Source organism: Empidonax traillii, unplaced genomic scaffold (assembly GCF_003031625.1).
Source record: "Empidonax traillii isolate 1590-97213 ecotype Southwest subspecies unplaced genomic scaffold, ASM303162v1 scaffold44:size1908036, whole genome shotgun sequence".
NCBI lineage: Eukaryota > Metazoa > Chordata > Aves > Passeriformes > Tyrannidae > Empidonax > Empidonax traillii.
Genome location: NW_020955237.1, coordinates 419,013 through 557,388, shown reverse-complemented (window position 1 = coordinate 557,388; position 138,376 = coordinate 419,013). Strand labels below are relative to the sequence as shown.

The window sequence follows — 138,376 nt, the reverse complement described above, 5'->3', positions numbered from 1 at the left end:
ACTTGGTAATCTGAAAACCTGGAAAGGCTCTGTGCAAGTAGTGGAACTGCAGCCAGCTGCAGACATTTAGATCAAGAATTCAAACTGAAACTACGTTCTGGCTTCACATGCACCTGAAGCACTCTCATCACAGGAAACAATGTTAGGGGTGATCACTGGATGGTAGCTTTAACCATTAAGACCTCAGTTTCCAAATAGCCTCTCACCTCTTCTTAGGGCTGAGCTTTTTTACATGCTGTGTTGCCCTGAATAAACAGATGCAGAAACTGAAGTCCTTCAAAAAGAGATAAAAGACCAGATGAACAGGGTCTGCAGCTGTAGAGCAGCTAAGAGGAACTTAGCTGTTGCCATAGCAGCTGTACACAGAACATCCCAAATATCCCATTACACTGCTGCTTGTGGAATTAAACCTCTTTAATCATGACCAGATCTTCAGCACTTACAGTAGAACTGTGGACAGAACACTGAAAGATAACCTTCTCAAACAACTTCAAAGTGGGCAGAGACCAAAAGGTCACCTACGTTCTTGGAGAATGTTTATTTACCAGGAAGTTCAGGACACTGAAGTTGTCTTGAAGCAAAACTTGTGACTTTGACCCTTGCCGTTCCTGGCTTGTGAAAAGGAAATACTAATTCCTCTTTGGTGCTCATATGACATCTAGAGAAAGATCCCATCTTCCTTTATGCCATCAAGAGAAATCAATCTGCATGTAATGGTTCTCTGTAATTTCCATGCCTCTCCCATGTCAACTCAAATAAGTGACAAACTGAAGGGAAGTTCTAGCACTGTCTGGAGTCTATACTGGAGTAACACATGCAACAAGTACTGCTTGGTGGTATAGGAATCTTATGGAAACCAGTACTTCAGCCACAGACAGTTCTCCCTTTTTCAAAATTATGAAATAAATTGGACTCATGTGCAAGGGAGATATGGGCTTCAGTACCGACAAAGATGAAATGTCATGCCTCTGTTTATCACCTCACTAAATACCACGGTATCTCAGTGCTTGGGTGACAGAGTGGCACAAAGATGAAGATGAATAACCAATTATCAACCTGAGCAGAACAGAAACAGTAAAAGAAAAAAGAAGTACCACATTTTTTAGCACTCACACCTGCACTTCAACATCCATTCACTGATGATACAATCCCTGATGATCAATCCAATCTGTATTGCAACAGAATGTGGTTATTTGGCAGAGAGCTTTTACCTGACAACAGTGGCAAATAATAATTTTGATACCTCCCTTGAAGTAGGAAAATATCCCATCCTAGCAGAGGGTGGTCTGGATTCAGCTATTCATATTTCTCTCATACTTGGCTGAATTTCAGCAACAATGTGCACCTGCTCTCAAAGTAAACAGTGCCTTAGAAATCCCAGTTAGCTCAGAACAGCTCTATTGATGTTATCAGCAACACACTCTCTGCCAAATGCATTAGCCTGACCTCCAACCTCCAAGCAGTCCAGAATTAACAGCAAAGAATGGACTCCTAATGATGTTTAAGGTATCAGGCTGTAGCATCTAAGCTATTAATTCCCTTGACTCAGAAATTTCTGGTTCAAAACTGAATTAGAAATTTCTAAACAAAACTAAAACCAAACAGCAATGTATATCACTCTACCTTCCATTTTGAGTTAACTCTGGTCGTATCTGCTTCACCTTAAATGCATAGACATATGTAAGAAAATCCCTTTCAAAACAAGACAGTCTCTTGCATGTACAGGTGGAAAAGTATTTCTTGACTTCACATCCTAAAAGGAAAACTACCCCACTTTTCACTTTGCCTAGTGTATGGCCTTTGGTGAAAACTTATTCCCTTTGATCCCTGATGCGGTGTCAACTCTTTCTTTTAGTAACTTAAAGAAAACCTGACAATGATCAGGCACTATAGGGAAACTCCAAGAATTCTGCAGGAAAAAATGCTCAGAATTTTAAAATTCTTAATGAATTTTTATAGTTTTCATAAAAAGAACTTCAAGATTTTTGAATCAGCTACACAGTAAAAAAATCTTGCATCTGAAAGAATCACAGTTCTGCAACGCAAAGTGCTTTTGAGCTACTCTGCAAACACAACATGTTTGTCAGTCATACTGCAAAACATTTCACCACTTCTGCATTCATGATATGGGAAGTTTTCTGGGTTTTACAGAGGGTTTGATAAGAACCTGCAACAACATCTGCAGCAGATCACCCACTTCCTACCTAAATCGTAATGTGCAGAGAGCCATGCTTTGCTCTGCTTCCCTAACCGCATTTTCGTTTAGATACAAGCCAGGGTTTCATGTTTCATAGTCATGCTGTTACAGAGCTGCTCAAAGTGAGCAGGTAAACCTAAAACAGTGCTTTTGATTATGCTGTTGACAGACATACTCTGACAACAGAGATACAAAGTTCATTTGCGATGCTGCTTGCACAAAACAAAGACCGTGGAAAGTTTCTGATTGTTGTTCTCCCTGACTCCAGACTCCACTTCTAGAAATGACTGGGTAAAATCCTTTATTAATTTCCTTTTCTTTTCTTCTCCTCATCTCTCCTGATTCTCCTTCCAGTTAGATGATAAATCTCCCTTTTTCATTTTTGCACAAAAGAAATCACCTCCAAAAAAGAGGGGCATGAAGGGAAAAGGGGGAAATAAAGACCTAATTAATTTTCCATCCTTTTAAAGATCACTTTCCTGATAATTGCTGATACATCATGAGAAACATGATCAAAGCAGATGGAGAATTTGTCCTCTTTTAAACACAACTTCTCACTGATCTCAATCAGAAAATCTTGTTTCCAGAAGAGATGAAAAGACTACCTTATTGGTGTTAACACCTATTCAATGCCTTATATTCTCAAATTGTCATAGAGTTGACACATTAAGTTCAAGACATGATATCCGGTAGAGGATTTTTTCCCATTCTATGTATGTAGTGACAAGCACACGAAAGCGAGCATCTAAAACAGTATTTAAGGTTGAGAGCTGAAAAATATTAAGCATAAGTAATAGTCTTACTCCCAAAGGAAAGCCCGCAGGTTAGATATTTGTGAAGCTTCATCTGGGCAGTGCTGACTGGCATAAGTGATTTCAAACTACAGATGTGTAATCCTATACATAGAAGCCTATACTACATGGAAGCCTATACTTATGTAAAGGGGAACATAAAAAATTGATTCTCAGTTGAACTACACTTGAAACTTTTCATTGTCCGATAAAAAGCTTTAATGGTTACTTCTGTTTTTAATAAGAAGTATTAACCTGAGCCAGTTAATTTTACATTGCATGGTATCACTTCAAATGCAAGAAAAAAGACAGCAACTAGAACAGATGACATGTAAGATAGCAATAATTTAAAATAAATATTTCATAATTCATTTATATTTGAAAGAGAAGGCAAAAGAAAATGTGTAGAATGATGAAAAGACAAAAAGAAAATGTACTGGGAGAAGTTTACTTGAAATGTGACTATCTATTTCCCAAACCAACAAAATGATAATGTCATAAACTTTCAATCTGAAAAATAATTACTTCATACATAGCATGGTATATAAAACTTCAGTTTCATAAAAAAAATCCCATGCAACAAAGTCTTGCATTCAGATAGTAGAAGTTTGAAAGTTTTCTCTTCAGCATCTGCAAACAAGGAACATCATTGTTCCAAATGCACACATTTTGGAGAAGGTTCAGTTTCAAGTGGAAACCAATGACTTCAGGAATGTTCATTATTAAAATGAACCTTATAGGATAAAAAAATTTGTTAGGATACTATTTCAAAGTCTTCCTAACAGCTTTGCTATTAAATGCTTGCTATTTTATCTCTATTAGTATTGAATATTGAATATTTAATATTTAATAATTAAGATTAAAGCTTTCAGGAATGACTGAAAATTTTCTATATATGAAGTATCATGAACTATCATTTTTATTTTTTAATATATTTTCTATGATCAACTATTTGGATGACTATCTTAACTAGTCAACTTATTAACTTTTACACCCCAAATGATGAAGATTCATTAAGAGTGTTTCTTTCTGTGGTCCAAAATAGGTCTAGAAAATAAAAAGATAAAAGTGCTTACTTCAGTATAATACCTATTGTTTCAAATTCAAACATTATGCTTGCTGCATAGGTTTTACATCTGTGAGCTGATAAGGAAATACTATTTAAACAGTATGGAGCAATTAAGACTTCCAACTCAAAGAGAAATTTCAGTATGTATCAAACTTCAAATATATGAGAAGTATAAGCTAAACATTTGTGTAATTATGAGTAAAAAAAATTACAGAGCGTTTCTTGGAGCTAGAGACATTTAGGGTTCATTATTCTCCAATAATGGTATCAGCAACACGTTTAGAGCTTCATCACCACAATACTTTTTTATATTAGAGAAAAAAAGGAGATTTTTTCCCCAACTTTATCGTAAGCGTAAACAACAGATATACATTCACCAAGCTAAGCAGATGCATAACAGGACTCCAAATCCCACTTTTTAAAACCATGAAGTAATCATCAAATTTTCTTTGAAAGTAGACAGCTATTAAAGGAAATAGTCAAGGAAAAGAAGTTTAAATATCTATTTGCAATGGTTTTTGTGTACTTTTTCTTCCTAATGCACAACAACAGCAAGTTGCCCTCAGAAAATAACCTGCAAGGAAACACTCAGTTTTGGTTTCCCTCAAGATCCATGTCATCTATAACTAATATTAAGTTTATCTGTTTCCTTGGGCAGATAAATATTTATATTTCCATCCATTCCAAGGATGGCTAAAATAATTTTTAAATTGCAGTGATTTATTTTTTTCAATTCTTTAAGTCATAGTAGCAGTTTAATTTACAGTTTTCTCCACATATTTTAGCAGAATTACATGTTAAACCCTTGACCAATTAAATGTACTGCTTAAAAAACTTCAGAGTCTGGGTTTCCTCAATAGCTTTAATGTTCTTGTGAAACCTCTTAAAAATTCTGAAAAAATTTCTGTCTGACTGAGGTGGACTAAAAGCATGTGTCCAGTTCACTGAAAAATTTGGTCTTAAATGCATATTCTGTAGTTATAGTACATGTAATTATAGCTGGAGAATGAAGATGTGATCAAAAGACTGAGAGAAATTTAATTCAGCAGGTCTTGCAGAACTCACAGGTTAAACTATTGGAAGATGGCCAAAGAAACAATATTGAAATGAGGAAGGAGTGAAACTGACTTTATACCAATACCATGAGCAAGAAAAATCCTTTGGAGTGAGACCCACACAGGTGGTGTCATTACAGTTGTACTAAACCACGTACATTGTGAGGGATTTCATATGCTGCAGTCTGATTTTCATGATAAATGCACAACTTTGACTATATTCCAGTTGAGCATCATTCATCAGTTCCAGGAACTTCAAAGATTGACTCTGCTGTTTCTCAGAGGTGTGCTGTTTCTCAGTATAATGCTGCTGAAACAGGAATGGTTTGGGTTCTCTCACTTTCAGAGAAGGAGAAATAGGAATGTGCTTAGAGGAATGCTGAATAGCTAAAAACTACATACAAATGCTTGTCCAGATTTGTAGTTGTTTTCAAGCAAATTCAGGAAAATTAAGTTCTTGGCAGATCTATGTGACCATCACTTCTATAGTTTTCAGTTACATGTATGGGGGATCAATAAAAGTGAAAGTCAACATCATGAAATGTAATAATAGAATAGGTAAAAGGCCTTGCAGATCTCCAAATTCTCACCAGTACTCTAACTCCAGTACATTTTTGATAGTGCTTAAAATTTAACATTCTATCTATGTACAACAAAGTCCAGACACATAATTATCATGCTATTCTGAATTATCATTTTGAGACGAGCTGTACAGGGTTTTATGGCATGTTACAGTTCATCCGGGCAAACACAGGCATCACATCACTACATACAGTGACCGCCACCCCACTCTGAACAGTACCATTGGCTAGCAACAGTATGGTTGTGACCTCACATGGAAAGCTGTCAGCAAAATGACTTTGCTTCTCTTCTTTTTAATAAGATCTCTGGTGTTTATTATAAAAGAGTACAGTTGGTATTATTTTCTGAACTAGAGAGTACATGTGTGGTTCAGAATTAATGATTCTTAGCTGACATAAACATGATCTCCTCTCAGGGAAAATTGCTGTAATGGGACATAACAGAGGAATTTACCAAACTGTCATGCATTCACAGGCCCAAACAGGAATTTCTTAAAGACTGACTTGACCGAAAAATAGTAACATGTCAATAGTCAAACTTTCCTCAATAAGACATTTGTTATCTACAGAAGTTTTATTCAGGACTAGGTGAAAATTTCTAATTCACACAATGCCAGCATCAAACTTGCATCCCTGAGTTTTCGAGGAGGCATGGTGGATGGCTTAAATTCTTCTCCCACATGTGACTAAGACTGCTGTGTCAAAGGTACGTCCTTCAGCATCTAACATTTAATGTTATTCATGTCCAGTGAATACTTGTTTACAAAACCCATTAAAACATCTTTCATGGGAAAAGAGAACAAACAAAGAAAAAGGGGTGAATTGATACTTCTGAGAAAGCAGAATTCAAACTCCTGTTTTAAATCAGGCAATACATGGTTTTCTGCAGTGCAGGCACATACCCTTAACGCAAATGTAACAACCACCACATGCAGAGGTTTTTTCTTCTCAGACTACAACACAAAGCCTAGCCTTTGCCCTAATACAGATCAAAAGCTCTGAAGATTAGATCTCAGAAAGTTTTGTTGCATGGGAAAACTATTTCCATTTGCTTATTCTTCTTTTATTCAGCACCTGAATCACAGCAGCAAATTAAGCAACTATGGCAAGCTGTTGTTTACCAAGACACAGTAATGAGCGGGAAGAGTCTGCTCTGTGGGGATGGTGTCTTCCTGACATTACTTTGATTCTTGAAATGACAGTTAAAAAAAAAAAAGAAAATAATACAGTTCAGTTTAACTGCCCTTCCAAAGCAGGTACATTTTGTTATGTTCTAAGAAATACAGCAACAATGAATAACTGTTGATCTGAAAAGAAATTTGTTCAGGTTTCACTCTAGGTCACCTAGGCTCTCTACCAGAACTGTTCTATGTAGTCTTCTGGCCAGAAAGAAATGAGCTGCATTAATTAAAGATAATTAAAGAACATCAGGGTCTTCATGCCAGCTCTGTGGGGGAAGGCTGAAGTTCAGGGTCTCTATGAACAGCTTGTCATTGATGCTGTTTCTAAATCTTTCAGTCTTGTCCTTAGACTATGACTAAAATAGAGAAGACCATGTCTGATTCTTCTTTGTTGGGTGTTCATTTAGTTCTACTTAGTTGGGTGTGCATTTTACAGTGTTTGGAAAACAACCCGTGCCACCATGCTGGGCAGCTCCATCCTTAGTTCCCAGTGGGATTTATCCAGTCTAGTGGCTGCATCATCTCTTGGTTAGTGACAACTAGAGACCCTACTTCTAGCAAAAGTTCTGGTATTATTCTTACAGCCCTGCTCACAGTGTTAATTTGAAATGCACAGGATAAATATTTCTAACCTTCAGTTTTAAAAAGAGGTTGAAAAAAATGCTTTGTGTCTATAACTGAATGGAAACCAGGAAAAAAATTGAATAAATAACAAACAAGCAAACAAATAAAATAATTCCTCCAATAATTACTTAAGCCATAAAATGTATTTTTTAAAACATAATTTGTCATTTTGTATGTTACCAGCCTTTGTCAGGACTTCTTAAAATTTTAGCTAACAAAGCTCGTATTGTTTTTATTTAATCAGAACATTTGCTGGTGTAATTGGCTGAAAATGGTGCCTTTTGATATTGAGATTGTATATTGGCATGTTTCTTTTAAAGGGATACACAGTTTTGCACCATTAGAGGGTCTTGGCCTGATCTTGGATTTGTGAGAAAATATCCTCAACTATAGGCTAACAGGAGAAAAACTGCCAACTGAAAAAAAAAGTACGTTTTTTTGTTACTGGGACATTCCTAATTTCTGAGTGGAAATAATAGTAACACAATGTATAGTTGCATCCAGACTCCGTGTTTTTAGGGAGGATTTTTGTCTTTAGAGAAAGTCAACTCTGAGCTTTTTTCATATCTTCTGTCTCAGGAAAACCAGCCTTATGTATATTCAGAGCTGCTGAAGCACAAGCCATACTGTGTTCTAGGTAGAAAGTGCAAGGGCAAACTATATATCTACAGAATTACGTGAATGTACCTGATGTACCTTACGTGCACTGTGTGGAGTTACTCAGAGCATCCACTGTCAACTACTTTGGAGCTCTAAATCCCACCATTGGGCATCTCCCTTTCCCACTAACTACAACAAAAATTTAAGAATCAAAGTTTGATCTGTTGAATTAAATCTAAGAGAAATGGTTAATACAGACTAACAGAAGTGAAATGTGTATAACCACACACAATTAGATACAGGACATAACAGGCTAAAATTATATAAGCTAAAAAAATATATATGAAGATAGAATATATTCTTTGCTTCCTGTGCTCAACACAAACAGCAGTGCTTTCAGGGGGAAAAAGAAGAAAGTAAAAAGAAAATCCAATAAAAATGTAACATAGTAATGATTTTTTATTTAAGTCCTTGATTCTCTCATGCATGGAAAGGGAGGCTCCCTGGGACACACATAATTTAAAACTTTGATTTTAAAATGCGATCAATATTTCCTATGCATTCATAGTTTTGAGCACCTGGTGCTAGAAGAGGAAAACAGAGAGCCTCCTTCAGCTACTATAAAACTTAGAAATTTATCAACTGGCATTGTCAAAGAGTGACTGAAAGTTTTTGAGGAAAAGCCCTAGCCCAAAAGTTTGAAATACAGGTGATCTAGGGGACAATCAAAGACATTCAGAATCTCTGCAAATCGGTCTTTCCTTCAAGAAAGTGACAGTGAATATGTGGGTCTGACTTCAGAAATTTACATTTTTATGGGAGATTTTCAAGGGCGTGTTTTGAGTGCCTCACAAACAGCTTATACTGTTGTTGAGCTTCTCTTACGCAGTGAAAGGAATTTGTTGGAGCAGTACTCTTTGCAGAATTGGAGTCACAGCAATGTCCTTTTTTTTATTTTTCCACAGGGATTTGTGTCCTCTCAGATATTTCAAATGTATTTACAGACATTCTTGTCAGATGCAGACCATCATGTTACAGAAACCTAGTGAGAAGACTTAAAATTCACGGCTGAATTATGGCCATCATAGAGTTCAGAGACTTGGTTCTTCAGAAAAATAACAAGACAGAGCCTCAGGTACTGCTAGCTGCCACACTACTGAAGTCAGGCAAACCTAACAGAAAACACTAAGTCTGGGAGATGCTTTTGGAGTCCAAATTCATAAAAATTCTGGGTATAAAATCATTGCAGCTCCATGTGAGAACATTTAATTCTGTCATTTTGCATAGTGTTCAACTTTCTAAACCAACTTCAAAATACATCAGATTCTAGGGTTCATGATGTGGTTAGTCATTGTGAAAGGCAAAAAGGAAAGAAAAAAGTGTGGTTACTAGAGGTTATGATTAAATATATATAATATTATATATATGTAATACTTTGGTGGCCCTCAAGCTGTGGCCATGAAGTTACTGTCAAGAACAGGACATCAACATCTCATTTATAGGAAATCAGGACTTAAATGTCTGTTGAGAAAATACTCCCTGACATAAGTTTTTATCTGAGCTTTATCTAAGTAGTTTTGAAAACCAAATAAACCCAATATGGAAAGCATTCATTCTGCTTTTAGTTGCTGAAAGATAAAGAATATAATTTTAATTTCTGTCCTGTACAGAAGCATAAACTGTACACAAGCGTAAGTTAAAGTTTTAACGGGTTGTCTGATGCAGAAGTGCCATGCTATTTCTGAACAGAAGAGAAGATTCTGTCTAAAATTAACCTGGTACTAAATGCTTCAAAACACCAACACTAAAGAAAGCAAGAACAGAGTAGACTTACTCTTTTTTGGGCCCCTCCTCTGGTATCCTTGCAGTTCCACACTTGGAGGTCTGCTGGGCTTTGCTGGGCATGTGGATGTCTTGAACTCTGGGGCCAAGACTCTCTGCCTGGGTCTGGGAGCACCATCTCCTTTCTTTTGTGTTTTATCTGATGACCTTACTGCACCAAGTGCTGTATTGGTCTTACAAAACTTATGAGGAGAATCTGATCCTTCCTGGATGACTTTCTTGGGAACGGTGGTCTTGATAACACTCATTGCCTTTTCTTCAGTCTCTTGTTTCACGTTTCTGAAGGTGCCTTGAAGTGAGGTCTGCGAGTGGCCAGCAGGCTGCAGACCTATTTTAGGAAGATGACTGCCTGCAGCTTCTGCAGCTGAGTTATTTTCACCCATTTCCTTTACTTTCATAAGTGAATGTGTGTTTGTTCTTGGGCCTGACAGCCTACTTTGAAGAGAATCACATTTATTGGAAGTGTATTTATTGTTAGAGACTTCGGTGTTAAAAGAAGGTTTTTTAAATAGAGAAGGCTTGGGCACATTTTCTTGTGCTGCAGGCATTAACTTTTCTTTAATTACACTTACTTTTGAAGATGCTGTTCTTGCCTCACTCTTCTGTGATGCCAAATCTGATTTTGGTTTTGCTCCCAGAGTATTTTTTTCTTTACTAGGAGGAACAGAGCTGGGGAACTTGTTCCTTGCGGGTTTTGGATGTTGAGGCTTTGGGTCTTCTTTTGCTGGGCAACTGGTTTTGATGGGGAATTTAGTGCATTCAGATTTTTCATTGTTTTCTCTGTTTACTGGTTGAAGATAAACACCAAACACTTGTGCCACTGTATTCAGATGTGGTTGCTTCTGTTTATTCTCTGTCTCGTCACAAGCTAATGGCTTGACCACCAAAGAAGGCTTATAAGAGGTTCTGGAGGAGGTACTGGGTCCTTCGGTACACACTGCATTTTCTTGAGCTGCTTTCTCAATGGCTGCTTTCCGTGCCTGTTGTATTCCTTCAGGAACTTCTGTTTTGGGGATTTTTAGAGGTTGACTGTGAGCCAGGTCATCCTCTGCATCTCTGCCACCTGACTCAAATTTCTCCATGAGAAACCTTACCCGATACTTGTGACTCTACAAGCACAAAGAAGAGAAAAAGAAAGAGCAGCAGTGAGAAAGTCCTGTTACAATATTCACACATACTGTACTTTAAAGAGTTTCCTGGTCTGAGGCTTGTAGTACTGCTGATTGGCTGAGGAGGTATAGCACATCTTCCTGTAGGGTTAAGAGAAGCTGAGCATTTTGTTATATGCTTGCTGTGATGATACAATCTTTTAAAATTGTCATGCAGGCACCACCTTTAGAGAGTGACCATGTAGCTCACTTTTGGGCTTTTATAATTTCTGTTTATATCTGGAATTGGGAACTGAACATATGAACTGAACACATAATAAATGTAAGAAAATACTACTTTAAAATAATTATATACCTAAAAATTTAACTGTCTGTGGTGAGAAGTATAAATTGTACTAGGACCTGATTAGGCAGATGAGAGTTTTCCTGCCAAGTCTTTAGAGAACTGCAAGTTCCTTTGTGAAAACAGAAATTCTTCTGGTTGGGGTATATCTGTGTAAGTTTTTCTTTCCGTTCTCAGCAGTGTTCTTCCCTACTACTCCCCCCACCCTTGCTTTGTCCCTCTTTCTCTTCTCCATTTTGTATCTGTGAATGTGTGCATGGAACACAAAAATACGTGAAGCAAAATTGGAAGAAATGACAATCAATAAACGCAGATACTGTCAAAGATACAATTCCAAGTGAATAAAATGCAGCTTCATTCAAAAATAAATATTTGAGTTGATCAGCCCTATACAATAACTTTCTGGACCAGTGTTTAATATGAACTGAAAACAAAAGCTCAATACATTTGAATTCAGTACAAGTAATACTCAACACAGTGAAGGATGGGGACAAGGGGAGTGAGCTGGTCCTGTTGCGCTGGGCTGGGACCACTTTGGACTCCGGGGGCCCTCTGAAACAAAGAGTCCTTTTCCAGCTGACAGTGACAGCAGGGGTGCAGCTATGGCAAATACACTGACATATCCAATTCATGACTTGTTTGAGTAGGATCTGGATTTTGTGTGTGAGTTAAAATGTAAAACTAATGGCATAAAGCAGGAATGTTATAAATAGGAAGGGTTCTGAACAATTTGTTTGATGAATATGCACTTACACACACACACATACACACACACACACACACACACACACACAATTCCACTGCAGAGGTACATATATGTATCACTAATTTTTTAAGATTTCTCACACAATAACTTGCAAAGCACTGATTTTACCCACTTAAACAGAAAGTTAAGCCAATTTCAATGCCAGAGAGAATAATAAAGTCTTTTGTCTTTGATCTCTTTTGCCTTTGCACTAATGCATGTTTTGTTTTTTTTTAAGTTCTGTAACAAAACTAAACCACCAGAGGTACTGTAATTTGACTTCATATCTGAAGTCTTCAGAACGTGTAAGTTGATCAGCTGCTTGGCCAACTTGATATCTCATTTATTTTAAAAGTTATAGCAATAAATTGATTATTTTACTTCTTCTTCTATTTGAGATTTAAGAAAATGTACTGTGCAAATGACAACACTTGTTACGGACAAGAGACATTAACCATGTAAAACTTTGAAAGCTGGGAATGTGGCCTTGAAGAAACTTACTATAATATATACAGTTCCTGAGAAGATTTCTATACCTTTGTATACACAATGCTTTTCCAGCCTCCCACTGCCTTCAGTAGAGACATGCACAGGTGCCAAGATAAACTTGTACAAAATTGTTCCACAACGAGATCTGAGGTGTTAACACCTCAGTGTTAACAAGTGTAATTCTCCATAATTTACAAAATAACTGCTCATTTCTGTACAGCAGTGCAGTGTAATGAGAACACAAAAAGTAGGAAAGTTTCAACTGTATTCCTCCTGTATTTACTATGAATCTTTCAGTCTCAGCTAGAAGCTTGATTGAAAAATATTTGTTTTGCCTGGGCATACATATACTCTCATTATTTACTTTCCTGTCTTGGTGAAACCAAAATATCATTTCACTTCAACTTTCCCTTGAGGCTACTCTTTCTTCAAACAACAACTCTAGATCAGTGAATGGATAGCAGATGTGTGAGCACAGGATTATTAATGATATATATAATAGTTAACTGTACAACGAATCGTGCAATTCTTCAAAATGCATGCAGATCTGATTTATAAAGCAAAAAAAAACCCCCATCTGTTCTCTTCTCAACTATAACTTTTTTCTTTCTATTCCCCAATGATAAGGTCTAAAAAGATCTTTTAAAAACCCATAGTCTTTCAGTAGAAGTAGACCTTGATGAGTTTCCTAGAGAGTAATTAAATAAAGATTATAAACCTATCCCTTTAAGAAGAAAAGTGTTTATGCTCATGAATTTTGTGACAGTGAAATAACCAGAGAAGTTGTTAACAAGTAAGGGAATTGAGCTCTAACCCAAAGACAGGATATAAGGAATAATGAACTGGGCAGAAAAGACAAGAAAGATTGCATGTGAAAATTAGAGAAAAATACAGATCTGAAAATTATTTTGCAACCTTATAAAGGTTTGATATAACTTCTACTGAAGTTAATGGACTTGAGGTAATGTAGCTGCTTGTTTAGATGCTAGTGCTATTCTGAATTAGTGATAAATTATTGCTTGACTATTTCCTTTTCCAGACAGAGAGGCTTCAGAATTATCATTATTCAACTTTGTTGTTTCCAGAAGAGTGAAATAATTTCCACACTGCTTTTCTTCCTTTTGAGTCTAGCTATAATTTCTAGTTAAAGAAGACTCGCTCTAAGAGTAAGTGCAGCATTTGGAAAGTGGAGTTGAGGTTCTGCAGTGCTCTCTACCTAGTAATGTAGGTAGCAGAAACATGAAAAGAAGACAGAAGAACGGAGTTTGCCCAAGCAAGAAAACCTTCTAATACAATGGTTGGTATAAAGAGAAATGAGCCCTCATCTCACACTAAACAATGAAGAGGCAGGCTATTCTGCTGCCTGGGGTTTTTGTAAAAGGAAGATTGCTAGGATGGAAAGGATAGACAGAAATCTAAGGGATTCTCCAGTGAGAGGCTGACAGCCTCTACATTACCCTGAGAGTATTTCAAACATCCTTCCAGCACCAACAAGACAAAAACGGCACGCACGAGAGAATGTGCAGTTGTCAAAATTACACAAGACTGTTCCAGCCTGATCACAGTGTATTCTGAATCTTTTACACTGTGCATTGCTCTACAACTTTGTTACTTCTCTCTCGTCTCTTTTTCTCACCTTCTATCTAATCATGAGACCAACTACTCATATTGCAGGAACATAAAAGGACAGCTCCAGATGAGCTTGAGACCAGGACTAGTGAGGGCACAGGGCCGGACCAGAACAGCCAGATGACATCCAAGCTTAGTCCCAAACTACTGCTGTCACAGCCTTTGCAGGCTAAGGTCTATGCATCAGTGAGGTATAAGCATCTATCTGTGCATGATCATCTCTTCATCCTATGTCCTGATCAGCTCATCACAAAGTTTCTCTCTTATTGATTATTTTTGATACCTGTCTAAGTCAAAATCAGAAAAACTATCAACCACTGGCAACTCAGTCTTCAACAACAGAAGCCTGGTGGTTTTAATTTTCCATCAAGATCTTCCATCCAATAAAACCAGACTATTTATTATCCCCTTGTGAAAAACGATTACATTTCTGTAACATGGCTTTGTATAAACACAGAACTTCATTAAACTTATTAATTTTCTTTTCTTAAAATTATTTTTCTCATATGGTTTCTTTATAAATTATTTATTTCAGAATAATTCAACTCTCTAGTAATCTGCTCAGAAATGTAACAAACAGATCTCTCTTCACTCAGAACCCTATTCATATATAGTGCACACAGTGACTTTATATATGTCTTATTCGACTGGTTATCCCACTAAAGTGAATGTAACAGCTCTAAGTTCCAAGGAAGAAAAACTTGGGTTCTTGTCGCTACAAAGTTCCTACCTTTATTTTGAGAATTTCAGGATCCCAGACAATTTTAAAGGAAATTTCATGCAGTTTTAAGGCATTGAGTACCATTTTGACTCATGGCTGGAAATGAAAATATTTTCCATGGCCAGCTACTAACAAAGTGCACACACTGATATCTCAATCCAGAGTATGGTATATTACAAAAATACCCCACCCACAAAGAAACAAACCACAAATAATGCAAAAGGAGTTATAAGAAAATAACTGCCTTTGAGTGATACCATTTTCGCTATTCAAAATAGAAAGTTGACTTAAATTAGGACCACTCAGTAAAATTTCAGTAACAAAACTTTGACAGATAAAAGTATGTTTTGTCAGCTTAGTATCTTTTCAGCTCCTAAGCTAATTCCAAGCAGAACCCACAAATAAACTTCCAGTTAAGTTACATGTAATACTTTGTACTGATTCTATTTCTTCTGGAACTTTGCACATTTATTTCTAAGACAACACATACAAGAGTTTACCTGTATACCCCAAAGCTCTCCAGTATTTAGGTACAGGCAGAAAAACTGTCTCCTTCAATGCAACAATCCACGGATGTTTCAACTCAACAGCCTGGTCTGTTTGCTGAGAGGAGTTCTGCTTCTCTGAGAGTGTTTGCAAAAGAATGTCACTTGTGGTTTTCATTATCATGAACAGTAGAGAGAACTGTTCTCTTCAGGATATTAGGCAAGAAGTGGTGTAGGAAAAGGGAACTAAAGTGTGTTCAGACTGGTTGGCTGCTGCCATCAGCAGTATGCACCATGTGATGTTCAAAAATATTGCATTTTCCCCATATTGTGTAGCCCTGAGAAGCTCTATTGCTGCACACAAGCTCGAGTCTTTACAGAATAGCAGCTAAGGAAATGTGTGTGGCAATTACAGGCATAAAGGTTGGGCTGAATTCAAGTCCAGTGCCCTGATACCAGTGAGAATCCTGCATACACCCGCTCATCAGGTCTAAGCTGAAGTGTTCATTTGCTACCACCTATGCCAGTACGATTTCAAGGGATTCTGCTTGCCAGCTTTTTAAAACTTCTGCAATGTGGAGATACTTCTTTTTTGAAAACTGCGATCATAGATTTCTTCTGTCCTTCTTCAGAAGGGTGCTTGTTACACAAGTCAAGGAGTTGGAAGGATGATATAGAATAGGAAAGCTGACATTGAGAAGATAAGCTTCACAAGAAATTCTAAACTTGTGTTTGTGCCAAAGGTAAACCCAAACCACAAAGGCGGAACCCTCTACAAAATGCAGCTCAGTGAAGTTGCTGGAGATCTGCACAGGGATGAGAGTGCAGAAGAAAAGCTTTGTGTCTTTGAGTTAGTTAAAGGCTGTTCTACACAACCTTCTTAGTATGTTTTAGAAGTTTTGAGATGTCAAAGTAAAAGATTGGAAGAGTATTATGTTTCCAGCTTAAATTTACTAAAACTTCTATCTTAGTATGTTCAGAAGTTTATTAGAGTGCTGGATGGAACTTATTTGAGTTAAAAACACTGCTACATGCCAATGATAACTGACTTCTTGGTTACATAATATAATTTTTTTTTTTTAGTTCGAGTTCTTTATGTTATTCATTCTGCTAAACACTATATTTATAAAATAATTTTTTTTGTGAAAATAAACAATCACAGATGATAAAGCATTTATTATTAGCACTAGGGCAGATTAGACTTTGTGACTTTCTATTCTATCTGGCAGTCTTAAAACAGTTTGACTGTTTTAAGATGCTAACTGTAGCAATACAGTAATTTTGCATGGGTAAACACCACTGCAAGGGTTTGCTCACAATATCATCTCATATCAGCTCTAGACAAATCATGCAGTGATCAAAGAACTAGCTCATCTCTGCAGCTCTGAATGCTAGACAGTTCCTTCTGTCTTCTCTTTTATCCAGTAAACACAAATAAGTATAACCCTGACTGATAGAATGCTGCTGAGAATATAAATTGCAACAAACACAATGAAAATAATAGTTTATGCTGTGCAATTGCTGTGAAAGTTGCCCATCTGCAATGCCCATGCGCTTCATTTTACACTTGCAGGTGCAGCAGCTTCCTGAAACTTCTCTGTTTTTTCCCACATACTTCTGTGAAGGATGTTTGTGAGTGATTTAGAGAAATTAGCTATTTTTAGGTGAAGAAAGAATATGAAGGAATTAATACTTTAAGGCATAGAACCCTCAAGCCTGAAAGCAATGTAAAGTTGTTTTGCCTTTTTTATTTTTCACAAAAACAACAGCAGCAGCAAAAAAATCACAAGATAATGTTCAAGCAAGACCAGAATATTAATAATGATAATGTCTTATCATCTATAAACATGCCATCTACAAACATGCCATACACTCTCTGCATAGAACAAAGCCAGCATCTAAAGCCCAGCACAGCAATAGTGTGTTACCGTTACAAGGTGCAAATTTTACAACTGCAACTTTGAACATGTTTTTTTATCAGACCATTTATTCAACTGTTTTCATGTACCTTTGGGAAAAGTGCCTGCTTTGGAATTAAATTTGTCAAAAACCAAAGAAAGAAAAAAGGGAAGAAAAAGAGTCAGAACACTGGCCACTAGGGAGGAGTGTGGCCAGCAGGCTGAGGAAGGTGATCTTCCTCTTCTTCTCAGCCTTAGTGAGGCCATATTTGGATTATTGTATTCAGTTCTGGTCTCCACAGTTCAGGAAAGACAAGGAGGTACTGGAGTGGGTCCTGTGGAGGCCACGAAGATGATGAGGGAAGTATGTGGGAGATCACCTTTAGACAGATGCATTAATATCATAAAAGCCAATTTGAAAATCTTTGTCATAAGTCAGAATAATGTTGTTCTGTAATATAACAACACTTGCAAATATGTGGAACACCAAGTAAGAGAAAGTCGATGCTAGGAACATTTTTCAGTGCAACTTTGATTCCTGCCTAGTCCTCCTCTCTCTCACAAGGTTTTTGCCTCCTAGTGAAAGGCTGGACACAAGAGCAAAAATGACGTATTTCTCCATTGACAGTATCCATACATACTTGTACTGAAAAAGCTACAGACTACCTGGTTTCATGCTGCTGCTGGGGGTAATATTTTGAGTACATAAACCTCATCAGAAGGCAGGGTAAAGAGCCAGAATTCCTGCTTTACAATGCTGTGCCACTCCCCAGGGTCAGGAATTTTGGGTAGAAGTGCCTCCTCACCATGGCAGTGATCCTGTTACAGCATCACTTTGAAAAGTAACTGATTTTCAGTAAAAACTTGATGTTTCTGATCACTGTCAGGAGTTTCTGTTTGCAATTGCTACAGTACACTATGGGAACCAATGTTTGTGGCAGTGTCAGTCTGCATTATCTTTGTGTCTGCAGGCAGGCCTAGACTTCCTGAAAAATGTGCTGCTGCATTTCCATTGTATGGTAAAAAAACTGAAGGCAGTTTTAGCACTTCTGACTGAAATTTGATGTGGTCATATCTGAATTAACAGCATTCCCTTGTGTCTGTCATGCTTATGGGAACAGCCAGCCTTTCCAGATGCTGTTTGGGGACAACTAAAATGCAGGATTCCCTGGCTCCTCAAGTTAATGCTGCGGCTCTTTCAAATTCTTGTTATTCAATCTCTATAATCTTATAACCATTGCCTATTATTGCTATATTTATATTTGCCTGAATGAGGAGTGAAGAAATCTGTTTCCAATATTTATATTTTTCTATATGATAGAAAGTTAGAATTGACAAATTCAAGAAAGAAGTCAGAGAATGCTGGCATCCTCCTTACTCTGGCTATGCTTTGCGAGGAACATATGCCTCTCTTGAAAGAAAGCCCAAGGTAAAAAAAAGCACTCCATAGTATGACAGTCAGGTGTGTGTTAAGCTCCTGGTTTTCTGCTGGGGTGTACACACTGTAATAACTCACAGTCCTTTCCAGAGACAGTTAAAGCTGATGCAAAGCACCTGATGTAAAAAACAATCTTTCACAGAAAAAAACAAAAGTCTTCAGTATTTTTGACACTTGACCTTAGGATATTTTGGGGTGCTCAAACCTCAAGCAATTTCCCTTTCAATACAAAGCTCTTATTCAGGTATTCACTGTCATGTTCTACCAAGTGACTCACCTGCACTGCCCTGCTCCCCTTCTCTGTGCCTGCCCCTGCACTGCCCCTCAGTGCCCTCTGCCATGTCACAGGCCCCTTTTCCTGCCGGGCTCACCCACACAGGGGGCTCAAATTAGGAAGCTTTTGAATGAGGCTTTTTGCCCTGCAAGCTCAGTGGGTTTTGCTCATGTCAGCACTCCCGTGTTCTGCCTGCCTGGGTTCATCAGCAGGAGTTCAGGGGGAATTGAATGCCATGCAGCAGCAGAAAACTCTCCAGACAGAATAAACAGGAACACTGAGCCTTCACTAAACCCTCTACAGGCACCAGAATAGACAGTGGAAGGCACAGCGTTCACTGTGGTGGTGAAGAGTCCTGATGCAGACATGAGAGGGGCTGAGGGGCTCACAGAGCGGGCCGCAGCACCATTGCTTCTCACATCCCACAGCTCTGCCACACTGAGAGCCACGACTGATCACCACGGGTGGCTTGGTGAGACAATTTAATGAGCTAAATTGTAGGTGATGTGCATGTACCTGTAAGGGCTGAGTTTGCAGCAACCACCTTATGGTCTGAGGCAAGGGGGGTGTGCTGAGGACCTGGTGGCTGTCTCGGTAAGGCAAGCCAGCCAGTCAGGATGCTGGCAAGAAAGCAGAGAAATTTCCGGCCAGTAAATTGCTAGAACCTCTGTATGAGAGGAAATCAGTACAGATTGGAGTAGAGAGGGAAAATGCAGGAGCAGGGCAGGGCGAGTGGGAGCTTAGCACCAGCAGTTTGTGTGGGAAAAGTATCTCTGGCAGCATGGGGCAGTCCGCCCTCAAAGTGAGGTTGTGCTCCCTCAGTCTCGGCCGCCCCCCCAGCCCCCTTGTCCCCCTCAGGGGTGGCCGTGCCTGTGCCCTGCCTTCCCCTGCCATCGGCTCACGGGGCCCTGGCTGTGCCTCCGTGCTGGGACTCACTATGTTGTGGAGGGACCCGGAGCTGGCTGGAGCCAGCGCAGACCTGAAAGCGTGGGGATGGCTCAGCAGCGCTCTGGCACCAGGGAGAGGAGAAGAGAGGGAGTCTAAACTGGAGGAGGGGCATATTAGGCAGTAAAAGTGGAAGGAAAGTTTCTCAAGGACGATGCTTCAGTTTTCTCCCTGTATACCTTCATGTAAGGGGTTGGGCAGGGGATTATCTGCTGGTTTCCCTTTGGCATCCCTCCCCCCCCCCGCCTCCAATCCCAGCTGCTGATACCAGGAGGAAGAGAAAATGCCAAAGCAAGAGGAACAGGCAGGTTTAGTGTATTGGACCTTTTGACCAGTCACAGAACTGGCCAAACCTCAGAACTTCTCTCATGTAGACAATCTGACATTCTCTACTGCGGATTTTCTTGTACAAGCAACACATTTTCAGGGATTTTCAGACTTAGTTATCTAGAAAAACATTCAATCTAGAATGTTAAAGTTTAATTAAAAATAAATGCAGCCCTTTATATGATTTCATGGTTTTGTATAATTCCAGACACTAGTAATAAAGACAGTGATGTGGCCTAAATAACAACAACAAAGAAGATGCTGCCCCAGTATAAACACAAAGTAACTTCAGAAGCAATTTTAATCAAAGACAATAAAGTTTAAAAATGAAAACACAGTTTAATCCAAGCAGCTTTAAGAAGAATGGTTCAAAAAAAAAAAATTTCTGAAGGTTTTCTGCCTGGTATTTCCATAATGCCTAACATCCTTTTCTATGTCCCTATTCTTTAGGCTTTTAAAAAAACTTCATTTTGACTATCAGTGAATTCTGACCCCTGATGCTTAGCAGGTGCTAGCAAGTTGGTAAAAAAACCTTCTTCTTTAAAGTGACTGATTAGCCTGTGATATAAGCCCATAAACAAAAGGAAGTGCAAGTTAGGTCAAATAAGAATACATTCATCTGTACCTCTGTCAGTCACAGCAGAGACCCATGATTAGGTTTCCATCTGCTGGAAGTCCTTTTCGTAAAACTGGCTTAGGCAGAGAGTGTACACAAAATCATACTAGAATACAGAGTTTCTTTCAAAAAAACCCATTTCTCCCTTCCTGCCCTCCTCTCATGTCTTCTTCCAAGGCTCTTCTGCTAACCTCCCCTTTCCCCTTTTTATCCCATTTTTTGGAATGTGCTACCTGGCAAATGAGAGATAAATGGGCTATGTGTCCCCTGTTCCGTCACACACAGTGAGATGCATCCCACCTGCAGTTTGGTGGGTCTCACTTAAGGGAACCAGTCCACTCAGCGCTTGGTACAGATACCGTGTGAGTTTTTCCTGCGTGCCCTTCCCGGTTTCCTGCACAACAGTGACCTCCAGTGGAGAACTCACTCCCGACACAAATTCCAGCCTTCCAATATAATTCAGGCAAGCACGGACCTCTGGAAGTAATTTTGTCCAGCTAATCAAAATCAAATCAAAATAGCTGGACTGTAAATTGTTGCTTATTTTCATGCTGCATTTGGCAAAGGCAGAAGTTCTGTGTTCAATATATTTGCATAAATACTGTTTCTAAGCAAACCTTTTGTGAAAGCAGCAAAGCTGCATGTCTTCATAAACGGGCTGGTGATTTATGGTGTGAATTAGATGTAAAATGTAGGGCTGGAAATAAATACACAAGGGCATTCTGCTGAAGACAAGACTCTCACAGGTTCTTTACTAATATAATGAATATCATATACGTTATTCTGATACTCATGTGGGATTTGAATTCTTGAAAATCAGTTTGAAAACATACCACAAAGAAGTATGAAAAAACAGCTGTAAAGGGACACCATTCTGCCATTGACTAACAAAGATGGAGAATAGATGCTCTAATGACAGCCACAGACAAACAAAAGATTGACCATAGCCAGTGTATCACCATATGACTGTTAATACGTTTATTGGTGTATTACTTTGTTTTGATTAATGATCATTTAAGCTGCAGGTACTTTCATCATGCCATTCCACTGCTCTTGGGTATCTAGCTGGACAGCAGAAACTGTGATTGGTGGAATTGGTTTGAAATCCATTTTTTTTCTCTAAAAAAGAAGAAAAAATAGTGAAGAAGTGATAGAAGGTAGTAGCCACAACATATTATTGGTTAAAATTTAAGAGAAATTGCAGTCTTATGGCTCACCAAGAGCATGACTTCACTGTACCTCAAATATGATTAATGTAAAACAATTCTAATGAATGCTGGACACAATACTGTCCCATGTGCTCTGGGATGGACTTGCTTGAGCAGGGAAGTTGGACCAGAAGACCCACTGTGATCTCTTCCAACCTGACCCACTCTGTGGTTCTGTGATTCTATAAAGTATGGATCAAAACACACAGTGTGATTTTCAGAAAATGGAACTATCAGACTTCTGCTTGGAGAGTGAGTACACCACATGGCTGAAGGCATATAAATATCAGAAGCCAAAGTTAGATTATTGCTTTTTCAGAGGTTTTACTATGACATAACACAGGAAAAATACATAAATATGCATGTGTCATGAATAATTATAATTCCCTTTTTTTCAATTCCCTTATGTAGGGCTAGATGGCCTATCAGTGGTGTTAAGCCTTGGTGGCCATGTTTTCTTCAGGTTGTAGTAAAATATTAGATGTAGCTGAACTGTACTGAAGCTGAGAGCGGGGAGACATAGAAGAAGTCTTCGGTTATATGTTTTTGGTACAAGTTGAGGTGATATCGCAAGAATTATCATCAAGGACTTTCACTGGAGAAACATTCAACATTTTTTCCCTATCTTGCCACCCCTTTCCTCCTTGTGACTTCCCAGAAGATAAAGAAATTACACCAATATGTTAAGCAGAAAACCCAAACACTTTCTCCAAGGCATGGGAACTGTTACTGTCGAACACATATGCAATCTTCTTGTTTTCAGCAGGTGAAGAAATTTCTCCAAGCTAAAAGTTCCAAAACTGTTAGAACACTAGCTTTGTTGGACTTAAGTATTCTATTTATCAAGGAAGAGAGTTTGGTTTCCTGAACTGTCTTAATATTTTTTTTCTGGGAAATACGTCTTTTCCCCTCTCTCTAAAACATAAACTGTTTGATGGGAAGTCTGACTGGACATGAAATCTGGGTCTTTAGGAATTGTATTTTTAGTCTGTTCTTATCCAGAAATCCACTCTAATCTTGAGTTCTGTAATATAAAATTACTTGTCAAAACATTCAAATACAAATCTAACCTTTCTCAAATTTGACACAAGGTAGCTGATCAGCTGTATAAGAACAGATTTAAATTATTTAAATGAAAGGTGTAAGTGGACTTACCCAGCACTTCGTCAACTACGTCTCTAAAATGCTCCAAGTATTTACTGATCATTTATTATAAACTTCAATTACACATTTAAATAAGCTACTTACCTGTTTTTGAGGAGCATAGCTATTTATTTCCTTCACAGGGCCGTTTTTCAATGCTTTCTCCCTGGCATGGTTTGCCACCAGGTCCTGGTTCAGGATTATTACACTGGCGAGTTCGAGTGCTTTCTCCATTGACACAGGTGGACCAGGCACTCCAACAGTTCCAGCCTCCATCAATGATAACTGGTATTAAGACACCATAATATTAGGATTAGTCCACCTACCTCTCTCAAGGAATCCATGATTCAACTCTTACATTCTTAGCTATTGTGACTCTGCAGATCATTGCAGCCTGCAGCACTCAACCCAAAGCACAGATTTAGCTTTTGAGAATGCTCTTGTCAGTGGCGCTGTTTAAGAGCCCCAGGCTTTCAACAATTTTTCATCCTAGGAATCAAGTTCTAAGGATCATTTTGAGATTGCAGATTTTAAAGCACAGATCACCTGTGCTTTGAAAACCTGGCCATAGAGAATGAATTTACTGCACAATAAATTTTTTACATTGTCAGTTGCTGAACTGCATTCTTCTTCCTCTTCCCTTTTGTAGCCCAATCAAATATTAAGCTAGCACAGTAATTCTGAAATGTGATCATATGTTTGCAAATGTACCACTTTCGCACAAGACTGAAGACAAAATAGTTTAAGACATGCTGGGATTGCTTTCTCCCTGAAAGCAGTTTACCACTGCTGCATCATGCTTCAACAATGCTCCTGTGTACTGGGACTTCACATCATTCCAGACACAATAATGTATGTGGGACAATGAACTCTATAATTAGAGTACCCTCTTTATGGAAAGAACCCCGCAACTTACACCTACTTCCACACCATTATACCCACGAGATTTGCCAGCAGTAGGTATAATGAAGTGCTATAAAATACTTCTGTCCTTATGAAGGCTCCTTTTGTCAGGATATTGTTAACAACAAATATTCTCATTTTAGTTTATCTGGAGTACTTACCTTCAATTAATGTAGATTTGGGAATTTGACAAGCAATTCCCTTAAAATAGCTTGAGCACAGGCATGTACAGGCTCCATCTACCAGCACAACAGTGCCTCCATTTTTGCAGGGTTCACATTTGCACACACTGTATTCAGTAATGTAGTCTTCAATTGCTCTTTCCAAATTTTGTTTCTTTAAATATGCATCTCTCATCTTTACTGGAACAAGTGTATGTATTGGAGAATGCTGCAGAAGAAAAAAAGCCCATGCAAAACACACTTTTCCACAGTTCTGAATCCTTTTTATATAACCATCACTAGGGTAAGCATCTGAAGAAACTGTCGAGATGAAGAAAATACCTGAAAGTTCATGATAAACTTGGCATCTTGCCCCCACCTTAGAACAAAACTTTAAAACTGTAAAAGCTGCAGCTTTGAATAAGCTGTACTTACCCTTTGCTGTATCACTATTGGAGCATCAACCAAAGATTTCGCCCACTGTACGTAATCCTCTACATCAACCATTTTTGATCTTCGTAGTAACATTTCTTCTATTTTAGCTGAAAAGTCAATCTTTCCCCCCTCAACTAAGGAAAAGGCATCATCAATGACTGCATCATCAGTATGTTCAGCTACAGAAAGAAAAAAGAGAGGGTGAAGAAGAAGAGTGTTTAATGCCCATGCATCTGGAAGCACAGTTGTCCCTCTAGTTCTACCAGTCCCTCTTTGTAAAATGACTGTAGAGAAAACTCTTCACTAACTGGTTGTAGCAGATCTTTCTTTGCTGCCACCTTTTATGTGGGATTTTGCAATTAAAGTAGAAAACCCTATATCTGAAAGGAAAAGAAGGCATATGACAAATTGAAAGATATTATGGAGATCATAGTCATTTGACAACAGGCTGAAGATAATATGCATAATGCTACTGTGTCACCTGAGCAGAACCAGAAAAGGGCAGCAAATACAAGAGTAACATCTTTTGCTTCATAACTCAAACATGAGAGCAGAGAACTTAAATTAATAGCCTCTTCTGCACTCAGTATTAAATCTCCTTCCTTTCTGCAATTTTTATGTCATGTGAAACAAAACCCATCTCCAGACACACAAGGGAGCAGAGAGGAACAGTGACAGTCAAGGGAACACAACTAGGCTAATCAGAGAAAGGGAGCCCCTGCCTTGACTCCTCCAAAGTCTGTCCCAGCAGAGCCATTAGCACTGCAGGATGAGGCTGAGGATGAGTCAAGACCAAGAGAAGTCAATGGAATGGCTCTCTGGATGCATAGAATGGTATTTTGGGATTGCACAAACTTAAATACTTGGCTTATATTTAGAGGAGTGTCAATGAAGAGGTAAGGGGTGACCATGGTGACTTTGGGAGGAACAAATATGGGAAGATAGAGGCATAAAAGTAAAAATGATTCTGTATAGAAAGGTGACTGATCAGTAAGCTTGTTTGCCATGTACTGCCTTTTATCTTTGCAGTCTGTCCTGACTTACCATTAAACTCCTTTTCTAACTATTTTCTAGGGCAAGGGGACTCTATTCTGTGTGCTTGCATGTTTATGGAGATCTGTGTACCAGCACCCAGGGTTGAACAATGATTGACAGGGACCTGGTGTTTGTAGTGCCAACAACTGGAGCAAGTGAGGATAGATATGCCATGGGTGATCACTAGAAGGTATTAAGCCAGACTAGCAGGGAAGTGGCTTGAGAGCCAGGTATCAAAGAAAATGTTACTCTGGCCTAGATCTGATGGCTTTCTATGGTGGAGTGACTGCAAGGGAAAGAAGGGAAAACCAACTGATGTAATCTACCTAGACTTCTATAAGGCTTTTGATACAGTCCCACACAACATCCTTATCTCCCAGTTGAAGAGATATGGGTTTTGGAGGTGGGTAAGGAATTGTATGGATGGAGACAGCCAGAAGGTTGTGGTCAATGGCTATATGTCCGAGTGGAAGCCAAGTGGTGGGTGGTGTCCCTCAGGAATGTCTTGGGACCAGTGCTATTTAATATCTCTATCAATCTCATAGACAGTGGGATCAAGTGCACTCTCAGCAAGTTTACAGATTACACAAAGCTGAGTGGTGCAGTTGACACAACAGAAGAATGGGATTTCATCCTGAGGGATCCAGACAAACTTGACAAGTGGGCCCACCAAAACCTCATGAAATTCAACAAGCCCAAATGCAAGGTGCTGCACCTGGGTTGGGAAATGCTAGACATGAGTACAGACTATAAAAAGAACTCATTAAGAGAAACCCTGCAGAGAACGACTTGGGGGTGCTGGTGGATAAAAGGCTGGACATGACCCGGCCATGTGCACTCAGAGCCCAGAAAGCCAGTTGTGTTCTGGGCTGCATCAAAAGCAGCGTGAAGAGGAAGGGGATTCTGCCACTCTGCTCTGCTCACGTGAGACACCACCTGTGTTTGGCTCAGGGGTCCTCAACACAAGGAAGATATGGACCTGTTGAAGCAAGCCCAGAGCAGGGCCACAGAAATGGACAGAGTGCTGCAGCACCTCTCCTCTGAGGACAGGCTGAGAGAGTTGGGGCTGTTCAGCATGGAGAAGAGAAGGCTCTGGGGAGACCTCATTGCAGTCTTCCAGTACTTAGAAGGGGCTTAAAAGAGAGGAGAGTGATTATTTTACATGGTTAAATAGTGACAAAACAATGGGAATGGTTTTGAACTAAAAGAGGAGAGATTTAGATTAAATGATAGGAAAAAGTTCTTTCCTCAGAGGGCAGTGAGGCACTGCAACAGGTTGTCCAGAGAAACTGTGGATGCCTCATCTGTGGAAGTGTTCAAGGCCAAATTGGATGGGAGCCTGAGCAACATGATCTAGTGTGTGGAATCCCGTCCCATGGTGGAGTGTTAGAACCAGATGATCTCATTGAAAAACCATTTTGTGATTCTATGATTCTATGTATGCAGAGCGAGACAAGTGGAGGAGATGGCTAGTGGAGTGACCAGGGTGTCTAGGTCAAATACGAAAGAGACCTCAAGGTCCCCGATTTGACTGAGAGACCTATTTGTACGTGAGGCTATACCTGTCTAAGGCAACTGGAGGTAAGAGGATTCAAGCACCAACTGCTGGGTAGACTGGGCAACTAAGGCCACTTACTGGAGACATCCACAGTGTGTATGTGGGCGTGTGTTGGGGTGCATCAGGTGATCTGTGCCACCTGAGTGGTGGGAGTGAAGCTGTGGGACTCATGTTGTATATCTGTGAGTCAGTACTAGGAGACTCTAACAATCCAGTTGCTGGCTCAATTGAATGTCTAATGTCAGCTGTTAGAGGGATCTGTCTTGGCTATCCGTGTATATTGTGGATGGCCTGAAGTCTCTGAGGCCTCTGCTGCCTGGGAAGAACACCTGCTCTAGATGAACTGTGTGAGCTGGCGAGCTGGATAAGGTGGCCTCCAAAGAATTGTTCCAACATCCACCATCCTGTGTTTCTGTGATATTACCCACTAAAAGACTTTCACCCTGATCAGATAACAGGATGAAGCCGTTGGTGCCTGAGTGCTATACTTTTGTCTGTATTTACCTGTGTGGCCAGTGATGTGTGTGTATGTATGTATCCATCATGTAGATGTGTTCATGTGTGTGTGTGTGTGTGTGCTCAGAACACATTCTCAGGCTGTCTCGAGAGCCTGCGAGTGTGTCAGCCTCACCTATATTGGTCTACTAAAAGCAATAACTATATTGATTATAAAAGGGGAAGCATCTGGTATCATCTTTTCTTGAGCAAAAGACATAAAGTAAATTATGGCCATACTTACATCCTTTCCTCACATGAATCTTTTTACATTGTTCACCACCAATATTAAAATCTGCATCAATGTTAGAATATACAATACCAGCACCTAAGTGATAGCCAAGGCATTTTTTCACATCTTCTACAGTGAGACCTGGAAGTGGAAAAAGGTGATTAGAGAGGTTGAACGACCATAAATAATGTGATATTATTCGTAGAGAATACATTTCGGGGTCATTGAAAATGCTTATGTGTTTCTTCCTCCCATTTATCTTCTGCTTTGTCATCTTCCATGAAATGAATGTGAGGGTGATTGTATTTGAAGTGTCTGCACAGATGCAGGTATGATCTATAGTGATTAGGAAAATATTAAAAATGAATTTCTGTTTTTCTTATCTAGTTGAAAGCAAATGGCCCTCTAGGAACTATTCTTTCCATTTATTAGATTGAGATTTTTTCTTTCACATCTGCTTAACATTTACCCTATGTGCCAAATTATTCAGTTCTCCCAGTCTCCATCTCCTAACCTCAAGCAAGTTTCTCCATTCATTTTCCCCATAAAGTTAATCAAGGCAACTAATCTCTTACAAGTACACTATTCCCATAAATTCTAATCCTCCTCTATCCAGTACTGTCTCCAACACCTCCTTTCTGTTTAATAAACTCAAAACATATAATCTGCAACTTCACTTTTGTGTTCAGAAAGAACTGTGGTTAAAATTTGTACTTAAAAAAAAATAAAATCTATCACCACAGTCTCCAGGTTCTGAACAAACTAACAGTGGGATATGTGACATCTTCACCTGATGCCCCTTAGCACAGCCTGAATATCTGGTGGTAATATTGTTGCTGGTGCTGCATACAGCAGGTACTTATTTTCTGATCTCCAAAATCATGTGAGAATTGCCTTTTTAAACTTTATTCAAGAGTGATCACTTTAATCTAGCACAAACCCACATATCTCTGAACTGCACATGAGGGAGGAATTAAATTTCTACTTTCCTATCTTAACTAGGACATGGAAAATTCCAGTGTGAACGTTAAAGGCTATGAAATCAGTTTCAACACACTCAAGTGCACCATATGACTTCTAGGAAGTACTTAAATTTTATCCTTGCTTTTTTCACCACCATACTCTTAGAGTGATTGCAACACAAAACAATACCAACTAGGAAATTGGATTTAAGGTTTAGGCAGATTTTCTAGGCTTTGGGAATCTCTTCTAAATCATGTCACAGCAACTACTATTCCTACTATTTTCAAGAGGTGTTTTTAGTTTTTTGTTTGTTTGGTTTGGGGGTTTTTTAGTTTTTTTTTTTTTAATCCCTCTAAGTTATAGACTCAAAATAGAGACTTCAAATAATTCCGTCAGTTAGAAAGGCTGACTCTAATATCTGTTGAACTCATGTAATTCTGTAATGCCACAAGCAGCACACACTGTTATTCTCAGTATTGCTCCATATAAATATATAGACAGATCGATCATCATACATCTCTTTGGATGCCTGGAGACTTGGCCAGAGCATTTTTACCACAGCAAGGCCAAAAAAATGCATACCTTTTAGAGACATAGCGTAATTGTCCAGCACGTACACAAGTTCATATTTTCCTCCTACAGTTCCAGAGACTGCATAGTGAGTTCCATAAATTTCTAGCAACTTGAAATACTCCCCCTTATCATATTCAGCAGGCAGAGACTTTAAATCATTTAGGAAACTATCTGAGAGACGGACATCACGACTCCGAATTTGGAATCTTCCCAGCTGAATCTTTCCTTTTATATACAGAAAGGTTTGGTTCTGAATGGAGGAAGAAGAAAAGAGATGAGAGTGCCATTCTGGTATGCAGCACAGCAGGAAAATCTGTTCTATTTTATTTGTAAAGAAACTGCAGCACTTTTAAACATGGCATTCAATCTAGTGTTTTGGAAGAGCGTCAGACTTGTTTGATTAAAACTAAACCTTCTCTAATTTAAACTAAAGAAGTAGCAAGAGACTTAAGTAATTTCAGTTCTTCCAGTTTTATAGAACTGTTCCCTTACTAATTTCAGCAAGCCCTTTGTGATCTATTTGACAACAAGTTCTTCTCTTTAAGGACATTGTCTACCAAAAGTGGCTTTCTGACTTTCATAACATTGAAAAGTAATTCTTTATAGATAACAGAAGCTGCCCACTCTGGGTGAGATGGAGTTTTGTCTTTGTTTGTAGTCAGAGCAGAACTAAGTTCTCTCTTTTTTCGGATGACTTCCCTGTTATTCTCAGACTGTCAAAAGGAAGGGCACAGCTCCAATTAAAAACAAAACCCCCAGACTATCAGAAGGAAGGACACAGTTCCAGTTAAGAACAAAAGCCCCCAAAATAATATCACAAAATGAAAATTAATGAGAGAAAATATCCATGAGTCATTTGACCCATACATGCATTTTAAGTCTAGCTACAGCGACTGATACTTTTGTAACATCCACTCCAGGTGGTTTCATTTCATATTCTAAACTAGGAACTAGCTACTGCCCTTAATACTTGAAATAAAATCTTGTGAAAGAGTTAATTAAGAATTTAAACAAACACATGCCTTCCAAACCCCACTGTTATGTGCAGTACTTATGTGACTCCATTAACAGTAGTGCCCAGTAGGAGGTTTGTAAAAGGGTCTAGCACCTGACCATCACACAGCTGGCACCATTTGAAGGATCTTAAACTGCTGACTCAGATGCTGCTTGAGACTAGCAGAAGTCTGCAGGCATCTAAATGACTGTGGGGAAATTTTGCAGGTGCAATAGTCCTACTAACCAGGATGTACAAAATCCTTAGATCTCCAAATGCCTCCAGGCTTCTCCTGGCTTCAACTGCAGGTGAGCCCTGGAGGGTTTCCATCCAGAGACTACCACTCCACTACCCTGCAGCCACATGAATTTACAGTGATAGAACTCAGCTGGTGACAGATTGTGACTCATTCTCTGATTTCCAAGCAAAAATTTGAGGCCAAAACTCCTATCACAGGACATTTGACTATAAGCAGTCCATAAAACACCTTGAGCTACAGAACTTGATCTCTTGCATCTGTGGAGATTTATGGTTTGAGTTTTTCCATCCCAAGAAAACTCAAACCAATGCAAAGTCAGTGTTGTGTGTTAATTTATCTTTATAGTACAGACCTTTGTCTTTATTTTAATTAACAGATTGTGAAAGTTATACTAGTTTTCCCTTATATTCATTTGACCTCCAGAGCTCTGAACTGGTCCTAGATAACCAGGCTGACAAACCTGAGAAATCTGAATTAGTTAAGGCAGTTCTATTCTTACTTTCATGTGGTGCACATCAGCACTGTGGAATTGATATGCCTTGTACATGATGGCATGTTGTGATCACAGACCTTAGCATACAGGGTGAGAAACCATATATGACTCAGCACACAGCTGCCGGATTAGGCCATAATGTCATGTTGTGCTAGTTTGTGGATAAAGTTACTTTTCTTCACAGTGGCTAGTGTGGAACTCTGTTTTGGATTTGTGCTGAACTCAGGGTTGATAGTACAGAGATGTTTTTGTTATCTCTGAGCAGTGTTTATACACTGTATAAATGGTACTGTTGGTAGAATATTTTCATTAAAACCTTTAGTTGAATTAAACTCACCCTTTCAGTGGAGCTTTCCAGGATGGAACTTAAGGTTTTATTCTTTCCATAGTAAAACTTGACATTTCCTTTTAAACCATCTCTGAGTCCATCAGTAGGTGTGTATTTCAGAGACAGGTCAACACTAATGTGGTCCTGGTTTTCCACGTAGACCTCTCGAAACATTTTTGCACGGTCGTGGTAGTATAGCGATGTGAAGGTTTTGTCTGCTTTTGTCTGAGAAAAGATAGTGAAAAGATTGTATAATAAAAAACCCAAGGTTTTGTCTGCCTTTGCTTGAGAAAAGGTAATGAAAGTTTGTATGAGAAAACTAAATAGGCAGTAATAGAAAAATCTATGTAGCACTTCAAATCTTTTACATTGCTTAGCAATACATTTTCCTACAGCTCTTTTTTCTTTTAAAACAAATCAAATGGAAACAGAAATACCATTCCCTCCACAAACCACCTCATCTCAATCAGTTTGGTTATTCAGTGGTGAAGAGAAAACTGCAATGAAAATATTTCAGCAAGTATTAAATCTCAGCATTAACACTGTCAAAGTAACTTATGAGAATTAACAGTTCCTTTACATGGTTTGCAGCTTCCTCACATGGAAGCAGAGGGGCAGGCACTGATCTCTTCTCTCTGGTGACCAGTGACAAGACCCGAAAGAATGGTCTGAAGTTTTGTCAGGGGAGGTTCAGGTCAGATGGTAGGAAAAGGTGCTTCATCCAGCATCTTGGGCGGTTGGGCCCTGGAACAGGCTCCCCAGAGGTGGCCACAGCACCAAGCCTGACAGAGTTCAAGAGGTATTTGGACAATCCTGTCAGGCACATGGTGTGACTCTTGGGGATGGTCCTGTGCAGGGCCATGAGTTGACTTCGACGATCCCTCTGGGTCCCTTCCAAACTCAGAAGATTTTGTGATTCTGTGTAAGTAATAATAGTCTCCATCTCTTTCCTAGAATGGAGATAAGATCCGCTAATAGGTCCTGACGTCTGAAATGAGTCAGAATTATGATTTTCCCTTCTTTTCTTACAGCAGACAATAACTAATTTTGTAATGCCTATTTCAGTGTTGTTTACTTTAGCAGAATATAGAATTTTAATAACTGAAAATGGTTCTACCTCAAAATCAAATATAAGCAATGTTCTTGGGTCAGATTTACTCATTTTGGGCAGGAGCTGGTTTAAACTGTATTTGTTTTAAGAAGTTCCTTCTAGCAGGAAAGGCAAAACTTTTGGTAAGCAAAATACTGCTTTGATTTCTGAAATGCATCTGACATTAATGTTGCAACAATCAACATTTTTTGTGTTCAGGCCTCACTGGAAGTCATAGTTTGAAACTCAAAAGCCTATTAAATTTTTTTTGTCAGCGGGACAGAGGAAAACTAAGTAGGACCAGAGTATCATAATACTATTCCTGCTTTTTTTTTTTTCAGTCCCTTTGAAAAATTAGCTTAATTGCTTCTCTACCCAGTAAAAGTTAGGTACCATAATCCTTTCTGTACAACTTCTGCTCATCTCATCCACTCATACTGTAAACATTCCAGACAATTTCATTTGTTGTGCAAAGGTGCAGCAATGAACATGTGGGAGTTTATCTGGCACAACTGAGCTTAACTGCCAAAGTAAATGATAACATAACTTGTTTTCCTCTAGACTTCAGCTCAACCTTGATGCTAAAAAGCTGCAGCTGCCTGACTCAAGAGATATGCTGAGTCTTCCAAGAGGATGCCAGGATTCAGCATTCAGTTGAACACATCTTATTTTGCACAGGACTTAAACTTACATCGTAAGTGAGAACAGCCACGTTCCATGGCTTGCGGTAGTAAGTCCGTGTGTTGCCATCATGCACTCTTTCACAAAGACCATTAAAAAAGTCATTGTCAAATGGGTTGGCCATTGGCTGCATCCCTAAAATATTACTTCTACAAGAAAAATACAAAAGAGAGGGTATCAGCACCTATAGACAATGGTGTGAAGGTTGGAAATGTCATTCTATGTAAGAGATGGGGACTGGAGATACGAAACTGAATCTTGCTTCATCCAGGCAGCTTGCCTCATTTCTTGCGGTCTTCTCATCTGAGTAATGCATATAAGGATATATCTTTTTTAAAACTCTTTAAGGACCATGTATAAGAAATAAACAAAAGATGTTAAACATCAAACACAGTGAGAACCTTAGGAATAAAAGGAGGTAAAAATAATTTCTGCTTGACCAACATATTTGTGAGAAAGCATTCTTTATAGATTTAAAAGTACATCTCAAAAGCTGTATTTAACCTGGGTTTGTTTTGTTTTTTTCTTAACTTAGTTTGTTTGCTGGTAGGAGCTCCATTATCAACTGTGTACAACACTCATCAAATCTGTAGAAGGAATATAAAGCTACTCCTAGTATTGTCTCTTCTTGCAGGATGTGACCTGGTGAAATAACAGTATTTCCTGCAGCATAAGAAAGGAAATCTGAATCATTACAAAACAAGGGAGAAAAGCACATGGGCTGTAAAGCTCTTTGCATCTATATACTGATGCAAAAGAAATACTTCCAAAATTAATTGCTCCTTGGAGGATTCAGTATGATTTTTTTGCTCTTCTGTGCCTGGTTCATATATTTGAATCTTTTCAGTATTTGCAACACATACATCTGAGAAATGCCTGTACCTATCTGAATGTAAAAAGTGGTAATCAAATCATTAAAGTCTCCAGCATCAACACTGCATATCTATACAAGGTTTTCTCATGGGATTTTAGTAATAGATTGTAGTAAAAATAATAAAGAAGCTACTTTTAAAATTGCCTACGTTCTTGGTTTACAAAAATTACTTCTAAAATTGCCTAAGTGTTTAAACAGAAGGATTTTTGCTCTTAGACGGTAAGAAATGAAATTAAAAGGATGATCCTTTTCATTAAACACAGGGTGGTGCTGTACTACACTTCTATTTTCATCTGTTCAGTTTGGATAGCTGTCTTCTAACTCTGTAGATAAACAATGTCATGCTTTCTTTTTGTTTAAAACTAAAGAAATGCAGTGGAGTCTGAGAACAGAAAGATTAATTTTTAACTTAGATTAATGATAAAAACTCCTGTAAACAACAAAAATCCCAGGAATGGCGAATTCAGTGCTGGAAAAAAGCTGCAGACATACAATTGTTGCAGTAGGGCATCCCATTGTATAAATAATGAAGAGAAATTTTCTCCCTTTTAGACATGCTTTTTGGTAAACTAATTGGGAATTACTGTTTTGTTATGAAATATCACTTGAAATATATCAATAGAAACTTTAAATTGGAATAATATGCATTTTAAGTTAATTCATGTAATATCTATGTATGATTCTGTTTATTAATTTTATGATTGATTTACACTGTCTGCATAAATATTTTATCCTCCACAAGAAAACAAAATAAAATGGTAGTTGAGTGTTCTTGCAAAAGCTACTTATCATTTCTGAATACAAATGCAAACATTATTCAGATTCCACTTTTGGGAATGTCACTGTGCCCCAGCACTTTCAGCCAACTTTCAAGACAATCCTAAACTCTTCACCAGGCCCAATACTACTTTTTACTTCACTACATACCCTTGCCCTGCAGTCCTACCAACTTCAGACACATCAATGTCATGGTTACGGCACGGTGATCGTGGGTCAGATTCACAGGCATCTTCATCAGAAAAGTCTCCACAGTCATTGTCTACATTGCACACAAGTCGTTGCTTTATACACCGACCTAATCAAAGAATAAAATATTGCATGAATGCATTTTGTCAAGATGGCTTTAAATGACACCCTCATCTACTCTTTATTGAGATCTTCTTCTATGTATATTTCTATTATTGTCAGTAGGGATTAAAATTCTACACTCTGCCACTTTCAAATAAAAAAAAACCCTGCATACTACTGTATTTACATAGGAATTACTGGGATGGCTGAGAAAAGTAAGTCACAGGAGAACTGCTGTCATCTGAAGAAAGTTGTTACAGACTGAGATTGTTTCTATATTAAACTTTGATGGTTATGTTGATTGTTTTGGGTTTGTTTTTTTTTTTTTCTTGTATTAAGAGACTATGGGGAAATTAACAAAAAATTATTTCTAAATTATTTAAATAATTGCAATTTGGACAATATTATTTGAATACTATGACCACTGTAGGGTCCAAAACTACAGTGATTTGTGTTCTAAAGCAACAGTGAAGTAGTAATTTTCCTGAGGTTGTATATCTCAAGTTTTACAAAGATTAATTTTTTTTCCCCTATAGGATCTAAAGATTTAGATAAATTAGCCCCAGAATAATAAAGCAACACTTCTTGGTATCATCTGCCTCAGCTGTAAAGGCAGTAATGCCTGTGAACTAGTAGCTAAAGACTTAGTTTTCAATTTTTAATTTCTCTCTTTGCACTACTCTGATTTTAAAACAATACCAAAAATGGCTTGGCACTCAAAATTGACTTACCATCTTTCAATTTCTTTTTTGATTAGATTTATTACTATTAACTCTTCCTATTTTGTTCTGATTTTTGATAAATCTTGAGCACTACATTCATTCATATGCCACGCATGTATCGCTTTACAAATTTATATCTTACTTTCAATCTAGATGCATTCTGGTCTCCAGCTAGCATCCATCATAACACTTAGATCAGTAACCTTCCATATCCATTCTGTTAAAATTCTTTCAGTCTTAGGTTTATTTTTTTCCCCAGTGATTTTTCATAAAACATGGTGATTCAGTAGCAGGTGGAGCAGCTAAGCTAGAAGAAAGGATACTCACAGTATGGTCAGCCTCTCATCATGGAGAAGAAATTACAGAAGAATTTAAACTAGATGCAAATTGTAATGGAAGATGAGAGGAATGTACCCTGTCTTAAGCATTGTTCATGCTGTGGTTCTGTCATTGTAGCTTTGAACCTACCTGCCCACAGACTTGAAGTGCTAGCATAAGGTCTTGCTTCAGGAAATCATCTCCACTTGGAAAAGCGTTGAAGCATATCTCTCTTTTTGTGTATGTATTTTGTCTTCAGTGGAGACTGATTTAACTTACAGCACTAAGTAAAATGTAGTTTCTGAGTAAAGGCATTATATGGCACAAAAACAAGACTTACCAGAATTGCACTGAAAGTCAGTACCACAGTCTGTTTCTGGTTCTACAGGACAGATTTCACTGGTTTCACAGGTCTGTGTGTCTCCCAGGGCCTCCAGACATGGTTTTCCACCAAATTGTCCGAATCTTTCAATACGTCTAGATCGAAACTTGAAAGACAAATAACGTTATTAACATTGCCCACAGAGAAAAAAGAATTTTATCAGAACTGAAGGGTTTCTACATGAACTTGAGAACTTTTCAAAAGGAAGCATTTTCAGTGAAATATCTAGTTGAAATTCCACAGGCACATCTTATGGTTAAAACAATATTGAATTAATAATTATCAATATTCAGCCCCTATCAAGAGATGCTATTTTTCACTATTTAGTTTATTTCACTAATTTTTTTTTTTTTACTTCATGAAAGAAGTGCATCATTTATATTTTTATGCTTTCACATCTTTTATTTTTGAAGTCTCATAAGAACAACTCCCCTAAGAAAATAAAAATCTGCTTTTTAACAGAAACATCTGCAAGACCAGAAGAGAAAATTTGTGTGAGGAAAACATTTTGAATGAGAACTCTTGACAGAATTGTACATTATTCTTTTATCCCTATGGCTTCAGATCTGAAATGATTATGGGTTTTATCAAATCGTGAATGTACAATATTAAGAGTAGCAATCTGATATTTTCTCATAACCAATAACCAGACAGATAGCATCCCTTTGGTTGTGGTTTTGGAACAAAGACTTTCACCAACAGCTTACCCTTTGATAAGTGCATGGGTCGCAGGACCCCCACGAGCTCCAGCTGCTCAGTTCACAATCTATTGGAGATGGAGCATTCAGTTCTCTTGTTCCCCGAAGGAAAGCTTTTTCTGAAGAGCTGTCAAACAAAACATTCCAGTATAGTCCTGGGCAGTACACTAAAATCACATGTGAGCTTGCATTTAAACCATGGGCTAATATTTTGGAAGCATCTTCAAGCTGATTTCTGTTTCACTTTCATAGCAGTACTTAGTTGTATAAACAGTTGCCTAATATTAAATTCCTTGGTGGTTTAAAATTACATTAAAAACACTTTGAAGACTTAATAAGCCAGGTATTTTCCCCTTTTGTATATCTTTGCGCACACAAATGCTCTTCCGATGGGTCATGTTATTTAAGAGAATGAAACAATAATACACAGAGAACATCTGCAGTCCCCCACTCAGTGGCTTTGCTTCCTGATATGCAAAGCTAAAGACAAAGGCACAGCAGCACATCTTGAATAGATGCAACACTTCAATGCAAACCTTTGTGACTTTTTTTAGCTTATTAACCTTATTGGCATTGCTCTTAGGCCTGGCTAAAAATGTAAATGTTTTCCTGAGTTGAAAGAAAACTCATAAATACTTGGTAACAGACTAACTTACATTGCTGGAAAAAAAGCAGACAAGTGTTTATCTTTTTGTTGTTCAGCTTTTCAAGTGGAACACTTCTGCAGTTAGGCCTATTTCTTTTAGAGTGACTCTTCATTTTGTACATTTCAGTTTTAAACACCATCAAACTTGCAGTTCTCATTAAATGAAAGGCCATAGTAGAAATGAAGTTTCTTTAAAGCATCCATTGGTAGATATTAAAAACTGATGCACTGTAGAATGACTTATTAATTTTAAAAACCAGTGTCAGTAGTTTACTGGTGACCTTATCTTCATATGTAACAATGTTAGATAGCAGAGGAATCAAGGATGAAAGTCTAACTTGCTTGGTTTGCTCTGAGTAATTTATTCCAATTTAGCCTTACATGCTTCCATGTTCATTCACCCTCTCTGCATCTCTCCAGGTTAATGCTGTTGTCTCTGCTCTACACTGGGACTTTCTTTGCTGAGCCTAGCAGGTTGCAGCTCCTCCAGTGTGACGTATGTATGGGTTTGCATTGCAGGCAGGGCCTTACCCTCTGCTCTTTGACCCCCTCAGATTGTACAAACATGTCAGGAATCTAAATAAATATAACCTGATTCCATTAGACTGAGAAATCTGCAGTTTGGACAAGAAAGATATAACAGTTGTTCCAACTTTCTTGTGCCATTTATTCTGTGTTCAGTTTAAAAAAAGCAGTAAGTTGTTATTGAGATGATAAATCAACCTCTTTCTAGCTATTGAATCTTGAACAGTTCAGGGATCACAGGGTTGCTGTGCAACCTTTTATATAATCAGCTGACCCTGACCGGCTCTGATGCCTCAGACTTTCTGCTGTCACACACACATGCAGTAAATATGCACCACAGCTACTGTTGGAAGTGTCTGTATCACACACTCCCACCTGCCTTGCTTGCTGCTCCTAAACAGCTTCTTCCCAAAAGTCCCCTGACCTCAATTCAGGACCTGCAGGAAAAGAGTCCTTGGCTAAGGATATTGCTTTTAATAGGTGGTATTCTGGAAAAAAAGTAAAAAAGGGAAGAGCACAAATATGCCCAATCTCTATACCCAGGAAAAATGAGACAAAGAATGAAGAATTCTCTCCATACAATAGGGACCTTCCAAATTCTTATCTGGTAGGGAAGCATGAAGCTTTGCTTTGTCCATGGCACCAGGAATTGGGGTGATTGATAAAGATATAGAACTAAACTTGTGAGAAGTCCATTTTATACAGAATTCCCTTTCACTAATTCTCTGCTGGACTCTGTGCACCAAAATCCATAATCCACTGGTTGGCAGCTGGAAGTGCTGGTAATGAGGTAGACGGCTTTGAACATCTGCCTTGTTCTTACATTTCTCTCTTTGCATCCATTAATGATCACTGTTAGGTATGGAGTAATCTACTGGAAGGCAGGAGGGCTCTTCAGAGGGACCAGGATAGACTGGAGAGTTGGGCTGATTCCAATGGAATGAAGTTCAACAAGGCCAAGTGCCGGGTCCTGCACTTTGGCCACAACAACCCCCTGCAGCGCTACAGGCTGGGCACAGAGTGGCTGGAGAGCAGCCAGGCAGAAAGGGACCTGGGAGTTTGGATGGACAGGAGGCTGAACATGAGCCAGCAGTGTGCCCAGGTGGCCAAGAAGGCCAATGGCATCCGGGCCTGCATCAAGAACAGTGTGGCAGCAGGAGCAGGGAAGTGATCCTTCCCCTGTACTCTGCGTTGGTGAGGCCACACCTGGAGTGCTGTGTCCAGTCCTGGGCCCCTCAGTTCAGGAAGGACATTGAGGTGCTGGAGCGGGTCCAGAGAAGAGCAACGAGGCTGGTGAAGGGACTTGAGCACAAGTCCTATGAGGAGAGGCTGAGGGAGCTGGGGTTGTTTAGTCTGGAGAAGAGAAGGCTCGGGGGTGACCTCATCACTCTCTACACCTACCTGAAAGGAGATTGTAGCCAGGTAGGAGTTGGTCTCTTCTCCCAGGCAACCATCAATAGGACAAGAGGGCACAGTCTTCAGCTCTGCCAGGGGCGGTTTACAGGGGAGGTTTAGGTTGGATATCAGGAAGAAATTTTTTATGGAGAGAGTAATCAGACATTGGCTTAGGCTGCCCAGGGAGATGGTGGATTCTCCGTCCCTGGAGGTTTTAAAGATGAGACTGGATGTGGCACTAAGTGCCATGGTCTAGTAACCACAGCGGTGTTGGATCAAGGGTTGGACTTGATGATCTCAGAGGTCTTTTCCAACTTCTTTGATTCTATGCTTCTATGATTCTATCTCTTTGCCCTGACACAGGAAGACTGTGATTAGATTCAATATGGCACTTTTAATTTGAGTCCTTTCTTCTTCCTTCTCATGAGCAGTTAGGGGTCAGCTTTTTTTCTCCAGCTGTTGAGGTTTACTGCAAGGTGTGTGTATGTCAAACACTGACTAAGCATGCGTGCTTACATAGATCAGAATGATATTTCCGCCTGGGAACTGATAAAGATTTTTGAAATTGTAATTCCACTTTAGTTGCCCTTACCTATGTTATATAAGGTCTATAACTCAAAAGTAATAAAGAAAAATTGTGTACAGCATCTCTTAGAAAATTCTCTAGGAAAGTCTAAGATCTAGAAGGTAGTTATATAGAAGATAGAGGGACAATGCAGAAGTTGCTTCAGGGGAAATGTCATCTGACTATTAAAGTAAACCTAACAGCTGTGATTATAACTATTAAACATTGAAATAGGTTACCCAGGGAAATGCAGGGAACAGGTTACCCTGGAAGCATTAACACTGTTTGACAGGATCCCTGGATAACCTAATCTAAAGCCCTGTTTTGAACAGACCATTGTATAAGACCTCCAGGAGTACCTTTCAACCTAGACTTTTCAAAGTATTCTGCAGTTCTACGAAATTCTGGTGTACTCAAAATTTGACGTAGCTCTCCAGCCTCTTCAAAAACAACTTTCATCTGTAATTTGCTCATCTTACAGATAGTTCGTAATAAGCAAGTAATGCTTGAAAAGTTGCTGTACAGTATTCTATGAAATAGTTTCCCACCACTTAACAGACAGTAACATCAACAGTGGAAATAAATTAGAATCTACTGCTCTAGCAAATGATTGAGAATCAGCCTGTTCCTTTGTATATGTGCAAGATGCCTGCACATATGACCTTTTCATTCCCTTACTGATGTAGGACTGTAAATCTCTGAGTAACAGTGTATATTCTGACACCTCAGGGTGAAGACTGACAGGTTCCTTAGAGATATATTGAGATGTCTCAGAGGATTTCTAAAGAGAGATATACATCTTGTTGCTAGTGATTATCAAGTATTCAGGTGCTAGAGAAGTTTATAGTGAAGCATATTTCTGAACTTCACTGAAGGTGACAGCTGAAAGCAAGAACTTTGCTGACAAGCACGGAAATCAAAATAAGTTCCCTGTGATCCTTTATTGAGAGGTTTGAGAGATAGGAGGGTACTCTTTGGAAAGCAAAAGCCATTTCACAATCAGAACACAGAATTGTTTGCACCTTGTCTTGGTTTGCACAATATGCTCTATACAGGCTCAGGCCACAGAGTTCTGGTGATTTATTGTTGAGCCATACTTCAAAATAGAGGACTGTTGAGTTCATCAGCTGCAAAAGTGAAGACTCAAGAACAACCCTTGGTTTCTTAATTATCACTGGCTAAGAGAGGAGGCATGGCTCTCTTGAATTTAGAGACATGATAGCATCACATGAGGACATAACCTTTGCCCACTGTAGTTGCTAGCACCATCATCAAGCTGTAGTTTTTGGTACACTAGGAAGCCAAGCTGCTGGCCAAAGATGCCTGCTATGGATTCCCTGTAATGATTGTATCTTCTGGCAGGACTGTTTATAAATGAACATTTCAGTCCTGTACTTTTATTGGAATGAATGCCAAAATAATAACCATCAAAACATAAGAAGCAAGTGTCTGACCAATGTAGTGGCCTTCTGTGGGGGGTGACTACATCAGTGGACAAGGCTGTATATATCCTGCTTTCTCTAAAGTCCTGCGACAGTCCTCCACAATATCCTTCTCTCTAATTTGAAGAGAGATGGTTTCAATGGGTGGACTGTTAGATGGATAAGAAAGTAGTTGGGACAGTTGCATCCAGAGGGATGTGGTCAGTGGCTCAGGGTCCCAATGGACATCAGTGAGAAGTGGTGTCCTCAGGGGTCCATACATGTTCATATTTAACATGTTCATTGTATATATTTATTATATTTATATATATTTAATATATTCATTAGGACACAGCGGGATCAAGTGTACCCTCAGCAAGTTTTCAGATGACACCAGGCTGAGCAGTACTGCTGTCACACCTGAAGGATGGGGTCCTACCCAGAGGGACCTGAACAAGCTTGACAAGTGGGTCCATGGAAATCTCATGAGTTCAACAAGACCAAGTACAAGATACTGCACCTGGGTCAAGGTAACCCCCAATATCAACACAGGCTGTGGGATGAACAGACTGAGAGCAGCCCTGGAGAGAAGGATTTGGGGGTGCTGGTGGATAAGAGGCTGGACGTGAACTGGCAATGTGTACTCACAGCCCAGAAAATCAAATGTCCTGGGCACATCCAAAGCAGCATGGGAACCAGGTGAAGGAGAGGGTTCTGCCACTCTGTTCTGCTTTGATGAGACCCCACCTGGAGCGCTGCATCCAGCTGTGGGGTCCTCAGCACAGGAAGGATATGGACCTGTTGGAGCAAGTGCAGAAGCCACCAAGATAATTAGAGGGATGGAGCACCTCTCCTCTGAGGAAAGGCTGAGAGAATTGGGACAGTTCAACCTAGAAAAAAGACAGTTTAGGGGTGACCTAATTGTGACCTTCCAGTATCTCAAGGGAGCCTACAAGAAAGACGGAGAGGGACTTTTTACAAGAGTATGTAGTGACAGGACAAGGGGGAATGGATCAAAAGAGAGTAGGTTTATACTAGATGTTCAGAAAAACTTCTTACTGTGGGGGTGGTGAGACACTGCAAGAGGTTGCCCAGGGAGGCTGAGGATGTCCCATCCCTTGAGATGTTAAGGCCAGGGTGCACAGAACTCTGAGCAACCTGATCTAGTGGGAGGTGTCCCTGCACATGACAGGGGTGGTTAGGACTAGATGATCTATAAGGTCCCTAGCCTAAATTTCCCCTCTTTCAGTGTGTACCCATTACTCCTTGTCTTACCACTACATTTCCTGCTGAGGAGTCCCTCTCCAGCTTCCCTGTAGACCCCCTTCAGACACTGGAATGTTGCTCTGAAGTCTCTCTGCAACCTTCTCTTCTTCAGGCTGAACAACCCCAACTTTCTTAGTCTGTCTTTGTAGGGCAGGTGCTCCAGTCCTCTTATCAACTTTGTGGCCCTCTGGACTTGCTCCAACATGAGACTTACAATTTTTTCATCACTTACTATTGGCCATTCTTATAAATGACATATAGATATTTCTGACAGAGTAGCGATTTATTTGTTTCCACATGATAATTTTGTAGGGATTAAGGCTTTGTTCACTTCCTAGTGATACTTGCAGTGAAAGGAAAAAGGCTATATTTTCAAAGATTAGGCACAGGCAGACTTTAAATAGTGAGACAAGTACTGTTAGCATAAAATTGTGTGTCTTCAGAAAGAAATAGATTAAGTACTTTAACATTCAGTGTGCAATAGAAAACAGGTGCCTGAGCTTCACCACCCTGCAAGAATATGGCTTCAATTGCTATCAGTTATCTTTATTGTGTCACACACATCCAAAATAAATGGATACAGCATTGCTATTTGACTCCTTGAAATACAGCAAGAAGGAGTTTGTCTTTCCATAGGATATCTAAGCAAGATGCCATAAGAAATGTCTGCATTGGATGTTTATACTCTGTGTTAAGAGAAACAAAACAGTAGAGACAGTTGCAGAAGACAAAGAACACTTACCTTCTGCTTTCCTCCAGAAGTGAGGTAACCATCCCTAAACTGCATAGTATGGGTATAAGCTGCAGGATAACACTCGTGATTCTCATTTTGTAGCTGAATAGACTAAAATAGCCATGATTAAACTTGTAATTCATTTATTTGTTCCTTTTGTTACTTATTACCAAGAGAACAAACAAAAAACAGTGTTTACCGAAGAATGCCAGTAATGGGTCAAAACTGCCTAACGGTAAATGCTCTAAAGTCCACTTTTCAGAAAATTCCACTTTTTCCTCTGAATGGGGACTGGAAAATACTGTGGAGTAGTTTCAAGATTAAAAATAAACCAATTTTGTTTAATAGTATCTTTCTAATATAGAAAAGACATTATGTATTGAATTAGAGAACCATTAACTGCTTAGTAAAAAAGCTGTCATTGCAGTGACTCACATAAGGAACAAACAGTTCCTAAAGCAGAGCTGTTTACAAGAACAAGTTCACTGTCTAACATCTTTGGAATCCTCATTTGGAGTAATGGAGGATTAAAGTCCCAAGATTCTTTTTTCATTTCCCCCCCTAGCCAATACAAAAGAACAACACACAATTTTTTGTGGTTTTGAAGGAGACTAAAACTCTTCTAGCTTTTACTCTGTCACCAACATCCAAACCACAAGCTAGCTCTTTAGAAGGGCATTCTTTATGAGTACTTTGCTGTAATCCAGATTTAAGGCATCATGTGTTGGACACAGTCACAAGACACAAGTCACTCATAAATAACCTGCTGTTTAGTTGTTAAGAACTGAGTATCCGGATGCAAGCTTAAAACAATCAACCAGTGTAAGGATATTCCAAATTATCATGAGTAGCTAAAAAAAAAAAAAAAAAAGTGTGCTTTTAATATTTCCTGTTCTCTGCATTTTGTGACGGGGAGGAGGAAGTGTGTGAGATAGGGCAGGGCAATTTTTTTCCCTATTCAAACCTTAATTTGGAACAATTTCACTTAAAGGAACTTAAATCTGCTGCGGCTCCAGTCCAGCTTGATGAGCCCAGTTGCACTTAACTCATTTGTTAGGCAAGAATGCAAGACATAGACACTTGTAATGCTGTATTGCTTCATCATACCTGCTTTCACAGTTCTTTAAGGCAGAGATTCAGGGTAAACAGCTACTCAAAGTAAGCTAGCAGACCAGCAAGCATCTTTGGCCAGCTTGTCCTGCTAACAAGTTCTGAGTGATCATCCTGGCAGCCATTTCAGAATTCCAGCGTAGTAGGACTGTAAACTTTTCCTTGACCAGCAAACAGTGATTTAGAACTTTAACTCAACTGCTGGTAAACATGCTCCTTCACACAGACACCAAGACAATCAATAATCTTTTTATTTCTAATGGTACTAAGTTACATGTTGCCTTGCAGTCAAGGAAAAAAATGATAATAATTAAAAGTCTGATTCTGTGCAAAACCTCCTGAGACCTATATTTCAAGCTGGACACCAACTGCTTTGTAGTGAGTTGTTTTCAACCCTTAACCATCAAACAGCATTAAAAATAAGCAAGGTAGTCTAAAATGGAGGCTTCCTAGTAGATTTATCTTTTTATCACCATCTCTATTAAAGGAGTTGTATAAAATTTGAGCATAAGCTACATGTTCTAATTAAAATTTCCCACCATCAGTTTAGTTCTCCTGCAAAGTTGGGTAACACAAGCTGAATTAATGAAACTTCTGAATGCAATACAATTTAAGTATCCAGCTTCCACGGTCCTAAAAAAAGGAGCAAGAAAGCATCTTCAGTAGGTGCCTGCTCAGGCTGAGTAGTTAACGGGACAAGATTCTAGTGACAGTTTACTAAGTCAGTTGGAGATTTCATTTTTTAATGTGGCATGACATTGTCAATCAGGTCCAGTGCAGGAAGTAAGAGAAAGACACTGCCATCAGACAGCTCTCAAACCTGTGAGGAAAAATTCTTAGCAGGTTCTGAACTTCTAGTGTCAAATACACCACAAAACTGATCTACAGAGGACAGAATAAACAGCCACACGTTCGTTTGGTATGAAGAGTTGCTTCTGTTTAATGTCATTAAGTAACATCACTTGAGATACTGCAGTTTATATAACAGTGTAACATCCATAAGTTTCTATATTTCCAGTTTGAGACAAATACTAAATTTGTGCCTTCTTTTTTTTTTTTTTTTTTTTAATTTTTGCATTGCAGAAAGTGCAAGAGAGGTTTATATACAAGAGTAATTTGAGTAAATGGCTGAATTCAGTACTAAGGCTGTATTCAAGTTGACTTTCTTAGCTTTCTTAGCAGTTCAGCAACTGCTTAGGCATTTGATTTAACAATACCACTTCAAGTTTATACTTACTATTAACAGAAAAACCTCCGATACATCAGTTATCACCACTGGCCAAGAATGTAGCTGTTACAGTCAGTTGTAACTAACTGATTTAAAAATCTGTTAGTAAAGAGGTTCTTGAGGAAAGACATGTTTTTCAAGAGTACTAACTCACATTAATGGCAAGAGGTTGTGCATCCATTCTCAAGGAGTCTGGGCATGGAGTGAAGCCATTATTGTCTTTTTGCTTTCTAACATAATGGAAACGTGCTATGCTACGCCATGCGACAACTCAAACTGAGCTACATCAGCAACATTCACTGAGACATAAGCAAGAAGCCTACCTGCTTGTTCCATTTGTCTGCCAAGCCATCCTTAATAGTGAAGTATTCTTAGTAGATTTCCCTCCCTGAAAAATGCCATATTAGCACCAAGACAACTGTTAGTGTCCACAACTACCTCAAAGTTCTGCAAGAAGTTTTTCTGCTTATCTGACTCTACAGTGTAGGCCTTTATACTCAGGGCTTCAGCAGTGCTGTTACAGACCCCGCAGTCCCTTTATTAAACATTTATGGCAGAATGATAATTTTACTTCTAGTGAAATAGACTAGTATTAGACTCTTTTCCTCTACATAGAGTTAAATTTTTGTGGCTAAGAGGCCAAGTAATGTGTCCAGTCACCAATCAGAACTGAGTAGCATCCACTTAACTTTAAAACTGGCTTCTGCTGTGATAATAGGCAAAAGACGCAGCTGTTTAAGGTGTGGAGTTTAGCTACTAATTCAGCATCCTTAGGTGCAGGTAACACCTCTTCCCCAGGTATGTTAAATTCCTACATTTTGGGACAGTAAGTGCTACATAAAAGAAAAATTATCATATTTACAAGACACATGACTTAGTTCTGCTAAGCTCTTCTACAGAAGTTTGCAAAGAACTAAAGTAAAGTTAACATCCACCAATACGAATTTGGGTTTCCAGCGTGAGTCAATATCCCCATTTGCTTCGCCCTGAATTATCATCTTCACAGCATGTTCTTTGAGTGTTCATGCTTCAATCCCCCTGGATATGCTTTAGATTGCAGACATCATGGAACAGCAGCAAGAGTGACAGACAGCAAAGTGAAACATGTAGAAAAATCATGTTGAGAAGAGGTCCAGTTATTCCATTTGTCCTTTTATGGTTACACCTAGTATGATAGAAAGGAATTAGCGTTAGAATGGCTGTAAACTATAACTTTATTCCTTAAACTAGCTTGGAGCCACTGAGAACAAAATTAAAGCAATAAATACCAGCACTTGTCTTGTGTCAAAAGCTAGCCAGGATTTCAGGGGAAGACAGAGTATGGAAGAGGAATAGATTTGCTGGATCAATAGTTCATGTTCTCTAGTCAATGGTATAAAAGTTAGAATTACGTTAGTTTCTAGTAACAAAAGCTCTTATAACAGTTTTTGATTAAAATCAGAGTAAGGCTATAAAGACTTATTCTAATTTTACTCCAATTCACCAGGAGTCCAAAGCTGCAATTATTTAGGTGATTGAACTTCAAAAAGATTTATGGGGCACTGTATGCTAACATGCTCCTACAGATATCTGAAGATATTAAGTCAGCCCCTTTGAGTTCTGCAACACATATTCACTCATTAACTTTCCTCAAGGAAACGAAATCTAGATCTACTGTGGCATTGAGATTTACGTCTGTGGAAGAATAAAGTCTTTATTTCTAAGAAAGCAAAGCCGGCTAGGCTTAGACAGAATGCAGCCGTGTACAAATCTGAGTAGAGGTACTCTAACAGACTTGTTCTTTTAGGGACTGTTTGCCATCCTTCAGAGAGTATTAACGTTAAAGTACTGTAGTTTTTAGTCAGCTCTTTACCAAAGATTTCCTCAGTCAGTTTCAGAGAATGATGTAGGTTGTTTTATCAGTGGAAGACTTACCTGACCTATGCAAATGGGTTGCCAAAATTATCCCCAAAAGGATCAGAAAGTTTCTGAGAATCCTTTTAAAGAAAGAGAAATAAGCTGTTAGTGGATTTCCAGGTTTTACCAGATTACTATGGTTTCTCTGGTAGTTCATGTTACAAACACCTGGAAAGAATACCTCAAAGTCCCCATAAAAACCACATTAATTGTACTGCTTTAAAAAGAGAAGAAGGCTCTAAGCTGTCTTAACAGTTATCCTAGTACAAGATGAAGTATCTTTCAGAACAGCCATGTGTTGTTACTCAACAGTTCTTTAGAGCTGAGACCAGGGATTCATACTGAGATCTCTTTCTGTCAAATGCTAGAAGTCTAAAGTCAGAATTCTGGAATTGGTCCAGAATTTCCACCAGGGGCTTCAATGTCCAAACTGGAATAATGTGGTGAAGCCACTTCCTCACTCAAGGAGTACTGAACATGAAATCTCCCATATGTTCAGCTAGAGAGCTACACAATCCACACTGCTCAATCTACTCTAAAGAGAGGTAAGTATAACCAAAGTGGAATATGTCTGCAGCTACATTTTTTTTATATGCTTTTGGAGAAGCTCCCAATACTGAAGAACTTTCTGCTAGTGCTTGCAGCTTGGGGAACTGGTTAGTGAGCCAAGCCAAATGGAATATTACTTTTTTAGCTTTCTTATAACAAATACACCTTGTTAGATTACATACTAGCCTTAAACATGCAAAATGTTTTTGTTGTACAGCCTCTAAAGCCAGAACTAAGCCAGTGTTCAAACATAGGTACCCCTGTAATTAAAGAGAAAGAAAGCTTTTGGTGGGTTTTGGTGGTGGTGGTAGTGTTTTGGTTTTTTACTACTTACAGATGAGGGACTGAAAAGATCTGTTTTAGCTTGACTTTCAAATAGGTCATCAGCTGGCAGTGCACTTTGTCGAGGAACAGGCTTTGGTGGTTCTAAGAAAGAGAGAGATACCTCTATAACCACTTAACAGCTTTAGCCAGTATTTAGCTCTGCCTGTATAGCAAAAGCAAAACTCGTATAATTTGAAACACAAAAAGCTTACATGGAAATTGCTTTGACTGACCTCACAGTTTTAACTCCTGGTTGTCACTCGCTAAACCTAAGCTAGATGGAAATTCTAATATTGTACAGACTTAAGTGTACCTTATTCTAGTCAAGTAGTTCAGACACTAGGGGACAGTGTTTAGCCAGTACAGTTCTTCAATTTGTTAGGGGAGACAGTCCTTCAACCCTCTGTTTCAGTAACTATTAACTCAAATTTTTAGTTCTGTCAGAAAAGACTGATCAGCTATCCCAGTCCCTGAGCAGTTGCCCAATCAGAGGAAAGGAGAAAAGGAAAAAAAAAAAATCAAAACGTTACCAGGAATTTTAGCAGACAACTCGCTAACTTCCATATCCTTATGATCTGTACTATCTGGGGAATACCTACTTTACAACTAAAGTAATTGCTGAAAGCTCCAGAAGCACCTGAAAGACTTTGCTGCTCTCCTCTCCTTGCTGGTACCGCAGGTGGCTTTGTCAGCTGGAAGTCTTTGAACATTTCCTTGACATCCTTCATCTCTTTATCCCCAAGTGGATCTAGAGCAATGAAAGCATCACTCTCTTTCTTGGATGGCTCCTTCTGTGGTGGAGTTCTGGGTGGTGGCTGAGGTGTTGCTGACAGGGAGGGCAGTACAGGTGGTGACGGAGGAGGTAGTGGTGAAGATGCGAACATGCTGCTCTGGAAGGGATTTGCAGCACTGGATGGCTGTGGCCAAGGACTAGGTGAAATTTGTGTTGGCTGTGGCCAGAGACCAGAAGACTGAGTGGCTGCTGGACCAAAAGATGCAGATTGGTTCCAGCCTGGCACTGCTTGAGTACCGAATGCTAGTGATTGGGTAAATCCTGTAGGCTGAGCACTTATCACAGATCCAGGAAAGACTGATGTAGTTTGAGAGAAGGAATGTGTCTGTGTAGTCCATGGTGATGAAGTTACTGGTAAGCCGCCTGGGGAGAGATTGTTGTTACATAACACTTCAGTCATTTGAAGACCACAAGCAGGAGTGTGTCAATTCTACAGAGCATACCAGCAAAACATTTTCATGTACTGTTTGCAAAAATCTCTTGGTTTACAAATCAACATTCATGCAGTCACGGGGGTAGGAGAAGAGGGTTAATTTTTTTACTTTGCTGCATTTCAATGCTGGAAGAAAAAAACTGAGGCTGACATAAGAGAAGGAGGAGCATAGTACTAGCACAGAAGTGACAGATGCATTTGCCATATAGTTACTTCTGTGTAAATGATTATTAAGACTCTGCAGCAATTTTACCCTGGCCTTACAAGTATTACTTGGCTCACTTGAACCTTGGGTACCTGAAGCAGTAAACTGCTGTCAAAGTTAAAGCAAAACCCCCCGATCCAGTCAAGAATGCAGAATATAGGCCTCTATTCACAGAATTATATAGTTTAGGCCAGATTAAAGGACACAGCACTATACAAGAAATAAAGTAAAAGCTAGAATCCCTGTTTTGATGTTAGCAGATATGTCAGACTGAAGCAAGACTTTCACTTTGTAAACCAACCTAGACCAGCCACTGAATGTGCTGTGAAGAGGTCCAGCGTACTAGTTACAGCAGGTCCTGTTTGAGGCACTGAGCTCAAAGTGAAGGTCTCTGTAGTTGGCAGAAAGAAGTCTGAGCTGAATAAGTCATTCACTGCAGTCTAGAAAAAAAAAAGCTTTTGTGAGATGGCATTGGCAGAACATATGTGGCATGATCAAGGCTCCCTAGCCCAGAGATGCAAGCTTTAATTTCATCTAAAGCAGAATATGGAGCTTTGATGTATCATTTAGACATCAAGTATAAGAGTTTCAAACATCACTATTTTGTTCATGCCTATGGCATTATTTAGGTAAAGTATATAGTAGTCACAAGTCAACAACAGAAGAGTAGGACTTGAAATGACTGAATTATATACTGTCATAATAAGCTCCCCTCTGCACCCCACCCTTTTAAACACTATTGCTCAGTCTCCAGTGACCCCTGCAGTTGTGGCAAGGCCAGCAGCTGAGTTTTGCATCATTTGAGTACAAGACAAACAAAGCTGACCCAGTGCTACCCTGTGTCTAATTGGGCAAGTCACTGAGATTGCCCTCAATAGACAAATAGTGAGAAAGTACATTGATTTTTGTAAGTTGATACTAATATCTCATTGTTACGAAACCACAGGTTAATGGGCATACTGCTATCATAACAGGTTCAGGCATTATATCAAGTGTCAATATGCTTAACAGCATACTTACCAGACCTTTACAGAAGTTTGGCAGCATTAAGGAAGAGAGTATAGAATTTAGTGACCATAGGTACTATGAAGCATTCATGAATATAAGAAGGTACTATGGCTGCAGAGAGGTTTGAGTAAGCATGCCAGGAAGAAGAGAAACAGATGTGTTGTGAAGTTATTTAGCCAGTTACACAGTATGAAGAAAGAAAAGTTTCCTTCACCCAGCTTCTCCAAGTAAAAGCATGCATATCACCATAAATTGCTTTAACATTGTTCACCTTGACAGACCTCCTTCCTCTTCCTGGTTTGGTACTCTGTGGTGGTGGGCTAATTGTTACAGACTCGTGTGTCATGAAATGCATATTGTTTTCAGAATCCAGCTTTACTCCATTCTGCAGAGATAATCCTTTGGAAGGACCGTTCACAAGCCGGTTTGATGGGACTTTTAGGAAGTTGTTCTGTTCTCTCTCTGGTACCCCATTTGGAGCTCTTGCAGCAGGCGACTCATTCTCAAGTGGCCACTGGTTTGTTAGTGCTTCTCGTTTGCCAGTTCTATTAGAAATCTGGTCAAACTGTTTACCAAAGTAGTCAGCATTACCATTTGAAGCACCATTACCCACTGATTTCAAGGGACTCAGATTTTCCTTCTTCTGATCAGATATTAGAGAATCAAATGAAGGCAGTGCAGATTGTTCTGGCTGTGTGAAAGGATCATCACTGAAAGGGTCTGGATTAGGTGTGGGAAAGAAGCTTAGATTGGTAGGGAAAGAACTCTCAGGCAAGAAGGGTGGCTGTGCCTTTGGTTGTGGAAGAGAGGTTGTGATGCCATTCAAGAAGAGATCCTCTTTTGCAAAAGTTTGTTTGGTCTCAATTTCAGAATTAAGGTCCACTAACAGAATCTCTTTAGCTTCCTATTTGTTCAGAGAGAAAAATAAGATTAGTTTTATGTAGGATTTGCTGCACCGTGCAAAAGCTCAAGGAAAATGGCTGCAAAAGACATTCTATCATCCAATACATTATACTAGTAAATATTCAAAGTCACACAGGCAAGCACTGTAGTCAAATCACAACTACTTGCTTTCTGAAACCCAGTACTGAAAGCACCTTTTTACAGATCCCATAGTTAAATATCAGATACTTGTTCTTCAGTCTAATGATTGTAGAGTCATTAAGCACTAATTATACCTAGGCCTTCACTTGAGTCAGGAACCCCCTATTCTCAGTTCTTAGTCTTTATTTTTGAAAAGTTGGGAAATCACATATTCTTACTGTGATTTCAGGTTGCAGTCTCAACTTCAGAAGTTCAACTGGAGAGCTATTTGCCAGTGAAAGATGTTAATTCTCCACCAAGCACACAATAGAAGGGTAAGACTTGGTCTCTATAGCTGGTTTGACAGCACCGATTGTATCATGGCTAATGGTGGCTTACAGTGCCAGATTAAGAGTGATAAGATTTTTGGGCCATACTGTGTTATGACAAGGTTTATGCACACTTTTGTGCAATTAGGCCAAATTTTGAGCTAGAGCTACTAGAATGGCATTAGCTACCATATTTAGTATGTTAGTACTTCTATAGCCCTACCCCACTAGTACACTAATGATCACTAGAGAGGTGTCTCAGTAAAACCATTACTTATTACTAGGACTAAGTTTGCTTTCAAAGCAAAAGCCAAGACAGTAAAGCTAGACTCTACTTACTGTGGGACTGCTCATATCAGGAGGTGTTGACATATCCCCAAACAAGTCCATCTGGTCAACTACCTGAGGCCAGAAATATTGAAAGAATTTGTATCTGTTAGAGCTCTTACAAGAGCAAGCATCAAGCATTATGCAGATTTACTGTAAATGCATATATAAATACTGCATTTCCCACAAAAAAGGAGACAGTCGGTAATGAACTCCTTAAAGGCATCAGCATAAAGTTCTATAATTTAACCTACCAGTTTCATTTTTTCAGCTTGATCAGCTTCACCACCATTCTGTAATAGATGGATATAAGTGTCAGCAATAATTGGAATATCAAAACTAACCTCAAGCAAGGGACTTGCAGGTTTTAAAGAGCATGGAAAGTGGAAGCATGAGGGAGATGACTACTCAGTTCCATACAACCCTTTTAGTCCCATTTCAATGTAATTAGGTCTGATATGCTGTCCATAATACTAGCAGTGTAAAGAAAGTCAAAGCTAGTTGTGGTGCAGCAGGATACCTATCAAGAGAGGCTGAGTTGGAGTGACTTACCTCAGTCTTGCTTGCTTCTTCACTCTAAAGGTAAAAAAAGAAGGCTTTTAGTACCAAGATATCATGTAGAATATCACAAGTCTCTCACTTTGGAGGAAGTTACCAGATCCAGGTAATCAGACTGCTGGTAGAACTACCAACCAGTAACTTCAAGTGTTCCTGGATTTATACAGACCTCAGTGTCAAATCTTACAAGACCTCAAAACTCAGACAAATCTGAAGAAAATTTTATTTCTATTCGGAGTAATGCAGTCGCTATATTTTTCCTCACCTTTTTATTTTCTTCTTCTTCTTTCTTCTTCATATTATATATTAGTTGGAAGAGATCCTTAAGATCAACAACTAGAGGCTCAGCCTGAAAAAAAATGTAGATTTTAGGTCATGTATTACTTTCCCCTGTACTTCTACTGAAGAAATCTCTGCTGTAAGCCAAACTTTCCTAAACGGTGCAAGGGTTGGGTCGAGATAACAGGAAAAGCAAGCGTTTAAAGGCCTTTCTAGTCTTCATACAAGAGATCTTATGCAGAACCTAAGGGAATGGAGTCCAACCATTTTAGAATAGTTGTTAACTCCACAAGAAAAGTGGCTGTATTTGTGCTAAGCTTGCTATGTTTTTGCTAAAAAGGTTGGAGTGCAGTACTTCAGAAGTGCCCAGAAGTGCATGACAAGTCCTAGAAGCATAAAAATTTATCCAAGTCTTCTGGCAGTCTCCTCAGAGGACAAACATTTTACATTTGTGTCTTTTTTAATAAACTCTAATACTGAACCTAGAGAAAGCCTCTATAGATAACACTACGTTTATTTTAAAAGGTATACAAATAGCAAATGAGCAAGGCCAGCACAAGGTAAGATTATTGTCACCTCAAATGTTTAAAGTAGAGACCAGCTTTAAATCATGATGCTTTAAATCATGATGACAGTTAGAAAGCATGGATTTCCCTGCATGTCCATTGACAAGAATGTTGTTGCTGAGAGGGTGGCAGGTTCAGCTGTACTGCTTTGGAACTTATGTTTTAGGCATACAGCAGCTATGTCAATGTCTAGAGTAGGAGCTTCAGGTTTCCCTCTTCAGCCACTACTGTTGGCTCAAGCAGAGAATCCACTGAACAGATCTCACTGTTACATCTGCTCACCATCCTCTTCTAATCAAGGGTTTTAGACATGCAACTGCAAGAAGAGTAATTTTAAAAGTTATCAGCTTTAACAGAGAGTACAGCTGCTGCAGACTTGAGCTGCAGAAGTCCTTACTTCTCAGCTAGAAAAGTTTGTGTTGAAAACAACTAGCAGCAAGTCAAGAGCTGTCTACAGGTGGGCTGAGCTTAGAGGCTGGTAAGCAGCCCCCCATGGTGAAATGAGGGAATAGACTCCAGAGTACATACAAAAGGCTTTTGTACCCAATTGACAATTCCAGTGAAATCAGTACTACACAGAACATTTATAAAGCAGTGAAACAAACTTAGGAGAGGGTCCTCTATAGCTGCTAATGAAATAATAAAATGCTACAACAAGGAGCCCCTCAGTCCCACCTGTAGTGGGTCTGAAGCTGCCAACAGGTTCTCTAGGAGGGCAGGCAGGAACATGTAAAAGTAATTTCTAGCTTTGAAGTCTTGATTGATCATTATAGGGACTGTTATAGAATGACAAGCTAATAAATAATAAATATCTAACTTCAGGTTGTTTATGATGCTACATAATTCTCATGAGTATTTCTAAGTAGCTTATCTCCACTACTGTTTATGTACAGACTCTCCTCTTCTTTCAAGAGAAACCTTGCACACAGGATTTTTGCATAGGAGGAACCTATCACAGAAGGATCAGAATCCCTCACAGAATCAACTCTAGGAGGACAAGGCCTGCCATTCACTGGCCATGGAATCACTGCTGCAACTGAGTAAATGATTTCTCTGCTGCACAAGACAAAGCATCACAAGAGCTAGACCAATGGAATTCTATATTCCTGTTAATTCTAAATGAAGCTCTGGCTATTTTACTCAAGAATTAGCATTCTCGCTGAGAGAAACAAATGATAATGGCTCTGTTAATCTCACTAATGATTGCATTGTGCATGGACAAATTAAGCATTGTTAGTCAGAGTAAGCAAGACTACTTGAGTGTTTTCATTTTGGACTACAAAGAAGCTGTACAAGACAGAAGCCAGTGAGGCCGGTGATGATATAGTCAATTCCTATGGTCCTCCTCTCAAGAAGAAATTTATCCATCTCTGCTGGTATTCCCCAGAGGAATTTTGTAGGATTACCAGCAAAACACCACACCCTTATCACATACTAAGTGTCTGCACAATAGTACTGTTCATAGCAAGTGGAAGAGGGTGTCTGATCCATACCTGTTGTGCTGTTTTTATGGCAAAAAATTGGTGCTGGCCTTCTCCTCCACATATATAACCAAAAGCACGGTTGTCTGTTACATCCCGAGCAATAAAGGAGATTTTGTTTACTGGATGTTCATGCTCTATAACCTAGAATTGGGAAAAAAATAGCTATTGGTTTAAATTGCAGCAGACATAACAGCTGCTATTCTCTGCAGTTAAAGTGATTGAGAGTGTTAAAAAACTTCAGCTCAAGACTCAGATTTACCACCCTTTGACTAAACACAATAGGATGTAGCTGTCTTTCTGGCAGGAGGCTTTAGCATTACAACTCACTTCACTTGCCAATTTTTATATGTGGAAGCGGGGCATAGTGCCACTAAGGAATCTAGTTTGGATTGGTTTAACTTCCAGATGTCTCACTTGCTTTAAGAATCACATTAAGAAAATGTGTTATATCTTACCCCAGTTTTCTCATCTATTATCTTGATACCAGAGAGGGAGATGTTTACCCAGATCTTCTGTTTGTGTTGACCCTGGGAACGGGCTGCCACTGCCATTCCCTAAAGAGAAGGAGCATCAAAATATCGATGAGAATTCTCTAGATAGAGCTTTAACTTGTTCCCTTGTATTCCTCATGGGCCTGTTGCTGTGACTGTATTAGTGCTAATCCAGTTATTCCTATGCAACTGTAGAGTTAGAGCAGCATTCCTCATGCAACATATGCCTGCACAGGTTTGAAGTGATACTCAGAACTAGTCTCCTTTGTAAACCTTTAAGAGCTTTAAAACTTATTTTAGTTCACAAAACTGCTGCAGTGGCAGCATCTTTACCTGCTTTTCTGGCCTGATTTGAAGGTATATGAATGTTCTACACTCCAGAAGTAATAGTTTTTATTGCTGCAGGGCTTAATTCATTTTTTGTTTTCTCTGTATCTCTTGTTGTCACCATTTACACAGAATATCAATTTGTGCTTTGAGGTCAGTGTTAAATTGCAAGCATTCCCCTCCTCCCCATCCAAAACCCAAGCTCACCATTTGCAATCAAATCCATACTACTAGCATTCACACTGGAGGCCTGTAGACCCAAAGGAGCGTTCCCAAGCTATTGGAGAAATATTGTCCTTTGAGACATGGTTTCCAGCCTTAGAAATAACACCCATCTAGGATCGTGCTGTTATTACTATGTTACCATTAAACTGTATTTGAATTTGTGCCAAAGTGACCTTAGCTTTTTGAAAGGTAACCGGAGATGGTTCCTTAGGTGACAGCTCAAGCCCTTACCTTCAGCTTCATCATTGAATCCTGGCTCATTTTGTCTCCTCTTGCCTCTGGGACATCATCAATGCCAATCAGTTTTGCTTTGTATCTTACACCATCACCTTTAAATCTAGCCAAGAGAGATTCATCTGTCTTTTCTGGCCCTGGAGACAGAGAAGAGGTCTAGTGGGTCTGTTTGTTTGTTTTAAAGTTGTATTTTGTCTTTGTTAAGAAAGACATGTCTATGTTGTGGATTGGAGATCTTTAAAAAATATACACCATATAAGTACATATTAAAACATTCTCTTGAGTACAGCTGACTAACAATCCTTACCCCTTTCAGTCCTGTGTGCACTGCAAGATAGTAATTCCATTAAGGTCACAGTGCTCTTGCAGAATATGGCTCAGTTAAAAGAGCCCAGCACTTAATATCTCAGAGCTTCAGAACAACTGCTCGCCACTTAAAAGACTAAAATATTTTGTAGGCAACAGCCAAGTAGGTACAGGTGTTAGGAAAAAACAACAAGAAGAAATGAAGGCCTTCAGGTCTTATCTTCTTGTTCTGGTGTAGGCAGATTTCTCCTTGGTGTGCAAGAATAATCTCCCGGTTTCTACACTAGAACTTTCTATCAGCACCATAATTTCTCTAAAACAGGTCTTGGTACTTCTGTCAATGTAATCACTTGAGATTTTAGCTAATTTGTTATTTCTGCCATTCCTGCGACTAGGAACTGCTTGCTTTTCTTCTCTGTATGCCCAACCTACTTCAGGTATGTACCTAGGTATGTATTTTTATATGAGGTAATTATCTTTACATGATCTAATTTATCAAAAATATTTTATCTGATCTACAATAATTTTCAGGGAATAAGTTTTCTAGCTTCTCTGGACTAGAATCTGTGTCCAGCACAAGCCCCTTTCTCTGGAAGGAGTGGAGGAGTCAAGTTCAGGTTCAGACTGATAACTACCTTGATGGTCCAGAGTCTGGTCACCTCCCCAGGAGGCTTTCATGACTCTAGGCTTTTGCTAACTTCTCAGGCTCAGCAAATGACTCATTTAAGAAATGGAACTGAGAGCTTTAAAACTTAAGGCTAGAAAAAAACCTTTTAAAACTAAAAGCCTACCTTCTGGTTAGGTTTATTATACTAGCTTATTTACTCACTCTTCTAGTCAGCTTGAAACCTCAGAGTGGATTTAGCTATAGTGATAGAGTGATATTGGTTTAGGCATGTGTACAAGATTAAGGACACTAAATAGAGGAGGCTTTCAAGAGGTAAGCATTACTTACCTTTCTTTTTTTCCCTCTTTGAAGATTGTGCTTTAGGTGGAGCCTGTTGTTCAGGCGGGCTGTTGTTGTTGTTGGTGGTAATCGTTTCAGCTTCGGTAGACATGATGGAATGGTGGCCAGTTATGTTTGCTATAGTTTTAAACAAATGCAAATAATTATTAGTAGGTAGACATTATATTTTACTTTGAAGAATAAATATTCTTATTAGACCTGTTAGTCTAGCTTAGTTTGCCTGCTAAGGCCTGAAAACACTATACTGATCATACAGGAAGTCTTGACGTGTCAGGCTGTGGAGACTGTGAAATTATGGCCACTAGGTGATGAACCCTCACCTCGGTACCTAGACAGTGGATCAGCTGACCTACAACAGGCTATACTTGCATCAACCTGTTTAATCTGTCAACCTTTAGATTTTTCACCCTTTAAATCTTTTTATAGAACCTCAGATATTTTGCTCTCTTCTTCTCCAGCACTGCTCTATTCTTCTTCAGCTGCATCTCTGAAGTAGGAGAATTGAGAATGCAAGAAACATTTGCTAGGATCTATTCCAAACACCCATGAAGATGACACCAAAACACTCAAAAGAAGCCAGCACATATTATTAATTTTTCCATAAAAAGAAGAAGTTTGAGGTTATACCACCCAACAGGTAAAACCAAATAATTTCCTTGGGTTGCAGTCAGACTGTTCCAGGAAAAACACAACAAAACTGCAACCCCCCTCGCCCTGTATACTTTTTTTAATAGTAATCATGTAACCTTTAGGTTTAAAAAAAAACATGCAAGAAACTATGGACTTTTAAAACTCCACTCTATGCCATGCAACTCTTTTGCCTCTGAGACACAAATTTAGAAAATAATCTGCAGTCACCATGTTTTGTTCCTACACAGATGAAGCACTGACTCATACTTACCAAACAGATTGGCTTTGACTTACCACCCAGAGTGGCTTTGTAGAGTTATGAAGATCATCTATACCAGCCAGAAAGAACTAGACATTCAGATCTGCTACAAAAACCATTCTATCAATCTTCTGTCCAGGATATTGCAATGGCTTCAGTTAGTCCCTTCAATTTTAGAATAATGAATGAAGTCAAGAAATTTTTTAGGTGGTGAAGTAGTTGGAATACCCTCTAATTCCCCTTATATCCAGCCAAGGGGCTGCAGATCAAACCACCACTTTTGTCCAGCATTTGAGACACACTGTGTTTGCAGATACAAGTGCTTGAGCATTGTATATCCTTTCGCATTAGAAGTTTGTTATTCTCAACAGCCTATTCCTCATTTGCCTTAGTTAGAGTAGATGCTTCATCCATTACTTGAAATTCAGTTTTAGGGTTTTGCTCTCACTCTTGCCTTCTACTCTTCCTCAATTCACTGCTAAGTCAAAAGCTACAGACTGACTCACCCAGCTTGCCACTAAAAGAGTAAGGGATATCAATGCTTAACTGATTCTTAAACTAGGAAGAACACAAATTCTGATATGTTAAAGAGAGAATTTCATTCTGAAAGCCTCCATTTCCCTTTAACCAGGAGAGAGGCCTTGAGGGAAAGAGCTGTTGATAAAAGAAAAATTAGATCTAGCTGCTTAACAGATGGTTTGTGAATTGCAATTAGCATTGCTCAAGTAAATCAAAAGAGATAAAAGCTTTTATATGGCCAAGATCTGTCAGCTATACCTGTTCTTCTCTGTAGGCAACTTATCTGGCCACAGTGAGGGTACATTTGACGCAAGGGAACAAAGGTGTTGCTGTGAAAGTTTCAAGTGGTTCTGAGTAGTAATAGGTGTCAGAGGAAGAGTTTATATAGCAAGCCATGGCTATTTAAGAAATGTTGTCACTGAAAGACTGGCTTGTGTGACCATTCTGACAAAGGATCAAGGGGCTTAATAGATCTGACAGGGATTTTGCAGGATACTTGCAACAGTGCTAAAATGGATTGAGCCTGTTGAAAACTGCATTTTAATCAAGAAAAATCAGGTAAAATGAAGCCTACTCTAAAACTAAACTAGCCTGCCTGATAGTATGGTTTTAGGTGGAGATGGCCCTTAGACACAAGCATAAGGAACCTCTCCCTAGATTTATCTAGTCATTCAGAAACAGAGATAAAGGAAAGAGAGTTAAGGTTGGAGCAGTAGTTAACCACTCACCCCATTTGGAAGATATCTGTTTAGAGAATAGAAGGAAAGGACTCAGAAGAGACAGAGCTAGGACTTGCTGTCAAGAGGGTGAGTTATAGCTTTAGGATATTTTGCTCAGCTCTATGCTGGAAAAGAAGAAACAACAATCTCGAGGCAATGAGTCCTGCCTGCCAGTGATCCTGCTTCTTCAATTTAATTAGTAGAGCTACACCCAGCTCTGGTGTTCTGCAACTACAGTATCTCATGTTGAAGTAAAGGTAAGAGGTATTAACAAGTAAATAACTTAGGAAGCAGCAAATACGCACAACTAAGACCTTGCTTTGGCACCTGTAAGGTGGTAGATATCCACATGGGCAGCTGCCATCTTTAAGCTCTAGGCATCTCTAGTCATCATTGCCATCTGCCTCCTTCCTAGGGAAGCCAGACCACCTATTTAGAACCTCACAGCAAAATACTCAAAGGTGGAAGAAGATGAGCAGGGTTACACCCAAGTCTGGCTGAAACCTTGCAAATACCTCGTCTGACTATGAAGGTCATTTTCAGTGTTAGCAATTCAATTTTAGATTAGTGAGGGCCTTCTGACCAGTTTACAGTCTAAAAATACTCTCATATTTGAGTTCTGGCACAGCTCATCTCCCCTGCTGAGAGTTCACAGTAGATGACAGTTATTTGTTGTACCTCTGGAGAACTCAATGCCTTTGAGAATCATCTCAGGAGCAAGAGAATTAGTAAAACTAAAGAATAGACAAAGGTGACCTTAATATCTATTCATATTTTAAATAACTACTTCTTGACACGTGAGTTAAGTCACAAGACTAGCACAAAACTTCCTCAGGCTTTACTTTAAAGTTTTACTGGATTAGAGAGGGCAACATTACATTGTTTAAGCTAGCAATATTCTAGTCTGCTGACCATAAAGGAATCTCAACCACAACTAATTATGGATTCTGTGCTTCAGACGTAAGATAAAGCTTAGCGAGGTCTGAAGCACACTTCAGTTTGTCTTATCTCAGTGGAAAGTTCTGGTGTACTCTACATGCAAGTAACTAAAATGAAGTTAAAATCTTCTGTTTGTAGATCTTGCTGTTGCTTGGAGACTTCCTTTCAAAGTACTCAGTCTCTTAGTATTTCCTTACTCCAGCTGCAGGTATAAAGCAACAAGATTAGAATTATTCTATTACACTTCAATTTTGAGTTCATCTCAAGAGCCAGCCAGCAAATATGATAGGATTAGAGATGCATGTGCTTTTAAGCAAGGATACAAGGACCATCATGCCTTCAGACATATTGCCACAGTAAAGAACAAGATCATTCCCACAGCAATTATGTCAGCACTGTTGAATTAAAGCAGTTTGAATCTGCTCCACTGCTATCACTACACCTTAATTACTCACCATGCAACTGTATGATCCATCTCAACTGCTATGCTAAATGCACTGTTTAGTCCAAAGACCACAGGTTTACAAATGCTACCACCTTGGGAGAATTGCCCCAAACTCATGGCTGTATCAGTGGGTATATGCCATACACATTTTTCTTACCCACTTTTCAGTTTACTTCATAAAGGGCTTGTTAAGAGACCACTAGTAGAATCTTCCTCCTTTCCTACTGGGACTCCTCTTTGAAGAGTGAGGGGGTCACTCCTTAGGGAAAGACCATGTTAGGCCCTTAACACACAGTCCTTGAAGCATGACTATTACATACTGCCTCAAGCCAGGCTACTCTCAGTTCAAGCACTGCACTTCATTTCCACGTCTACCTTAGGAAAGCCAGTCTTAGGACTTTTTGTATACTATGCTTTTGGTGTCTTCTCTGAACTCTCCATAAGGAAAGCTGTCAGTAATGATAAGTCATCCTTGAAATACCTGTTTCTTAGCAAGACTTGGAAGAACATGCCGTACAATTTTGTTGAGCAACATTTAGTTTCCCTTAGCGATACTTTTACAGATATCCTCTATTTGAGTAAGGGGTGGCAACACAGTAGATACCCTTAATGATGACTTTTTTGTCCTGTGCACAAGGGAATTGAGAATCTTAATTATGGCTGTAGTCTGTCATGGGATTAAGGACTGAACAGTAACCTCACCAGACAGGCTTTTTTCCCCTCAGCAGACAAAAATAAATGTCTCGATGTTGAGAGATTATCTGAGAAGAGGTTAGGGACACCCAAAAAGTCAGAGGTAGATAAGCTAAACATCTGCTCAGAAGTGTAATACTTTGTCCTTTTCACAGCTTGTGCTCCTTCTTTGTTCCTACAAGTACATGATTCAGCTTAAAGAGTTATTGCATGTAAATATTAACCTCAAATCAGAATCTGCAAGGCCAGGAGAGGACAAGAGAAGCTTTTACTGGCAAGTGCAATATAGCCTGTTAGGATGAAGAAGTAACAGGAAGCACAGCAGTAGTTCAAGTGCTTAACATGTTTGAGGCAGGTTCTTCCCTCCTCCATGCACTCTTTGAGGGTTAGTCAAGTTCTTCTTGTTATGAGGTTGTATCAGGACCTGCACAAGGTATTCTTGGAAATATCTCTAGCCAACAAGTAAACCCGTTTTCAGTAAATGGTAAACCCATTTCAGTAACCTTGTTTGCAGAAGGCTGGTAGAAAAGTTTTCCACTTGAGCAAATCCAAAACTTTAGTTTTCAGGCTAAGAGAACAAACTAAATGCTATAGAACAGTACATAAAATGACTAGCAAGAGTCAAAGATGTAAAGATAATTTACTAATAATGGACCATTTTGACTGGCAGAGTTCTACCCATGTTAGAAGTATAATAGTGAATTTATGTAGAGTCCCAGAATGAGAGATTGACATTTGCATTCAGCAACTTCCCAAGTATTATATTTTCTGCCTAGTTCCTGCTGTAATGATAGTACCCCAACGAGCCTTGAGAGCCACTAGGCATGCATTATTAAATCAAAAACATTCACGTGCTAATCCGACTTTTGCCTTCTAAACGGGGTCATTTGTCCTGAGGAGTCAAAATATTGTCTTAAATGTTTTGTTTCATTACGAGAACACCCATTCCTCTAGTATCTGACAGTGTCTAAAGAATTCAGGTTAAATAAACGTTCTGTAATGTGACAAGAAACTCCAGTGATTTCTATGGAAAATTCCAGATGCTTGTTCTGATGCAAGCACTACCACTACTTTGTTTCCTCTACTACAACAACCAAATTTTTCTCTTAGGAACCAGTATATCCAGCAACTAATACACAGGAGATGTATGTAGGCTTATCTACAGGTAGGTTATACCTGACATTTTCACACTTATACATGACAACTAACTTCTTGAAGGCAGGTGGTAGAAGAAAGTTCACAGACAGCTTGGGAACTGTTCCCCTCCTTTTTTTTTTTCCATGTCTGGAATGCAAGAGCAGCATTACTTGCCAGAAAGGTGACTGAATACAGGCTCTTACACTGCAAAAGGCTCACCCAAGGTCCTATGATTAGTCTGGTAAGAGAGACAATGAAAAGTATATTGAACTACACTGCCTGGCAAGTAAAGTTATCTGCCATTATCACAATTCAGTAAGGTCTAGATTAGCAATGTACCCATCACTCAGATCAAAAAGCCTGTTTAACTGTCTTGTTTAGGCTACAGATAGGTAGAAACATGATTTATGGCTGAGATTATTTGCTTGATATCAGTTAAGCCAGGCACTCACCTGCTGGACAAGTATAGTAGAATAACAGGATTTTACGTTAGGGAACATCTTTTGTGCAACTTGTTTTAAGCCCTGTCTTCTTACCTAAAAGAGTGGATTGATATTTTGCTGAGGTATAAAGGCAGACTTCTGCCAAGGATTTCCTCTGTCAACAGGAATACCTGTTTGGAATAAGCTACAACAGTACTTACATATTGCAGGATACAGAACATAGTCCAGCTGTCTCCATCATATACACCCAGTAATGAGAAACAGGGAAGGGTGACATTCATCCCCTTGGTAAGACAGAAGTATGGTATAGGACACATTAGGGAATACCTCTTTCGTTCTGCTCCCTTCCCTATTACCAAGTGCAAAGTTGATAAAGACCTTAGTACTCTAATTGGCCATGTCAGCTACAGATGTTGGCATGTACCATTGCTGGTGCAGGATCATGTCTGTGAAGCTACACAGACATTTTACCATTCATCAAGCTTGCCAACTGCTATTTCATGAGCTGAACAGAACAGTCTGTTCTCATCACATCAGTGCTTAGGTCTATTCTGAGCTCTTAGGTTCTTAGCAAGAACACAGAAATTTAAACTTAGTTCCCGAAAGTGTCTTCACACTTGAATCACAGCCAAGAGAATATCACTAAATTAGCAGCTGGAACTAAACAGGTTGCTCAGTTCAAGTGGTGCAATTGGACTGGTACTTTCTGTCATTCTACTATGCTTTTAAGCACATGATTTCTGATAAGATAGTCAATTACTTCTCAACCCAGTTAGCACAATAGCTCTATTTTGGATTTTAATTCCACTTGTCATGGGAATAAATACAGTTGTTGCAGGAATATTAAAACAGGGGGCTCAGGAGAAATAGGGACCAGTTTAAATGTGCTGTAGTTGATGAAAAATTTAGAAAAATATAAATTAGCACGTGAAAAGCATTTAATGAGCTAGTGCTACCTAGTTCCCTGAAGATTTGATGTCAAGATGAAGGAAACTAGCACTGTCATAATCTGTTTGAGTTATTTTTCAGCCAGAAAGTTCAGTGTCCAAAGGTAGTGTCTAGTTGTCTAGCTAGACCATCTCCAATTATGAGTTGTTCCAGGAATAAGGCAGCATCTTGCAATGAGTCTGGACACCAACCTTTCCAATCTCTGTTCACTATCTAGCATTCCAACCTATTCATTTTTTGGATTAAGAACCCCCTTCACTTTTAGTATGAGCAATAACAGCATCTTAACTCCAGATTCTCCCTTTTAAAAGAAATCAATAGGTATCCCAGTATGCCTTTTCTTGATAGAGAGCTATCAATTTGGTAACACAGACTTATTATTAAGTTATATACTGGTATTATTCACAAGAATTTTCTTCCTGTAAGTCTTCCAGAAAGGCAGAATGTTTTGCAATACGCTAAGGGGCCACTCTTCTATACTACTCTCTCCAATTCTTTGTTCTGAAGCCTCACAGATCAGTGGCACCTGAGCCAGAGCTCAGCAGTCTGTTCTAGCCATGGCTAAGGAAAGCATCACCTGACTACTCACAGACTGAGGAATCTCAAGCCATGTGGCTGCAGTGCCTACAGCTCAGTCTTCTACCAATACCCCTTGTTGAGACTCACTGGAGATACCAAACAACCGGGAAGCAAAGAAGTTGTTATTCAAGGCACCTAGTGTTTACTCAGATGCAACTGAGTTTGAACTGGACAACAAATCAAACACTTCATTTCCAACTATACTCCTAAGGCCCTCCTGCCTGGAAGGCCTGTTTCTGATCTTCTTTCTAGTTAGCATAGTAAAGGACTCTTGCCAACAACCATGCTTTTCACTCCTCCTTCTCAGAGCAGGAACTTGACACATATTGAAGCTGTTATCATGGGTTATTTCAGCTGCATGCTGTTAACTGTCCACTGCTGGCACAGTTATCCCCCTTCACAGTTTGGGTGTGTGCAAGCTGTACTGAGAGAGATTGCGTATGTTCTGCATAGTTTACACTGAACTGTGTTTTCTTACCTGTTCAAAAATGTTTCTGTATGAGAAACAGGGTTTTCCTGTATTATTCTTGTATTCATGCAACCTAAAACCAGGTAGTCATGGCCACACTGTCGAGTACTGCAGTTTGTTTACCCAGCCTGATTCTCCCATAAGAAGCCCATCATTAAGCATTCTTTTCAGCAGTATTTGAAGAACACTCCACCTAGCCCTCAGACAGTGCACCTCTCATTACATAAATTGTTGGAGCTGTGACTGTCACAGAAGTCACTCCATTCTGCCTCTTGTAAGAGATGCAAATTATGTTCATTATGCATTATGAGAAGACTGATGAATTCCACTTGCACCTAATGAGGCTAGGCTCTTCTACAGCAGTTTCAATCCTGTTAGGTATTATGAAGCATACTGATTAGTATAAGGGTTACTCTTGCCTTCAAGATTAGTCATTACAAAGGCCTCCAGTTCTCCTTCAGATATGCAGCAAGAGTAACTGAATGAGACTCCAATCTAAAAGGGTAGTACAGAAAGATCTATGTCAGACATTAGAAAGGATTAAACAGGATTTTCAGAGCTCCACTGCAGCTTCTTCAGCAGATGTCCTCCTAAAAAGCTAGTTCTGCAGTAAGTTTCCCTATTGGTAATTGTGGTTACAATATATATTAGAAGAATTGTGGTACAATATATATTAGAAGAAGTAGTTCATTAGAAGAAATGACATTACTGTTCCTAAATCCAGACTATAAAGTAATCCTGACCAGGCTCTCTCTAATTTCACATCTCTATGATGATCTTGAAAGCCTATTAGAGGAATGCCCCATCCATGAGATGTGCGGAAGGACAAGTGTCAGATCTAGAGTTTACCTTCCATTAACCAGGTTAGATGTTGTTTGCAGACAGATCTATAACTTAAGCTACTAGAAAACTAGTCCTAGAGTGACCTTTGTGCCTTCCCTCAAAGCACAAACAATAGTGTTCTGAGAAAGCACAGAAGAGATCTATAAGGTAGAAACACAGTTTGCAATACTAACACTACATCCTTAGTGCTCCCAACTACTCTCGTCCCTTCCCAGGAAGAAAGTCTCACCCATAGGCATACTTGCTCTGTTGAAGAGATAATCCTCATCAACTATTTCACCTCTCATTTTATTGCTTCAGGATGCAATATGAACCGACAGAGCAGCAGGAAATTCAACTTCAAGGCCAATAATCTGTCCTTAACTGGCCCTGTAATATCTGAACTTTGAGATTTAAGGGGACATGCACCAGCTATGAAGCTGTATTTAAAAACTTTCTGAACCAATTAAGAATTCCTACAGATATTTGGGATTAAAGATCTACAAGTTGTTTCAGCTGAGACGCTTCATCCTCAAGCACTACAGAGCATATGCAAGCCCCAGTATTTCAGGTGAGGGAGACTAGTATGGTCTATGTCCCCATCAATCAGGGCTGAGAAGCATTAGTTGGGAGAAGATGCTTTGTTCAGCACTCAGCTGCCCAGCTTGTATAAACAAGGCAATCCTGTTGAAACTGGTACCTCTTGTTTATTGACTAGACCTTCCACTGTGCTTCATCCAGCTTCTTTATAGCCCTGAGACCCTTGAACCCAAATGCTTAAAATCAGGTTTCTAAAGTCAGTTTGTCTTGTCACTTACGATACTTAGATACCTTATCCTGTTTGATCTTTCTAACACAACCCCAAGTTGTACTTCTGTGGAGTCCATGCTGAGGCTGAGGAGTAGTAGCTTATGCTTGGTTGTGTTGCACAGCAGCTCACTAAGACCCCGTTAGCACCACCCCCTCATGCCCCTCCACCCTCACCCACCCTCCTGTGGCAGCATCATGATTTTGCTAAAAATCCAACATGCAAGATCTAAGATTTTTCTCAAAAATCTTTGCAGATTACAGGTTACATCCATGCTATCTCTTCATCATTTATTTTGTCAGAATCCATCCAGTCAGCATGATTTGCACCATCAGCACTGTTTCTAGAACAAGCTGGCTTTCTCTGGATGTGGAATTTATTGCCTCATTGTACAAGCGAATTCATCCTTCTGTAGTGCTCACATACTGCTAGCCTTGCTGAATGAAGTCCACAAGCATTCCCAAGGACTGGGTTAACCCAAGCAGGTCCCATAAATGTCCTAGCAGAATAAAGTTTACCAGGAAAGGAAAGCATCAATGGGAGAGAAAAATCTGTATGTTTGGCAACAATACTAAGTGATCACATTATATTATGCACTTTCATTACTTCATATCTTGAGGTATGGTTTTTATTCTGAACATCTTTTAATTCTTTAAGCATCAGACCTTGAGTTACCCTTACTTGACACTAAATGCATCTGTTTGCTTTCCTGCAGAGACAAAAATCTGCCCTTTGCATTTATTATGCTTAGAGTGTTTCTTTTCACATCTTTTTGTGAAATAAAGGCCATAAGTAAAAATTGTAAGAAGCATATCCACAGCAGCTACTGATCTGCAGTGTGCAATAACAGGGTTATGCAGGTACTTTGACAAGTAATACTCTACTCAGTGAGAACAAGTGGATTGTGTACTGCAGTTGTATAGAAATTCTTAGCAACATAGCAAAGGGCAACATAGCAAAAGACAGTCATCTCTACCTTCACAAAAAGAAACTGATGCCAGATTTTTTGGCATTTGGCCCATCCTTCCAACCAATATTTCTGAGCACAGCCTCTGGTGCTCAGCCAGTAGCTTTGTTTAATGTAAGAGCACAAGAGATGAGAAGTACCACAAGTCACAGGACTATCATTAGCATTATAACTGCAGAGCAGGTCATTACCAGACACAATGGCATATTTTCAATTTAACATTGCCTGGAAAGACTTCACAGCCAACCAGAATACACAGCTTCATAATTCTTTTTCTGTAATTGAATCTGCATCTCTATTTTGTCAATTTACACAGGTGTTGCCATCCCCAAGCATAATTATGACCTTTCTTTAGCATACAGTGGGTAAATCTAAGCCTGTATGCTCTCTGATTTGGTTCATTTTGGGCAGCCTTTTAGAAGACTTCTGAAGCAAAAATATAGCCTTTTAAGGCAAACTAGCTTAATTAAGAGAATATTTAAACAATTTCCCATTTACCAGAAAAAAAACTCAAAATAAAGTGATCAAGTTAATCCTGCCTTTCCAATGGATTTGCATGCTTTCCTACTTCGTGTTCAGGTAATCAGACTCACCTTTTCTGAGGGATAAAAACTCTGCTACTGAGAAACCCAGCTGAAGAAGATGAGCTGTATTGGAAACACCTGCATTAATCTTAGGACCAAGTGCGCAGACAATACCCCGATTTAAGTGCCACCATATGATTAACTTCATGACACACCACCTGAAAAGTCAGTTTCTCAGTCCAGGTAGAAGATTCGTTCTAGATAATCCTCGGCACCTGTAGCTATACCCATTTACCACAAGGCAGAGTAGCATCCTGAGATTCGTCGGCAGACAGAGGGTGCGCAGCAAAGATACTACATCCAAAACCAAAACAAAACCTTACCCTGGCTTCACAGCACTCTGTGCTAACCTGTGCTACTAGAGAGATTCTTCCATAAAACGTGATTATGTGAAATGTAGTGTTTATACATTTAATTTTTACTATATTTAATGATTTGAACCCTCCTCCTTCTCCACAAACAAAACTGAAACCGCACGTTTATTTTGCTTTGCGCTCCTGCTTCCCCCCGGCCGCCAGTCCCGCCGGAGCTGGGGGCAGGATGCGGGCGGCTTCCACCCCGCCTCGGCCGGGACAAGTTCCTCCGCAGCCCGGGACCTTCCGTGGGGCCGAGACCGGGAGAGCCCCACCGCTCCCGCCTCTCCGGCAGCGGAGACCTCCCGGCGCCTCTTCTTGCTGGAGATGTGGGATGCGGGCAGAGAGCGGGGATGAGCCGAGCCCCGGCCCGGCCGCACACAGCCCCTCCGGCACCCCACTCGTGTTAGCGCCCACCCCACAGGGGTTTCATCCCCGCCCCACCACAGGCACCAGCTGTCACGTTCTCCCGGGAAAAGCTGTATCCCCCCTCTTCCCCCGATGACAGCTCCTTCACTCTCTCATCACCCACCCCCACTCCCCCCTCCCCGCTGCCTCCACCGGCTGTGCGAGAGCCGAGCCCTGCTCGCAAAGCTTCTTACGGGTTAGATCCGTGCCTCTCCGAGCATGATCCAGTGACCGTAGCTGGTAGTCTGACTGGGACCGCGGGCCCGGTTAAATATTCTGTTGCACTATCGTCTGCAGATTAGTTAGCCACTCACAGCGAGCGATATGGTTTTAATCAGATGCTGGCAGCTGAGGACTACCCAGGAATGCGCTATGATGTTTTTGCTGCTTGGTCTTGGCTACTCCCCCTCAACGTGTCGGTTCTCACAACATTAACCCCTTGCGAGCTGCTGGCTCCGGACCCTGCTGCGGGGGTGGGAGGCAGCTGGGCCCGCACAGCCCCCGCACGGAGGGGCCGGAGCCCCAGGGAGGATACACAGGGAGGGAAGTGGGATGCGGTGGGAAACCGGTGGACTCTGCACAGTCAGGAAATCGTGTGGCACCCACAGTTTGCAGGGCACAGGTACTTATCCTTCTCAGGCAGCAGTGGGCCCAGCACACTTTTGTTGAAAACGGGTCTCCTTCATGAACGTGGGTGCGGTGATGGTGTTAAAAATTCCAAGCCCAAACCAACAGTGCTTTTTTTTTTTTTTTCTCTGAAACCACCAAAACAAAAATACCATCCTCTCCTTCTCGATCATCCCCAAATCTGTGGCTAGCCAAACCGAAATATTGGGTAGTGCAATTCAGTTTGTGGGTCACATCCAGTCGTGACCTTTGTACTTTCCACTCATCTTTATTCCAACATCTATCATGTTTTGTTTACCAGAGCAGTACAGCTGCTTTCCAACTTGTATGAAAGAGGCTCTGATTAAAAAACAAACAAACAAAAAAAAAAAAAAATCACATTTTTGTCCTTGTAGGAGAACTTTCTCTTTTTTGTTCTCAAAACTGTAAATTTAGCTTAACTTTTTTTTTTTTCTCAGAACAGTGCAAATTATTTTTGTTCAAAACTATGACATTTCCCTATACTGCAATACCCAATTTTCTGCAGGTTGAATACATTTGATAGGTATTTTGAAGTTTTTCAAAAGAGGACATATTTATCACAAAATTATTTTACCACCTCTTAGTTTGGGGTTCAAAACTGGTGGATGCATTCGGCAATCATTCTCATCTAAAGCTCCTAAATGATACCCCAATTTGCTAGATAAGGCAAGGTATTTATTTTTTTTTTTTATGAATAGCAGAAGTGTGCTATTCCTCCCTGTGCCTGAGGTGACGAAAAGCTGTTAGTTGTGTCTCACTTGCCTGTATCTGTCTTTCATTTAAGAAGTGCTTATTTTAACCAAAAAGGACACGAGGGACGTGTTTTTATATACTAGCCTAGTGTTCACGGTAGGAAGTGCATGCCGCGTAAGTAAGGAGGCATTTGCTACAATTAACAGGTTGCTGGCTACACACACATTGGTATTTGCAGGATTAGATCTGAATTCCTTGGGACACAGTCATATTCATGTTTAACAATGTTGGTTTTGTACAGCTCGCACTCCACTGTACATTGTTTTGAACAACTTGTGCTAAACACCCACAGCAGGACTGGAGCTTCGTGGTCCTGGGGCAATATGTATTTTAAAGAATAATAATTTGCTCAGCATGCTTTATGGGAGTCGCACAGACTGCCTAACATGAAGGATGACATTGTGCTTATTTTAAATATGGTGCAGTAACAAAGCAACTTCTATAAAACTGGTCAGCCTGGTACTGGCATAAGCAGGATTATCATTTGTGCTTTGCCCAACACAAACCCTAGGTACATTTCACTGGAATAACCTTCACTAGTTGCACTAATCGTTACAAATATGATTTGTACTAGTTTTTGTTGAATTTAGAAGATATGAAAATGCTTTTCAAGAACCCTTTTAAGGTGCAATGAAATTACAGCTACTACAGAAATAACAAGAGGTTATTCACTATGTACCCACAGTTGGGACATCACTAAGAATCTCACAGGAAAATTTTTTTTTTTACTGAAAAGTATTTAATAACTAACTTGAAAATTAAAGTTTTCTTAGAAAATAAAAAATCCCAAGGCTTGAAGGAATGCACTATCTGTTTATTAAATCAACTTAGAACAGCTGCCATGATGTCCTTAATTATTAAGTTAAATGCTAAAATTTTGAACTGTTACATTAAAGATATGTAATAGGATTGCCTACCAAATGCAGGAGGAATCCAAGCAGAAAGCCCCATAGGAATTCAGTTATTTCATCTATACTGCGCTGCAGTACTTAGAGGACATGCTTTGCATTGTCCTCTACTTCATTTCTACTTCTCTACAGTAAAACCAGAATCAAGTGGACAATGGCTGTTATGACTCTAAAACTGATTATTAAAACATTGCAGTAGAGAGGCAATGCTGTGGTTCCCAGAGTAATGACTTTTTTCTTATATTTTTTGTGTCTGATTTTACTATTGCTGGCACAGGATCAGTCTCTACCCAAGGATTTTTTTGTTCAAGTTAACTGTGTTTTGTACCGAACAGTGTCAGTAACAGCACTTCCCAAACACAAGCCTTTTTTCAGCAGGTCTAAAATTATCTTGAAGCTGCAGCTGGAAACCTTCACCTCAGTGAGTTTTTCTATAGCTTTTCCGGATGTTAACTCTGCCCAAACCACAGCCTGTCATTAGGATCACTGGGATTCCAGTCTGGGTAGAAACAGGGGTAGCAGCACGAAAAAAACCCCCACCAAAGTGCAGAGACCTTTGGAAGACATCAACTCTCATGAATGCCTCGAAAGCGGTATCAATAACAGTTTGAGAAAAATCTGCTTGCAGCAAAGCAATCTGGTAGCTAATCTTGCGATGGCTTGCTCAGGAATGCATGGTTTATTATTAAAGTAGTCTTTTAAGATTTTATTGGAATGTGCTTCCACAGTGGTGTTTCTGCCTTTGTGGGCTTTACTTACGTGTGTGTCATCTTGCCCATAATTAAACTTTTCCCTGACAGACCTGGGATTTTTTTTTTTCCCTTAAACCTCCCACTTCGAATGCTGGAATTTCATTTGAACTTTAAATACTGCCTTGGAATTTGCCATAAGGTAAACTGTCTGCTCCTATACACTTTCCTGCACTGCTACAGATGTTGCAGACACACAATAAGTGAATGAATGTAAGAGGACTTGCAAACTTGTGTCTCACAGTTAAAAAAAGGCTGACAGGAATGAAGTAGTTGTTCCGACTGTCATGTTGTCCTTAGAGTATTCTCACTTTGGAATAAGTGGGAATAAAAATTAATGGAAAACTGCCCTAGAAAGTACATTTTCAGTGAAGCTTCACTGCTGACAGCTGGAAAAGGCGAAGTACAACAAAGGAAACACGAAGGAAGAATTTGTACTTCAGCCTTTGGACTTCTCAGCCAAGTTTCTCATGTGACTTGGACTTGCTGACCACTTCTTTTTATAAATTCAGTTGAAGTCCACAGAATATCTGAAGCAAAAAGCATCCTTGCTGTTTAAAAATCTTAAATTACAATCTATAGTTTATTTCAGTATTACTCTAGGCATATATCTAGGAAAAGCACATTGATAGCCTCAGTACCCAAATGCTCATTCATCAACAGACCTCAAACTTGTCTTGAAAATATTTTATCCTGGAATGAAGAATAGACTTGAATAATTGTTTAATCAAAGGTTTGTTTGTTGAGGCCCAAGCCTGGATGTCTCAAACTTCCACAGGGATTTAAATTGGTAATATATTCAACCCCTTAGAAGTGATCGAGTAGAAGTGTGAGAGCTGTTGAGCCTCACATGAAGTACAACACCACTCTCAGTCTGTGCTTTAACCAGGAGGTAAGCCCAATTATTTTAAATTGCCTTCAGTGGTATTTGCTAACAGGTAAAGCTAACCTCTCTCTCTCAGCTGAGGGCTACTAATATGTGGCTGAGAACGGATGCTTTCCAACAGCGCTTTAACTGTCTGCCATGCTTCACACAGGGGTACTTCAGGAGGAGATGGTGAATTTCAGGACTAGAAGCATATGCCTTGTCACTATAGAGTTGCAGCTCTCCAACTCTTCCAAAAGAAGAGACATATTGAGTTATTCAGCAGTTTTTCATATATCCTCTCATCTGAAGCCACAGTTTTCATCAGGCCTGTCTGTGGATGTGTGCCAACGTGGAGGATAGACATCCTTTTATGTGCACAACATGGACATGGTGGGCAGCGACTTAGTGCCTCTGTTCCTAGCATGGCTGTGCTGTGTTAAATGGCCAGCAGATTTTAGCTGAAGCAGAAATTACAGTTCCGTTACTGAAACCCAGTGCTTGATCACTGGTATGGTCAACTAGGGCCATGAATTAGTCTGGACAAAAAAATATGCTGGTTGGCAATGTCATCTCTTCTGAAAGAGTGCACTACTTCCACCCATGTTAGATAAATAAACATAGTATTTTGTTTGGCAGCCATCAAGATCAAGAAAGGCCATACCTAAGCCATGCTCTCTGCAGTGAGGCTACTCTGTGAATAGTGAGAGGTGACTGCTTTCTGTCTTGAAAAAAAGTGGCTAGACTCTGTGGCCTGGACAGAGTGCATATACATGTGCATATAGATTCCTGGATTCAGGAAGGGATTTTGGCCACAGTGTGCTTCTTCCCTGGAGAGGTGTTATGTCCAGAAAAGAGGGAGAATTTCAGACCCATCCCTTTTGGCAGTGTTTCACACTGGCTTGCTGTAGCTCCTTCTGTTTGTGTGTGTTATATATTCTGGCTCTGTTTTTTGAGTCCACAGCTGGTGCCTGACTTTTGGGCTTCATAATATTTAGCGTCCAAACATCTTAGCCTCTTCTGGGGTCTGGCCCATCATTCCAAACCTGTTAAATGGAGTCTGACAGTTGACTTGCTTAGTTGTGTTTGCAAATTCTGGTTAAAATGCCTTGATTTTTATTTGTCTAGATAATGTAACAAACTTAGTCATTCTCCTGACAGTCTGAAACCTGTCTGTGGCACTTCACAATACCCTTCATGTATGTGTCATTGTGAAAGCTTGTTCTTAACCCTTGTGATATTCAAAGTAAAGTTGCATAAATTAGGCATTGTACACAATTTAGACCTAAGGAAATCCAGAAAAATGTATTAAAACCCACAGAATCTTATTTGATGTAACATAATGAGATGTAGACATCCTTGCCAATAAGGTTTCTATTGCATTTTTCAAAGATTGTCTCTGTAGTTCTAAAGTAGATAGATTGAGCAAAAGGGAACCTGAGATAAAATAAATTTATCTAAAGTTCCAGGAACTAAGCCTCATCTTTCAATTTGTCCAAGGAAACGAATATGTAACTAAGGAGCCCAAACAAGTACAAACTTGTGCCTGAAAGGTGTCAGCTATGTCTGTGTGAGACTGTGACATTATTTTTGTGTTTCTCTCATAAACAGTAAAAGCCAGGAAACAACACTGTTGGGAGCAGTCATCCAAAAGAAGAAACACATATGGTTCCTTCTTCTGTTATCTGTAAAGAAGCTACTTTAGTTACAGCCTTTCTGTGATCATGTACTATCCAAAATCTTCCTCAGATGGTGTTTACGATATAGGTTAAGTCATCCTGATTCAATGCATCCTAGAGTAACATACAGCTCTGGAAGTCCAGCCCTGGAATATTTCTGTAACAATACTCAAAAGGTGGCATAGATACTCCAAAAAACCATTTTTTGGGTAAAAATGTGCAATGCAGGCACATAGAAAGTTTTAATTGAAACAGTTTTGTTTATCTGTGCATCTTTCTCTTAGTCCATGTAACATGTTCATCTAAGTTAGAAACATATAATGTTGTGAATATGTTATGGATGATTTTTGTGAACCTCCAATTCCATCTGAACATAGAACATAATTTTTGTATTTTGTATTCCCAGAGCCCTCTGTAAGTGATAGTTTTTATTGCCTGGGGTTAGATAGAGTGGTGTAGTTTATGCTGCAGAGTAACTTCACATTCAAAATGGACTTGGAGCTCAGGTCTCCTGTGCAAGTACTAAAAATAATCCGCTTGAGCAAAGGCTTTCACTTGTTTCCTAACAGTGCCTGGCGTAAATTTTGTCTTTCCATACTTTTTGTTCCATTTAACATCCTCGAGGTAACAGAGGTGACAACGTCTAGAAAATTAACAATACATTTATGGTATTTAGAGGTTAGTCATGTGATATGTTCTCTGTGGAGAAGAATCAATCATCTTTGTGTCCTTTATTATTCATTAAGCTATTCTTCTCACTTTGTCTCTCAGCATTTCTTAGAACTACTCCTACACTTTTCCCGAGACAGTGCATAGTACCTTAGCTTGCTTCCTGGTTCTTGTTTCCCTAGTTCTCTGGAACTACATTTTCAGCTAGGATTGTCTTACATCCAGATTTTCTAGAATAGCTTATTCTTGGTAGTCTTGCTGTCTAATTGTCAACTCCTATTTTTGCATCTTCCTTTTCTACCTTGTAAATAGCACATCATGAGGAAACTGAAATTGCTGCCCCTTCCTTTTTGTTCTTTTTAAGTTTGTCAGTCTCTGGCATTAGTTCATCAAATGTGAGCTTTGTATCAGCCTTTGTGAGCTGACAAATCTCCAGTTCAATGACAGGTGCACATTTGGAGACCATTGGAGACCTATCCCTTCCCATCTCTGTGTCTTTTAATTTATTCTAAAGTTTACAAAGTTTGGCAATAATATTTTGTTCAAGTTGACCCATCCTTACTATCATCTACAAATTTTTGTATTTCACCCAGGGTTATTATTTATGGGTTTAGTTTACAGAAAAGGACACTGAGGACGATTATGCAAACTGCTATTACATGTTTCTAAGCTGTATAAGAATAGGGATGCTTTACCTATGAAGAAAAAATGGTGATCTGAGCTGTTCATAGTCTGAACACATCTTTTATTACTTTTCTTTGGGCTACTGAGCTTTAACAGACTAAGATGATTCCTGTTTAATCTGAAATGTTTTCATCTTAGGCAATCAAGGCCTTGGAGCTTTGACACTCAATTTGTGGCTCTGACCACATCAGTTTTTCTTTGTTTTACTCAGACTAGTAGGAAAGTTAGGACAAAGCCATTTTGTGAGTTCAAAGTAAATAAAGTTTGTAGAGTACTTGTAAGATCAGCATTAGGATATGACTCTTACTTCTCAGACTTTGCTCATTCCTCTAAACTTCCTGTTTGCAAAAGTTTTTTCCTAAAAAGCCTTCTCTTGCTGCTTTTCAGAGTTTGATATTTGTACAAGTCAAATTAGACTTTATGCTTCCCTTTTTCACAACTGATGCAAAACGCTGTTGAAAAACATTTGCAATGTCATAAAATGCTTACGATTTGACAAATCTGAGAACATTCAAGTCTGACTGCCTCTCCCCAACTGTAGCATTCCAAACAGTCTGGAAGATAAGAACACACTATCGTTATTAGAAGACAAAGGCTTTGCAAAAAGGTTCAGGGTCTTCCCAATAAATGCAGATTACTAGGTTACTGCTTTATGAAAGAAATTTGAATTTTTAATAGTGTAAAATATTAGAGAAACATGGCACAGATTCGTCTGCATAAACCCAACTATACAAATTTATGGATTTGAACACAATTTGCTTCTGCTTGGGAAAATGATTACTGCATATACTGTAGCTCGCTCTCATGAAGTAATGTTATAGGCTATAAACTACTATATCCTCTACAGTGCATAGCATTAATTACTCAGAAGACAGTTTAGAAGACAGCTTTGTTCTCTGTAAGCTGGCCTAGAGATAAATAGAAAAATCATGGTAGATTTTTTTTTTTTTGGTGTTAGTAAGCACAGAATTCCTCACAAAAAATTTTGCTGGCAAGAAGCCTTAATTGCCTTAACCCCTTTCCCTTACTTGCTTCAGACAGAGCTGACAGAGGTTATATTTTTTAAGAAAGGGCATCTATCCAAGTTCTGTCACATCCCATCATTTGGCAGTATATAAAAATTATTTGGTAATATGAGAGGCCCTCTTTTTCTTTAGGTCACATTTGTTTAAAATATAAATTACTGAAACGTCCCAGGAACAATCCCTGTGTTCTGAGCATTTGGTAAAAATGTAGCTTCCTTTTCTTTTAATTTTCTGTAAGGAATGCTCCTTTAAGGGTTGCTATAGCAATGCAAGCTGCTATTGAGACTGTAAACATTAATGATGACTTGGAAGTTGACACCCTGCAAAAACATTACAGTCATTCTAAGTAAGACTTCCAAGAGCACTGCCATAATATGCAACTCCTACTGAGAACAGCAGGATTCTGAGTTTTTGAAGAAAATAGTCTATATACTAGACAGCAAAACTGCAATGAAGGGAAAATAATACACTCTAATTTTGCAACAAACCAAAATTCCCACTTCAGCATATTCTGATGCCATATTCCTTATGTTTTGGGAGGTCTGTCAAGCCACGTTTAAAGCTACATTTGCCTGCCAAATCAAAATTGGCTCTACATTTCTCTGGAATCAAACTTTTGTTGCTATTGTTGTTGCCTTTCTTTTGCAAATGCAATAAAAATATGTGTTAGGTTACATGTGACCTTGAATATAACTTACCATGTAGGAAGCAGAGAAAGAAACCAACCACCAACTCAGCCAGATGCTTGTAGGATATTTTGAGGGCGTAAAATCCAAATTTGGGCTTCACTCCAAATCTGAGAGCTTTAAAATAGAAAAAGGAAAATCACAGGTTGGTGTCTTGAATACATTTTCGGATTGGTTTTCACAAGTACAGTTGGTAAAGAAGGCTGAGGAATGCTGGGAAGGACAGGGGAGGACAAGGAAGGACACTTCAGTATAACCTGTTCTGTATTTAGTGTTCTTTAATGCACAGTTCCTGTGGGAAGCAACAGAACAGCAGTTAACAAAACTTAGTTGGAAGGCAAATCGTTTTCAGGACTCATGGCTATTTAGTTTTGTCTTCCTAACTGAGTATTATTTGGGCTTGTTTTACAGAACTGTTGGAAATGTATTTGGCTAACAATCTTCAGATCAAAAAGACACTACTGAAGACAAGTTCACAAAATATTCCTCCCCAAGGAGCATTGTTTTTTTTAAGGCCAAAGGTAGTGGTGGTGAGCTGAAGCTTTCCTTCCCTCTTCCTGTGCCACACTGGAGTCTTTGTGGCTTTTGGTCTTTTGCACCATAGGTCATAGGCTTGTTACAGGGCGTTGGGAAGTATTTTGTGGTTTGTGGGGATGCTTCTGGACTAAAAAGCTTTTTGACATCGTTGCCTGTGACTGTAGGAGCCTGACCTTATGGTCCTCTCCAGCACTGTGATTTTCATTTGCAATAGAGTTGATCTCAAGGGTGAATTGTGTTCCACTGCAGAGGTTGCTATGTGTGGACTCTTGTAAACAGGTGGCCATTAGTTTTTCTGGTCTTGCACTGGCATTTCACAAGACTCCAAGTAGAGGCTCTGCCACTTCAGCCTTCAAGACTTCCCAAACATGGAAGGTAAAACCTGGGCACATGGTATGACTCTCAGGGAGGATCCTGTGCAGGGCCAATGATCCTTGTGGGTACCTTCCAATTCAGCATATTCTGTCATTCTGTTCAGCCTTGGTTTTGGGCTAAAAAATGCATTTTGTGATTCTAAATAACTCTATTTTTAATCCCTTTTAAAGGGGAAAGATCCATAATATTTAGAAACTCAAATTCCACAAAATTCAAATACATTTATAAATTTTTAAACAAGGACTTCCAGTGATTTACACTGAGCCATCATCTTACATTAGACCATATGAACCAGGTAGAAATACCCAAAGTCCCTGTTCTCAAGATTTTGCAGTCAATAACCTTGTGAATCAGAGCACAGGAAGTGAGGAAAGGCACAAAGAGTTTGCTGGAGCAGTGTCCTGCACAGAAGACATCTTTTTTTAGTGACAGGGACAAATGCTTTTAAGCATGTCCATTTTCTACAAGGATGGAATTTCTCACAGGAGTGATAATGATTAATACAAAGGACACCTTCAAGTGAACTTGTTAGCCCCCATTTTGAAACTTTTTATCCTGTGCTGGAGGGAGATATTTGGCCAGGGCCAAATATTGTGCACTGCTCCAAAAGAGGCAGCAGTTATGTACCGTAATGCCCTGTCTTCACCTATCTCATGTTTTTCCTCTCTCTTTCTAAGTATATCCTTAAGTTTCACAATACATTCAAAGAATCTGGATGCAGGATAGCACTAGCTCTTAGAATTTATTCAGCTACTTGTCACTTAAATCTTTAGAAGCTATACTATCCACAAGGTCTGTCTGGAGTTTAGAAAATATCTTCCATTTCAGTTTTCACGCAGCTCTTGTTAAGTGTCACAGGACTTCTGTATTATCTTTAAAAAAAAATGCCAGCAGAAAAAGATGTTTTGAAACACATTATTTTTACACTGACATGTTTTTTATTTTTTGTTTTGGGTTTTTTTAATGTTTTGGTTAAGAGCTCTTCTCCTGTTGTCTGGAAAATAAATAGCTTTTATACAAAAATAGTGATTTTTTTCTCCCACTCTAAGAAGATGCATTCAAGGTCAGCTTTGATAGAGCACAGCTGTGTAACCTTGGACTAAGCTGCTGTGAAAACAGCTGATAGATGTCTGGTCTAGGGCAGGTCTCAGCTTGGGAACCATGTTCAGGATCAGGCACTTGCTCTCTGGAGATACACTGCAGACGTGCTGGGCTGGGGGTCATGCACTCCTGATCCTCACCTTACTTGGCCCTGACCCTGCTGCTGCCACTGGACTGTTCTGTCTGTTGTGTTTAGGGGCTGTGGGAATGGGCCCCTGCCATAAGGCCATGCTTCCTCCTGCCTTGCCATTCCCTTGGTTCCCTGCCCACTCACACTCACAGAGCAGCCTCATAGTTTCATCTCCCTGGTAAAACTGTAGGGGTGTCCACAAGTGTTATGATATTTGGATTTGCATACTAACAATTCAAAATACAGCTTCAAAATAGCAATGGCCTAGCTACCTACTCACTGTGTTGTTTCGGAAGGGACTAGGGAGCAAATTTGGGATGCCTTGTTGTAGGCAGGATAAAATATTGCTGAAAGCTTTGTCATTTGCTGCCATCCATCACTTGCAAAGTGCCCCAGCATCCTGACCACAAGTCTTTAACAATACAGCTAAGTGTGACCTACAGTAGGACCCCCAAAACTTCATTGTGCAGAACTGAATAACACATGGCCAGGCAGAATATGTGGCACAAATTATGGACAGCGAAAATAGCGTACTAATGGTCTTCAGATAGGAAAGAAAAATTTCAGCCAATATAAGGCCAACAGCAGAGGGAAAATTAAAACAATTGGGAAGCACAGAGAAGGCTAAAATCCACAATACTTATGTTGACATTTGAAAGACCATAGAAATGTGATGAGAGAAGACCAGACATGGACTGAGCTCAAAAGGGCCCTGCACTGAATTCACCTCACATTAAAATTCAGGAAAAGTTGCAGCTTATGTGCATGTTCCCATGTGGAAAGTTTACGGTGGCCAAGGATGTTGGGACAAGCTGAAAACAGAACCAGAGCTATGCTGCAGCACAGACTCAGCTGGCAAGAGGTCCTTCGTGAAAGCTGTCATTGTTGCCATCAGCCGTGTAGTCTAAGTGTGAAACATTGTGGCTGGTCTCAGTCTAATTCCTAGTGGTACACCCCAGATTTCTATCAAAATGAGTGCTAGTGAACTGTAGTTCCTGAAGAGATGGCACTGCAGGAGGACCATGATGACAGAACTGCTCTCCCTGGTGAGGGGGGATGTGCACTTGCAGGTCGTGCTGAAAGAACTCAGTGCATTTGCTCTATAAACAATTCACTTTTTGCTGTTTGCTGTTATCATCTTGACACTTATAGAAGCATGAAGTCCAAGCAAAAAAATGTTTTTCTAAGAGTACTGGAAGATTTCAGTTTATTTGTTACCTTCTTGCATGAGGTGACAAAAACCAACAAGTTCCCTTTCAGCTTTCTGAAAAGAACATCCAAGTTCAGTTCAGTAAAAATATTCTGGAAGCCAATCACCAACCTCTGAAAACAGGAGTATATAACTGAAATGGAGAACTCAAAAATCCTGATGGGTCACTTCCAACTCAGCATATTCTAAGTTTCTGTGGTTCTATGAAGTTGAAATGATTCCTGTTTCATATATACAGCCCAAAGTCCAGAAATATAATAAAGGGTAAGGAGGGAAGTGTATTATCTATCCATACTGTAAATTCACACACTGGAACTGATTCAGGACCAGCCTAACTCTTGCATCCCTGCCGACTTCTACATGGGTGTCAGGTAGGAAAAGCAAGGTCTTTTACTACACAGGCCAGGTGATTTTGCAGCTACTGTAGCCCACGTCAGAAGTAAAGGGAAAAGAGAAATGGTGAGTAAAATGTGCTTCCATTTACTACTTCTATTTATTTCCTTCCATTTCACTGTTTTGAGAGAGACATTTGCACTCCTCCACTGCTGTTCAATTCTTTAATAATTAATTGCACTGGGAGCCCCTGGTGGCCTAGAGGAAAGGCGCTGCACTGTCACTGCAGAGACCCGGGTTCGATTCCCGGTTAGGGCACTCCCCGGGCAGATGGAGCTCGCTAGCCCTGTAAGGCAATCCATCTACGTCCTGAGGACCTCGCTGCCACCGTCCAAGCGTGCTTGGCCCTGGCAGATGAACCTCAGGATTAAAGGGTGGGCTCAGCTCCGCGCAAACTGTGTCTCACCTAAAAAATCCAATGCGCAGGCTGGAAGGTGGAAAGACCTTCCCCGGTTTTTCGTTCGCGAAGAGACTGGCCATATACATATAATTGCACCAAGGCAAGACAAATTGAGGACTCCCATGGTTTGTCTATGTGAGGAAGTTGAAGTTAAGTAAGACTGTTGATTTTCTGCTAAATCAGTACATAGTCATGATGAGTGATATACTTGAATTCTTTTCAAAACCAACACCAAAAAAATATTGCAATACCACAAACTATTGTGAAACCATTAACTGGCTACACACGGGGTGAGGGAAGGCGGTGGGGTAAGGACAAGGAGGATTTTTTCCTTTATTTAACTTATTATACACCACTTCCATGTTTTCAAATCATCTGATTTTGTTGAGAGAGCAAAATTTGCTCTGTGGAGCTCCATTATCTGCTTCTCTGAGTTCTGGGACTGCATGCCCCTGCCTCCCCCCAAAAGCTTCTTAGCACGCTTCCCTCCTTGTCCTATCCCTTCTTCTGAGCTTCATGGATAGTATATGCATTTCAGAATGTCTTTGTTAGGGAGGACCTCTACCAGATAAGGTAGTAGAGGTGGGTTACCTCCTGTTAGAACTTTGCCACCATATTCCTACAGTGGAGGAGCTATGTTCAAGGTACCCCTTGAATGTTTCCCTGCACCAGTGAGGACAGACTGCAGAATTTGGTCCAAGCTACTTAGATCCCAGTCTAAATTTGCAGCTTTATGAATGTGACTAGCCCTGGAAAATGCAGAGTGACTCACACATCATTTCCAGGACTGAGATTAAAGTTAGTTCATGGAGAAGTGAAAGCTGAGTAAGACAACGATGACATGAGGATATTTGTTCATCAAAAATTCAGCATTTCAACTGAATTTTAAGGGAAAATGAGTGGTTTGAATTTGTGAATCATCTAATTTGTTAATATTTTTCTTTTCTTTCAAGGAGAATTGACTTAGACTATGTTGATTGTAGATAGGCTATTTTCATCCTGTTGCAAATCCCATTTCTACTGTTTTTCTGTTTGTGTAAAAGTGCACTCCTACACAGGAAAAAGGGGCCAAAGAAAGTAACTATATGGTTGGAAACTCATATTACTGATGAAGTGCAAGTACGCATGTGTTTATGTGTAAGTAGAGAACTACAGTGCACCTACATGGACAATAAAGACAAATTAGGGAGCCCCTGGTGGCCTAGGGGAAAGGCGCTGCACTGTCACTGCAGAGACATGGGTTTGATTCCCGGTTAGGACACTCCCCGGGCAGATGGAGCTCATTAGCCCTGTAAGGCAATCCATCTACGTCCTGAGGACCTCGCTGCCACCATCCAAACTTGCTTGGCCCCGGCAGACGAACCTCAGGATTAAAGGGTGGGCTCAGTTCCACGCACACTGTGTCTCACCTAAAAAATCCAATGCGCAGGCTGGAAGGTGGAAAGACCTTCCCCGGTTCTTCGTTCGCGAAGAGACTGGCCATTAAAGACAAATTAGTATAGATATACAAGGAAGATATATTTGACAGTCAGTACAATTAAATAAGAATCAGTGTTCTCAGATGGCAACTTCTATTTGCATAATACGAAAGCAGTTTTTCTAATGCGTTTAATTAGTGACTGAAATGCAAAAGCTAACACAGGAACTTTTGCAATAAACCAAGATAAATTCTAAATAGTGTGTTTCATTTAATTGCATCGGTAGCTGCAGTTATAGCTTTCAGTTTAGTATTTCAGACTAATTTGTTAACTGTCTTGCTATCCTATATGTTGTCTACCAGTGAGATTCTTTTTTTGTATGACAATGAATATCTAATCTTCATTCAGGTAATAGTATATATATATAGAAGTAATTGGCATAATGTGAGGAAATCCTGCTATAATCTGATGTAATTGGAAAACAATGAACCTCAAAAAAATGATTTTGTATATGCTTTGACACTGAAGGACAAAACACCCTACTGATTAAAAGTTAATGGGGTTTGGACAGATGTGGTTATTAATTTACGCCTTGTCCGCTTCTCTGCCAACACGCTGGTGATCCTCAATGTTTAAGCACAAGTTATACTTAGAGAGTCTCATGTCTGCAGCTTCTCTTTTTCAGAGACATATTTTAACTATTTCAGTGTTTGCCTAAAAAATCTTTGCAATTAAAGATCAAAGAAAAATTGGCATATTATTGGTAAAGGAAGGGTCCCCCTGCATAGGGGGTCCTATTGCAGTCTGCAGCAGGTCTGACTCAGCTGGAGGGTGTGCCTAACTAAGCTGTACTCCCTAAAGGCAGACCTGTTTATCCATTATGTGCACAGTGAAGCAGCATTAGCATGATACCTGCTTAACTGTCGCTAGTTCTGGGATTTGCTCACCTGTGGAAGCTGTTGGAGCCTTCTTCACAGCTAGTCAAGATTTGCAACAGAAGTTGTTATGACAGGAAAGCTGTAAATATTCAGGTTTTCTTCGCAAGTTGGAGATCTTTGGGGAACTTACTTCTCTCAGCATAGGATGATAAATCCATCTGCTTAGCTAAATATTGCATCAAATCTACCTGCTTTTGTGTTAGGGAGTCCCTGTGGATACATAAAGGCCTTCTGTCTTGAGTAGAGGAGCTATGGGGATATTGCTCCTTCATGGTCTATAGTTTGCAAAACTAAGGCTGAATCTCCCAGCTCTCTTGTCTGTTTGCAGTTGTAAGTGTCACAACCCGTGCATCACCCCTCTGTGATGGCAGGTAGGAAAGTGTCTCATGTAATAGCAGCACAGTGGGTACCTGTGGCTGCACCCCATCCTACACGCCTCTCTCGATCTCAGGGTTATGTTGAAAAAGACAATAATGAGTATTTTTAAGACTACCAGTATTTCTAAGTGTAAGAAGATAGGTATTGCATGCTATAGGTGGCATTTTATTTGCAGGCATCTCTGAAGTACTATCAGATTTGTCTGCAAGTGCCATGCAGCCAGAATGGTGCCAAGCATCATCTAAGTGCTGTTCAAAAGTAGGTGAAAGTCTTTAAGGGATAAGTGTAGAAATAAATCCTGATGAATGTAACTGAGTGGATCAGATAATTCTTAGAATGGTTCCAAACCTTTCAGTTATGTGTCTCTATAGCTAGATAAAAATGTGTCATCTAGTGTGTAGTGCACAAATGGAAGAGATAATTCTGTGCTGGCCACGAGTCTGAGTTAGACTACTACATGCCATTACTTAGCTAAATAAAGAAAATATGATAAGACAAAATTTTGCAACTCAGTACTTCCTGATGCTAAAAAGCTGTTTGCCTGAGGACGTGTTGGCAAGTGTTGCTGCAGGACTAGGACAGTTTGCTGCCTGCAGGCAAGTAGGGTCAAATTCAGCCTTCTATATTTGAGTGTAGCTCTCCTTCAATGAGAATACCCACCACGTGAACAGCGCAGAAATTTTGTCCTCAGTTAGAATGATATTTGTGAGGCTGTAATGTTGTGATTTTGGGAGTATTGGTTTTCTAGATAGAGTCAAATTAATCTGCCTGTGCATATGAGAACATTGTGAGTTAATGTGAATCATGAGATACTGTACGCTCTCATTCTGAACATTGTTGGTGAGATTGCTTTCTTTCAACCATTAAATTCTTAATTGTAAATAAAGGTAATGTACACTGAGACCACAGAACAGAGCTTCTGTTTGCCTGCTAGAAAACTGTAGGTATATTTGTTATTCAGTAAGCCTTTAGAAGCAAACACTGATGCTTATAGACCAACTCCACCTTGCATCAAGAAAATTGAATATAAACATGGTGGTGTCAGAGGGCAAAAGGGATGAACTTCCCCAAGTAGTTGGGAAGCATTTACATAGACAAACACTTGTACTTGATACTTGGAAGTGTGCATCTCTTACCATAAAACTATGAGGATTTCTTGGTAATCTAGCATCCTATGTTGTATAAAAGAGATGTCAGTGGTCTATGAAAGCATTAAAGTCATGGGAAGGGTGTAAAGGGCCTACTCTTTCTATTAGTAAAAGAATTAGAGAATTATTAGTGAGAATGTCAAGAAGTAGGCTAAGATGAGAGATGTTGGCTCTTTACAACATAGTGCACCCCATAAAAGGATAGTTTGGTAGGTAGGAGTTCACCTGGGCTCAAGGTATGACTGAAAATTTGGGGTGAAATGATACAGTAAGCATAACTAAGTATGTGGAAACTACTTCCATTTTAGGAAGATCCTGACATGAAAAGTGTGGGCAGCTAGGAGAGTCTTATAGGGTAATACTGCACACTGGCTTTTCTTTTCTACTCTTCCTCAGCCACAGGCTTAATGCTGCTGTTGAAGATAGGATGGTAAGACCTTTGAGCTCATTATTCAGAACTGTGATTCTGATGATGATAATGGGGTAATTGTTTTGTGGGGTGGCCAATATAGTGGTAAGAATAATCCTAGAAGTCTGATATGTAATTTATAGCAATAAAACAGAAATAAAAATTTAATGAATAATCATTTTCCCTCTACTTGTAGACTTATACTGATGCCACTTTGGTGTCTCCTAAGTCAAACAACTGAAAGAGAAAGGAATTTTAGCAAGAGTGTTCAAAAACTCTTTTCAGAAAGAGAAAATTGGCAGAAAATTTAGGAGAATCAACTGAAGATTATTTCTGATTACAATTACTAAAAAAAAAAAAAAAAAAAAACAACAAAAAAGGCAAGAAATAAGGGTAGCAAACTAAGAAATACAGACATTCCTCAACCATCACTGTGAATAGCGAAATAGTAAAAAGTTGTAAGCCAGACTTCTGAAACTGATCTCACATTATCCCAATTTGACATTTCATATCCTGTCAACTGAAATGACAGGATATGAAACGTCTGGACTAAAGACAGTCATCTGTTGATTTTGGGTGTACTTCTTTTGTGCATCCAGTGTTCACTGTAGTTCGAAGAGAAAGACTACAGGACAGCCAAGGGTTAATCAATAAAAATATTCAAAGCCATGTCGTGATGCAAAAGCAATAGTTCAGTTTGAAGGTGAACAGAACAAAGTCCCATCAAACCAGCTCTGGAAGAAAGTCCTTTCTCTGCTGCAGATGATGGAGCTAAAAGGAGAAAAAAAACCAGAGCAAATTAATGCAATGGAAAATTCAGCTGTTGTAGGATTATGACAGGGAAATGGAGGTGCAGCTCCAGCCATCTGTGCACACGACAAGGATACTTTCAGCACATGGGCAGATATTTACCACAAGGAAAAGGCACAGGCTACAGCAGAGCTCTTTGTCTTTCATGGTAAAGAGGAAGAGGGTAGCAAAGGAAAGCCTACTGAGAAAAGAAATAATTAAAGGGAGAAGCAAATACATTCTGCAAAGCAGAAATACACTTGAAGCCATGTAATCCTTGGCTTACATTTTGCTTCTCCTTTTGTCAGTTTCCCATAATTATTCTCTTATTCCTCCACTTTTATTGTTTACATGGCTTTTCTATCTCATGGGCTGTTTCTAGGCTGTGCAAGCACTTACATTGTGCAGTACTCATTTCCTTGCTTATATATTAGAAGAGAGTACTTTTCATTTTTATAGTAGTATTTGTAGTGAAGGAAGTAAAAACGTTTCATGGGGAAACACTAAGCTGTGCAGCAAAAGTGACCTCTTTGTCTGTAGGAGACAGAAGCTAGATTGTAAGTGCTTCTGGTTTACAAATGCCTGTGCTGGTATTTTTGTAATTGGGATATTGCAATAAAATGTGGCAGGGAAATGAGAGCACCTCATAAGATAACTGAAATGAAAGGATTGCTTCTTGCTGCTCGCGACTGGAGCAGTTATCAAACGAGATTGCACAGACTGCGTGGGACATAATGACAAATTCCTCGTGTGAAATATTTATTTAACTTAATCTCTATGGTTGATCTTTTGTGTCATCCTTATCACAGAAGTGCCTTGACTAGCCCAGCAAACAGCACAGTAGTTTTAAGAAGACTCCAGCTTGTTCCCTTCCTTTGCTGCACATGTCTTTGTAGCAGATATATCTACTTGCTCCTTTCCTCCTTACTTTGTGTCATCTGTGTTGGTTCTGTCAGATAGAAATATTTGTCAAAGTGGATTGAATTTAGGCAGAATTAAAATGACCTTTAGTTGTAGTCTAAGTCCTCTTTGTATCTCACACTCATATCCAAACAGTGACTTCACAGTGCTGAAAAATTGCCTTTTCTATAATAAGTGCAAATAAATACTATCATGCTACCACTTGTTGAATCCTCTAGAGAACAGCTCTCCCTAAAAAGGGAAAGGAATGGGTCCGAAGTGAGAAATGTGTCATTGCCTGAACACAGATGTTTTTTGCATGTGTGCAGAAATGGAGGGGGCAGGAATGGAAAGAAATTTCTGAACTAATCTAAGAATAGTTAGTCCAATATCAGAGGAAGATGATAACATGAGACAGATTTCTCACATTTCCTTATTTGCTATAGTGCAAAAATAACCAAGTGTTGATAATTGACTTTGTACTGACCTTAAAGAGAAATTCCTTAAAAAAAATTTCCATTCACTCTTCATTCCACATACTTGGAAAAAAAATATCATTTGGGTCCATCATCTCTGAGCTATGTTCAGAATTTCTTAGGCTTTTACCTAATTAATGCTGTTGTTTTCCAGTGAAGTGAGGTCTGTATGGGTAATTATGCCATGCAGTAGCTACATGAAATTTAAAAGCATTGTACTGAAAGTCAAACGTATGTCTATAGTGTAAATATTGCAAGGTAAATGAGTTTAACTGAGGGCAAAATTTCTTTAATATACCCACTGGACAAATTCATTGCTGAGTAATAGTACAACATAATGTACTTTTAAAATCAAAGCAAATTACAAGCTGGAATGAACATCTCTGTGAACGCTAAAACTCAGATTTGATTCAGACTATAGTATTTTATGTCCAGGGTCTTCCCAAGCTTAGTTCTACCTTTGTAAAATAGGCATGACTGATGCAGATATAGATTGAATATTTAATGGACTGTCCAATAGTCAGCACTTCCAATAGTATTTTTTTTGTGGGTGGTTTTTTTTGCCTTTTTTTTTGTTTGTTTGTTTGTTTGTTTTGTTTTGTTTTGTTTGTTTGTTTGCTTGTTTTTTTGGGTAAGAATTTGAATATATTTTTGGGTTGGAAGATGAAGTGATTGTGCGTATTGCCTCTATTTGGAATAAAACAGAAACAAACCAAAAATGGTTTGAGGACCACAGTAAAGAGGTTTATATTCAACTCTAGGATGCATAAAAATTGGCATAAAGACTCTTTCTTTCTGCCTTCAGTGCCATGGAATTTAAAGGAAAGAGCTTTAATGGGCAGCTGCAAACAATTACTAAACTTTTTAATGGAACTCTACAATGTTATGAATCTGCTCTGCTTCTTCAAAAGCACTGATTTTTATTATTTGGAAATAATTCCTTCCTTCTTCTTATAAGTAAAGCCTGTGTACCTGATTTGCTCAGAGACCAAAGACCAGTTTGTCAGAAGCCACCGTTACATTCAGATTTTGTCTTGGATGCAAAGAAAGAAGGGAAGCAAGAAACTGTTCCCCCATATGTTTTCATTTCCTCTCTCCATACACTTCTCTTATTTTTCTAGGTTTGCTTCAGTGTTCAGAATTTCAAAGCAGTGGAAACTGGCTACTGGTGTGGGAAAGAGGGAGAGTTGTGTGCTTTCAGCAGGAAAAATTCTACCCGTATAAACAACATGGCCTTTTCCACCTGAAAGGAACTGATTGAGAAACACTATCTGTAAGAGGTCTTCTGATCACTGGGTTGGGGAAGTCATGGTTAGGACTGAGTTAACAGAATGATTTCCTGAAAATGTTTAACCCCTTACAAAAGTTTGTAAACCCCAGGACTTGGGAAATGGATCTGTGAGCAACAAACCAAAACAAAATAGAAAGATCAGCATAAACTGTCAAGAGATAAAGAGTGTTTTTTGGGGAACATGAACAGCAGTAGTCTGATTCCTCACAAAGCCATTAATGACTTCGTGAAAGAGAAGAGAGGAACTTGCTGCATTCCAGACATGTCTGTAAATATTACACTAGTCTGTTTATTACTCAGTGGCCTAAAGTCACATTATATAGACTATTGAAGGTCAGCAATTATAAAGACTTCTAGTCACTAGTTAACTATTTGCTTTTCTTTCATTGCTACAGTAAAAGAGTAACTCAGAGTACTGATTAAACCATGTTATGCACAAGGGTCTGATAGACCAGAAATGACCACTCCACTAGGGACAGCAGATTGCAAAATGCAGAAAGAGGAGGGAATGGGAAACAGAAAATATAAGGCAATGGCTTGCTCCTCCCAAATGACCCTCTACAACTGAGCTAGAAAACTTACCAATTTCTAGCTGCAGATCCCCTGTAGAACTTTCCTTTCCTAGCTCTCCCATAGACCTTTTTTGAAACTTCTTGGTTTTATTTCACTGCAGAAACAAAACCTTCAAACAACTATCAAAACCTCATATTTTTCATGAAGCTGATGACGAACCTCAACAAGCTGAGATCTTTACATTATGGCCAGTGAGGCAACACAAAACAATTGACCAATGTATCACATGAATACAATCCATCAAACACTCAATCACATAAAGCACCAGCAATCCTTAGCTAGTAAGGACTTAATGCTTTAGCTAATGTGGGTTCACCATTAAATGGGAATAAACAAGGAAGGCCTTTGTATCATCTTACAAAAATTAACGCAATGATAAACAAAAATACGTGAGGACGATAAGACGAGAAGTAATGTGTTTCAGGGTCCAATTATATGTTCTTTTTTTGTTATGAAAGAGGTCATAGGCACACTGTATATGATTATTTTCATATAACATCAACTCCCTATATCTTCCTCGTGCCATATCTCTTTGTTTTAAGATGGTGAAAAATAATGGGCATCCACCAGAGTTGAGATACCAAAAAACTCCTCTCTAGTTAAGATTAAGAAAGATACAAGTATCTCTCCAGCAGTTTATGCCACTCTGTCATTAGTTAATTGTCTGTTTGCATTGTAAATTACTAGCCTGTGGTAACTGTAAACCCATGTTCCTATTGCTCTGTAAACCAACGCCCCTGCTTTGAGTTCCAGTATCCAAGTGGAATTAAAGAGAGTGCTCACAGAAGAGGATATAAATTACAAAAGCTTAAAAGCTCACTTAAGACAATTGTTTGTTTATGGACACCATTGTGCCTGATTTGTTGTGACAAAGCAGTTTCCTTTCAATCAAAATATATAGCATAAATCTGTCTGGGTGCATTTGTGGACTCTGACACACAGTCACTTTCAGATACCTCTGGGGTGGATCAGACATATCCATAACACAGCAAGGTAAAACTGTGTCTTAATGGTAGAATCTGCCCATGAGAACTTGGTATTGCACTGTTGCTCACTGGAGTAGTCTGTATTTGGAGAAATCTCGTTATTATTTCAAATAGAAATTCTTATGCGCACAGGACTGACTTATAAAAGGCTTTAGGGGTTTGGAAATAGTAAGTTCTTTTTCTACAGAGCTGACTTCAACAAGATAAAATTATAAATGGATATGTCACATGTGTAATATAACAAACAACCATTTATAGAAAATGAAACTATCTGCAGTTTAGGAAATGAAATTGTCATATTTGCCTCAATATTTATTTTCCGTAAATGTCTCAAACTCTCATTTGACTAAACTGAGAGTATTTGAAATACTAAATTTCTGTGTGCAGCCTGTTCCTCTCTTTGGAGAGTATTCAGACTGAGAAAGGAAAAGACAATTTGAAATTAGTGTCGTATTTCCACTGACAGGTATTTTAGGTAGATAAAAGTCAAATTTGGGGTTGCAATTAATGTTTTGCAAAAAATTTGCTGTCTGAATTAGGAAAAGTGCAGAAGTTCCTGAGACAGCTGTCCTCAACCAGGGATAGAATAGTGGTCCCAGGGTGACATTTAGGGAAAGTGAATTGCTCTGAAAGCCTTGGTGCTTCTGGGCTCCTTCAGGGTTCCTAATGAGTTTGTCTCATTAGTGCTCTTCTGTGTAAACTTGCTTTCCCCCCTGAAAGTGGCCTTAATACCCCTAACAAGGTTAAAATATATGAAGTGATTTTCAGGAAGTGACTTGGGGCTATAATCTTCAAGGAGAACTGAATGACACCTTTTTTCAGGGCATAGTTAACTTGTGATGGGTTTTGACAGAGAGCCTCCCTTAATTTGGAATTGCCTTGGGATTCCCATCCCACGAATTATTTGCCTACAGTTTTCTTCAGAAAGGATACATTACTCTTCTTTTGTTTGTTTGATTTCGGTTTTTTGATTGGCAGTTTTTGTTTTTGTTAGTGGGTTTTTTTTTTTTTTTTTCCTTATAAAAAAGCCTCCAGGAGGGGAGATAACATCAGCCGTTCCCTGTAATCAGGCAGGGCTTTCACCCAGGTGCTAAACAACCAGGCTGGTTGAGAGGGATCTGAGTCACCTCTTTTGCTACAGTAATAAATTTGGAGTAGTGGACAGAGGACTGTTCAGTGGGGAGAAAGGGAAAGATCAGGTTTAATGTCTTCAAAGGGAGGTATTCCTCTTTCTATGGATGCATGAAATTCCAGGGAGAAGTAGGGGCACTTGAATCTCTGGGTTGGCAGAAAAGAGTTCCATCTGCTGTGGAAAATGCGGGCTTGATTTTCCAGGTTCAGAGGAGGAATCTGGGGACAGGCTGCTGCCAGTGTGCTCTACCTTTGGAGCCTTTGATTGAAAGTGAATATTGTCCTATCTCTTTGTAACCATGTTTTATGCAGACTCTGATATTCTGCTGTGTTCAGATAATGTCTAGGTTAAGGTCTGCTCACAAAAGAAATCTATGCTCAAGGGAAATGTAGAGTGCTGAATGACTCAAACTCGTTGAGATGACTTTTTTAGCCATGGTGAAAAACAGAAGTTTAATTGCTTGAAGTGTATCAATGGGAGAAACTAGATTAACTACAGATTCTTCACTTGGAAGCAACAAAGTATGGATTTTGAGGAGACTGGGTTTGTCACTGGAGCTTCTGTCTGCTGAGAAGATAGTGCAAAGCAGATTTCGCTAGCTAGTGGCTCCACTCTGACTTCTCAGATAGATGCAGTTGGCACATTGAAAGCTGACTCATAAGGGCAGCCACAGCCTCTCTGGGAGTTCCAAAATCAGTTGTTGTTTGTGGGCATAGCAGAATGTGCACAGTGAGTCCCACATTTTGTGAGAACCCTTGTAAAACCACAGAAAAGGGAAGGGGAAGTGGCACTTTTTAGCAGTGTTGGCAAGTGTGACTGATTCCCGACAAACTTCTCTTGTTGCTGCCCTTATCTTGGGAGATAGAGTCAGGCCAGTTGTGTGGCATGTACAGAGATGGTCTGTACCTCCTGGCACACAGGCATATATACAGGGCTATTGCTCAAGTGTCAGAGGTTAACTCAGATGTCAGATATGATGCTTGCTTACAGCCTAGCTGGTCTGCATGAGCTGTGTGCGTGAGTCCAGGTCTGACACGCCAGGCAGCTGAGGCAAATATAAAAAGTCTCCAGATTCTGTCAGTCAATCCACCAGCTGCAGAGGTAATTAAAACATTCTAAGTTCACTTTGGAACAAAGGTGCTACAAAGCTGCAAATGTTTGCAGCTGTCATGAACTAACAATCTTGTCTTCGGTGAGGCTTAAGTTCACTTCAGTACACGGTTCCATGCCATTTCCCGCTCAAGTTATTCCATGGAGAAATACACTACTGAGCTATTTTAAGACTTGTTGCTAGATCCTAACTACTAAAAAAAACCCCAAGAATTAGAAAATTGCATGATGTACTCATTCCTTGCAATTAGTAGTGTCATTAGCAAAATACAATTCACGACTTCTGGATCAATTCTGTGGGTCTGTACTAAGCAAATTCCTCCTGAAAGCAAAAGCACAAATTCTGAATTAAGCTTATAATATTATCATCTCTATTGTCAGTTAGGGTAAACAAACATTAATTTAAGGTGACATGGATACATGTGCCAATATGCCTGAATCTCTATGTACAATACAAACTACTTCAACTTTTGTGATTTTAAAAACTCCAATCTCTTTCACTATTGTTTGCAACTGTGAATGTGTTCCTGTCAGACACAATTATTCCTGATTCATCAAAAATGAATTATTTGTAACAAGTGATGAAATTAGTAAAGAACTTATTTGCATTAGGCAGCTTATATTTGCAAAAAATGCCTTAAAAAACCCTTCCAAAAGCAAATGTATTCTGCAAAAAGGAAACAGCAGAAGCATCCTGTGTTTCTCTGCAGTTCAGCAGTACTCATTGCCAACACCAACATCATATACTTTCCGAACTATGTTTTTCTCATTCTTGTGCTGTGCCTTTTGAGGTTACTTCAGGAAAGCCAGTTTGGTGTCAAAGTCCTCCATACACGTTGGTGACATGAATTTGGATGTTTTTCTTCCTTGTTTGTCCTTGGAAAAGCAATTGCAAAACCGTTATCAAGTTATCAGTCTCACAGGTAAAGAAAGGGACATAATAAACCCTCTTTTTCAACTTTTCAGGAACTGTGAAGAACACCATAACATCCAGGTAGTAGAATAACAGTGTAAGAAATCATTTACACACAGAAATGTCTAATGGCTGAGAAGTGACAATAAAGTGTTTCTACCATGTGTGAGCTGCTTGTTTTGATGAGAACATATTTTGAAATGCTTTAAAGATCCCTCAAGGATGGATTTGTTTTTGATGTTGCAAGAATCCTTCGTGGCTGCCCTTTGCACAAGAACCTGATGTATTATTGATGATGGGAAATCCTTGCTTCTGAGAAAGTCTTGGAAGGACATTTCAAGTGTTTGGGTTGGATTTTCTTTTTTTTTTTTTTTTTTTTTTTGTGAAATTAGTTTAGATCATACGACCCGCAGAACAACTCCGGCAGAAAAGGCAAGCTTCAGAAAAGAGATGAGCTTGCTTAATTTGCAATGGCATTTTTCCATTGTTTTGCTGGTTTAATTCTGTTCAAATCATTCATATGGGATTGAAGTAACAAAATAGCTAATCAGGTTGGGTAAGAGATCTAGCTTTATACTATAATGCAAGTAAAATGCACTAGTGAAGAGATGAAAAAAGGTCAGATGGAAAACTCTTTAAAATTAGAATTCTAGAGTGTTTTACGTGAGTTTGGTGGAATTATTCTCAAGGCAGAATCAGAGATTCAAAATTCCACACAAGATTTTTTTTTTTAATCTCTTCAGAATCTACCTATTGATTTCTAAAACTGTGACCATTACAACTAATGCCTATTCAGACAATTCAGACTTTTCATTTCATTTGGATTATGAATTATTTCATTCATTTTACCTCCCATCTCAGACTTTAAATGAAATTTCATTGCGCTGTGTTTTCAGTCATGTCACACTGTAATATACCTACTTCCACATTTTCTCTTTATATTTAATGGTAACTACTATAGGACTAATGATTGTAGGCATCTTCAAAAATTATATCTACAATATCAGGCTATTGTTTTGAGGAAAAGGAGAAAATATATTAAGACTAACACAAGTTTCTTTTTGAACTGCCACAACCGCATTTAATTCAGACTGGTTCTGGATTAGTACAAGTCGCCTTGGAGGTGTTAGATGCCTTGTCTAACTTGAAATTTTGTCAGTCACCAAAATTCATTGTCCCTTGAGGCAAATATTAACCTAGCCTTCATCTAGCAACTTTATTTACTTTTTATATCTATAAACCTTGATGTTTAATCATTCCTGTTAAGTCAGTGTCAGTTCAGTATCTCAGAGGACATACTGTTACTGAGAAGACTAAATTTTAGATCTCCTTTTTTACTGAAATGCAGTGGTAAGGTGTCTTTCTGTGATGTTAACAAATATTTGGAGACCTTATTGACAATTGCTCTCCAAGTGCGTGCTACAAATTTATAAGTAGTCTTCATTAGGAATGTGAATTGCTCTGTCAGCTTTATTTTTCTGTGAGTGGTGGAGAATAATATAAAGCTACATGGAGACAACTCTTGCTGTGCTGTGGGTGTTGCCAGGTTAGGCAGCTCCAGGTGGCTGCTTGAGGGCCACTTTCTTTCTCAGCTTAGTTTCCGTGGCCTCCTCAAGCTTTCTCTGATCTGTGGAAGCACATACTCCTTTAAATGGAGAGACGGACTCTAACCAAGGAACTCAGATTTAACCACAGCAGCTTTGCTCTCACTTGGTATGGAGTGCACTGTTGGAGCTCAGCATTACAGGCACATAGTCCCTCCTTTCAGACACCCCAGTCCCTCATAGATACCAATTCTGATACCCCTATCAGCCAAACAAGGGCCCAAGACTGTAAAACATATGCCTTCTTGTATCACTTGTGTAAGCAGCTGCATTCAAGCATCAGCCATGTTGCCCTTAACTATGTCCCCTAAAAAAAAAAAAAAAAGAAGTGTACAAAATAAAAGAATTAGGAAGGTAGTCATAATTTAGGTTAATAGCAGGACATAACAGATAAATGTGACAGGAATTAGGGCATTTATAGGAGTGTAAATATGAAAGAAAACTGCTTGGAGAGTTACACAGAAATGTAAGCGAACGCTAGCGTTTAGAATCCAATCTGCTTTAACTCTTTATCTCTTTTGGGATATGTGTGTCATTCTCTCAAGAACAAAAAGCTAACTCATTGTTGTATCATTTCACATTTTATATAGGTGACCACCATTTGGTGGTGTATGGATGGGAACAAATGCAAGATGTATTTAAATGAAATGCATTGTACCCATAGATAGAACAAATATTTGTTTAACCACAGATAAGACTAGAAAGGGTCTATTTGCTGACAGTGCTAATGGAAACATCTGGGCCCACATTTGCAGTGTCAGTCAGCTCTGTTTCATTCAGCCACTGATTTCAATAAAATCTGTTGTAATTTCTGATCTTGTGAAAATTGTATTTTTATTAAGGCTGAAGAGAAGAAACTATGGTCCACTTCCAATCAGGTACAAAGTCTTCATCTATAAAATCTAAAATGATAGTTGAAAGGAGACAAGTATAATTATTTCCATTTTACAAATGGGAAAATAGAGGGAAATCAATTAGATTACCCAAATTGTCACATAAGCACATCACTGATATAATTTCCTTCCTTCCATATACAGACCCAAAGCCTGGCATAGTCACATAACATTACTGTAATCATGTTGTTGTTTGAGACATCAGCCTTGTTTTTCTCAGGTGTTGAACAATTTCCCCTCTATATTTAAATTATTTCTACTGAGATGTGAATGATTTGTGTCCTAAAGGTATTCCAAGGTGTCTGTTTCACCATCAAGTCAGTGAGAAGCACTGTGAAATGGGAAACAAATACCATGCATTAGGGTAATCTGAAGCAACCTTGATCTTCTTTTCACTTTTCTCTCTTTTTTATTTTTTCTTGGTTTATGTTTTAAAATTTTATCCTTTTTTTCCCCTATACATCTCTTTGTCTCTTCCCCTTTTCCTTCTCTCCTTCTGTCTTGAAGCTAGCATAAGTACAGCTGCTAATAATACAAGATTTGTTCACCTAAATATTTAACCAGGGATTCTTTCCAGTAGACAGGAGGAAGAACACTGTCTACAGAGCATGTTGTGCCAGCTCTCGTAAGACATTCCTTGTTATTTTTCAGCAGCCAGCATAATGATGTGGTTGAATAACATCAAATGAAGTGAGATGAATATCCTTGTCCTGCACGCCTTTGGCTGAGTCACAGGACCCTTTTCATGAGAGCAAAAGCATTTTACAAAAATCCTTTTACTCTGTCAACATATATAGCAGGTGACTATTTGTTCTTCTGTAGTTCATTCTAAGGTTAGCAGTTCATTAATTCTCAAGGATTCTGTACAAAAAGTTAAAAATTATTTGCGGAATCTGCAAACAGATAAAAAAGCAGCAAAATAACAACATGCAAACTATCATTTTTGAGAGGAAATAAGTAAAAATATCAATTCAAATTTATTTCAATTTTAGAACAAACTAGTAATGGTATTTTCTTTAATAAAATACCTTTTAAAGTATTTCAGTAGCTGTAATTCTCCACTGTTAAGTTACACTGCTACAGGTGAACAAAAGAAAGTGAAGGGAACTTTTGAAACCTGAGTTTTCTAATACCAACACATTATTAAATTATGATGTTCCCTGTGGACACATATGGATTTATTCCTGGCTTTATAGCACCCAGACTGCATTACAGCTTTAACTTCTTGGTTGCCTCTGTTGCCTCAGTGCCATGCTAAACTGGGACCTCACCCTGCTGTGAGAGACATCTCCTGAGGTAACGTCTGTATCCTGCTCTTGCTGGGAAGGAAGAGGACCAGAGCACTTACTCTGCTTGTGTGCCTTCCAGGGTGTTGGGACAGTGCAGAGTGCTCAAGGGTGATTATGTGTTGCCAGTCCGAACAACACTCACTCATGCTGTCTCCATGAGGGCAGGGACATCTAGCTCTTGGGCTGCTCTCATGCTTCACTTTGCAGGCACAAAATGGAAAGGCTTTATACTTTCTGCTCTCTATTTTCCATGATTCAGGATTTATTTTGGAATGGTGAATCTCCTTCTTTGTTTTATGAATTCTGAGGATGTTTTATACGTTTCATGCTTGTTATAATTCCTCTTACTGAAACATTCCTCTTGCTGAAACCAGTGGAAACCTTTCTGTCAACTTAGCAAAGAGGAGACTTGTGCCAGTGACTTCCTTCCTGCACTTCTGTTTTGTTATTTGACCAGTTTTTTCCTCCTACTGAGAAACAGTAAATGGGGTAACATCAGACTGGTGACCTGTCACCAGTGGGGTTCCACAGAGCTCCACCTTTGGCCCTGTGCTCTTCAACATCTTCATAAATTACTTGGATGAAGGACTGGAAGGGATATTAAGCAAGTTTGCAGATGACAGAAAACTCAGTGAAGCTTTTAATTCCTTTGAAGGCAAGGAGGCCCTGCAGAGAGACCTCCACAAATCAGAGGACTGGGCAATCACCAACCATATGAAGTTCAACAAGGAAAAGTACTGGATTCTGCAGCTAGGGTGGTGCAACCCTGGATGTTGGTACAGACTGGGGAATGAGATGCAGGAAAGCAGTGCCATGGAAAGGGACCTGGGGGCCCTGGTCGATGGCAAGTTTAATCTGAATCAGCAGTGCCCTGGCAGCCGGGAGAGCCAACCCTGTCCTGGGGGGCATCAGGCAAAGCATCACCAGCTGGTCGAGGGAGGGGATTGTCCTGCTCTGCTCTGCACTGGGGCTGCCTCACCTTGAATATTGTGTGTAGTTTGGGGCACTGCAACATAAAAAGACATTAAGCTCTTAGATAGTGTCCAAAGGAGGGCAGCAAAGATGGTGAAAAACCTTGAGGGGAAGCTGTGTGAGGAGTGGCTGAGGGCACTTGGTCTGTTCAGCCTGGAGGAGACTGCGTGGAGACCTCGTACAAGTTACAACTTCGTTGAGAGGGGAAGAGGAGGGGCAGGCACTGATCTCTTCTCTGTGGTGACAAGTGACAGGACCTGAGGGAGTGGCTGAAGTTGTATCAGTGAGATTAGGTTGGATATTGGAAAAAGGTTCTTCTCCCAGAGAAGAACACTGGAACAGGCACTGGAAGAGGCTCCCCAGGAAGTTGTCACAACACCAAGCCTGAATAGAGTTCAAGAAGTGTTTGGATAATACTCTCAGGCACATGGTGTGAATCTTGGGGCTGGTCCTGTGCAGGGCCAGGAGTGGGACTCAATGATTCTTGTGGGTCCCTTCCAACTTGGCATATCCTGTGATTTTGTGAAATGTTCCAGACCACTGTAGTAACCTCAAAACCTTTTACATCACTAAGTAGTACCAGTATCTGCTATCTGTATCTGTCACTTTAAATGACAATCTTATTTAGCAACAAGGAAACATGATTGCCTCTTCATTCCTGTCGTTTTCCACTGATTGAATGACTGAAGTATGAAGATCTGGAAGTGTTGCAACATCCTGGTGTTGCTGCCTGCCTACATCTGGCCTGTTTGCCAACAGTGAAGAAGGTTAAAGGCAAATTTGATGACTCAGTGTTGGGGGTGGATTGGACAGTGGAACTGGTGAGGAGTGAGAAAGATGGCTGTGGCTCAAGCCTCGTTCTTTGGATGGAGCTGACTTTTTATTTTGCTGCAATTAGCACTTGGGGGGTGAGATTGGGCAACATTGCCCATCCTAGCACCACTATGAGTTGTTTCCAACTCCTCCAGAACTCTGTGGAATTTCAGTATCAGTTTCTGTGGCATGTTCGCATATGTCAATAAGTGCCTCCAAAACTAACAAAAGAGGAGTCAGGGCAGGGAAGCGGAGGAAGAAAAGACAAGGAAGAGAGCCAGATAAATATTCCTGCCAAATTTTGCTAGAGCTGTGTGACTGGCTCTGTTATTCAGGTCCCATGGCATTTACTGGTGGGCTGTAAGAATACAGGGGTCTAATTATTAGCACCAAGGGCATATGGTTGCTGGATGACCAGCTGGGAAATGCAAATGAAATACTAAAAATAAACCAGTATTTTTTTCTCATCAAGGGTCTCTCTGACAGATAGGCCTTGTATTGTGGGCTGGATACAGCGGGGGCTGTGATGTTCTCAGTAAGAGAAAGATAAAGCAGGAGAAAAGAATGGGAAAGTGGTAGCCTTATCATTAGATGCTCAGTATTTGAGTTCAGCAAAAATAGCCATCTTGTAAGGGAGGGAGGTGATATATATCAGAAAATCTATCTGACCTGTCTATTTTCACTGCCATCATCCAAGGTGAGGGGCTGACAGGCCTATGGTGTCTGGAAGGATTAAGTCAGAAAGCTGGTGGTTGTTGGGCAGTAGGAGAGTTTGCAGGGGCTGCAAGAACCCCAGAAGACATAGGAGCCTGGAAGGAACATGGGCTGCACAGGGAAAAGGAGCTGCTAGGGAACTTAAGCTCTGAAAGAAGTCTCACACTCCTATCCTCTCTCACCACATTCCTTGCATAAGCAGGCAGCAGCCTGCTCCTTTCTCTGTCCTGGTTTCCTGTGTGCAAAGCTTTTCTTGGCTGGATATGCTCCTGCATGGTTAGTGCTCTCAGGCCACCTGGGTTCTGGGGACGGGTTGCTACTGCAAAGTCTTTCCTCAGGCTCTGTCACAAGATCATTATATTTTGACCCTGGTGCCTTGACACACATCTTGCCTTGGTCTGTAAAGTTCTGACAGACATGTATTTAACACCTGAAATAGAACATGTTCACATTCGTTTAGGTAGATCTGAGCAGATTTTTTGAATAAGTGTAGTACTTTTCCTATGTCTGGTAAAATATTTTCCTCCATGTCCTAGTTTCCCTTTATTATTTTAGTATACTTTATAATTTAGAAGCAAAAGCACTAGCATGCAGGCATAAGGATGTCATATGCCGGGGAAGGGGCTTCTGCAATAATACTGATCCCTTCCACACCATTTTTCTCATCTGAACGCACCATATACCTCTTGTCCCTCCATGCCAAAGCTCCCTTGCTACCTGGAAGTGTCTTGCTGCTACAGCAAAATTAAGCACTGTCACCACTGGTATAAAGACTAATTGTGAGTATTTCACACTTGCACAAGTTTAGGTACTGTGATTAACCATTACCCTTAGGTAGGGTGAAGAAGTATGATGTTGCACTTGAAACTGGTTTGAGACCAGTGTCTGCATCCTGTAAAAATCAGGGCCTCCCAGATGAAGTTTACATGAGTGTATGTGGGTAAACCTTTCTAACCTGACTCCTCTCAGATGAGATTCCAGCCTGGTGCACAGAGGAACATTGCTGTTACCCTCTGAAATTCTGGGTTGCCAGGCAGATGTATGACAAACCATCAGCCTCCTCTCATGTGTCCACCAGCTTGTCCTGCTATCCCAGCCCCTGCAGCCACAGATCCCCATGCTCTGAGGACCTTCAGTAAGACTTGGTTAGTGTGGTCCTCATCTCTTCCCTGTTACCTGCCCTTTGAAATGATTTCCCACTTGGAGTCATCACGTGGCAATATACAGTACTGATAATTGAATGAAGTGCATGTAACTCCACCTGCTTTTGATTCGAAGATCACATCAGTGCTAATTAGGCTCAAGAAATAAGCAAATCCAATCATTGATAGGTGCTTGCTGCGCTGCAGTATCACAGATAGTTTTCCTTTGCAGCCTGATCATTTAATCTTTCTCTTACCCTTTTCCATAGTAGTGCTGATCAAGCAAAACAACTCAGACGGTTAGCAAGAGGAAGCCACCATTATTTACATTAAATTTTGACCAAGTGAATGCCCTGATAAACCAGGTCACAGAGGACATAGATCCTGCTTGGTTTTTCCGTGCAGGTTCTCTTCTTCATCACAAAGGATATTTACAAATATACCATTCTTTCTACATGTAAATGACATTTCTAAGAACCCAACAAGTTCAAATTAATGTCTGGAATTCTTCTAAGAGGAAATATTTAGTATCAGACAGAGGAGATTGTGGAGATTAATGTATTCTCAGTAGAATATTGGCTGTTAATAAGAGTTATGCCTTATTCCAAACAGCTGCAAGTAACAACAGCAAAGATGATGTGGGCTTCCTGAACCAGCAATAGCAGTTGGTGAAGGAATAATGGGCCTTCCTGTGGCAAAATGAAGTCCTGTAGATTTTGCAAAAAAATGCCTTTTTCAATTCTTTTCTTTACACAGATAATTGCTCCATACATGGCCTGTGCTAATACTCAAATGTACCTTAACTATATTTTGCACTATAAGTAAATTAATTTTTTGAAAAGGAATATTTCACCTCACACTCTTGCATTGCTATTAAACTTGCACCATATTTTCATCTCTGTTGAGCAAAACTGAGAGCACAGACCATAGAAGGGCCAGTGCCAACCACATAGCCATGGACCTGCTTGAAGTCCAAGTCTCAGTAGCAAGTCAGAGCACAGCTAAGCTACGTGTGGGTTTTAGCTGAGCATTCACTGGCAGAACCCTGATGGACAGCAATATGGATGTATTTAGCATCCATACTCTCTCTCCTACCTCTTAGGAGGAACTGTTACAGAGGATTAACTTGAGGACCAGGTTGAAAAAATCAGAACTTAAAGTATATTCCGTATTGAAGGTTTTGTCACAGGATATAGGACCCTGTAGCGTATGGTGAAAAACTGCACCTTAAAGTGTTATGTGACATTGGATGGACAACTCTCTTCTTCCTGCACTGAGCTGGTACTGGGAAAGACTTTTGTCTTTGGCTATGGCTTTAGATGAGGCCATGGGGAAAATCCCAAACTCCACTAAGACTTGGGACAGTGTGGTATCTGCAGGTTTTTCACCTTGAGGCAGTCTGTGAATCCCAGGGCTGTCAAAGGCTATGACTCTTCATGACTTCTCAGTGATTAAAGACTGGTTACTACTTTGCTTATCAACAAAAATATAATGAAAAAAAATAAAAAAATGTCATGTAGGACTTTAAATAAACAAACAAGTATTTTGAAGTGAGAGGCCAACCAAATCCATGACCCTGAGATTAGCTCAGTTGGTTAAAACTTGGTGCTAGTAACAACAAGGTCATGTGTTCAGTCCTCTGTATGGGCCATTCACTTAAGTGTTGGACTTGATCCTTGTGGGTCCCTCTCAACCCTGAATATTCTGTGATTCTGTGGTATTCAGAATCTGAAATACAAAGCTTTCTGTACACACTCTGTAGGTATGAAACCAACATTCTAAGTCTCTTACGTAAGAATCATAGGAATAATTTTGTTTTTATGTTCTCTCCACAGAAAACTGCGTTTTAAGGGATGATCTAAAAAAATGCTCATAGTTGTACATGGGTGAGTAGATGGCTGAACTAAAAAAACATGTGATTAAGCTTCTTTCCGCTGTGCTGTAGAGTAGAACATCATAAATCCAAACAATCTGGAATCACATCATCATTTGGATAAGTAAAAGTTTTCTTGTGGCAATGCTTGCTTTTGAAAGGTGTATTCTTCCAATGTACTATTGAGATTTTCTTCTGGAAGCAAGTATTCTCACAAAATTCAGAACAGATACAATAATTTCAAAGTTATGCCTTAAAATTTTCTTTGAAGAGTAGTCCCAAAGTAGTAAGGGTAGCAGGAGCAGCAGAACCAACTGTAAATCAGTATTATGCTACTCATTTGGCTTAATGAGGTCAGAGCAATCTCGTACCATTGTTCTGTCCCCAAATTTAATTCTGGAATAATCCCTACATTTATTTTTTTTGACCTTGCAAAACTTGTTCTACATTGCATCTCTGGGGGATCAGTGATTCAGAAGAGATGTCCTTTTTAAATCCGAGGTTTCTGCTGCAACAGTTGTGTCTTCTCAAGACTTTTTAGAGAGCAACACGACAGTGAGTGAGTTGTTTCATATATGTAGAACCCCAATATTTTGATTTAATAATTCCCAGAGAGTTCTCAGAGGAGAAATACTAAGCATTTTCTTAGGAGAACAAAATTAAAATACACATAAAAAGCTGGTTATGACTTCAGAAGATGAGGTCTTTGGCAATTATACTAGTTTAATTATACCAGTTAATGCATCATCCCTTCAGATGTTCCAACACAACTGCTGATGAATCAGACTGAGGAAATCATCAGCTTCAGAAAACACATTTTTTGGGAGTGTTTCTAAAAATGAGATATGCTTATTAGCTGGTTCATAGTGCCTTATGGCATTACTGCACAAACAGCTATACCAGTACAGCTGAGGAAGGTGGCAAAGTGTGGGAATGAGAAATGTATGGAAAAGATAGAGTATGTTACATTGGCAACGATGACTGAGATTTTGTATTTTAAAAGATAAAAATTTCACCTTGCCCCTTATAACCACACAGTAAATTGTATGAGGCGCTGCAAGGTAGAATGCAGAATGTAGACACGATCTTACAAAGAAAAGCTGATGGACTGTAAATTAACTGGTTTTGCTAAGTTTGACTCTTTTCAGTTTGTTGCTGTTGTACGTATTTAAATATATCATTTCAACATCATTTATACCTTTGTACTTTAGCAGAAATACTTACATCCCCCACTAATCTTTGTCCAGAGCTGATGTCTTATTTTTGACAGCATGTCTCAGACAAGTTCTATTTGTCATTATAGACTTCTAGGAGCTTGCAAAGGTCTCATTTTTTTCCACTCCTTCTGCATCCTGATGACCGGCACAGCCATCAGCGTTCCACACTCTGGGGTAATAGGTCAGCATAGCTGCTGGTGACAACAGAAATCTGAATTTGAAGCAGAGCAGGTATTATGTTCAACCTGATACCTTGGAGTTTTGATGTTTTGATTTTTTTAATTTTTGTAGATCTTAGAAGTAGTTATGTAGTAAAAGTAGATTTTAGAGTAGCAGCAATATTACCCTTTACCCTTAACACACCAGCTCAAACCCCTGTTACTCATTCCCATATCAATTCCCTAAATTCTTTAGCATATTTAGTCTCTTTTTGAAGGCAAGAACATCCTAACCCTGAGCAAGAAGATATAGACATAGACCCAACAACCTTCAGGCCTAGAGCTCTGGAAGGCCTCCAAGGACATTACGTGCTCTGAGGAAGATGAAGATGAAGAAGAGGGGGTCTCAAGACACCCCCAGACCCAATTTCCAAGAGGCGTGGCGGGGGCAGAACCTGGGTGGTGGCAGGACGGGGATTGGGCCAAAATCATCATAAAACTGTGAACATCTCGATTTCGGGAGCGCGCGCGCTGGGGGTTATTCCAGAAAGCCTGGGGGCTCATTAAACCTTTGTATCCTTATCTTATCTCCTACCTAATTTGGCTTGGAGTCTTTTTTTCCTCACAGCCATTTAGGCAACAAACCCATAAAATATTCACAGAATTTGTGTAACCCGTTCAGTCTACAAGGTATTCTTTCCTAAAACACCTCTGGTGGGACCAAACATCACATGAATGAAAATTGTCAACAAGTAAGCCTAGAGGGTGACACTAACATAGTAGTGCAACAGTTGCACAGATTTGTAAATCCAGTTTACTATTGCAGGTACATATATTCCTGCATTAAACAGCTGCTTTTGCCTACACACATGCATGCAAACACATGCATACACTGCATTCTTACTGTATTTGCAGTCTAAGTGCTTGGGTGAAAGAAATTATGCCATGTATGGCCTGTGGTAACTACGTATGTGATTTCAACATACCAGCTACTGAACATGCTAATAACTGCCACTACCCAAATCTAGATCTTGATGAATCCTCCTGGGTCTTGGACCCTGCCTTGCCTTTCATGGTGTGTGTGCAGAGACAGAATATCCTAGCATATCCTCCTCGTTGCTTTCTATCTTTGAGCTAATGTTAGATATTGAATTTTGTGTGGGTTTTATATATAGAATAAGTGTGTTAGGTCAGGAGGTTTCTCCCTCCTAAAAAAACAAATGCATTGTAATTCCTTTCTTTATTTCCTTCTGTCAGAACAGAAAGTAAGCATCTTTTGGTTTCACCATGGGGGATAAGAGACTGAAGCACTAAAGTGATCATATGTTTCTTAGTTTGCGTTGTCTTAAACATATAAAGAAAGTAGCAGAACCCCACCTCCTTTCCAGAACATTTTGCCCTGACAGTAGTATACAAAGAGAGAAATAACAAATTTCCACCAGAAAGAGGAGATGGAAAAATCAAAACTGGGGTTGAAGTCTTTGAAAAAACATTGGAACATTTCCTTAACCAAAATAAATACGTAAGCATTTTTTTTCCAATCCTGGATACTCTCATAGTTTAATTATAGGCAATATATGTTTGATGCATTTTGTTAAATATTTTTCTATGCTCTGAATTACATGTCAAGGTCTCTAATGAATTGTTTTTTTCTCTAAATAGTGTTGGACATGCTTGTGTTTGCCTGGGCTCAGTGTGTGAGGAAGCTCAACCAGTCAGGTGGTGTTTAACTTCTTGCAAGATAGGGGCCACAGCTTCTGCTTAAGATGACATGTGTGAGCTACTTTTAAAATATATTCTTAGTTTCATGCAAACCATTCTTTCTGTGAGTCCAGTTATGTGTCAGCCTAATTCCCACACACCTCAAACACAAATTACCAGGGCAGCAAATACACATTCAAATTCCAAATATGCTTTAGTGCAGCACAATGGTTAAGAATGTCTTATTTTCTTTTTTTCTTTTTTTTTTCCTTTTTTTAAAGCTAGTTAGTGCAGTATTAGGTAGGTCACTCTGGCCACATTCCCAGAATTTAACAGTGGGGGCCTTGTGGAATGCTAAACGATGTGTATAACAGCATTCAGGCTCTCTGTGAGCCAATCCGTCAAAACATTTGCTGCTTTGAAAATGTGTTCTTCAAAAAAATGGGCATATGGAACTTATTAGGCTATTTGGTGGAGTTCAGGCAGCAGAGCCCAAGAGAAGCATAAAAACATTTGAGGACACAATTCTACCTTAAGGTAATAGGTTCTCTAAACTGTTCTTTTGCAATCAAATAAATACAAAATACAGAGGAGAAACATCCTGAATGGAGAACATTTTACATTCCAAACGGTCACAAGACCTTAAGTAGAGAACTTGTAACAGTAGTAAAAAAGCAGTGGTTTGATTGCAGCAAACCTGTTTCCTCAGCAGAGTGTATTGATCCTTCGCTCTTTAACAGTTCAAGTTGTATCAAGGAGTTCTGACTCATGATTTCGCTGCAGTGGATTTCTGTGTCTCTAGTGCATTGGCAGTGAGTGTCAATCAGTCTCCTTGGAGATGAAAAAAGGCAGCGCTGCTGCTGAGAAACACAGTTGAGCTGCCATTTTCCAGCACCTGCTTGTACCTTCTTCCAAGTGATTCCTTGTCCCTGTTGCAAAGTGAGCACAGAATGACCCCAGAGTGAGCAGATCTTCCTTCACAGGGTTGAACGAGAAGGCAGATTACACAAATGATTCAGATTAAATTTTGGCTTTGGCAGCTGTGGCAAGAGATAGCACTAGGTTTTGCTGTCCCGTGAGTAGCCCTAGAGCAGATTATTACAGAGAGTCCTCTAGGGACAGAATTATAGTAGGATGGAGGACTCTGTGCTACCCTTAAACTCTCTCCCATCCTCTCATCTGCTTTGACACTCCTCTGAGTGTGAAACTGGACTGTGCATGCTCTTTACACTACCTAGCTTTGATCATTACTGCAAATAATTAAAAGAACATCCTGTTCTTCTATAGCCTCTTTCACACAATTGGGTGTTACAGGCCAAAGTGGCATTTATCGATCTCTGAACATCTTTTTCTGTCCCATAAAAAGACTAAAAGTCTGGGACTTTGTTTTGTTGATGTATCTGTACTCATGGATATTTCTCTTTCTGTGTGGCTGTAGTGTAAGGAGACAAAAAGGTTATCCTGAAGTATTAAAAATTTATTGTTACCATTTAAAGTAAGGTTGGTGACATTTGCTGCTGTGGTATAGAGTGGTCTTTGTTACCATAGTATTTGTACGATGAACTGATTTACACAGCTGTGACAGCTGTGGTGCTTCATACAGAATCTCACAATTATGTTCTTAGCAGGTTAGCAAGTTTGAGACTATTGCAGGACACTTGATGGACAATCACCCTGCAGTAGAAGTACTGTGCTAGCAAGTCATGTAGGATCTGATGTTGCAAATGCTGCTTTTTTAACAACCTCTACAGTAGACTAATGCATCCTAGAAAACGGGTCTCAGCCCTGAGACATTGTAATGGAAGGGGAACAGGGAGCAAGGGGGGGAGAATTAAACATCTCTGCCTCCAATCACAGCTCCCCAGAAACTTCAGTGACCCTTGTCCAACAAGCTTAATATGATACTTGGCAATATCTAAGACTTTGTTTGTTATTGCTACCAGGAATTTGAATGGCAGTGCCCCTATCTACTCTGAAGATATGGTGTATTGTTTTGTTATGCAAAGGTCCTTGAACAAGCTGTGGCATTCAGAAGAACTTTAATTTTTACTTTATTCCCTGTATTTGAAAGAGACTCCTGGGACAGAAAAGCTTCCTGAGAACTGGACACTGTTGTATGAGTAGAAAATATTTGAAAAAGGAATTTGCCTGTAATACCTTTGTGGTTGCCTCCATTATTGGGTTGCAGTGAATGAGTGAATCAAATTAAACTGTAGATATATTCTCAGATGCCTTTGCTCACCTGAAAAAAAATTTCACATGACAGAAATGTGATAGTGAAGGCACAGGTCTGGAACCAGGACAATGCTTCTGCCTGTAGTGCAGACGTGAAAGAAACCAGCCTGAAAGCTGCCTGGATAGAAACTTCAGAAGTGTTGTGCTTTGGCCTTCTGCCACTCCTTTTGAAGTCAGGGCCTTCTCCCATTGTGTTAGGTTTTAACAGAGTCAGAATAATTCCAAACTCTTTTAAAAAAATCTTACCCACTATTTTCAGTGCATGGTTTTATCAAGCCAGGAGATTATGGTGCTGGAAAGCATTGTGGAATTTTATAATGCCAGGAGGTGGCATTTCTTCGTGTTAGCCCTGTACCTTCGGGGTGCCCTGGATTTTCTCCCTGAAACTGTAAGAAGCTGCAGCTGACCCACTGGTATTGCCTGCTTCTCTCTCCCACCATGCCAAAATGTGAGAAATAACATGTAAAGAAAGGTAGAAGCAGAATTACCTCCAGCAGTTGCACTACTTGTGGGTCTCCTGAGGTGGGTTAGCAGAGTGTCCTGTAGGATGGTCGCTTCCTTTGTGCTGTCTGCTTTTTCCTATCTGATGTGTTCCACTGTCCATCCCATCTGCTCACTGTCCTGTGAATGAGCCTTCCTGGGATGATTAGAGATGGAATACTGGATTATGTCCTTACGGCTGGGTTCCTAAGAATCAAGTTGCTCTGTCTGCTGCTCCTCACTGTGTGTGCTGAGTACAGCGTCTGGCTCTAGGTCCCTGCCTTATGGACAGGTTTTCTTTTGTTAACAATAAATACGGGTTCATGTTCAAGGGATTTGGCTGTCACACTTCCACTTAAAGTTCCTTACCAAGCTTTATGAAGACTTTTAACCAAACTGGATTTTCTTAAGCCTCACTGGTTTAGTACTCAAAATTCAGTCCTGGGGTAACTAAACAAATAAAATGTTTGGTGCTGAGATCTGTCAGTATTCTGTTCTCTGTTGTGGCTGATATCTACTGAGACATTAAGCTTTGTTCTACCCAAGTTATTTTATTTATATAATTTTAATTTATTTTTACATTGGTATTCTGCAACTATTTCCTAGGGGATTTGTGCCTGGAAAAATTAGAAGAATGAGCCATGTAAGTCCATGAGAGAGGTTATAAAATAAACATTATACCATGTGTAGGGTAACATTTTTTACTGCAAGTGGTTGCTCTCACTTTCTGGCACTTATACACACAGCCATCTGTTTGAAGGCTGTTTAAAGTGGCTGTATTCCAGGATTTATGTAACTTGTCTGTAGAAAGGAAATGACATCACTCAGTTTCCTGAAGAATATTACCAATGTCAGAACTGAGGAAATAAAATCTACAATAAATAGAATAAGGGTTTTTAAACCTTTTTTTTTTTTTTTTTTTTCCTTTTTCAGTAGGATACCTCTCCATACTACTCTACCCATCCCTTCAAATCTCAGGAAACCACTTTCATTTCACACAGACTTTCACACAAACTGCTAGCAGCAGTTAACTGCAAGCCATGATAACCTACATGCTACAATTATGAAATGAGATCTGGCAAGACAGGAACGAACTGAAACAATAGTGAAGTCTGCAATGTGATTCTTTTTAAAAATACAGGCATAAAGTAATAACAGCAACCTCACAATTAGAATGGGGTAAGCTTCAGCACTTTCAAGTGACCATGAAAGCACAGCAACTGTTTGTCATGCCTGGAAAAAACCATGCAACTCCACGAATAAGAGCTAAGCAGTTTTATACAGACCCATGTTAGGGTTTAAATTGAAAGGTTACGTTATTAGTCTTTGTAAAGGCTGAACATGTTCTGAAACACTTGTTTTAAATCCTTGTCCAGCTGTAAAGTTTCTTGACTCGTGATTTTGACTGAGCTATGTTGAGTCACGTCACACAAGGGCTTCCTCCTTGTCTCACTTGCCAGGAACTTTTCAAACTTTTGTCTTTTCTGATAATTCCTATTTTACTATCTTCTTTGTCTATAGAAGTGGTTTTCATGTGAATTAAGAAGTACTGGATCACACAGTCAGCAGTTTAATTAAATAGTAAGGCCAGTTACTTCTTACAGAGAGTTTTTATTTTGTGTGAAAGACAGTGCAAAATAGACAAGCCATACTCTTAAAAGGCCAATATTGACTGGCAGAAGTTTGGTCATACTGGTGTAGGCATCATTTTATATTGTTTTTACATTTTGAGGTACTTCATATTTAACACAAATATGCACTAATGACAAACAAATTGAAATTTCCAGAAATTGTGTTTTTAAAAATGCTTATCTGACACTATTCAGTCTGTCCCATAAACTACAGTGTAGCTGGACCTTAATCTCCGTTTATTAAACAGATTTGGGCTGCCTACTATTCACATTCCTATACTTTTGAAAGTTTTTCATAACAAAGTCATTATTCCTGACAAAAGAAAATGGAAATGAGGAGAAAGGTTGGCCGCTGATGACCCTTAATAATTTATGGAATTCCTATAATCTGCTAGTTTATGACTGGCCTTGGATATTCTCCAGAATATGTTGAAATCTTAGAAGCCACCCCCATCCATTTGAAAACAATACAAAACAGTACAAAAATGAAACTAACCTTAGTACTTCTACAAAGAAATTAAATCAACTTAATATCAAGATAGGGCTACCTCTTACCTGGGAGATACTGGCTAACAAAGTATGAGATGGTACTATATTAATAGTAGGAAAGTCTAATGTAGTCAGAGCAGTGATGAACAAAGGAATGTATTTCTACCTGAAATAAATCCTTGTACAGACTTTCCAGACTGAATTGATAAAATCTGAGATTAAAAGACATTTTTTTAATTTTTTTTTTTATGGACTAGTTTGCAGCAGTAGCTGAGACCTTTGTCTAGGTGAGTACTTCTAAATAAAGTTAGTTATGTCAATGACTTCCTGAATGCAGATATTTGCCTAAATTAGAGGAAAACTGAATATTACTGTGAGACTATACTGAAATTCACTGATGATTTAGACAGCACTTAAAGTAGGGTATTAGTTAGAACTAATGCAAAAAATATAGTGAATGTTGCAGAATTAGGTCTTACAAACTCTTAGCATGGAAGTATTCGGTAAAATTAGTGTTCCTTGCAGATGCTAACTGTATTCCTATAAACTAGCAGTAAGCCTCTTGAATCACCAAATCTCCTAAATCCTCTGGGTTTGAAGGGTGATCATATTATAGTCCTAAGGGAACGTCTGAAAGTATGAACTCTGGTTTGACCAAATCCCCAGAAATGAATGGCTGGCTAAGCATAAATCTCTGCACTTACTCCCAGTTATATGTATTGTAGGTTAGCTTACTGAGCCTGAAAAAGCCAAAAATGAACAATGAAATAAAATATAAGAAATCTTTCAAAGAGACATATGCAAATGATTATAATCTGCATCAGGCAGGTAGACTTTAATGTGTTAAAATATCAAGATTTAGAGGGAAAAGATACCACCTTACTTTTCTACCTAGTATACACACTTTTTAATCATCTTTTCTTAAAAATCCATGTCCTTCTCTAAAGCAATAGTTTCTGCTTAGCCCAAAGATATCTCCTATGAGCTCACCACTCATTAATTTTAGCTGTGTATCTGATTGTCAAGTGCTCTATGCACCTGTTATTTGTTGTGGAACAACAGGAGTGATTCCAGTCTAAAATTATGTAACCCACTAGGTCTCAGCAGGTCCATATTGATATCTATGGGTATCAGTGCATCTGCTTTTGTAGGTTTGGCTAATTTAAAATTTTTACCCAATAGCAAAACAAACAAACAAAGAAAAAAAATCAAACCCAAACCAAAACAAATGAACAACTCCTCCCCCCAAAAAACCCACAAACAAAAAAGCCCCAAATAAACAAAACCCCCAAAACCCAGAAGACTTCCTTGAAGTCTAAAGCAGATTAGCCATGAAGAAGTCAGTTAGCAATTCTCGTCCTTAGGATATTATTGTAATGAGAAATGTGTGTGTATAATTTTCCTGAAATTGTTATGTTCTCTTCAGAAAGGAAGTTTCTGAGTTTTATAATTATGGAAGAATGTAAAACTTTTTTGTATGTTTAATTTTTTTCCAAAAGAAACCAGGAGGAGCTGATGTCCTTCAGCTCTCCCACTGCTTTAGAGTTCTGGCTGACTAAGGGCCCTTAAAACTGAAGGACCAGAGATGAAGAGTCCTGCAATGGGAAGCAGAAGTTTTTAACATGATAAGAGTTCAAAATCAGTTTATGAATCATATGGTTTTCTAAGTTGCCAGCTAAGGTGTGGAAAGTGTCAAAACCCTAGAAACCCTAGTTTCAACTGTGGCAAAGGGTTGAGGCTGAGTGTGGGCCCTGAGACCCCTCAGTAAAACTGTATCTGGCTCCCTGATGAGGAATATCAAAACCTTGGCAGTCCTAACATTGATGTGACCTTGGCTGTAAGTTTTTCTCAGAACACAGAGCCTCCAGAGCCAGCAGGTAAGCTGGAAGGAAAGGAAGCAACCTTGAAAAAAACCCTTTCCAATATTTTTGTCAGGAGTACTGTGCAAAAAAAAAAAATATCTCCAAGACTTTACATGTATTTCTAAATGACTGGTTTTAGCTGCAGAAACACATAATATTGAGGATTTTTCTTATAGGGTCACATCTACTCATAATTATGGTTGTGGTCACAAGCTCAGCAAGCATATAATAAGGCTTTATTCACCCTGAATTCTCAGCACTGATATACTTAAGACATGAAAATCTATCCTATCGGGAGAAGCCTTGGTCTTAAGAGTATCAGAGGAGTACTGGTAGAGTGAACTGTCTATCTGAAAAATGCGGAATAAAACATAATTGTAGGGTAGAATATATGAAATGAAAATGTGAAGGCCTAACATGGTGTGTGGCTCTCTTTCCAAGCAGTTCCAGCTGCATTTCTACAATGTTATATAATTTAGAGTTTTCTGTAAGGGTATTTATGGTGTGAAGGATTTGGTATTTTGAAATTTGGTTTTCTTTCAAATATGGGGTAAAACCCCAAAATGCTGAAGCAGCCAGTGAAGAAGAAAGCACCCTGGACTTCTGTGCCAGTCCTACCTGACTGACCCAGTTAAACCTGGGAAGACTCAACTGTTTACCTTGGTCTCCTGCAAAACAGTCCAGCTGTGGGAAACAGTTTTATGGGAAGATGTTGCTTGAAGGCCTGTTTCCTAAACACACAGGTGCCTTCCCTGCTTATCTTGTTTGGTTGCTGTGGGATGGGACTGTTGTTGCAAGACAGTGGTGCTGCTTTCGTTCCCAACTCATCCTACCACACTGAGCAGCCTGTTAAAGCTGCTCCTGGAGACTCGGGAAAGTTTTTTTTAGAAATTGGCAGCTGTGAGGCCCTGGCAAGTGCTTTGCTGGGTGTTTGTGGAGCAGGCAGGTGACCTGGAAGGAGAAATGGGGTGCTCCAGTTTTTCCCCTAAGGGAAAGAATCTCTTATGTTCCTATTTGGTTTCCCTTGGAAGAGGAATCAAACTGGGTTTGTAGCACATTTTATACAATCACAAAATCATAACATTATTTAGGTTGGTAAAGATCACCAAATCCAACCATTAACCCAGCACTGCCAGGTTTATCACTAAACCATGTCCCTAAGCACCATATCCACATCTTTTAAATACCCTCAGGAATGGTGACTCTACCACTTCCCTGGGCAGCCTCTTCCAATAGTTGACAAACCTTTCCATGAAGAAATTTTTCCTAATATCTAATCTAAACATCCCTTGGTACAGTTTGAGGCTGTTTTGTACCTCCCTGCAACCTCCTTTCAGATAGTTGTAGAGAGCAACAAGGTCTCCCCTGAATCTCCTTTTGAACTGGCTAAGCAAGCCCAGCTCCCTCAGCTATTCCTCATAACACTCATGTTCCCAGACCCTTCACCATTTCTGTTGCCCTTCTCTGGACTCATTCCAGCACTTCAGTGTCTTTCTTGTGAGGGGCCCAGAACTGAACACAGTGTTCAAGGTGAGGTCTCACTAGTGCCCAGTACAAGGGGATGGTCACTGCCCTGGTCCTGCTGGGCACACTATTGCTGATACAGGCCAGGATGCCTTTGGCCTTCTTGGCCACTGCTGACTCATGTTCAACCACCACTGACCAGCTCTCCCAGGTCCTTCTCTGTCAGACGACTTCCCAGCTATTCTTCCTGGTGCAATTTTGATATCAGAAAAACAATCACATTCTAAAACCAATAACAACGAACAAACCCCAAATCAATGCAATTTTTCATATGTCCCGGTGGTTTTTTCTCCTTCTTTAGTAACTATTTAGATAAAAGCAGCAAAAAAAAGTGGTGAATACAAATACAGAAAACAGCAAGAAATTACAAATTCTGGTCATTTCTGAGTTCACTAGGGTCCTTCTGGAGCAACACCCAGAAAGCATTTTTAAATCCTTCTGAAGAAGTTCAAGCAATTTTCTTGAAGTAGTGTTTCTCTGAAAAGAGTTTAGGCAGTGAGTGACACATGCCTACTTCACAGAACAGTTTCTGACTTTACGCAACGTCTGCTCACTTTGGCAACATGTTTTCCATTGTCAGCCTTTCACAACCAGCAGTTCTGGCTTCCTTTTTATGCCTGATCTGCTGTTCTCAGGCCATGGGTTGAAATTAAACATGTATATGTATTGCTTTGTGAATTAAGTATATTTCAATCTGGCAGCATGATCAACTAGACATGGAAGTGCACCTTGCCATGTTTCCTGGAGGTGTGAAGAAGTATTTTCACAGAGCTTTCTTCTGTGTTTTTCAAAAGAACAGAACTTGGTCTACAAACACATAGAGTTGGAAAAGCGTTCATGTGATGCCAAAACTTACTGTAAATTCTTATTCAACAGCTTGAATACTGCTTACAGAGTTGAAATATCCTTTACACTAACACCACATTTCTATAAGTAGCTTTATATTAAGCTAGTATTGACTTAACCCATTCCTGCCCCTTCCACAGCCTATGTTCCAGCCCACTTTGGGCTATCATTGTGATAAACTTGACCAGAGACTGCATAAAGCAAGAAAAAATTTGCCCCAAACATTAGGTGGAACACTGTGTGGTAGGGTATTTTTCAACAGGGTCTATGAAAACACTTATGCAGATGTTTCTAAGTGACGAAGGGGCAGGGACTGACATGGCCCAAGACTTCTGACGTATATTTGTATTAAACTCCATACAAATTGGCAGTGAGAATTGGCCTCTAATGCATGTAAAACTACTCCCATGTCAATGCCCTGTTTTCTAAGGCAAAAGTAGCAGTCTTAGGGGGAATAAAATCCCATTTACACAAGTCAAATAACATTTATATGTCCCTAGAGGAAGATTGATTGTCATCTCTGCGAGTACCGGAGTGTCTGGCTAAGCAGCACGTCCCTGTGTTCCTGCTGCCTCCAGCCCCAGCAGTGCCAGAAGCACACACGCCAGGGCCCCTTAGCTTCACAGCCCAGCCCAGAAGGGTATTTTTTCTTCTGGAGGCTGCAAAAACAGGAAGTGACATTTCAAGTAATTGCAGATTTACTGTGAGTGCATGGCCGGTCCCTCTGCATTGTCCCTGCTTTCCTGTTCGAGGTTGGAGGAAGTGGCCAGAGGGATGGGGGGAAGGGAAACCTTGCTGTGATGATTCTCCAACAGCAACCTACATTACTTAGGGGAAGAGTGACGAAAACATATTCAAATCCTTGCCAAAGGCTCTCAAGAAATATTTGACATCTAACCTATAACAACAAGTGGGAGTTAAAGGTTAAATCACACACAAACCAAGTGTTTGGGAAAAGGATATGTTTATGTCATCAACTTCTGTTGGGTTGTAAAGGAACAGTGCATGACAGTGGAAAGGGCTCTGGATATCAGGAAAATACATGATGGCTTAGTGCAACTATCTGTGAACAAGAAAAATTGGTTCTAAACATTCATGTTTTCATATTCAAATGCCTTTTTCAACTCAGACGGTTAAACATGGAGAGCATAAAGTGTACCACAGGCTACTTTCTTTGCCTGTGTTCATGTAGACAGGAATTATTCCTCAAATACTCAAGTTTCCCCTGCAATATCACTTCTTGTGGGGAACTGCCACTAAAGAATCAGACGATCAGCACTGCCTATTGCTCTCTTGTAATTTATAGACCCAAAAAATCCAAACGAGCAATGTGTTTTCTAAGATAATATATTGATATTCTGCAAACCGAATGATGGAAATACTGTTTTTGTTGCTAGGTGCCAAAACATTGTAGAGGTTATTTCCTTCTATGTAAAGCTAATACTTTGGTGGTTGTGTTTCAGGAAAAATCATTCTGCTGGTCATTGCTGCTTTGGCCTGCTGAAAAAGGAGATGAATTTGGGAGGATCCATTCCACGAACTCAAATAAGTTTTTTCTCATTTAGTTTCTAGCACTCTGTAGGAATTTACCAGACAAAGACTGATGAACCTCAAGAAAGAAAATCAGTCTTATTCTGAGGTAATGAAAATAATTTATATGTTGTTACAGCTTCCTCTTTATATATTACCCCCTAATATATTTTATATATTGTTATATATTACCCCATTACCATTTGCCACCATTTCTGAAAACCCATTCTAATCTGCTAAAACTAGGTGAGACAGATGCCATTTGCTAGCTCGGATTTGTCTCGCATAGCTTTAGCGGTCTAGAACAGGCACTCAGAACCAGTTGCTTCCTCTACCAACACTGTTGGAAGAAAATTCACCTCACATGCCTTTTTTAGAAGGATAAATCACTGATAATAAAGGGAAGCTATATACATGGTTTATACTAAACTTTTAATTTGAAATGGCTAATGCAAATTAAGCAGAATCCTGCTGAAAAAAATAGATTCCCTATATTTTTCACAAATAAAATTAAAAATAACTTCAGGACACAAATTAAAGGCTAGTATTAATCCTCTGTGAATGTGCCCCATTCATTAAGAAAAAATTTAATAATGCATAATCATTCCTAGTACTCGGTATTATATGCCAACAAGTTGTAGCATGAATATAAACATTGTGCTAGCAGAGCAAGAATGACTTTTGGAAATTTTCCTTTCAGAATAGGCAAAGCTGCCAATAGCACTTGCAGAGGAAAAAAATGGTAGAACAATAGATCAAATTAGTGTTGCAACAGAGGCTTTCCTATTCATGTTCTGTTAGGCTAGAGGTTATCAATGTTTATTTAGTTGTGTGTATTAGACAATATGCCTTGAGATACAGACATTGTGCCAGTAGTCCTCATTTATAAAATGAGACAGTCTGAAAGTTATTCTAGGACACTTGATTATTCTATTTTTAGTTAAGTCCTTCCTTGTTAGTGGCATGTGTTCCTCAGATCACTGTTAAAAATATTTTCCCTTAATGATTTTCTCTTTCCTCCAGTTAAGCAGTAGATATTTGAGTCTCAAAGGTTAGAGGCAAAGCCAGAGGTACCACTGAGCTTAAAGACCAGATCCAGATGTTGAAAAGAAGGAATTAAGATGGTCTTCATTGACCATCTTCTATACACCATTCTTTTCCTGCATTAATTTCTCTTTCCCCTTATGTTCACTAGGTCAGCTCATCACTTATGTGTTTAAGTGCACAGGTATCAGTGTCACTGTGGTGTCATTTCTCACTATGCACTGGTGACAATGGAGTCTTCCACAAGAATGGAGGAGTGAGGATATCCACCTCTTCATTGTGTCACAAACTGGCTCTTCAGCATCCTTTATTCCAGGCAATAGTGTTGTGGCTGTGTTTTTTACCCTTTCCTCTTTTCCTTAACTCCTTATGCCCAGGAGATGGAAGCAGAGTAAGAGTCCATGACAAAGGACACTGCTCTCAGAAGAGCTGAATCTGTGGAGGCAGGCACTTAGTGGCTGAGGGATTTTGGCTGATCTCAAACTACTGCTGCATGGACCATCTCACTTCATTGGTTACTCTGATTTTCCTTCTTTGCTCTGAGAGTCCTTGATAAAAATTTTACAGTGCCAAGAAAGGAACTACTACAAAATAAATCAGTTTTCCTTCTGGATTAGGAGGAGTTTATATCAGGTTAAGAGAATAAGAATGAAGTGAACTTCAGCTTTCAGATACAGCAATGCTCTGAGTTCATCAGTGCTGTGAGACTAGAAAAGAGGCATCTCAGGGAACAGAGGTCGCCCCAGGTCTTTGCCTTTTCTTTGCAGAGTTCCAAAAGTAATGGTCATGGGTCCACGGTCCAGGAAAATGCGTGCCAGAGACCGCCATAGAACTGTGCTCCTACCCACCAACAACAGGTTGCTGAACATGATCAGTTGGTATATTTTCAGTGGAAATATTAATTCTTGTTTAATAAGGTTCATAAGTAAGTGACATAATTTTACTTTGTTGTTCAAGTGGAATTCAATACTATTAAACAATTGCTGATTGTCCTCACGCACATCTTCCTCATTAATTATTTCCTAATACATGGTTAAATGAAGCTTCAGTGCCATCTAAAATACATATGAAGGCAATTATGTGACGTAACCTCTATATTTTTTCTCAATTAGTTTCTTTTACAGACTGCTGCTATTTAAAAAGAGGAGTTCTTCAAGGTTTTGTACCTCTACCACTTGAAATTATTTTCTTAAATAGGAGAAAAAGTGGAGGTACATGTCTCTGAGAGTGCTGTCATAGCCAGTTGCACAAATGTTACTCCTTAGAGTAATATATTTCAGCTAAATTTTGAAAAAAAAGTTGTGATATTATTAATAATTTGCTTTTCCCAGAAGTAATCTGACATACAAGGTGTTTTATCTTAGCCGTGTCCCCAGCCATGCAGTCACACCTTATCATTGTGGTATAAGTTTAAAATGTCTTATAAGCTCAATTCCACCTCTCAGCTTTGACGGGATACAGACATCAACTGCTCTGTCCCTTGAACTGTAACCTAAAACAACCAGGCTTTTTCCTTCCTCGTGGGAATCATGTGATTGCACTCTCAGCGGATAATTTTTCACGGATTCTTTTATGCTATTTCCTACAGGGGAAAACCATCCTGTTATCTCACTTTAAAAGATTACTAACAAGCATTTTCATGTTGATTTTTTTTTTTTGAATATAAGTCTCCTTCCCGTTCATTACTTATCTAAACCCATCTGCTTAAGAAGAAGTAAGAAAGGATCGCAGATGTATTTTTTTCTCACAGGACAGAAAATAAGCAGCAATAAATATGGTAATAAGAAAATTCACTATAATATAGAATGAAAAATAGTTAAACAGCAAATTTGTCATTTCCCATAAAACTAGAAATAAGTCAGAGTTTAAAGTTATCACAGAAAGTGTTCTGTAGTCTCAGACTCCGAATTTCAACAAGACAAAAATTTCAGAAAGAATTTATGTTCTTTTGTTTATGCAGTCCCTCACAAGGACACAGCTAACATGCCTTCCTAGGCTCATATCTTACATTTCTGCAGTGACATTTTCTTAGGAAAACAATTCAAGGAGGTTTTCAAGGGCTTGTGAGACGCAGAAAGTTCTCAGAAACAAAAGTATGATAAACTGAACACTGCACTCAGTTTGTCTGGTTTGTAACTGAAGTAATCCAGAATTTATGCTGCTGTACCCAAAAAAGACTCATCATCACACACAGTTGCTGTGCCATATGAAGCAGGCTGCCTTACTGCTGCATAAAAATCAGGGACAGTGTCAATTCCTAGTGTTTCGGAAAAAACATGGATATTTGATATGCAGAGACAGGGTCCATTCATCATACCTAACATATACTTTTAAATGACATTGCACGTTTTCTATAAAGTAGCTCATCTTCCTTATGTGGAGAAAACCCAACTGTATGAGTCAAACATTTCTGTAGTGAACAGCAAAGGCCTCCAACAAATAGAAATTCTGGTTTAAGCTAATTTGACGTTCTGATAATACATATTCACTGCTCTTTCATTGCTTGTGAAAGTGATTATTAAATGAGTAGCAGCTGACATACATAAGCAAATTCAAACCATTAATTCCTGTCTTAGCTTTCAGATCCTGAGAGTGGAAAAATCATGAAAGGAAGTGTTTCTTACAAGATTTTCCTTTGTGATATCCACAAAAGGCTGCTTTCTCCTGCTTTCCCCCTGTGGATTATGATTACTTATGTTTCTAGGCATCTGACTGCAAATCCAGGATCCTAGAGCTCTTTTACAAGTCCTAAACCGAGTGACTTCATATTCTTCCTTCATGCTTTTGCAATTCTTTTGCTATAGGTATTCTAATTCCGCTCCAGGGAAAATTCATTTTTAAAAAAGGGAGTAAATTTAACTCACCAAAACTCAGTGGTGTAATGATACAGGTGGAATGGGGCATTGTTGTCATTACAGGAAAGGAAACAGGACTCACTTGATAAGTAAATATGCTTTTTTCACCTACTAATGACCTGTCCTGAATGGTCAGAAGAAGAACACTAGTAACTACTTCTCCTTTAACTCAGGTAATAAAGAGCTTTATTTTTACAAGTGAAAGTTCTGAATATGATATAAAACTGATATACTATCAGGATATAAACTGATTAGTTATACACCAACTGTTCATTAAAATTCTCTTCCATTTCTCAGAATATGTGACAAGGAACTTTTCAAAATGAAGATGATTTGTGAAATTTCCTGTGTTTTCAAAACTAGGTCAAAAGGAAAAGCAATTTTTTTTTAATCAAAGTATAGTTTTTTATTTTTTCTGAAGCATAGAATCACTGTTTGTCAGAATGGTCTTTCTTTGATACTTCTTTGGAATATGAAGAATTTGTCTCTTGACTAGTTCCAGCCAAAAATTCATAAGTGTTTTGATTTTCCAACAGAAATTTAGAAAGCAATAAATGGTTTAAAATTCCTGTTTTCACAAGTCTGGAGTTGAAGTAATTTTTCCATGTGCCACAGGCCTGGGCGGATTGTATCTTTCGTGACATACCATGCTCTCACACACTCTGATGTTACTGGAAAGTTTTCCATCTCTCCAATTTTACAACATCTTTTGAGCAAGCAAAATAAATTGAGCTTCCTAAGTCTTTCGTTGTAATTCCTTGAATCACTATTGCAGACCTCTCTGTAAATTTTCAAAGTTGTCAGCTTTGTTGTCACTGAAAGAAAGTGTTGATACCAGCTCTGGTAAGATTAGTGCAGTGACAGGCTCTGTAATTTCTGTATGAAATTACTTCCCTACTCCCACCTTCAGGTTTCCTGCTGATGCATTTAGCTTCTTCCACAGACAGCTTTGTTCAGTGTTGCTGCTTTCCAGGACACAACCTTCTACCCTAACAGTGCGCCTTGCTGCTATGTTTCTAGGTATCTAGCATTTAGCTATGTTAAAGTGATGCTGCTGAAACAAATATATCTTAAGAAGTCCAGGCCAGCCTATATAACTGATCAGTTCACTCACTCTCCAGTGAATTATACTGATAAATGCAGATGTTGCTAGGAATTTATGTATTTTCATCAATAAGAACTAATTGCATTAAGAAATACCCATTTCCCTTTCTCTAATACTTCTTCTGGTATATCAGCCAGCCAAGTTTTTTATAAGCCAATATTTTTTTGCATTCATTGTGTTAGAACTTCGCAATAATTTTCTTTCTGTGATCTTGTCTGTGGTTGCTATTAGCTTCCCAATTTCAAAGTTTATAAAAATGCAATTTACAGAGTGTTTAAGATCCTTTCAATATACTTTTTTTTGGAACAAAAATGGTGTATTTTTTGCTGGAAGATGAACTTATTCCAATTTCATTTTCACTCTAAGATCAATACAAAACACTGATATATATATTAATCTGTTGCTGACTGTCACCAGTTAATTTGCTCAGTAGTTTTACTGTAATAATAACTATTGGTAAAATATATTTTTTTGTAGTTAAGTTAAAGTAATTCTCTCTTTTTCTCTTTAATTCTAATGGCTATGGAGTTTCAGTGATTTCTTTAACTTCCTCTTTTCTTTATCTGTGGTTTTCTCCAATACTATACTTTCTGGTGGCACTGTATTTTCCATACTCGCATACTCAGTTGTTAAAAATATCTTCATTTGTCTTGATGTTATTTTGTATAATTATAGCCACCTTTAGTAACGGTTATCAGTTCTAAACACTTAGGAGAGCCTCATTTTACTAATTTCCAACTGGTGTTTTTTTGTTGTGGTGTTGTGGTTTTGTTTGTTTGTTTGTTTGTTTGTTTGTTTTTAATCACAAAGAGGGTTTGAAGGATTCCTGTTCAGTATTTGTTCTGGTTGTTAAACCAAATTATATCAGCTTCAGGATTTCTACAGGATTTCTACTGATCATTGTGTAGTGCAGGAGATATTTTTTGTTTATGAGCTGCAGAAAAAGGTAAATAGTTCCTTCCTAAAAAGACTTCGTAAATGACTACAAATACAGGAGGTATATTTGACAAGATGCAGTTAGTACTACAGACCTTATAGATGCTTAATATTTTCTCAAGAACTCAAAATCAATTTATCCTCCAGATGATAAGCTAAGAAAGAATTTCCATACATGTCAGATTGGCAGAAACTGTATTTTTTTGCAGCCTGAAACACATGCAGTAGGTGAAGCAAGTCCTTGGTTCCTGTGATGCTGGAAAGATCATGCAGCAGCAGAGGTAATTTCTTACAGTTCTTCCCACTTAAATACATCTTTCTGTTCAGATTTTGTCTTCATCTTTGAGAGACTGGATCGTTCAAAGCACCCAGTATGCATATAAATCATAACTGTCTTTTATTTCCACATGAGAAATTATCAGTATAATTGCATCTACTTGATCTACTTGTACTTACATAGCACCTAAAACTTCTAAACTAACAGTCTATAGATGGATACATTTTTCCTGAATCTTTTTAGCAAAGAGGGGCTTTCCTACTTCTATTTCCTCAGCCTACTCAATAGCCTACTACAGTGTCTTAGCATTATCCCATTTTGTGATATATAATTTAAGACATGAATTAGTGTAAAATCAAGGTTCTGTCTTTCTGAATGGTTTGCAACTCTAAACCATGTAATATCCCTACTGTCTTTCTTAAATAGTCTGTAACCAATGAGTTTAATACCCAGTCATGTGAGTCATACCACTGCAGTTGAGTAATACCAGCTAGCTTAAATTTCTTTTCTAAATTCGTATTTTCAATTCCCCTGATTCTCAGAGTGGTTATAGGAACAGATTGTTTTTCTCATTCTGGTTCTTCAGTCCTTTTACATTTGTTCATATGTACTTGCAAGTTCTTCTGCATAAACTAAATGTTCTTTCTTTTGTGCAAAAGTGGAAATAGCTCAAAAGCCACCCATTCCATCTTTCTAGAAGAAGTACCCCTTGCATTGATGCTTTTCTGGAGTTGTTTCCCTGAAATAAGTATAGTTCTCCTAATTTATGTTACAGGAAGAAATGATCCTGTTGCATGGATAACTCCAACAGAGTATTAAACACAGGAAGGGAAGCTACATTTGCCTATGCCTAACCTCTGACTAAATATGTTTTCATTTATGGTAGGTAGTATTCATCTGGTACAAAAATGAACCTTCCCTCCTGGATATCTGTTAAATAAAACTTCCAACTTGTGCCTGGGGTAGATGAAGCAGAGAACCTTTACCAAACCAATATTTTGTTACAGTAACAAGGAGACAAAAATGTCTTAAAATAGCCAGATTTGTGATCAATAATAGTCTTTTCCCAACTGAATTTCAGAGAACTTCAAATTTGTCTATCTGACCTGCTCAGCCATGTTTCAGGTCTCTTGGCTGTTAAATGGATATTTTAAAATTTTTCTCCCTATGAGAGCTTTTGAATAAACCAGAGTGTGAGAAGCTGACTTCATCATAGGCAGCTGCTGGAGAGCACCAGTTACTGCATTTGCTTTGACAGCCCAGTGAGCAAGTTTCTTAAAAGTAGTAACTTTTGTACTTTTGCTTCACCAGAAGCTGTAGCTATGCTCTACACTCCTTCCTGACAAATAAAAAGGATTTGCTTTTACAGAGTCACATTATTCCTTTACTTAACTGAACAAAGAACACCACAAATGGGATATGCTATGTACTGAGGAGATTTAACACTTTGGGAAAGAGAACTTCCTCTCTTCCTGCTTGTAGGTACAGTCATTCAAAGCTTTTGGGCTCTTGGGTGTCCTCCAAAGGCTCATTTCATAGGGGCTGGTGTTGAATTAAGAGCTCATTCTAGATATGTTATGAATGTAGGTGAAAGCAATGTACCTACAATGTACAAGCGATGTTACAACAGAACTTAAGTTCTTCATTCAAACCTACTCATAAAGGGAATAATTTTTTAATTGACACACAAAAATCACGTTTACATTAAAAATTAGGAAACACGCAAAGACAAAACTCATACTGCCCTGCAGCAAGGATTCTGAAGTTAGTGATGAACAGCAGGAAGAGATGCTCCTGTGCTAGTATTGTGCAGACTCTCTGCAGGCCCAGGGAGGCAGAATATGTGCGTATGCATGATGGGGATGGCAATGACATGTGCTTTGTCTTTTCTGGAACACCATGCAGAAATTCTGAAGCACTGTAACTGACGCAGCCAGTAGCAGCAAAACAAAAATGTCTTTCTGGTCAGCTACACAAGCCACATGTGTGGTGTCTTGTTCACTGCTCCTGCATAAATGGAAAGGGGAAGGAACTGGATGTGAAACACCTTATGCATATAACAGCATTTAGGGAAGATATTTATACAATACAGAAGTACGGCACACTTCTCTGTTGCTGAATGGAAAGATATTTTCAGGAGGAAGCTCTTTGGGGCATATGTTAGCTGTGAGAGAGAGAAATGGAGCTCTAATGGATCCCATAGACAGGATGTTAGAGTAAACCATGATCGGAGCTAGTGCTGAGGATAAACATCATTTCATTATGTGCCAGGGGTATGCGAGACATCTGTATAGTTATCAAGAGAGCCAAAGCATTTGTAGATGTCCTTTCTGTTTCCTTGTCAATGGAGAAAGAGTTCATAGGAGCTCCCAGTAAGACAGTTCAGCAGTGTTTTCTTGGTCTTGGAGGTTATTTTTGAACAGAGACATATTAAAGGTCATCACTTCTTTGTTCTGTGTGCATAAGTGATGTGGTTTTAAAAGCAGGCTTTTCTACTTTGTTTCACAAAGTAATAGAATCCTTGTGATACAGATGTAATTGCTATACATGAGCCCATTATTGTTTAACAAGGACTCTTTCTTGCAGATGGAATGTATAATTTTTAGGAAAAAATGATTTTAGATTTACTCCTTAATTTAGTTGAATAATAGTCACATTTGACCGGAGCTTAATTAAAATGTGATAACTTCATAAATCCAACTGAACTGAGTTGTTCTTTCTATGTGGATGTTATCATGGGCTTGCATGAAACTTCTCTTCAGTTATTTCATTTTTTATAAAAAAACTAAGCTAACCTGCAGTTACAATAAATAGCATTCTTAAATCAAGGATCAGGTTCTAGTTGCCTTACTTTTGCTGAGTGACATCTTCATAATACATTGTTGCTAATATTGAAGAAATATAAATAGAAAACTTACTTCCAATGAGAACAAAAAGTGCTAGTGCCTTATATGTAATATAAATACAGAATTCACATTTACTTGTGTCCCTTACTTCTTATTCTATCCCTGAGAACAGTCAAGCCCCACCTTTTCTAAGCCTTCCCATTGCAGACCTGTAGCCAGCATGAAGAGCTAGACTGAGCTTTCTCAAGGCTAAGCAAATACACCATCTTCAGCTTCCCTTTCTATACCATGTGTTCTAGGCTTGAAGCTGTTTGCTAGACCTGCTTCAAGATGTCAGTGTCTGACTTGTGCTACCTCCAGTGTTGGGCATGTCAGTACTGCAGGTGTGGCTTGAATGAGGAGAATAATCTCTTCCTTTGCCTACTGACTGTAAGCCCATTCTGCAGCTGGCCTTCTTTGCTGCCAGGGCACATCACTGGGTCATGTTCTGCCCTTTGTCCACCTACACTCTGAGAAACTCTTTTCAGTCCAGTCAGTTCCTAGCCCGCACCACTGTGTGGGCTATTGCACCCTTCCTGCAGGACTTTGCATTTCACTTTGTTGAACTTCATGAGGCTTCCATCAGCTGCTCTCTTCTACCTGTCAAGATCCCTCTGAATAGCAATCCCTTCCTCCAGTATCTAAATGCTCCCTCAAAACACTGTAAACCTTGCTGAAACTGCTTTCTATCCCACTGTCCAGCTCATTAAGAAAACATTCAAACAGATCAGTACCTCAATTTTCTCAGGGCCTGCTATTAAAATATCAGTCTCAAAGTTTACCTGTTTTTAGTAAAGTAGTGCAGTAGCACATGGAGAGAAGTGGGACTGGATAGCCTCTGTTTGAAGGTATAAAAGGTCAAAAATGCCAAACAATATCAAGCCCTGAGGAACTCAGCTCGTAACTGGCCACCAGTCTGTATTGCTTCTGACACCCCTAACCCTTTGACCCCAGCAATGCAGCCAGTTGCTAACTCCCCTTACTCTCCACCTATCCAAACTGTACACAATAATAAGCAGCACCAGCATATTTCAGAAGTCCCTACTGCTCTGTTTCTGTACACATTTTAGACATGTGGATCTCATGACCATTTTCCTAACTTGGCCATTTGTGTTATGCATAACTCTGGCAGAGAAGAAGCCTGTGTCCACTTTCTGCTTTATCAGGTTTGCAGGAAGAGCTTGAGTTGAATGATTATTCACAAACTTTCAGTCAATGCTTGTGATCACTGACTCAGCTGTTGGCTGTTCACCTAAGATATGTTTAGGGCTAAAGTCAAATTTTTCAGTGATGTGTTGCACCTGTGAGCTGGCCCAAATTTGAAGACCTGAATTTGAACCTAACAGAGGTTGGTTCTGTCCTGAAGAGAGACATCACGGAGGACCTGGTCTGTCCAAGTTCTGAGTCTGCAGTCTTTGATTAGGATTGCAGAAACATCCTCAATGTTATCTTTGTGGCTGACTTGAAAGAACCTTAACGTCTTGCAGTAACAGTGGATTTGCTTTAATTTTAAAGGAGTCTAGGCTTAAAAGTAAGTTGGAGTTTCTTTATTAGCTGACCCTCATCCTGCTAACTCAGATGCTTAAACAGCAAAGAAGCTGCAAGCTATGTGGAAGTCCAAGTCAGGCTGCTATGTACTGTGTGGATATAGGAGTTACTTCGGACCTCTTCATAACACATTTACCTAGACACAGCCAGCTGCAAGACGTGGGATCCCCTGAGAGCTTCAAAAGTCAAGTCATGCAGTTATAAATTTAGTGTTTGACAACAGCACTAGAAATCAGTGCTGACAGAACAAGAATAGCTTTCTTTGTTCTACTATTTTCAGACAAGAGCTTGCTGAGCGTGTCAACTTGCAGCTGACCTTTAAAGGCAAGCACCTGTGTGTATACCCACATTACCCTCCTGTCTACAAGCTCCAGCTGCCTCCTCTAATGTTTCCTGAGCACTTCAAACCACCGAATTCGAGGATAGCCAGTTTCTCAGCAGCAGGCACTCTTCACCAAATGAGACACTTCAGCTCTGTCTCCACTGTGCTAACGACAGGGTAAACTTAAACTGTATGCTTGTGTTCAGGTTGTGCTCAGGCATCACTCCCAGCTCTTCTCTTTGCAGTTAAAAGATGCTGACCACAAAAGTGACTGTGGAGAGTAGACGAGAAGCCCTGAAACACCTGATAGCTGCACAGTTCTGTAGAAGATGAGTGGACCTGCATGGTGTGCCTGTAGCCTCCATGTCCACATTAACTTCTGTACTTCCATCTTGTGATGCCTTCACACCAGCAAGTGCCACATTGTCCCAGTACTTCCAGTTCCTCCAGCCCTGTGTGAAGTAGCATGTGGGAAAGGTCCTGCCTGCAACATCTATCAGTCCTTCCCAGCCCAAACATGATTGTTTGAAGGCCAGAGATACTCTGCAGTGGTATTTTTTTCTGCCTGCTTGCTTGGGACGACTAAGATATACTATTTCTCTATTTACTCCTCCACTTTGGCAGCCCAGTGAGAATGCCTGTGAGAATGGTGTAGGGGGTGCTCAGTTATTTGAAGGTTTGGGAGAGTTCTGGTACATCTCACTGTTTATACCTTTAGGCAATTGCAGTGGTTTCTATGACTTTGAAGGATATTTTTCTCACAGTTCCTTAATATTCTTACAGGTCTGGCCCACTGTGACACCTGTGTAACAGCTAATTTACAGATTCCACCTGCTGAAGATAGGAATTTTTTTTCCTGTAGTAAAAATCATAGGCTCCACTAAGCTTGCTGTTTCCCCAGGTGATTAAAATCAAGAGTCTTACCTGCAGACTGAGACCTTGATTTTTAAGGATAGTAAAGTTTCTGGTCTGTATTGTTGATGTCTGAGAAATAATGAGATTACATTATGCTGAAGGTAGGATGTTACTGATTCAAGAAGTTGGGGTTTGAATAATTATGTAAGTATCTTGTTTCTATTTCATTTTGACATCCATTCATTTGCAGCAAAAAGAAGGCAGGGGATGTGTAACCAAGAAGCAGAAGTCCCAGCTGCTCCATGTAGTGTGGTGACATGAATTGGCAAGCGTGTTTGATCCACTCTTTTCCCATGTAAAGCCGTTGGTGATTTGGAAGCTTTGCCTCAGTAGGTCCAGTGGGAATGCATAGGGCCATGACACTGTTTAAGCTGTCTATAATACTAGCCAATGTGAACAAATTTGTTAAAATAATGAGGTTCAGGTCTGCAACTTTTTAATGCTTGTTGAGCATTCAGTCAGCTTTTTTTATTTTTTTTTTTTTTTTTTTAATGCATACTGTGTCACATAACATTTCATGGATGAAATAACATGAAAAAACACATAACGTTTCCTAGAAGAAATAAGAGACAGCTCTGTCCAAAAGATGACCTATTCTAGACAGAGTGCTTGAGCTAAAAGAACTTACCATTTCATATAATCTCCATTAAATTACTCCAGAGTAGCAGAAATTGCTTTGCAAGCTATCTGTAGCAGGCTATAGAAAGCTTTCCTTGCAGAAATGGAGAAAGAGAACCTACAGACTGTGCAAAAAATTAGAAAAGAGATTCTGGTATCCTGAGTGAATCAACCAAATGCCAAAGGGCTGACAGTCAGGAGGTTTTGTTGCTTTTCAAAGAACCAGATTAAAATAAATAAAAATAAGGAAACACACGTCACCCCCGATTATGGTTACTTGATAGGTTTGGAGATAGAAAAATAAATTTTGTGTTGGGAAGATTCTGGGGAAAATGGGAGGTTAAGCACAGGTCTTGGGCTTGGCACTGTAGCCCATGAAGTTTCTTTTCTAAGAGGTGTCTGTTTAATACCCTGAGATGTAAGTGGCTCGGTTTCTGAATTGGAAAGGTTTGGCACTTGGCTCATTCAGAGAAGGGAATGCAAGGAGCTGGAGGGGATGGATATATGTAGCATGAGCAAGTCTCCATCCATTCAGTTCTTCTTAAGTTACAGCAACAACATTTCCAATCTAAGTATTTTTGGATTAGGGTAGACTGTTGTAAATCTAGAATTAAAACCCTTGCGAGTACTGATATATCTGTTTCATATGCCTCAAAGCAAACTTACGGACTGTAAACTGCAGTGGAATTACTGCAGCTTCTACGGGTAGGCAAGAAGCAGCACTCCAGTCCTGGCATCGTTACCTCCTGCGTTATCCCTGAGTACCCTCTGTGGGTGTTGCCGCGTAACTGCAAAGCGAGGCACACTGAGCAACACACATGGAAACGCTCCACAAACGAGTATAACCCTACAGCTCCGACAGCTGGCTGTATTTGCCTTATCCTACAGAATCAAACAATGCTCCCCAGCGAAGGGCTGGGAGCCACGTTTTGACCTTTTACACCTTCAAACAGAGGCTATCCAGTCCCACTTCTCTCCATGTGCTACTGCACTACTTTACTAAAAACAGGTAAACTTTGAGCCTGATATTTTAATAGCAGGCCCTGAGAAAATTGAGGTACTGATCTGTTTGAATGTTTGGGTCACAGAATCTCCTGAGTTGGGGAGGCAAACCCCCAGTCCTATGGGAAATAAATCACCCTCTCCTATGATTTATTCTAATATTTCTGCTTTTAGTTCCATTAGAAATATAAAACCAGCTCAGCTGAGCTCTCTTTCTATTGGGAGAGGCATGGGGTATTTCATGGGAACAAAAATTCTAGATCTTTTTGCAACACATTGCTTCAGTTTGTCTCCCAGAATATATGTAAATATGGCATTGTGTGTTCCACAACACCTGCAAGAGATACTACTGAAGGACTCTTTGCATTCTTTGCATACGACAAAGGGGAGGAAAAAACACGTGATAAAAGAGTTGTTTTTCTTGATTCAGAAGTCAAAATACTCCATGGTGTTTAGATTCTTTATCTGTGTTTATAAAAGATTAAGTCTATCTTACAGAAGTGAGTTTTCACATTTACTCAGTTAAAAAAAAAAAAAAAAGGGTTACAGATAGTAAAAGACAGTTTCCATCTGGTAAAACAATTTTATAATTAGAAAAAAAAATGGGTGCATACTCTTTCAATATCCTAATAGTTAAAAGTTCTTTAAAAAAATAGCCCTGTAATTATTAGCACAAATTTGTAACTAAATGATACGGATAGAAAACATAAATCCAATCCCCTTTATTGTAGTCAATTTGTGTATAAAAATGAAGAATCCATGAGTGTTCAAACCTATACACTTTTATTCAAGTATTTTATAAATTAACCTGCTATAGTGAGAAGTACAAATATTTCATTTCAGGCTGCATAACTGATCTTTCTCAGAAACTAGAAATGGAGACATTTTTCTGTCTTCTTTTGTACAAACTTGTCTTGTCAGGGCTCCAGAAGGAAGCTCCTAGGAAGTTGCTGTCCTTTAGAGCATTTTTTAACGATGAAAACTGTGTAAACTGAGATTAACACCTCTCTGTTTTGATCACGGTCCATAAGAAGAATCTTACTGCTAACATGAATAGGAAAGTCACATAGATCAGTGGTGACCTGTAATTTTACTACAGCTCGTTTCTGTGTCACATGAGCATAATGCAAAAAGCTCCAGATTGGGAAGATCAAAGCAGTTGACTAAAGTCTCATTTAAGTATGTGAGTAATGAAAGCGGTCCCTTTGTGCTGAGGAACACATTTGGTGCGGGCAGCTCGGTGTGCAGCTGCAGTGCGAGCTGCAGGTTGAGCTCTGGGTGGCGAAACCCCCAGGCAAGAGGCCGTGAACTGCCAACCCTTTCCATAACAAAGGGCACGGGGAGCTGTGGCCCGACCGGGGGACCGGACGCTGAGAGACCTGGCAGGAGCCGAGGACTCAGCAGGAAGACCCCGGACGCTTCCAAATTGTGAGGATACAAAAGCCCAGGCAGTCCCTTGTTCGTCGTCCCTCCCGGAGGCACCAGCTCGAGCTGTTATTCTGTTGTTGCACTATGATTAAATTATTTTAAGCATCCAGAAGTCTGACACTCCGTTATGGGAAACTTAGGGTCGAGTCGGCAAGGAAACCTGGTCTGACTGTGTGAGTGGGGTGTGCAAGGAGTCAAGCCGGGACCCACCGTGTCACTGGAGCTGCCTGCGGTGATGGGGCTTTGATCTCAGCATTAAAAGTCTCTGGCGGTGCGAGTGTGACCGCCGGAATGCCTCCCGGTGGTCCGACTGAAAAGTTTCCTTAACATTTGGAAATTGAACCTATGAACAGGTACTACGCGACATTATTGAAGGTGGCATAGTACACCAGTTACAGCAGAGAGAAAAATCAAATGCATTATAAAAATCATAGTTTGCCTGAAAGTTGATAAGCAGAAGCAGGAATTTAATACGTTCACCTCAGGACCAGTTCAGATGCGGGGTCTGCAATTGGAATTACTCCTTCCAAGGTGTTGTTTAGAGATTGATTACAAATCTATAATGAAAATGAAGGATCTGGAAATATAGCACAAAGAGAAGAGACTTCCTAAACAGCAGCTGCAACCTCCATCTACTGTGGACAGCTATAAGAGCGCTTCCACCTACATTTTAGAGCTAGTTAGACTGTTTCTCATTCCACTCTATGGAGTGTCCTCAGCCCCAGTCCTTGGAGGTTTAGGCAAGTTTACAGCTCATAATACACTCCTGAGTTGTTTATACCTATTTGGTTACTTGCCATTATTGTACTTCACTCTTTAGCAGCTTTTCTTCCCTCTGAATTTTTATGCCTCTGACACATTCCTAAAGAGCTATACCCTACTATACACACATATATATACTATATTTATGTACATTATGTATAGTGTGTATTCTCTCTCTATATATACACACTATATTGTGGTTTGGTTTTTTTTTTTTTGATACTACTCTTTACTTCTGCTTCTAATATCATCCTAGTAGAAACTGTTCCAGATTAAAGTGATGTTTTCTTAGACATTGCTCAGAATTGTATGCAGTTCTCCACTCTCTGTAAAAATAAAAAAAAAATTACCATTTTCTTGACGGGGCTGCACCCAAAAGCGTGGTTTTATCACCCTTTGATTGAATATATTTCAGTGTATTTTCTTTACTTTTGTTCTTAGTCAATCCTAGTTGATGATTCTGGTTTTATGCAGACTTTTATTTTCCCCTGGAAGTCCAGTTACTAGATCAATTTGTACAATGCTCTTCCAAGCACTCCACATGGAATTCTATTCCAGTTTTCAGTTATCTACAAGCTTTCCTTTCAAAGAGTGATATACAGTTCTTAAAACTTCTGATACTGAGCAAGCAGAGCAGTTTATCATTTTATAATACATTGCCTGGCATGCATCAGCTACTTGATGTTTTCAGTAGCATTTTTAAGCAAATAGTTTTTTTGGGGAGTGGCAATTATTGAAGGGCAACCCCTCCCTTCCTTGAAACTGCATTAGCTCTTAACACTGTTTTGGCATGCAGACCATCCTTCTTTCAGGTGCCACCAATTTACTGCTGCAACATGGCCACTGTTTGAGATCTCAAGGAGTTTCCAAAATATTCGTGTGCTATGTAGTTTCCTTTGCTGGATGGATACATGCACATAGTTATAGATTCAAACTCTCCTTCTACCCTTTGACTTATAATGTGCAGTTACTGCTTGTACAACCACTGTTATTCCACTAGGTGGTACCACAATCATTGCAGACGCTGGGATCTGCTTTTTGGTTCTATAATTTCGGAATAGCTCATTCATCTTGTAATATTAGTGTTTTCTTTTAAGTCATATAGAGTAAGAGTTATTGGGAAAAACCTAAGGAGGGTGTAGACCTAAATCCTTTGGAGACTGTCAGACACATATATGACAATTTGGGGATATTGATATGTTTGGAAATGTCAGAGAAAAGTGAAGGGATGAGTTCTCTTTTCAGGCTTGCTCAAACTTGCACACAGCAGGCAATAACCAAGTTTAGCTTCACCCAGATATCCTCTATTATTTTGAACTTGGGCCAGTAGCTGATATTAAACCTCATACTTTAATATCTTCCTTGCAGAGGAAATGTCATCCCCAATCACCAAGCCAAAAAAGAAAAAAAATTATAAAAAACTTTCTTCTTTGCAGTACAAATGCACTTTGAGTTCCTAGGGCAATGCATGTCTGCAGTGATTTTCAGTGATAGCTTTATTCAGAAAACACGAGAGCAGCCTTTTACTTGTTTAAAAAAAAAAAATAAAGTCTACCTTGCTATATAATTTGCATAAAAGACATGATATTAGAATTGATATATGTGAAAATAGATTACATTCTGGATTTGGATGACTTTTGGAAAAGTACCTTTCTTACACAGAGAGGAAGTAGAACTTAAATTATTAACAGTAATTTATGTCAACATTTCCTTCAAAAATAGTCTGTGCCCCCTACTTTTACTCCCTGTGATTGTGTAAAAGTATCAAAACAGTTGTAGTTCTGTGACTACTGTACCCTTCCCTCTGTCACAGGAATCCTGAGAAACTGATAATGAATCATAACATGCCTGAATAGATCCTCTATTCATGCATAATTCATACCAGTTTTAAAAAAATGAAATTAAAAAAAAAACACTTTTGGAAGCAAAAAACACAAAAAAAAATTTGTGTAAAATATCTCCTCTCAATCCAGTGCATTGGCCTAACACGTGTACAAGATGCGTACCAGGTTGCAGAACTTTTTATTGAGATTCTTGTTAAGCTTTTTCTCACAGTCTTTTGACTTAAACATTCCCTGCCTCGTACCTACCATGACAAGGGATATCTTGCTCACCTTTTGCCATTCGAGCTGTTTTCTCCAGCAGGACATGGCGGGTTTGGTCAGGAGGATGCTTGTTCTAGTAACAGCTCACCACAAAGCTACATGGGGTGGCATTCCATGGCTCCATGGTTGCCTTCGGGAAGTTCTATATACTTCTGAGGGTGCTCTGTGCTGCCTTTACACTTTCTATCTACCCTCGTTTCCCTGCTTCACTATTCCTCTCGTGGTAAGAACAAATTAAAGTCTTGTATTGCAATCTCTACACTGTTAAAAAGCTGTCAGCTGACTTACATTTTTAAGTCAGTAGATCAAAGAATACTTACCTTTGTACAACAGAGAGGGTAGGAAAGTTCAGAACAGTCTTACTCAAATTATTTTAATGTCAAGAATTTTTTATTATGTCTTACCTTTTCTGAATGTAATTTGTAATCCTTAGTGGTTTTTTTAAAACCCTGCAATTGATATCCTATTTCTTCAGACTTTCATTGTCTTCTGCAGGGCATAGACAAGTAGCAAGCCTTAGAGATGTAAATCCTCTGCAGTGGTGATGCACTGGCAGAGGAAATATGATTATCTACTTGGTAGTAGTACCTATAGTAAGTACTACCTTGCAATAAGTGATACTTAACAGGAGGGAAATAGAGCTGGTGTGAGTAAAAACACAGAATCACAGAATCATCAAGGTTGGAAGAGACCTTCAAGAACACTGAGTCCAGCCATCAACCTGGCTCCACCATAATCACCCCTTAAACATATCCCCAAGTGCCACACCCAGATGCCTCTCTAACACTTCCAAAGACGGTGACTCTGCCACTAATCTGACCACCCTTTCAGTGAAATTTTCTTTTTCTGATGTCTAATCTGAACCTCTCTTGGTGCAATTTAAGACCATTTCATCTTGAGACATGTCAGAAGAGGCCGATCCTCGGTTTGCTGCAGCCTCCTTTCAGGTAGGTACCCCTTGAGCCTCAGGTTCTCCAGACCTAGTAAGTGCAGTTCCCTCAGCCACTCCCCTAAAGACTTATTTTCTGGACCCTCCATCAGCTTTGTTGCCTGTCCTTGGACACGAGCATTCAGATTCAACCCCTCACTGGCAGTGGTTTCCAGCAAAGGGTCATCTGCCCTTTGCAGTGACCTCTCTTTGTTCTCTGAATAGATCCCTGTCCTAGCATAGATCTTTACATTTCAGTAAAGGGTTTAAAATAAGTTGGAATATCTGTCACAGCATTAAAACTTTTTGATAATGTGTCTATGCCAGTTTAGAATCTTCATCCTGCACTGTAAGTTCTTCCTCATCTCTATGTAAGAACAATACTTTTCCAAAAGTCAACCAAATCCAAAGTTCCTTCTTGAGCTTGTTAATACAGCTATAGTGATTTTTTTCCTTTAGGGTGGACATGCTTTCTGCACTCTATGAAATGGTTGGACTCGTTCTCTTTTACCTTCTGGCCCCCTTTTCTACACTGCGAATCAATACCTTCTGACAATTAACTTGCTTAGCTGTTTATCTTTTGAACACAAGTTTTGGGAACAGGCTTATCTGAAGAAGTGTTCATCTTCTGTTTGTCCATCTGAGCGTCTGGGGATTCTTGTGATTTTAGAGAACCAATTTGACTAAACACTGTTATTCAGCTCTGTAGAAAAGGAGATAAAGAATAAAATTATCCTCTCAAGGTTGTACAGGAAATATAGATGAACATAATTTGTTAGCCTACTTGTGGCATGGCCATAAAGAAGGGATAAAGTCTCTTATCATACACAAATGACACTTTATTTCTTTCTTTATTTAGTGTATCTATTTTGTAGATAAGAATGGATTTCACA

General features: G+C 39.3%; 3 protein-coding genes and 1 long non-coding RNA gene across 6 annotated transcripts in view; 1 reads left to right on the top strand and 3 right to left on the bottom strand.

Moving 5' to 3' along the window:
- The window catches only part of FYB1 (FYN binding protein 1), a 41,846-nt gene extending 30,815 nt beyond the window's left edge, over positions 1-11,031 (bottom strand). Inside the window, exon 1 of the mRNA XM_027878690.1 lies at positions 9,933-11,031. Within this exon, the coding sequence (XP_027734491.1) occupies positions 9,933-11,022 (1,090 nt within the window). The 5' untranslated portion in view covers positions 11,023-11,031. The remainder of the gene's footprint in view (positions 1-9,932) is intronic.
- Positions 11,032-23,415: 12,384 nt separating this feature from the next.
- Positions 23,416-44,266, bottom strand: C9 (complement C9). Of its 2 annotated transcripts, XM_027878688.1 has the most exons (10): positions 44,133-44,266; positions 37,582-37,699; positions 36,833-36,980; positions 35,312-35,459; positions 33,521-33,659; positions 31,749-31,964; positions 29,675-29,915; positions 24,810-24,988; positions 24,375-24,603; positions 23,416-23,601 (listed from the first exon to the last, which is right to left on the bottom strand). In XM_027878688.1, exons 1-10 carry the CDS (start codon positions 44,264-44,266, stop codon positions 23,435-23,437), a joined length of 1,719 nt encoding a protein of 572 aa, XP_027734489.1. In that variant the 3' UTR covers positions 23,416-23,434. The 2 variants fall into 2 exon arrangements, with proteins under 2 accessions (XP_027734489.1, XP_027734490.1); XM_027878689.1 differs by lacking the exon at positions 37,582-37,699 and having other exon boundaries at positions 44,133-44,257.
- Positions 44,267-46,148: 1,882 nt separating this feature from the next.
- On the bottom strand, positions 46,149-70,925 carry DAB2 (DAB2, clathrin adaptor protein). 2 transcript variants are annotated; one of them, XM_027878686.1, is made up of 15 exons: positions 70,702-70,925; positions 58,774-58,902; positions 57,510-57,649; positions 56,691-56,789; positions 56,245-56,376; positions 54,172-54,255; positions 53,901-53,924; positions 53,603-53,641; positions 53,361-53,423; positions 51,941-52,573; positions 50,963-51,101; positions 49,830-50,386; positions 49,241-49,332; positions 48,376-48,437; positions 46,149-47,626 (listed from the first exon to the last, which is right to left on the bottom strand). In XM_027878686.1, exons 2-15 carry the CDS (start codon positions 58,874-58,876, stop codon positions 47,598-47,600), a joined length of 2,196 nt encoding a protein of 731 aa, XP_027734487.1. In that variant the 5' UTR covers positions 58,877-58,902; positions 70,702-70,925; the 3' UTR covers positions 46,149-47,597. The 2 variants fall into 2 exon arrangements, with proteins under 2 accessions (XP_027734487.1, XP_027734488.1); XM_027878687.1 differs by having other exon boundaries at positions 49,868-50,386; positions 70,702-70,922.
- Positions 70,926-82,730: 11,805 nt separating this feature from the next.
- On the top strand, positions 82,731-105,094 carry LOC114055039. Its single transcript, XR_003570644.1, has 3 exons — positions 82,731-82,985; positions 103,035-103,210; positions 105,043-105,094. It is a non-coding gene; the product is annotated as an uncharacterized LOC114055039 (long non-coding RNA).
- The last annotated feature ends 33,282 nt before the right edge of the window (positions 105,095-138,376 follow it).

What these genes read in the sequence shown, in the direction of transcription:
- C9 (XM_027878688.1), bottom strand. Translation starts at nt 44,266, where the DNA reads ATGAATTACAAGTTTAATCATGGCTATTTTAGTCTATTCAGCTACAAA. An exon ending in GGTAGGACTGCAGGGCAAGG is followed by an intron (nt 33,660 to 35,311) that starts GTATGTAGTGAA and finishes TTTTTCTTGTAG; the next exon opens with AAGTAATATTTTAGGGATGC. An exon ending in TGGAAAGCTCCACTGAAAGG is followed by an intron (nt 29,916 to 31,748) that starts GTGAGTTTAATT and finishes TCCTCCATTCAG; the next exon opens with AACCAAACCTTTCTGTATAT.
- DAB2 (XM_027878686.1), bottom strand. Translation starts at nt 58,876, where the DNA reads ATGTCTACCGAAGCTGAAACGATTACCACCAACAACAACAACAGCCCG. An exon ending in AAGAAGAAGAAAATAAAAAG is followed by an intron (nt 53,925 to 54,171) that starts GTGAGGAAAAAT and finishes TTTTACCTTTAG; the next exon opens with AGTGAAGAAGCAAGCAAGAC. An exon ending in AAGCTGAAAAAATGAAACTG is followed by an intron (nt 53,424 to 53,602) that starts GTAGGTTAAATT and finishes TTCTGGCCTCAG; the next exon opens with GTAGTTGACCAGATGGACTT.